Here is a 144,179-nt window from a genome sequence, read left to right as displayed (position 1 = left end):
TTATACAGGGTGGTCCATTGATGGTGACCGGGCTAAATATCACACGCAATAAGAATCAAACGAAAAAACTACAAAGAACGAAACTCGTCTTGCTTGAAGGAGGAAACCAGATGCCGCTATGGTTGGCCAGCTAGATGGCGCTGCCATAGTTCAAACAGATATCAATTGCTTTTTTGTTTAAATAGGAACTCCCATTTTTTATTACATATTCGTGTAGTACGTAAAGAAATAAGAATGTTTTAGCTAGACAACTTTTTTCGCTTTGTGATAGATGGCGCTGTAATAGTCACAAGCGTATAAGTACGTGGTATAACGTAACATTCCGCCAGGTCGGACGGTATTTGCTTCGTGATACATTACCCGTGTTAAAATGGACCGTTTACCAATTGCGGGAAAGATCGATATCGTGCTGATGTATGGCTATTGTGATCAAAAATTCCAACGGGCGTGTGCTACGTATGCTGTTCGGTATCCTGGACGACATCATCCAAGTGTCCGGACCGTTCGCCAGTTATTTACGTTATTTAACGAAACAGGAAATGTTCAGCCGCATGTGAAACGTCAACCACGACCTGTAACAAATGATGATGCCCAAGTAGGTGTTTTAGCTGCTGCTCTGTTCACAAAGGTACATGTGTCACATTGGAACAATCGAAATAAAATGTAAGGGAATCACGCCCGTTACGCCATTGCTTGTACATCGTGGCTAGAAGGAGCGCCGTCGCTCGGCAGTGAACATTCGTAAGTCCGAGTCCCCCCTGGTCCGAAACGAGCGTTAGCGTGGCGTATCGCACCTTGAGGGGCGATCCAATCATCACAAAATAGCCTAGTGCTGATTGAAGTCGCCGTCCGAGCGTGAGTGTTAGGGGCAGGATCTGCGAAATATGCACCATTCGAGAAACCACATAGGTGTTCAGATACTCGACTCGCTGCAAAGGATCAAGGCGCCGTAGGAGATGTTGTCGGACCATGGTACGTGTTGTCTGTAAAATACGTCGGTAGTTAACTGCCGCAGTATGTTTTACAGATGAGGTAAAGTCTATGCGAAGATAGCGGAATCGTTGCACATAAGGAAACGGACTGATTTCTCTTGGCGTAAGGCTGCTTTCAGCCGGCATTGCCGCCGATTTTTTCATGTTCACTGCACTACCCGCCGTCACACTGTGGTCCAACAACAGTTCAAGGACCGTCTTCACCTCTTCCTCAGAACGAACGAGTAGCAGGAGGTCGTCCGCATAGGAACAACATTTGAAGGTGTAGCCCCGTAGTTCCATCCCTAAAGAGAATTTGTTAGCCTCCCAATTAATGGTTCCAACGCTATCGCGAACAGCAGCATCGAAAGAGGGCAGCCCTGGCAAATGGATCGTCGAATTTGAATGGGCCCTGCTATACTCCCATCAACCTGCATCAAGGATTGTTCACCCCCATAAATCCTTGTAATGAGACCAGTAAAACGGTCTGGAAATCCCATTTGTTCCAGTACAGCGTAAAGATAGTTGTGGCGCACCTTATCAAAAGCACTTTCAAAATCAACCGCCACCATCGCCGGCACTCCTCCGCAAGCGCTATCACATCACGGCATTCGCCAGTAGCTGTTTGCACATTCATCGATCCACCCGGTGTCGTCTATTCTAGAGAGAGAACGCTACGAATTGACGTACGACATCGGGACGCTAGCAACCGTGCAAAGATCGTATAGTCGGCATTAAACAGGGTGATGGGGCGATAATGTGTGACCCCAATTCCTGGCTTCGGTTTATGTACTGGCACCAAGAGGCCTTCCATAAAATCCGGTGGAATAGTCGCAAGGAATTTAACATCTCGTTGTACATTTCCGTCCATCGGGGTGCCATTTCGTTGCGAAATTCTCGATAAAATTCAGCAGGAAGCCCATTAATACCCGGGAACCGATTCAACGCACCTTGTGCGATCGATTCATGTACTTCCTCACAGCTAATGGCTTCCAGTAAGGTTCCTGCGGCTTCCACCGTCAGTGTACGGGAGACGTACGGGGCTATACGGTCGAGGTCATCGACAGGGGCTGCTTCTTCCCGATAGATGTGTTGGTAATGGTCGACGAATGCATAGACAATGTCCGCTTGACGCTTCACTCTTCGGTCTTCGCGGGTAAGTAATTCCCGTACCAAAACGCGTCGTCGGTGCTTTCGTTCATTCACGACGTTCTGCTTGGAAGGAATCTCGTGCCTTATCGTATCGTGACATCTGGCGCGCACCATGGTTCCGTGAAGATGTTTCCGAGCTAAAGCCACTAGTTTAACTTTTATCCTTTTGCGTTCGATCCAAATGTCTTGTCCCGGCGGACCATCGTCCAGGTCGCGCAGTGCTGCAAAATAAAAGTCGGTCGTACGGCTGCGCCATTCTGCCATCTCCATGCTATATGAGATGAACGTACGGCGAAGCGCCGGTTTAGCGCAAGTCAGCCACCAATCAAGCATCGTCGCATACCTTCCAACCCTTCGCTCGCACATCGTCCATGTCTCAAGGATCCGTTGACGGCATTCAGGATCATGTAGATGTTGAATGTTTAATTTCCACGGGGCCTTACTGTTCCACACCTCTCTACGGGGAAGAAGCACCGTACAGATGTAAGCGCTGTGATCGGAAAATGCCAATGGCCAGCGTTCCGCGTCCTGGACATCATTTGCATGAGCCCGTGAGATATAAATGCGATCTAATCTGCTCGCCGATTGACTTGTCACATAGGTGTATCCTGGTGCATCTCCATGTCGTATTTCCCGACGGTGCATAAAGACTGATGATGCGTGTCCCAAACGTCGTGAAAACCATTCTCCTGGCCGACGGAAGATAAGACACGTTTTCCACTGGGAAGCCATCTCGCACGTAAACTGCCATCCCACTCCCATTGTGATCTCCATGTGACGAATAGGACTGGTAGCCTGCGATGTATGTGGAATTCCTGCAGCAAAGCAATATCCACATCAGATGCCCAAATCGTTTCCTTTAGTAGGTGTATTTTGGCCTGTGAACGCACGTCATTTATAATTAGTGTCACAATACGGTTCGCATAGCGTCGAATCCCACTCTGTCGAGGCGCAACAACATCTCCCTGCATCGGCACTTGGGGCTGAGTTAGAAGACGTTCTCTCGCCCATCTCCCTTCACCTTCAGCAATTATTAGGCCGTCTTCGTGAGTGCCGGCTGCCTCTGTATGATGTCCGGCGCCTCCTCAATATCGTCATACCACATCTTTTCAGGCAGTGATATATTCGTGTCCATAGCCACAGCATCTGCGTCTGGAGAGCCAACTGGTTGTGATTCAAATGGTTCAAATGTCTCTGAGCACTATGGGACTTGACAGCTGTGGTCATCAGTCCCCTAGAACTTAGAACTACTTAAACCTAACTAACCTAAGGACATCACACACATCCATTCCCGAGGCAGGATTCGAACCTGCGACCGTAGCAGTCGCGCGGTTCCGGAATGCGCGCCTAGAACCGCGAGACCACCGCGGCCGGCCCGGTTGTGATTCCTCTTCAGCATCACCACGTCCCGGTACCGTCAATGTGACAGACCGCTACGGGTCTGATCGAACAGTTTCCATTGCCTCATCCTGTTTCGTAGAGGCTGTTGTGTCGTCTTGGTCCACAGGCACATCGTCGTCGGGCAAGAGGAGTCATCCCGAGGAGATGTGCGACGCCGCCGTTTCCTCCTTCTCGGGGAACGTTGTTTGCATGATCTCCCTTCCGTGACTTCAGATTGTAGGGAATCACTGCTGCCCGACGGAAAAGCATCCGTAGGAACTGGAAGTGTTTCGAGTCCCATCGTTGTACTTGGCGGGAGTTCGGTCGAAACTGATGTCGTCACAGAGTGCGTTCCAGACGGAACAGCATCCGTAGTGGCTGGAACTTCTTCGTGCACTATCGGTGTGCTTGGTGGGAGTTCGGTCTCATCTGAGCCGGCCGATGTGACCGTGCGGTTGTAGGCGCTTCAGTTTGGAACCGCGTGACCGCTACGTCCGCAGATTCGAATCCTGCCTCGGGCATTGATGTGTGTGATGCCCTTAGGTTAATTAGGTTTAAGTAGTTCTAAGTTATAGGGGACTGATGACCACAGATGTTAAGTCCCATAGTGGTCAGAGCCATTTGAACCATTTGGTCTCATCTGATGTTTTCGCCGTAGATTGTATGCTCGATGGAGCAGCATCCTCTGTTATCCCTACGTTTGCTACAAGGTTTCGGAGAGTGCCATCTTGATCTTCCACCGGTGCTGTGTCCTTTCGGTCATCAGCGGACGCAGTGAGGGCTTTGGCATAGGTGATCGGTAGTACTGTCATCGCCGGTGACGGCTCCCGCACATCTGAAGACTTGCGTAATCCACCGTTGCATACAGTTCGACCTGAGGTGTCACTCCTGGCCACAGCCATAACATGTACGTGGTTGACCACCGCCCGACAACCACCAGTTGTCAGATAGGGCGGTACATGCTTCTGAAGATCAAGAGTGATCTGTCGCACTCCGTTAAGAACGGGGTACGTGGCGAATTGTGTCCAGCGTTCTGCTGTGTGACCATGTATCGTGCCGTATGGCTTAAAAGCCTCGATAACTTCGTCAGCCGGGAGCTCAAGTGGCAGCTCAAAAACACGTATTGTCCGTACACCCAGACGATCATGTTCTACAGTTACCGTGCCGACATTCTCGTCATTATGGCAAAATCGGAGACCTGCTTTTGTCGCCTGTAGAATTCTCTCACACGCTGCGTCATTTACCATCTTAACATACACCGTGGGACTAATGATGGACAGGTGAATTCCGACAATATCGTTTGGCGGTATCTTGACTTCCTCCCGAATCAATCGTTCCACTGCTAAAGCCTTTGGTCGTTCGTAGTCTTTGCAGAAATTGAATCGTAATGTAGTTTTCCTGTACTTGTTCGCCATGATCGTTGTTACTAGCCCGCGCGCAGACTGAGTCCACAAGTAAACAAACACTCGCACACGCCGCACAGGCGGAAGTATCGGACCTCCGCTTCGCACGACCGCTAGCGCCGAACTGAGTGATGGCAGCTCATATGTTGTGCCTGGGTCGTAACTCAGTCGATGGAGCACTTTCCCGCGAAAAGTAAAGATGCAGATTTTGAGTCTCGATCCATTCTCTGCAGAGCGAAAATTTCAGGCTGTGGCTAAGCCACGTTTCCGTATTATCCCTTCTTCAAGGAGTCCTAGTCCTGCAAGTTTCGCAGGAGAGTTTATGTGAAGTTTGGTGGGTAGGACGTGAAGTACTCGCAGATTTGAAGCTGTGAGAAGGGCTTGTGAGTCGTGCTTGGGTGGCTCAGGCGGTAGAGCACATGCATACGATATGCAAAGGTCCCGAATCCGAATTTATGTCTCGCACACAGTTTTAATCTGGTCACTGTCAAGCGTATTTCAACTGTGGAATACGTTTTCAGCCGCTCCTCAATTTCCCTCTCTGTGACGTTCTTGTTCGCCATATAATACAGACGTTTTTCCCTGAACAAGACATCTTGACTATGAGCGATGTGTTCACCTATGCATTTTCAACACTGTTGCTCAAGATGACGCTTCTTTAGGACACGAAAGAGGTTGTGTATCAATGAAACAACAATTTTACCAGGTGTCGGTTGAATTCTTCTCAACAACATTCCTTCCAACAGCTGCAAAGATAGGGTCAAATGGCTCTAAGCACTTTGGGACATCTGAGTTCATCAGTCCCGTACACGTACAACTACTTAAACCCAATTAACCTAAGGACATAACACACACCCATGCCCGAGGCAGGATTCGAACCTGCGACCGTTGCAGCAGCGCGGTTCCGGTCTGAAGCTCAACAGCTCAACAGAATATAAAATACTTAATTCTCACGATGTGTCATACTTGTTGTACAACAGTCTTATCGAGGACGATATATTTATCTACTTTCTGTCGTTCCACCTCGATACATGCAATCACAACTGAAAATCGTGAGTTCACTAGTTCTCAAATCAGTGTATCACAAATCTGTTCCCGTGAAAATGTTATCACACTGGAAAATGCTATCGCTGTCAGGGAAGGCAGATGATCCGTAGTCATGTTCACGTATTCAACAGCTGTTATATTGCCTTCGATTACTACCAAAGGTCCCATGGAAACCCAAATGAATGTCCCCCATAGCACAGAACTGCCACACCGGACTGCGAGTACCGTGTAAGTTTCAAGCAGCGGTTCACCTGATTGACGAAGTATCCGGACACAAATCAAATGTGGCTAGGAACGGAATGCTCCGAAACACTTGTACCTCGATCAGCATTGTACAGAGCGGGCAGGATTCCGACCTACACATTCCGTGATGAGGAGTGGACGTCCAACACCCTGCCGCCTGATTCTAGCTTAACGGGACATTGTATGTCCTATGCCGCCAATATTCAATTATCGAACTTTGTGAATCACTATCTTGGAAACTTATTAAGACACCAACTTACAATTTTCTATAATTATTGAATGCAACTTTCTAGATACACTGAACTAGAACTATTACTAAAATAGTATTGTGCGGCATGTTATCTTTTTTTTCACTCAAATTTTTGACATAATTTAGTAAATAAATGAACATAAAAACAAAACAACTTAGGATATTTTAATCATTCTAGTTCCATATATGTTGACTCTCACACTTGGCATGATGTGAAAATTTCATGTCTCTACCATCAGTACTTTTTTAGAAAAGGGGTCATTTATTGCAAAAAATGTAGTGCAGAGATATTGAGGTTTAAAAAGTTTCTTATTACAAATTCTTATACAGGCTACAATATCTGCGTCTTTTATGCACTAGAATAGCCCTGGCACAAAGTCTGTGTCTACTTTAGTGTCACAGCAGCCCAGTAGTTGCCTCCTCCTTTTATTTCTTACTTCTTTTGTCATTTGCTGAGCAGTTAACTCTGCTTCACGTAGACGAAGCTCATTCAGTTCCCGCAGTCCTTTAGCTGCATTCTGTCCAGATCTTACCCTTAACTTCTCCAGAACCTTAAGTATTTCGTATTTCCCACCAATAAAAGTTATTACAGTATCAGACACTACTAACTTTAGAGTCATAAGGCCAAAAAATACATTTTTAGGCACACGACACCACACAACATTACTGAAGGACTCATTCGCATTCTGGGTCTTCCCATGTAAACACTTCTTTAGTAGCTCAGGATTTGCTAAATCTCTGTAAATAGGTTTGATTGCCATAGTATAATTACTTTTACCACTGTCACCCATTTCTAAAGTTACTTTCCTTTCCAGTGCACTATGGGGCGTCGTCACTTCAGAAATATTATCCTGGTTTCCTTCACTGCTGCCACACGTGTTTTCAAGCACTCCAGAAGAAAATGCAGGTCTCACATATCTGTTAGCAACAATTTGCGTTTCTTGAAGCTATTTTTACGCATAGTCAATTTATTTACGTATTATAAAAAGCAATAGAAGTTACATTACTACAAAAATAGGCAATAATCACAATACTTTTAACGAAAACTAGTATCAGAAATAATGGACTGATTTGTTTATTCGTAATGCAAACATCTGAGACGTATCAGTAGGCACGAAACAAAGCAATTGACAGCCTTCGAGACTGTGTAGTTTTGCAAGATATGACTGCTCAACTGTGTAGTATATGCGTAGCCACGAAATTTGACACTGACACGCCAACATTCAAAATATTATTTAAAGGACTCACAATTGTCTGGTTTTAATGTATTATATTCCAAAATGCTCAGGTAAGTCCAAAGTAATGGAGTAGAAAATAGAAAATGTCAAATTTCAACAAATTTCACGCACAATGTCGCCTTCACCATACTTGCCGCGTGGGATTAGCAGAGCGGTCTAAGGTGCTGCAGTCATGGACTGTGCGGCTGGTCCCGGCGGAGGTTCCAGTCCTCCCTCGGGCATGGGTGTATGTGTTTGTCCTTAGGATAATACAGGTTGAGTAGTGTGTGAGCTCAGGGACTGACGACCTTAGCAGTTAAGTCCCATAAGATTTCACACACATTTGAACATTTTTTTCTCACCATAGTTAAACAACGTCCTGTAGATGCTCAAGACCTTAGCATAAGAACATCTGACCGGCTTCACCGTTTCAGAGATGTTCATTCCCAATAGCGATTCTTTTTACAAAATGTCTCAGTGAATGTTGTGCAGGGTGTGTGTGTGTGTGGGGGGGGGGGGGGGGGGGGCTGCGAGCTTGTAGTGTTACCATAGCTGTGTGTGAACGTGCACTGCTCTGCTGCAAAGGTACATCAACTTCCTATAGAGGAAAAGCCAATAGCACCAATATAACAACCTGTGGAATGTACCGGACACTGATTACATTATCCTGCGGAAACACCAAATGTGGCAGCGAATTGTGATAGATCGATGGGATGGACCTATGTGTCTTGGCTCCACACTCCAGAATAGGCCACTAAACCAGGTCAACGGCTTACACGTGTGCATCCATTACACGCCTAGAGGCAGAACCTTCCCCCATCACTGAAGGCAACAGGGCTTCATTCCACTCTCCAGTCGACTCTTTCGCGACGCCAATTAGCCGTTGCGGTGGTGTCATGCTGGCAGTATGGCCAGAGGCAAGCTATGTTAATCCTGCTGCAGCAGACAGTTCCCTCTGACACTTGTTGTCTATCATAGCGATTGCCACAATGTTCGATCGGCCACCATAGATTGTACATCGCGTATATCATGACTGGCGTCTCTATTACACGGACGTCCAGAACCTGGTACTATGTGGAAATGTGTTGAATACAACAACACACCATCTATACACAGCGGCCAACAACTGTAGCAATCCGGCAACACGTCCACCCAACTTCCTGAAAGCCCACAGTACGTCCCCATTCAATAGGCTGAGGTTGTTCAGCAGGAGAACTTACTCATCGGTTGGGCATGGTTGTGCAATACAGAGAACGTTACTAACACTGTTCAATTCTAAGCTCGGCACAGACCTACCGAGCAACAATTGAGGGCCGATGGTAGTGATAAATGGTTCACTACCAGTACAACCCTCAGTATCCATATACTATGGACTAATATCACCATGACTGGGTGTTGTGTGATGTCCTTAGGTTAGTTAGGTTTAAGTAGTTCTAAGTTCTAGGGGACTGATGACCATAGATGTTAAGTCCCATAGTGCTCAGAGCCACTAATATCACCGAACACAGTCCTTGTGGGTACTGCATTTTTCTGCGGCGGTGTGCTACTGGTGCAAGTTACTATTTACCTCCTCATTTATTTAAGGCATGTATTTCAGTCTTTCTCTTCCTCTACAGTTCTATCCTATACAGCTCCCTCTCCGATGTCTTAAAAGGTATATTCTTGAGAGTGTTTTCAAAATGTACCTTTCTTCCGGCTCTGCTCAGAACCTACCAGTACTTCTTCCTTACCTTAACAGTATACTTAAATTTCAATATTATTCTGTAACACTACATCTCAATTACTTCCACTGTCTTCTATTCCAGTTTTCCAACAGTCCACGTTTCACTTTCATGCACTGTTGTGGTCAGACGTACGTTCTCATAAGTTTCTTCCTGAAATAGTAATCTATGTTTGATACTAGAAGACTTCTCTTAGTCAGTAACGCCCTGTTTGCCAGTGCTAGTCTGTTTTTTATGTCTTCTCTGCTCCGTCCGTCATAGGTTATTTTACTGTGAAGGTAGCACAATTCCTCAATTTCATCTACATCGTGAGCCACAGGTTTGATGTTAAGTTCCTCTTTCTTATCTTTTCTGCTACTTCCCGTTATTTTTGTTCTTCTTCGATTTACTCTCAGTCCATATTCTCTAATCATTAGACTGTTCACTGCCTTCGACAGATCACACAGTTTATCTTCACTTGAACTGAGGATAACAACGTCATTAGCGAATATTTTCACCTTGAATTTTAATTCCACTCTTGAATCATTCTTTTATTTCCGTTATTGCTTCTTCAGTGCTTAAATTTAACAGTAGGGGGAAAGAACTGCATCACTGTTTTACACCATTTTTAATTACAGCACTTCGTTTTTGGTCTTCCACTCTTAATGTTACCGCTTGGTTCTTGTACACATTGGATATTACACTTCTTTTCCTATACCGTAGACCTATTTTCTCAGAATTTCGAACACTTTGCAACATTTGACATTGTGGTTCAAAATGGTTCAAATGGCTCTGAGCACTATGGGACTTAACATCTGTGGTCATCAGTCCCCTAGAACTTAGAACTACTTAAATCTAACTAATCTAAGGACATCACACACATCCAAGCCCGAGGCAGGATTCGAACCTGCGACCGTAGGTGTCGCGCGGTTCCGGATTGAAGCGCCTAGAACCGCTCGGCCACCGCTGCTGGCTGACATTGTGGAACGCTTTTGCCAGGTCGACATGTCCTATGAAAGTATCTTGCTTTTTCTTCAAGCTTGCGTCCATCATCAACAGCGACGTCAGAACAGCATCTCTGGTGCCTTTACCTCTTCTACAACCAAACTAATAGTCATCTAATAGTTTCTTAAGTTTCTTTTGCATTCTTCTGTGTATTGTTATTATCAGTAACCTGGATGCATTAGCAGTTAAGCTGATTGTGCAATAGTAGAGTATCTGACTGTTTTCTGTAAACTGTCTTAAATGATTAATTATGTAATTTTATGCTCCTAACACGCTTTTTTCGTCTTTATTTTCAGTATACTGGCATAAAAACGCAATTGAAATTCAAATAATTAGAAAGCTCCCTAAAATACTCCATTCGAGTCACATGACGTCACTGGTTAGCTCACTGCCCATACTGTCATAAGGCTAATCCACAGTGATGTCTTGTTTTGAAATTTACGTTTCGGAAAATGGGTTACAAATGCGGCGTAGTACCATACCGTAGAAATACATCTGTAAAACCTTCTGAAAAGATGTTTTTGAGTGTTGTATAAAATGTGGTTGCACTGTACTGGCAAACTGCCACCACGTCGACGCACAAGTTAACTAACTTCGCCAAAAATTGTGCTCTACTGTGAAGTTGACATTATCTTATCCCTTCTGTTACAAAGAAGGATAGCGTCATGCAACGAAATTAACCTTATTGTGAAAATTTTCGTTTCACCCAACTGCACGTCAACTGTTCGGTAGCTCTATTGTTTGAGCGGTGGACCGTCCAAATGGCTCTGAGCAGTGTGGGACTTAACATCTTAGGTCATCAGTCCCCTAGAACTTAGAACTACTTAAAACTAACTAACCTTAGGACATCACACACATCCATGCCCGAGGCAGTATTCGAACCTGCGACCGTAGCAGTCCCGCGGTTCCGGACTGCAGCGCCTAGAACCGCAAGACCACCGCGGCCGGCTGGTGGACCGTCCAGTTTTACAAATCGACTCGACAGTTCTCTCATATCAAAACCAAATTACAATTACAAGACTTCGTCACACCGATCGAAACCAGAATAGTATTCTGTTTTCCTTGCTGTTCATACGCGCTTACATTTGCAACCGCTATTCACACACTTTACGTTGAGAAAGATGTTTTCTAGCTCATGTGACCAAACACTTGTTGCTTTCTTAGAAACAATGTTTTTATCTTCGTACTGTCTAGCTGGGATCCTCATTGTTTAAACTTTTGCAGTTTCTCCATCTTACATAAAGATGAGGTAAGTCTGCTTCACACTCTAACGTTAGCTTATACTAACAAACATCACAGCCCTCACTTTTGTGTCACCTGTGTGCTGTACACGCTTTATATCTCCCCGTATAACCTCATCGTTCTACACCTCGTTGCACTGTGTACTGAGGGTGAAATCTTCACTATTAGCAATGCTTTTGAAAAACGTGAATTGTTAGTTCGCAAAGCAAATGCGTTTATGCTCCGTCCTCCATTTCTCAGACTAAGGCTAATGAGAAGCTATATCTAAAGCATCCCACAATCGTTAGCATTTCGTGTCAAACTTCCAGAATATGTGATCTTTGCGGGATTCGCACATGTGAGATCTATTCCTCCAGTCCGACGTGTCATCCGTTGCGCCACCGAACCCCTGTTAGTAATATTTCCCCTGCTGAGTATCTAATTTCCTTGTTCTTGCTTTGGGTCACGGCTCTATGACTTATCGTCGAGAGTATAGTTATAATATAAGTAACCATATTAAAAAGTTCTATCAGACCTTAGTTCTGAGCGAGGTTAATGAGGTCGCAGGGAACAGGTTGAAAGAAACTTCATCGTTGTAGATATCGCCGCTCCAAGTTGGTGGAGCATAAACGCAAAAACTTTTGCAAGACTTCAATTATCAGCATTAACAAAATTCCTTTCTGTTGCTACTTAAAAGTTGTGATTGAATTGATTATTCCGTCATTAAATAGATAAACTATTTACAGAAACGTAAAAACTTCGTAATTTCGACTAACGCTCTTAGAACGTATAGCTTCGTCTTACTCCTAGCGTCTGACGTCAAAAGAGTATCAGCGTTTTCGATAACTTGAACGAATCGACATTATTTAATTAGACAAAAATATGAGATATTTTGGGACAACATTGACCATAAATGCCACTTAAACGTTATAATCAATCAGAATAACAACAATCCGAGGCATATTTTTAAAATAGGAAAATAGCTCTCGCACTAGTGGGCTCTTGGAATCTTCGGAACTGTATGGATGATGTTTTTCCGAAAGTATGATGGTATGTTGCCATTTTTATACGTTCTACACACCATGTGAGTAATCGTTTTGTTGCCACTTCCGTCAATGATTTTACAAATTACGATGGAATCTTACCTATCACTTGTGCTCTGTTTAATCTTCATTTGCCCAAAGCTATTTAAAATTCGTCTTTTGATAATAGCTCCCCTATCTCTTCCCTGTTTACTCCTGTTTCGTCTCCTTCACAGACAAGCCCACCACATCATAGCGCTCTGTTTACCATTTTGCAATTTTTAACTTATCTTCCTGTGTGTTTTTCATTTCTAAGCTTATGAATATACACGAAGGTGACCAAAGTCATGGGATAGCGATGTGCACCTAGACAGATGGCGGTAGCGTCACTAACACAATGTACACACATTAAAAAAAAAAATTTATGTCACCTCGGTTCCGAGAGTTCCGGAACCTGTACAGAAAATCGGAATTGAGATCAACATAAACATCATTTCCGCCCTTTTCATTGCTCGTGAAAACCACACACAGATGGTGTACCACCATACAGCGAGACCTTCAGAGGTGGTGGTCCGCCGGCCGCGGTGGTCTCGCGGTTCTAGGCGCGCAATCCGGAGCCGTGGGACTGCTACGGTCGCAGGTTCGAATCCTGCCTCGGGCATGGATGTGTGTGATGTCCTTAGGTTAGTTAGGTTTAAGTAGTTCTAAGTTCTAGGGGACTGATATTCACAGCAGTTGAGTCCCATAGTGCTCAGAGCCATTTTTTTGGTGGTGGTCCAGATTGCTGCACACACCGATACCTTTAATACCCAGTAGCACGTTCTCTTGAATTAACGCTTGTCTGTACATATCGAGGCATACTATCCACAAGTTCATAAAGGCACTGTTGGTCCAGATGGCCCCACTCCTCAACGGCGATTCGGCGTAGATCCCTCAGAGTGGTTGGTGGCTCACGTCGTCCATAAACAGCCCTTTTCAATCTATCCCGGCATGCTCGATACGGTTCATGTCTGGAGAACATGCTGACCACTCTAGTCGAGCAATGCCGTTATCCTGAAGGAAATCACTCACAAGATGTGCACGATGAGGGTGCCAATTGTCGTCCATGAAGACTAATGCCTCGCCAATGTGCTGCCAATATTGTTGCACAATCGGTCGGAGGATGGCATACACGTATCGAACAGCCGTTACGGTGCCTTCCATGACCACTAGCGGCTTATGCCGGCCCCACATAATACCAACCCAAAACAGCAGGGAAACTTCAACTTGCTGAACTCGCTGGATCGTGTGTCTAAAGCTATCAGCCTGACCGGCTTGCCTCAAAACACGATTGTGTGGTTGAAGGCATATGCATCACTCGTCGCTTAAGAGCACTTGACGCTAATCCTGAGGCGACCATTCAGCACGTTGTTGGGCCCATCTGTAACACGCTGCATGGTGTCGTTGTTGCAAAGATGAACCTCAGCATGGACGTCGGTAATGAAGTTGCGCATTATGCAGCCTATTGCGCACAGTTTGAGTCGTAATAGACGTCCTGTGGCAGCACGAAAGGAATAATTGAACATGGTGGCGTTGCTGTCAGGGTTCTTCCGAGCCATAATCCGTAGGTAGCAGTCATCCACTGCAGTAGCAGCCCTCGCGTGGAAAGAGCGAGACATGTCATAGAGAGTTCCTGTCTCTCTGTATCTCCTCCATGTCCGAACAAATCGCTTTGGCTCACTCCAAGACACCTGGACTCTTCGCTTGTTGAGAGCCCTTCCTGGCACAAAGTAGAAATGCGGACGCCATCGAACCGAGGTACAGACCGTCTGGGCGTGGTTGAACTACAGACAACACGAGCGGTGTACGTCCTCCGTGGTGGAATTCCTGGAACAGATCGGCTTTCGAACTCCGTCAGTCTGATAGGCGCTGCTCATGCATGGTTGTTTACATCTTTGGGCGGGTTTCAAAAAATGGTTCAAATGGCTCTGAGCACTATGGGACTTAACATCTGAGGTCACCAGTCCCCTAGACCTAGAACACACATACGTGCCAGAGGCAGGATTCCAACCTGCGACCGTGGCAGCAGCGCAGTTCCGGACTGAAGCAGCTAGGTAGGACCGGTCGGTCACATCAGCCGGCTGGGCGGGTTTAGTGACATCTCTGAACAGTCGGAGAGTCTGTGTCTGTGGTACAATATTCGCAGTCAACGTCTATCTTTATGAGTTCTGGTACCCGGAATGATGCAAAACGTGTATAAAAGAGCCATACGTTGCCGGAATGTCATTCGTACTCACGTGATTCATGATGGAAGGTTCGCGCCGTTATTATGGCCGCAGGTCGGAAAGTTAAAGACTTTAGGGTATGGAACATTCCATTTAGAAAATCGCTGGGAAATTTAATATTGCGAGAATCTCTGTGTTAAGAATGTGCCGAGAATACAAAATTTCAGGAATTACCTCTCATCATGGGCAACACAGTGCGCGACGTCCTTCACTCAACAACAGAGAGCAGTGGCTTTGCATAAAGTTGTTGCTGATAAGAGTCAAGCAGCACTGTGTGAAATAACCACATAAAACTATCTGGGACGTAAGACGATCGTAGCCGTAGGATTGTGTGTCGAAATTTGATGTTCACGCTATATTTCAGAAGATTCCTGACGTGACCCTAGACGGCTGGAACATCATGGCTTGATCGGATGAGTCTAGTTTACAGTTTGTAAGAGCTGATGGTAGCGTTCGAGTGTGTCGGAGAACCCACAAAGGCATGGACTTAGTTGTCAACAAGGCACTGAGCAAGCTGGTGGTGGCTCCATAATTGTTATTTACATAGAGTGTTGTTCAAAATGTTCAAATGTGTGTGAAACTTTATGGGACTTAACTGCTAAGGTCATCAGTCCGCTAAGCTTACATGGCAGACGCTCTATCCTTCTGAACCACTGAGGACATAGAGGATGATGCGTCTGCAGGGACTTAGCTCTGGCACGCTCCCCGTGAGACCCACATTTTCAACTTACTGTCCATGCATTACATTTGTAGTTCCCCTGCCCAGTGTACTCATTAGTCGCGGCAGTCAGTCTACCGATTCCCGTAAGAGCGTGAGCAATGTGAGTGCATCCGCACTGAAGAACATCATTGACCGTTAAGCCTTATCTATATGGAGATGGTATTTGTTTTTTCGCAAATGTCCGAAAGAACAGATAGCATCTTCATATATACTTACAGGTAAGACCACTGGCCAGAAGATTAATCCATTAAGAGATAGTTGAAGAACAAATAAGTCGCCAGTCCGGGATGCTATCCCAATTCGGTTTTACGAAGAGTACTGTACGTCACTGGCCCTTACTGAGTTTGAACTTATTGCGAATCTCTCGACTAGCGCAGTGTACCAAACGACTGGAGGAAAGCGCATAAGAAAGGTAAAAGAAAGGACCCCCAAATTTACAGACTAGTATCCTTAACATCAGTTTCAGGCAGAATTCTAGACCATATTCTGAGTTCGAATGTAATAAATTTTCTAGAGATAGAAAATCTCATATCCGTGAACCAGTGCGGCTTAAGAAAGCATCGCTCGTGGGAAACCCAGTTTGCTCTTTTCTCGTATGATATACTACGAACTGTGGATGAAGAGAAACAGGCTGATTCTATATTTATAGATTTAGGAGAAGCATTCGGCACGGTACCCCATAACAGACTGTTAATGAAAGTATGTGCACACGAAATAGGATACCAGGTAAGAGACTGGCTCGAACACTTCTTATCTAATATAACCCTGCTTGGTGTCCTCGACGGCGAGTGTTTACCCGAGACAGGGTTAACATCGAGACTGCCCCAGGGAAGTGTGATAGGACCGTTGCTATTTTCTGTATACATAAATAATTTGGTAGACAGGGTTGGCAGCAATCTGCGGTTGTTCGCTGATGATGCTGCGGTGTTCAGAAAGCTGTCGAGGATAAGTGAGTGTAGGGTGATACAAGATGACCTACAAAGTTTCTAGTTTGTGTGATGAATGGCGTCAGGCTCTTAATGAAAGTTGATACGGATGAGTGATGATGATGAAGTCCCTTACTCCTTGAGAGGGCATAGGGGATCGATGCGTGAGACCCGCACCGCCGTACTAGGCTAGGTCCTAGTGGAGGTGGTTTGCCATTGCCTTCCTCCGACCATAATGGGGATGAATGATTATGATGAAGACGACACAGCAACACCCAGTCATCTCGAGGCAGGTGGAAATACCCGACCCCGCCTGGAATCGAACCCGGGAAGGGAGAATGCTACCGCGAGACCACGAGCTGCGGACTACGGATGAGTAGGAGAAACAAAACCGTTATGTTCGGATACAAGACAAGACCAGTAGCATCTTACTTGACACAGTCACGTCGTTTAAATATCTGGGTCTAACATTGCGATGCGATATGAAATGGAAAGAACGTGTATGGATTGTGGTGGGGAAGACGAGTGGTCTTCGATTGATTGGGAAAAAGAAGACGTCGAAGCAATTCAGGGGCGAGCTGTTAAATTTGTTACAGGTAGCTTCGATCAGTCTGCAAGTGTTATGGATAGGCTTCGGAAGCTCAAATGGGAATCGATGCCTTTCGTCGCGGGATCGTTTAGCCCGCGAGGTAGCGTTACGGAGATGCTGAACAAACTCCACTGGCAGAGGTGACAGCAGAGGCCTTGTGCTTCACGGAGAGATTTACTACTGATATGTCGAGAGAACACTTTCCGGGAAGAGTCGGACAGTGTATTACTTCCCCCCACATATGTCTCACGTAATGGCCACGAGTAGAAAACTCGGTAAATTAGAGCAAATACAGATGCTTACAGACAATCACTCTTCCCACTCCGTGTTCACGAGTGAAACAGAGCTGGAGAGCGTAGTTAGTGGTGTAAAATGTACCCTCCGCCACACACCGTTAGGTTGCTTGCAGAGTATGGTGTAGATGTAGATGTAGACATAAATGTAGTTGAATGAGCGCAATAAGATCGGTCGATAAGGATACGTGAGAGATTGGCAGATAGGAGCTACCGGCTTTTCCACCTACGCTGGACAACATCGTGAATGAATTCGTCCTATGTGTTGGTGCAATGCGGTCCGTCCAGCGTGCCTACTAGATGTGTCACTCACACCCGTTTAGCACTGCGTAAGAGCAGTGGTCGTAAAAAGATACTGACTGGGACCGAAGACAACTGTCAGAACTCGCCTTTGACAATCGGTTTCAAAGCCGATCACAATCCCCGCTGCCGCTTTAATAAGTGTCTGAGCAAATTTTGCGAAGGGAGCAGCACTCAGTCGTCGGATACCTCAATTTTTCACTGTGGCATCCACCGGCCTCGCAGTCATGCACTCAACCAGTAATATGCGGAGTGAGCAGTTCAGAACGGAAGTGTTTCTGATATGTTTTGGGTGTGCTTATCGCACCATGCCTTGCGCACAGTCATGCACGTTTCCGTGAAAATGAACCAGGAGGTTTGTGTAAAAATTCCTAGTGAACAAATACACCCTTTTCTTCATCTTCATCTTGATGAGTACATGGTGGACACTTCCATTTTTCTAGATGACAACAGACCTGTTCACAGAATTTCACTCATACGTTTTTGATTTGATGAACATTAGGGATCCTTAGAGCAAGTTTACAGGTGCCACACGACCTTAACCACATAAGCAATGTCTGGGATTATTTCAAATATTTGGTGAAAAGTACCAATCAAAATCCCCAAGATTTGTGGTCCTACGGAATCTAAATATCAGAAGATGGATCAGACTGGATATGGCATAGCAGTAGAAACTTGTGGACTTTCTCAATGAATAGAACCCATGAGGCATTAGGGTTATGCCTCCAGTGGGTAAGGAGGTGGACTAATTTTATGCCTGGTATACGTAATTTTATATTCAAGACGTACCTTAATGTTACCATTATTGTGTTTTTCACTACAATTCATTTCTACCACGAATTGGGCTCGCCCAGCAATTTCAGTAAGAAATTAAGTTCCTCAGGGTTACGTAGCTGTGAATAACATTTTCTACTAGTTGAAAAAATATCATGGACACAAAGCAACATTAATAACGGCAAATGGTATTCGTCACACTTATTCTAACAGTTAGGAGTAATACGTAATAGTAGTAATGATATGGACAATAATAACAAATTGGTCGACATAGATCAAATTTTGCCTCTGAAGGTTCTTTGACATAGTAGAGAAACTATCATGACTCAGTGAAGAAAAACGTTTCATACTTTTTGCTCGGAAAATTCGTTGTGACTCTGCACTAGTCTATAACTCGCAGAAGAAATTTTCTCCGTTTGTGCAATTAGAGAAGAATGGAAAAGTAGACTAATTAGAATATCATTTACTCCTGCTACGAGCGATAATTTACTTGGAATACCAAAATGTTTTACTGCTTACGGAAACAACTTACAGTTGCCACACTCTAGTCCTGTAAATCACTGCAAATCTATTACAGAGAACAGCGTTTGTACAATGTAGTCTACGTCACTTTGGGTTGGTACCGAATGCAAGAAGTGGATGTACTGTAAACGCAGGACCACTACAATGCCCAGGTTTCTTCAAAAACGTGAAAATAAAAAATAAATAAGAAAACAAAACAATAATTGGAAACACTCGTAATTCTCCGAAATACATTTCGATTGAATAGTGACACAGTTACATCAACATCTACATCTATACTCTGCAAACTACTGTGAAGTGCACTGCAGGGTGCATGTCCCAGTGTACATCTCGTTAGGGCTTCTTCCCGTTTCTTTCACGTACGGAGCGCGTCATCATTTAAAGTAAATTCTTGAAACTTTCGAAGTAGGATACCTAGCCGTAGATAAAACAATTTTGCCACCAAGCCCGGCTCTAACAAAAAAGAAGAAGAAAAAGAGAAAAATGTCTTTGTATGGCCTACGTCTATCTTCTAAAGTCTGACAGTTCAGTTTGTTCAGCATCTTTAAGCCACTCTCCTGGGGGTCAAAGAAGCCTGTGGCCATTCGTACTGCTCTTCTCTGCATACGTTCAACATCCCTTGTCAGTTGTATTTCGTAGGGGCTCCAACATTGTTGGATGGGTCACAAGAGTGATTCGCTAGCAAAAAATTTTGTAGGCTGATTGCATTTCCCCGAAAATCTCACTCTGTCCATCTCAGGTTTTAACTAGCTGTCTGTGCCTACTATTATGTCATTTTCACTACTTTCCAAGGGACTTCAAGCTCTGGTTCCTTGTTGCGAATACTTCGGTAGTTTACTAGAATATCAATACTCTCGCATGTGCGGACCACTCTTACACTAACACATCTGAGTTTCCTACATCTGAACTGAGTCTCGCCTAATCTACAAAATCACTGTGTGTACCCCAAAAGCGGAAAATTACGTGTGTAGCGGCCTTTGATATGTAGTTAGGAGGACTTTACACTCATTGACCCTGTGGTGGAATTCTAGGAAGACATAGCCTAGTTTGTCACGGAAGTGTAGGAATATTTCTACCAATATCTCTGGGTCGAGAAGCCCTTATCGGCCTAAAGAAAATTATTTTATGACTTCCATCTTAATCTGCGGGAATAATTTTCAGAGCAAAATCACTCGGAACGGCTTTATCCTCGAAGGCGTCTCCTAAAGACGAGGACGAAACTTCGGTAAACCGGTCATGAAAGCCTTCGCTGCGGTAATAAATCTAGGTACTGTTTCCCTGATACTCTTGTAAAATAAAACTAAAACTCTCATGTAATCGTAGGTGGCTACAACACGGTGCAATGTTGCATTTTTAGCATTGCCATATTATCGCCAGAGCCGATAAGGGAAATGACAAACTCCTTAAGCACCTTACAGACGTTAGGATTTGTAAGCTGAGATCTCCACCGAATCAACGAGCAAAACTATATGGTTCCTACTTGGAAGAAAATCCTTCATATACGGAGGATGCTTCAAATAGTTCGTAAAGATTCCAGAAATTCAACAATTTTTACGACATGTAGAGCTACTTCTCACCTGTTTGGTTAACAAGTGCAACATTTTACTTACCGTAATATTTATGCAAACGTCGTTTCTCAGTGACAGGCAGTTTTTTTTTTTTTTTTTTTTTTTTTTTTTTTGCGTTCAGTGTCCCTCTAAAACGAGATTACAGCAATGTATGGAAATGTGTGCAATGAAACGTTTCACGAAGTTGGCGCCACTGCACATGAAACGTGCCGCACTACAGTTAAAACTCCTCCACAGTAACAGTCCCGTGACAGCACTAGGCCGCATATTAAGCAAATTACGAGTATAAAGTAGACACCGCTCCGCTACTACTATGTGTTACGCTTACCACTATGTGAATTGCAATTTCTTGAATCACTTATGCAGCATAAGAGAGTGCGCATCATTATAGAACTCCCTGACTGATTACAGTCTCTGGGTTCAACTGAATCCTTTACCATCCCTTTCCCGAATAATGTTCCTATTGAATGCGCCACCTAGGCACGACTCAATGCTACGTTCTTAGCTACAGTTTTACGAACTCCACCCCTCACATAGTTTTTCTAAGGCAAAGTTTAGTTGCAAAGGTACATCTTTCACCCCTAACATGCTTACGCAGCATGGTTCACTGAAGAGCTTGCGATAAAATTCTGTTAAACTCTTCGCCGTTTTCATAATCAGAGATCGACGGCGACCAGTCGATCTATTCCTATCCTATTGCTTCAGAAGGATAGCCCGTTGCTCATAGTCGTGTGAAATTTGTTTCTGATGTAACGTAACAGACATCTATGGCTAATACATAAAAAAAATTGGTAGAAATTATCTACCTCTTTATATAGGATGTCTTTATTTGTAATTACTTCACCTTATTTCTTTAAGTGACTGAAGTTTTCGCATTTAGTTTTCCTTTCAGAAATTATCCCCAGCGTTGCAAACGTTTGTGGAAGCTTAGAACCACGAATTATTTGCACTGACGTAATAGTTTATGCGTAGCACAGCCTCCATAAACTAATGCTATAAAGTCTGACATGAAGCACTGCTTGAAATACTTTTCGATAATTTCTTTGAAAAGCAGTCTGAAATTACTGAAGTACCACAGACAATGTACACTAAGCAATAAAGTTCCGCATTCTGACCCTACACGGACCAATCGGGCTCGATCGCCTGCCGCATCAGCCTCTGTCTATAGCGCCCTTGGATGCGGTATGGAGAGGCATACGGTCAGCACACCAATCTCACGGTCGTTGTCATGTTACTTGTCTGTGAAACCTCTATTAATCGGTGGAGCAGCTCTTCAGTTGGCTTAACGGCTGAATTCACATCCCTGATAGTACGGGGAACCGAACACGGGTCGCCCGCGTGGTAGGCAAACGTGCTGACCTCTGCTACAGTGACGGACTCACAGTCGATGTACAAAATCAAAATAACTCGTTACAGGTAATGTATTTAGTGCAAACGACAATGTTATTGTTAATATTAATTAATTGAAATATTAATGCATACACATCGATTACTTACGAAATACTTTGTCCAAAAAAATCCAGCTCCAGATGTGTAATCTGAAATTAAACTCAATAATTTACTAAATGCGTGAACAGTCTTCTGTGTAATTTTCACTGTGCCAGCATTGTTGTCATTGTCGTTCTCGTGTGATTTTAACGTTTCTATCCATTTTATCAGCTCATGCATTGAAGTTGCTACAAGAGTTATGTACACAATAATAGAGAAGAAGACTGAAAATCTAATAAGATTGATTTGGATTTAGGAAAGATAAAGGCAACAGAAAGTCAAATATGATGCTGCTCTTCGTTATGAAAGCAACACTTAAAACACATGAAGATTTCATTGAACTAGTCGACCTACAAAAACCGCTCGACAGAGTAAAATGGTACAGTACGGCCGAAATTCTCAGGGAAATAGATGTAAGATGTAGGGGAAGACAGGTAATACCATATATGTACAAGAACCAAGAGGTAAATAATAGAGCTGAAGACAAATAACGAGCTATTTGGTTTCAAATACGTCTGAAACAGAGGTGCAGACTTCCACCTCTACTGTTAAACCTATACAGAGAAGATGCAGTCACCGGAGTAAGAGATAGGTTCAGGGAAAGATAAGAATCGGTAAAGGAGTAGCAATCCTCATCAATATCGAGGAAGAATTGCAAGAAATATAATATGGAATAACACGTTAATGGGCAAAGAATACGGATTTACTATAATGGGAAGGAAAATGTAAGAAACGGGAGTAGTAGAAACGAAATAATTGAGGGATTTAAAATCACAAATGCGGACCCAAAAGTAGACATAGTGACGCGGTTCAGCTTCGGAAGCAAAATAACGTACGACGGAAAAAAACGAGGATAATAAAAGGCTGACTGCCGCAGCCAAAGACGGCATTCGTGCCCAACATTAGGATGAATTTGAGGAAAGAATTTTTGATAATGCATTTCTGGATTACAGCACCATATAGAAGTGAATCACGGACTATGAGGAGACCAAAAAAGAATGGAATCGAAGCATTTGAGACGTGGTGTTATAGAAGGTTGTTGAAAATTAGCTGGGCTGACAAGATAGGAAATGAGAATGTTCTGTGCAGAACCTGCAAGGAAAGAAGTGTGTGGAAGACACTGACAATATTAAGGGACATGGTGTCAGGTCATTTGTTAAACATCAGATGAAGACAGAAAACGGAATAAATACGACAAATAATTCAGGAAATTGGGAGTAGGTGAAACTCTGGGATGCAGAGCTTGCTGCAGGAGAGGAAGTCGCGGCGGACCACATCAAACCAGTTGGACGACTGACGAACAAGGAAATAAAGTCAACTAGGTTCAACCCAGGTCCCTGAAAACTATTCGATCCACTGCATCAAACGAAATCTTTGCCTTCAGCGTCATTAGAAACTGCAGAAATACTCATTTGATTCTTAAGACAGTAATTCTGACACAGGTCTCCTTTGACGTGATAAGAAAGACAGCCCAAGCCTTCAAAATAAAAGGTGAAATGTATGACCGAGCGGTTTGGGGCGTATAGTCACAGTTCGCGCGGCTCCCCCCCTCGGAGAATCGAGTCCTCCCTCGGGCATGGGTGTGTGTGTTGTCCTTAGCGTACGTTAATTTAAGTTAGATTAAGTAGTGTGTAAGCCTGGGGGCCGATGACTTCAGCAGTTTAGTCCCATTGGAGGTTACCACAAATTTCCTAAAATTTGATAACTGTGCTGCAGGTTCAGTAAGTTGCCTCACTGACTGATAATTCAAATGGCTCTGAGCACTACGGGGCTTAACTTCTGAAGTCATCAGTCCCCTAGAACTTAGAACTACTTAAGCCGAACTAACGTAAGGACATCACACACATCCATGCCCGAGGCAGGATTCGAACCTTCGAACGTAGCGGTCACGCCTGTAGCGCCTAGAACCGCTTGGCCACTCCGGCCGGTGACTGATAATTCTATTTTATTAAGTAGTATAGTGGCAACCCTTACTGAACCAGATGGAGTATGATGTCCACGTTTTGTACTGAACAATATTTTAAACTATAACACCAATTCTTTCTTTGTGTTTCTGTAAATTTTAAATCACTTCAGAGATAAAATAAGGAGGTCGATATGCAATCTTGGACAAACCAACGATGATAAGCAGTGGATTTGAGAATCTACTGAAGGAGGCTTGCAGATCATGGATTAAACAACGAAGCATGCTTATCTCTCAAGTTTCTGCAGAGTTTTGTACTGAATAAGAACTGAATAGGATTGATGTTTCGTTGGTCGGGTCGGGAGTCGTGTCCGGACATCTCAGGGCAGGCAATGCCTGCGAAAGGCATAGATCGAACCGGCACACAGATTTGATCTTTACTAAGTTTCACTTATTAGAGATGTCCGTAATATGTGTTCACCTTCATAGTGACTTGCTTAGATCCTGTGTTTCTTGGTGCTGGCGAGGGCCTGGGAATTTACATAAAAACGCTAGAAATATTTAATATCTGAATGGCATGTATAAGAAGTCCATTGATGAAGCTTGATTGAGGCAAAATGTTCTACACAAAAGTAAGTGAAAACATAATGAAAAAATCAGTCTTTACGGTAAAACTTAATACAACGACGAAAAAAAATCGTAACACCAAGAAGGAGTTGTGCGGCATAAGCCAAGTCGGCGGATGATGTTTGAAGAGATCGCTGTGTCAAGCAGAAGTCTGTAGGTACTAGTCTGCTGGCCCCTCTTTCGTCCGGAACCGTAGTCGGAATCTTCCCACAAGTCGGTCAGAAGGCCTTAATATGGTGTAATAAATCGCTGAAACTAATAGCAAAATGAAATAACAGTTTATAGATTTGACAACTGTGAGGTGTTTAATTTGACATTCGCTCTGAACACTATGGGACTTAACATCTGAGGTCATCAGTCCCCTAGAACTTCGAACTAACCTAAGGACATCACACACATCCATGCCCGAGGCAGGATTCGAATCTGTGACCGTAGCGGTCGCGCGGTTCCAGACTGAAGTGCCCAGAACCGCTTGGCCACACCAGCCGGCGATTTGACATTCTAACCGAAAAATGGTTGCAGTGTTTCTACATCCCAAAGATGATATCATTACAAATTTCGATCCAATCGCTTAAGACTATGAGAGTAAAAATCAGGTTTGCTTTAAATATGCGCTGTAAATGTGGTGAGCGTTAGCTACATCTGAGGATGGACTAGGTGAGTTGATGCTAGTCAAGAAGGCCTTTAAGGCAAGCAAGACGCCATTATCAACAAGTCACTCAGTTTGAACGAGGTTGTGCAGTAGGGCTACGAGAAGCTGGATGTGCTTTCTGCGATACTGCAGAAAGACTTAGCAGGAATGTAGCCACTGTGAGTGACTGCTGGCAGCTGTGGTCACGAGAATACACGTTTGCAGGAAGACTGGGTTCAGAACTGCCACGTCACACTACCAAAATGGAAGACCATCGCGTCCGACGGTTGGCTCTGGAGCATCGTACTGCATTTGCAGCGGCAATTTGAGCAGCAGTTGGCATCACAGTGACACAATAAACTGTTACAAATCGGTTACTTGAAGAAAAGCTTCGATCCAGACATGGTGTAGCGTGCATCCAATAACCTAGAACCACCGCTATTTTCAGTTTGAATGACGCCAAGTAAAATCTCATTGGGCGGCAGAGTAGAGGTCTATTTTGTTTGCTGATGAAAGTTGTTACTGCTGCGGTGCCAGTTCAAAATGTTCAAATGTGTGTGACATCTTATGGGACTTAACTGCTTAGGTCATCAGACCTTAAGCTTACACACTACTTAACCTAAATTATCCCAAGGACAAATACACACACCCATGCCCGAGGGAGAACTCGAACCTCCGCCGGGACCAGCCGCACAGCGGTGCCAGTGACGGCCCTCTGTTGGTTAGAAGGAGGCCAGATGTGAGCCTAAGAGCAACGTGAGTGCGTTCTGGACACACTGGATCTGTATCTGGAGCTATGGTCTGGTGTGCGGCTCCCTATAACAGCAGGAGCACTCTCGTGGTTATCCCACGCACCCTGACAAAAAAACTGTATGTCAGTCTGGTCATTCGACTTCTTTCTCTGCCATTCATAAACAGTGTTTCCCAGCAGGAGAACACTCGCCCACATACCGCTGTTTTAATCCAATGTGTTCTACAGAGCGTTGATACTTGCTTTGAGCTTCTCGATCACCGGATCTGTCTACAATCGAACACATATGGGACTTCATCCGATGACAACTCCAGCGTCATCCACAAACAGCATTATCCGTCCCCGTATTGACCGACAGGTGCAACAGGCATGGAACTCCATCCCATGTACTAACATCCTGCACGTGTAAAACACAATGCGTGCACGTTTGCATGCTTGTGTTCAAAAAAATGTTCAAATGTGTGTGAATTCCTAAGGCACCAAACTGCTAAGATCATCGGTCCCTAGACTTACACACTACTTAAACTAGCGTATTCTAAGAACAGCACACACACCCATGCCCGAGCGAGGACTCGAACCTCCGTGCAGTCGTTGACATGGCGCCTCCAACCACGCGGCCACTCGACGCGGCAACATTTTAGTACTTATGAAGCTGAAGTCATTGAGACGCAGTTGTGGTTGTACTTTAATACATGCCTGTTTTATTGTTAGTGGTGCAAGGTTTGACGTGATGAAATTCGAAGTATTTTCAGAACATTATCGAGTGGTTTCCGTATTTGAGATGTCACGCTCCTGGATTTGCACATGAAGGTGCAGAATCGGATTTTCATTGCCCCATCCGAATATTGGGACACATAACTACGTCGCATACCCATTTAATGAGCTTCTTGAAATATTTCTTGACGTATATAGATTTTATTTCGTGCAGACAATTCGCGTGTTTGGGTTTTCGTGTGTGCTGTACGCATGTATGTCTTACTCAAACATTGCTCGAAGTCTTTCTTTACACCTTACCATTGTTTTCACATACAGGTATGCCAATCGCCGAGCGGTATTTAGCGATCTATATCAAGTTGTTCCACGTGACGGGCATTTTGTCAACGTAAAGACAGAAATTTTCTTAACAACCACTGAGATCGGTATTAAACAGGTCAATAAGCTACGATGAGCAACTCGCTCGTTCTTTTCTGTGCAGACTTTTACAGGACCGAAGGTACCAGTAAGTCGTCTGCTGTGGTCACTGAGGGCGTGTAAGTGTGGTAACTTTATCGTGTTTTTTCAGGTTTAAGGATCTAATGATCTGCTAAGAGACTGGGCTAAAAATGTACATTCCACGCTTCAAATCAACAAGTATAGCTGCTTACACACAATCTCATCATAGTTTAACACAGTTAACGCAAATCAGTTATCTCTCACGGCCTTAATCAAGATTTGTGCAAAGAAAGTTACACCTGTTCTTTGTCATATTTCCTTAATGGTCTAGACAGATCGCGCTGTTATATAAATTCGTCTGTCTAAACTTTACATATGAGAGGCGTCAAGTTTTAGGGCATATTTAAGGTTACACATTTGCATGTAAGCCTAGTATGACAAAAAGAACAAGTGGTGTATACATTTACTGAAAAGACTCACACCAACCGATACTAAATATTATTATTTCATAGACTTGCGTGCATATAACCAGTGTTTTGGGTCCTTTTTTCATATTTAACGTCAAAGTTGTACTGCACTAATGCCACTACCGGCCACAGTTGGCATTATTCGAGACTGGCGCTATTGTGTGGTACATTTACTGTTTGGATCTGATCAGCTATAACATTCTCTTTCATATTGTTGTAACTGTGGAAAAGTACTCCTCATTTGTATTCTTTCAGACATAGACAGACAGACACAGATTTCCGGTGATAAAACGCCTGAAGTGGTATAATTTATGAAAATAATTTGCAGCAAGACGGAAAATTATAGTAATTATGTCAAAGAAAGCCCATGTTGCACATAAAATAAAATCATCTGAATGAAAATGCAGACGCAGCAAGTATTTCGGAGAGTACTTAGTATCTACTGCTTACGCCAAACTGCGCGACATCTTCGCTATTCCTTACCACCTGGTGCACAAACGAAATTGAAACTACTGGAAACATAATTTGGAGGAATCGCTGCGAATCGATATCCGCCTCACTTACAGCTATATATATCGAACTTGCAAATTGGCAAAGATGATGACAAAAGATAAACGCGACTCTCACCGCGGCAAGTTTGGATGTCGTTTGTTTTGTCAATAGCGATGAGAGAATCTGTTATAATTTCAAGTTCCTGTAGTTAGAATTTATTTCAACATATGTTTAGCGTAAATAAATGCGTGGACTTCTGTTGGGAACTCGGGTTGTTGCCGAACCAAGAGACGGGAAACTACATAGAAGTAGTGAAAGCTGTGTCAAACTAAAAAAAAAAAAAACAATTCCCGTTTCAGTTATATCGTACCAAATGCAAGAAAAGGACTACAATAAAAAAAGAACACTGGGTTTTATAGCTGCAACTTGAGCATTGACTAGAGCATCACCTTCGGTCCTTCCGGACAACAGATTATACGCAACAATTCGCAGCGTCGGAAAAGTGAGGTCTCATTCAATACAGTGTGTTATTATTGTGGTTTTTATCGGGAGATATGCTACATATTAGTGGCACACGAAAGTGTCCCAATCGGAGGTGAGGAGAAGGTAGTGGTAACTGATGAGACGCATATCACCACTCGTAAGTACGGAAGGGAGCGCAAGCTGAAAATCGAAGTGAAACCTATTTGTATTTTCGGAGGAAAAGAGAATTGAGGAAGTAGTTTATAGTCCGGGTGCTCTATATGGACGAAAGAACCTTCGTGTCCCCTGTAAAGCATTTTGTCCTACCTGGCACAAACGTCATAACTGATGGGTGGAAGTACTACCAAAATTTGAAGAAAGAGGGCGTTGACCATGAGTTCGTGAGCCACACGGTAGAATTTGTATCTTCTGAAGATCCATCACTGGATACTCCAAACATAGAGCGGTTGTGGAAGCCATTGAAATCATCTATTAAAAGAACGATCAGACATGCCGATAGGGACATTTTTCGGTTCCTCTATTTCCATAATTTACACTTGTCAGAAAAATCTCTTCCTTGTGAAACTCGGTGCATATTTCTTAGAGGTATTTCAAAAGTGTATCTAGAATTCGGAATAAGAGGTATGCCTCCCGCTACCTATACAACTCGAGACATTGCTCACGATTTCACTGAGGGGTCAAACCAGTATAATTAGTTCTTCTATTACATTCCTGTTAGTGATAAAAATAGTATTATAATGTTATGTTTTGCAGTTGTGTGGTGTCAATACATTTGTCTTTAGTTGTCTCTTTATCAAGTCTTGCGTTCGCTCGTAGTGATGCCCTGACATCGACTCACAACGATTCTTTCAAATTACCACTGGAGAATCTGAAAAAGTACAGTCGAGTTCTATGTAATTCATTTGTTCGCTGTGCATCACGTTTTGTAGATGCTGCTGTCAGACACGTTTAACTTTTCATTTTCAAAATATGTGAATATCTTTTAGGTCTCCGAATACGATTTCGATTTATAATTTTGCACTCACTATTTATTTTGTTTGGACAAATAGCTGTTGCTAATTTTCTTACGTCGTGACACGTAAATAAGCTGCTCACGCTATTGGAAGAATTTTTTTCTTTAATTTGTTTACACACATGATTATTCTCTGGCTTTAATCGTTTACACTGTTTCCCCAAAAAAACATTCAGAATGTCTGTCCCATGGCAGACTGATTTTTATTGTTGCCTTGACATGGACGAGTATGAGGATGAGACTTGTTCGTCTTCCAGAGATATAGCACAATCATGTTGAGGATCTATCTTTAGGTACAGTCGCCTGTAGAGTGGTCTCAAATATTACAGTTTGTTTTCAGATTTCACAATTGTGTCTTCAGTATCTTTTCGTAGAGACTGTGCACTAATAAACAGCTGCTTGTGGCAATATGTAAGTAATACAACAGCTTCTTCAAATGGCTCAAATGGCTCTGAGCACCATGGGACTTAACATCTCAGGTCATCAGTCCCCTGGACTTAGAACTACTTAAACCTAACTAACTTAAGGACATTACACACATCCATGCCCGAGGCAGGATTCGAACCTGCGACCGTAGCGGTCGCGCGGTTCCAGACTGAAGCGACTAGAATCGCTCGGCCACACCGGCTGGAGCAGCTTCTTCGTCGACTGGAGGTTTAACCACATTATGCTCAGCACATTTCTAACCCGTCCAACTTGCACCACGTTGTATTAGGATTCTCTATCTCGTAAAATGGACTTTCTGATCAGAAGAACAAACAGTTACCTAAATAGCTAGAGCAATAGTAAATAAGATCTGGGTACAACGTGGAACAAGCAGTAGGTAAAATAAAGGATGGGATCAGTGAACAGAACGGAACAGTAACAGCATACGCTTGTAAAATTATTATTTTTATTCCTATTTAGTCATATAAAACCCTGTCATAGTAAATCAGCGAAACCGTGCGCCCTCTTTCCACGCTTGACGAAGAGAATTCTTATGTTACAGTTCTGCAAGCCTCCACCCACACAGAGCTATTATTTAAAACTGACGCTGGGAGCCGCCTTTGTTTTGTGACGCATAACGTGGGATCCCTGCCAAAAGATGCACTGGCGCATGTGGACAAGTGTCGGAAGCGGATTTGCTATGGCCTAGTGAAACACGTAAGTAAGTAAGTAAGTAAGTGAGCGTATATTATCAAATACAGGTAGGAGTAAGACAAAAAAAACACGCTTGTGACAGTACTCTGAACTCCATGGGAATTTATCAGAATTCCGCACATCTGGTCTTCCGGGCAAGAAGCCGGCATTCAGAAAAATGACGCAAATTTATTTGAGTTATTGAGCAACGGTATCTTTCCACTGACTTACAGCATAATTCTCTGTCTGACTAATGGAAGAAAAATTATGAATAGTAGTCAAATTATAATAATTTCCATTTCATTTAATGAAAATAAAATAATTTAGTCTTCAAATTATAACGAGTACTTTGTCCTGTAACGCTTACAGTGTTAACAACTGACTACAGCTTTGCTGTATACTTGCGCCTGTTGGATATTCCCGGTATTCATAATAGTCGGTTAAAATTATCACCAGCACGCCGACTATATTGGCAGAGATTATGTGCCACAAAATGTTTCACTTCGACAAATTTGACATTCATGGATAAGACGAAATTTTGAGACGGATTTAACGATCACCATATGATAAAGAGTGTACAAATATCGACTTCATGGACTATGACAGAATATTCCTAAAATCTATTGCAATATCACACTTCTAGAAACTTTCACCTTATCGAAACCTTCCTTCAAATGCCGATGTATGTGAATTCCATTACGAAGTATGTGAGTGTTAGTCTGCGTGTGTGCGCGTGTGTAATTCTGTTTGTTTATGATTGTGTGCTCGCACTTCATTGAGTGAGCGCGTGCAACTAAATCACACTGTCTGTGTGGTTGTACCGGTATACCTGTGTGTACCCCTGTGAAACAGCGACTCAGCCAAATGTAAATATCTTTGTAATCCCGGTACCCAAGCTTTCTTCGTAACGGAATCGTTTGATCAGTCATCCCTGGGAATTATTTCGTTTACCTTTATACAATAATTAAATATATAATACCGTCTACTATGTACCCGTAAATACTACGCCCTTCTTTAATATCTCTACCTTTTGTGCGCGTGTTTAATCTCATTATCCTTCCGAATACTAAATATTAGAATACAATGGGATTTAGATTTGTAAATTAACTTTTGCCATCGCTATCTAGGTGCCTGTAATTGTTTACTGGCTCTGCTCTGTGTCTTAGAACTACATTTTGCGGCGAAAGTACTTGTAAAAACTACGCATTTCTTTGCTGTGTCTATCTGTTCTGCATCTACTTAATATCATTATACTCCCGATAAAAAAATTCAAAAGGACAATGGTATTCATATTTGTAAATTAAGTTTTGTTAGCGCAATCGAGGCTCCTATATCTGTTTACTGGCTCGTGTTTGTGTATTAAAACTACATTCTCCGGAGAAAAGTGAGGATAACCTTAGGACGCTACAATTAATTATTTCGACATTGGTTGCTTCAATTGATCACATATTTAATAAAAACTAGGAGCATCGATCTTCACAACACAGTACGAATGATTATGTGAAACTTGCTTGTAACTCCCATGCTTTTATTTTTCCTTTACAGTTTCCTGTGTCGCCAACTGGAACGTTCGAACCATTGACCAGCTGGAGCGGTAGTCAGTGCACAATGCGCGCATATCTTAACTATCCCCGTTGTTATGCAAACAACGTATGTAAACAACTTGTTGTGATGGATGTAGACGGCAGAATATTAGGAAACCGTTTGATATTCTGTATTGCAGTGACTAATTTTAGCAAGACTCACATCATTGTTTAAAAACGAGATTTACAGATATCTTTAAAAAGAAAGCTTTAATATTAATAAAACCACAGGCAACACTTGGACATAAATTGAGAAGTGTTTATTTTATATGAAACAATATCTGACAGTAATTACAAGCTAATACAGGCTTGTGACATTACTATGCAATGCTCCGAATTATATTCTGTTCTACAATAAGAGGAGAGAAAACTAGGAGTATAGATTTTAAACTGGAAAAGAAAACAGCTGGTTCAAGCAATTTAACTGAGGATAGTAGTTAAAGTTATTGCAGTGATTTATCGTCAAATTTATCTGCTGGATGCAGCAGTAACGAGCATTGAAATGCGCAAATGGTGCACTTAATTTATACTTTGTGACGGAATTTCAATATATTCTGTGGGCTGCATGCTCTAAACAATGTCTACTTCTATACCTAAAATGTATTAGACGAAACTAGACGACAAAGTGTCAACATGCAAACGAGAGCCTTGGAGGTAATGTCATGTTCAAATGAAAACAAAATACAAGGAAACAGGTGTGAATAGAGTGGAATGTATACGCAAGTGATGAATAGAAACAAATTTTTGTTCGTAATGTCAAAGACTCACCAAGTCTTTCAGCGGTACCGATATTCTGCATTGTAAGTGTCGGAACCTCATCTGTTGACAGTTATACGGCGGTCGACGATCTTCTCACTGCGTGTCCCAGAGAGTGGGCGGACAGTTTGAGGAGAAGGGGGACGGTAACTGTCGCTTTCGTGTGGTTCCCCGAGCCAGCAGAACGCGGCCGTGTCATTAACGAGGAGAGCGGCAGCCGCGAGGTGGAGGCGCACGGCCGTCGCCAGTCGGCACCGCCGACGCACGCACAGTGTTTGGTGACGTCAGAGGCGCGCCTGGTGGGCAGACAGCCGGCATCGCGGCCGGCGCGGCGGTCGATGTGCGAGTGTAGGCCGGCCGCTCTCGGAGCTGCCGCTGCCGCTGCTGCTGCTGCTGCGCGCCCGGGCCCGCCGCCACCGCCGCCGCCGCCGCCGCCGCCCAGATCGATGCTCGGCGGGCGGCAGTGCGCGCGGCGCCGCGCTGCACGGCGGGTATCTGCCCGCGGCGGCCGCCTACCGCCCGGAAGGTACATCGCGCGGCGGCTCCAGCTGACTCCAGCCGAGGATGGTTCTCTGGTTCCAAAATCCTCTTCTCATGTTACGGAGGACAGGTGTCACAGTCCTCGACCCAGCTTTTAATCTAGGGCACACTTGAAACCACGACTGTTGACATTTTTAAAAATAGAGGAAATCAGGTATATCGATATTTAAAAGGTTCAAATGGCTCTGAACACTATGGGACTTAACATCTGTGGTCATCAGTCACCTAGAACTTAGAACTACTTAAACCTAACGAACGTAAGGACAACACACAACACCCAGTCATCACGAGGCAGAGAAAATTCCTGACCCCGCCGGGAATCGAACCCGGGAACCCGGGCGTGGGAAACGACAACGCTACCGCATGACCACGAGATGCGGACATTTAAAAAGATCACTATCGGTCATCAATATAAAACCATAAACACTATCGATACGTGAACGGAAGAAATATCGACGTACCAGCTGAAAACATGTCGACTGTACATTGTAAATATATTCAAGTTTTAGAGCTGTACATTGAAATGACGATTTATTATTACGAGGGTAATCCCAAAAGTAAGGTCTCCAATTTTTTTATAAGTACATAGACCTGTTTATTTCTACAATGGTTTACATCAATTTATAGCTCAAATATTTAGCTATTTTTCGACAGAATAACCATTTCTGTAGATGCATTTTTGTGGACGCTGTGGCAGTTTTTGTATGCCCATGTCATACCAGCTCGCCGCCATGCTGTTCATAAAGTTATGAACCTCTTCTTTCACCTCGTCGTCGGAGCCGAATCGCTGGGACCACAATTAACGCTGACAGGTACTGTAAGACTCTGAAATAACTCCAACGGGCAATTCAGAACCGGAGAAGAGGGATGTTGAGCAAGGGAATACACATTCTCCATAAGAACGCTCGCCCACACATCGCTCGGTAATCCGTTCTCTCCTGCAACAGTTTTAGTGGAACATACTCACCCACACATCCTGTAGTCCTGACTTAGCGCTCAGTGACTATTAATTGTTCCCTAGGTTAAAAGGACATTTGGCCAGAAAGCTCCGACATCGAGGTGAAAGAAGAGGTTCATAACTTTCTGAGCAGCGTGGCGGCGAGCTGGTATGACATGGGCATACAAAAAGTACCACAGCGTCTACAAAAATGCATCGACAGAAATGGTGATTAGCTCGAAAAATAGCTAAACGTTCAAGCTGGCCGGCCGGGGTGGCCGTGCGGTTCTAGGCTCTACAGTCTGGAAACGCGTGACCGCTACGATCGCAGCTTCGAATCCTGCCTCGGGCATGGGTGTGTGTGCTGTCCTTAGGTTAGTTAGATTTAAGTAGTTCTAAGTTCTAGGGGACTGATGACCTTAGAAGTTAACTCCCATAGTGCTCAGAGCCATTTGAACCATTTGTTCAAGCTGTAAACTGATGTAAACCATTGCAGAAATAAACAATTCTACATCTACATCTACATTCATACTCCTCAAGCCACCTGACGGTGTGTGGCGGAGGGTACTTTGAGTACCTCTATCGGTTCTCCCTTCTGCTCCAGTCTCGTACTGTTCGTGGAACGAAAGATTGTTGGTATGCCTCTGTGTGGGCTCTAATCTCTCTGATTTTATCCTCATGATCTCTTCGCGAGACATACGTAGGAGGGAGCAATATACTGATTGACTCCTCGGTGAAGGTATGTTCTCGAAACTTCAGCAAAAGCCCGTACCGAGCTACCGAGCGTCTCCCTTGCCGAGTCTTCCACTGGAGTTTATCTATCATCTCCGTAACCGTTTCGCGATTACTAAACGATCCTGTAACGAAGAGCGCTGATCTCCGTTGGATCTTCTCTATCTCTTCTATCAACCCTATCTGGTACGTATCCCACACCGGTGAGCAGTATTTAAGCAGTGAGCGAACACGTCTAGTGTAACCTACTTCCTTTGTTTTCGGATTGCATTTTCTTAGGATTCCTCCAATGAATCTGATTCTGGCATTTGCTTTACCGACGATTAATTTTATATGATCATTCCATTTTAAATCACTCCTAATGCCTACTGCCAGATAATTTATGGAATTAACTGCTTCCAGTTGCTGACCTGCTGTATTGTCTGTGTACTGATAAAAAATAGGAGGCCTTACTTTTGGGATTACCCTCGTAGAGGCAGTGTTCTGTATATCAACAAGCTAGCAATCCGATTATCTCCCTCAGAGCAAGAATTTAAAGGAAAATGATGAACTTCACGCTTGGCGATAAACACTTTGCTAACAACGGTAAATTCAGGTAAGTGGCGCAATAGAAATTGTCCGATGGGTCCATCGTTCGTTTTCGGTACATACCGGATTCGTCTGGAACACTTAATGTTGACTTCCCTGTTTCTTCATTTCTGCCAATGCCAGCGTCCTGACAGCTGTAATGTCAAAATCGCGTGGTGAAGTTAAAAGTTGCAGTTTCTGTCGGTAGCGCTGAGAGCCAATTATTTTAGCAATACATCTCACACGTCTCCACACACCGCAAAGATCAGCCTTGCCATTTTGGGTTTTGTTCATCATTTTCAGCAGCTGTTTTTGAAGAATGCCAATGTGAAGAAATAGCACACTAGCTGCGTTAAAATTTTTCTTAACGCAGCATGTGTGCTATTTCTCCACATTGGATATTGAATATCGATATGTCGGTGAAGAAATATCTCCCGCATATATCGACGCTACTTGTACAAAAAGTTGAAATACTGACATATCGATATTTTATCGTCTTAGCCCTGCTTGAAGCCTGCTGCTGTGTCGTACCGGGACTCGTATCACGGACCTTTGCCTATGACGGACAAGTGCTCTACCTACGCTGGCCAGAGTGGCCGAACAGTTCTAGGCGCCACAGTCTGGAACCGCACGACCGCAACGGTCGCAGATTCGAATCCTGCCTCGGGCATGGATGTGTGTGATGTCCTTCGGTTAGTTAGGTTTAAGTAGTTCTAAGTTCTAGGGGACCGATGACCTTAGAAGTTAAGTCCCATAGTGCTCAGAGCCATTTCAACCATTTTGCTCTACCTATAGAACTGTCCTACAACTACTCCCTGATCCTTCCACACGCTGCTACTTGTAACAGTACCTCGTCTCCTACCTTATCCTTATTTAGATGGTTGCCAGAACTCGACTGTACAGTACCGGAGGTTGAATGAAAAACTTAGCCATAAAAAAATTTCTAACTGTGTTTTATTTGAGTAACCAGTATCAGAACTACATTATGCCATCTTCAAGCCCCCTGACCGACGAGTAGTAAGAGTACCACTTGTTACCAGTCAAAATACTGGATAGGGGACAGCATTCAGTGATACACAACGACCCCTTCGATCGTCACTTGCCAACCAATTGCTTCTCTGGTCCCTTCATTTTTCCTTTATCCAAACTGATCGTCATCTAACTGATCCCCCGTTTTTTTTCTATTCTTGTGCATATTGTTCTTCTCATCAGCTTGGATACAAAAGCTGTTAAGCTTGCAGTACTATAATTCTTATCAAATCTATTTTTGAGTAACAAAAAGCATACACGAGCTGCAAACTAGCTTATAGTGGAACGGCTAACTTTTTTCATTAACATGTACGTATCAATCTCTATTACAATCATTTCTTCATTTTCGAAATGTATTGCGTAAATATCGCTTATGAATATTTTTTTGACAAACTGTAGCTTTATATTCTGATTCTCACATGTGTAATTAATTATAGGTTGTAATTGTAACATTATCTGAAAATATTTTTATGTGTGCAAGATATTACAAGGCTTAGTTAATGGTATATGGTATATCTATTTGAAATGTTGTCAGAATGTAGGATGTTTTGTTGTTGAAAGAAGAAGAAATAGGGTAGTGAATCGGGAAGAGTACACGCGAAGAATGTTACAAGCATTCTGAAACTTTTTTTGTAACAGTTTTGAGCTTGACCCGCTAGCAGTTTTGTATATGGTTCTGCAGGGACCCTTTCGGTTGTATTTGACAAAATAGAAACAACGTTAAATAGTAATTTTGTACGCCGCAATGAAACAGAACTTTGTGGGACGTTGAAATTTAATAAGATAGAACTTTTGATAAGAACTACGAACGGCGTTAATTAGGTGCTGAGGTATATCGGACTGTGATTTGTTCTTCAGACACGACACACAATCCGCAGCGACTGGATGTGAAATGGACTGGGACTGCGGACAGATGGCGCTCGGTGGGAATGTGGATCGGCCGTGAGGCGTGGCGAGGGAGTCCGAAAGAACAGACACCACGCATTCATATAAGAGAGAGACCACATCAGTATTGCAAACATTAAAAATAATTATCGCTATACTAACGTTGAAAATTACGTAATACAAACAATAAGCATTTGAATGGCGAGTTGGCAACAGCAGTCGAGAAACCATTCAAACTGAACGGCATCGTAATATCATTTATTGTTTCGTACAAATGAGTAAAACGGAGCAGGAAGAAGTTAATGTTAATCAAGTAGTTTTGAAGCTCGTGGTGTTGAAAGTCATTTAGAGCTACTTCTCACAATGGTCTGCTATCAGAAGTCATAATACAAGCTACCGTGAAAATTGCATTCCTGTTTCTAAATAGATTGCACCAATAGTCTTTAGTTATCTGTTACTTTAAATCCGTGGCATTTTATTTCAGCGGTTTCTGTGTAATATCACTGAGAATGTATGTGTTGTATGTGTACCAATTACGCTTACCTCAGGCGTATTGAAACTGGTGTTATCCCTTTGATAGGGAAATTAGTCATTGGGGAACCATAGCGTTTCCGTCTGTGCGTTATTTTTGAGCGATCTGTTTATTGTAGGCTTTAATTCAAATATATAAGAAAAAGTTAAACAAATTAGATTTACAGCAAGAAATTCGGAGATGGGAACAAAACAGTCGCCTTATAACGTCAGAGTGTTCATGTGTCACCTTCAAGTCTCCTCCCACCCCCCACCCCCCACCCTCCCATCCTCTTCCTCCTTCAACACCCGAACATACTTCTACACTTGCACAAGTGTCTTCGCGTAATACGTATGTATCTCATCTAGTACATCGAGCATGTGGTACGCATGGAAATGAGCTCAGACTAATGGCAGGGAGTTGCGCAGTCACGAAGACTTCCCGCTGTTCCCATAGCGAAAGATCTTGTACACCTATCCGGTACCTTTCTGTCATTCATTTGCTTGTGATTGTACAGCACAATGTAACATGCGCGACTTTCAAATCAAAAGAGCGTACAGTTCAAGCAGCATGCTAATGACTCTGAAGGAACGCAGCAAAATTTAATGCATTAGAAAGCAACTGAAAGCTACGAACAAACTACGAGGGATGCCTTCTAAGGTTTCTATAAATATAATGAAAGGATTTTCTGTTAAAAATCGCTTTATTCTATCTATTTTGCCTCAGTCTAACCATTTCGGCTAATTTTGTATTAGTATCTCAAAAACAATGATTCAGACGCTTATTTGTTTGACCTGGAGGAACCGCAAGGTGTCGTTAGGTTACACATTTAGTATGTAACTACATAACGCGGGCAATGTGGTACCCCATTGAGATAACAAAAGTCGTGGGATAGCGATATGCACATAACAGATGGTGATAATAGCCCATGCTCAAGGTATGAAAGGGCAATGCTTTGGCGTCGCTGTCATTTGTACTCAAGTGATTCACGTGGAAAGGTGTCCGGAGTGATCATGACCGCACGACGGGAATTGAACGGGCTTTGAATGCGGAATGATAGTTGGAACTAGATGCGTAGGACATTCCATTTATGAAGTCGCTGGGGTATTCAATATTCACAGATTCATACTGTCAAGAGAGTCTCAAGAATACTAAATTCTAGGCATTACCTCCCATCACGGACAACTCAGTGGTCGACGGCCTGTCGCTTAAGACCGAGAGTAGCGGCATTTGCGTAGAATTATCAATGCTAACAGACTGCCTGAAATATCCACAAAATTCACTGGCGGCCGTACGACGAATGTATCCATTAAGAGAGTGCGGCAAAATGTAGTGTTAATGGGCTATGTCAGCTGACGACCGGCGCGAGTGCATTTACTTACAGGATGACATCGCCGAAGCACCCCTCCTGGGCTCGTGACCATATCGCTTGAACCCTACACGACTGAAAACCGATTAGAATTGGTACAAGGGGTTCGAGTGTGGCGCAGATCCGACGGAGCCATTGATCTAGGTTGTCAATAAGGCACTGTGGAAGCTGATGGTGGCTGCATAATGGTGTGCATGGAAATGGCTATGTTGACCTTGTTGGAGACAATTTTCAGCCATTCATGGATCGCATGTTAGGAAACAACGATGGAATTTTTACGGATCACAGTGCACCATGTTACCGGGCCTCAATTGTTCGCGATTGGTTTGTAGAACATTTTGGATAGTTCAAGCGAATGGTTTGGCCACCAAAATCGCCCGACGTGAATCCCATCGAACGTTATGGGATGTAAGGGAGTCAGCTCCTGCACCGGCAACACATTTTCAATTATGTACTACAATACAGGCAGCACTGCTCAAAATTTGTACAGGGGACTTTCAACAAGTCTTTGAGACCACGACACGTCGAGCTGTTGCACTACGTCGGGCAAAAGGAGGTCCGACACGATATTAGGAGGTATCCGATGACTTTTGTCACCTCAGAGTAATGCGGTGTTTTTCATTGCCAATTATTTAAAGTGCTGTCCGCTATCTGACAACGTCGTAATGAAGAATTATAAGAAGTTTTCTGTCATCCTTAAGGCATACAAGTTGATACGCAGCCTTTAGCTTTAACTGTTTAACTATTTTTCATTCAATAGTCGCCAGATATCCAATTTAGCCAAAGAAACAACCAATGATTTATTTGGAAGCACTTAGAGATCAAACCATTTTTACCGGTTTTTGTTCGTTTTGCCGAGCCAAAATCGTTGATTGTTGCTGGGTTTCCTGATCAGACGGATATACTGAAGCTTCATTTCCTGTTATGCTAATTGCCGCGCCGGTTCTCAGCAGTCAGATCTTCAGCGAAAATGACGACTGGAACGAAGCCCCGTTTTGAAATAGTGTGCCCGTTGGACTTTGACATACTGCCACTGGGCTCGTGACCATATCGGTTGAACCCTACTCGACTGAAAAGAACTATATTGTCTGTTGTAAACAATATTTTCTTAAGCGGTTTTACTACCAAAAGTTGAACGAAGCGATTCAAGACGTCGTCTTTGAGTTTGACTTTTATGAAAGTCTACAAAAATCATGGAACTAAAACATTAACACAAAGTCTCCTTTCTTAACATCTCTTTAGCTTAAGTGCATACTAAAAAAATCAATCCGCTAATTTCTGCAGTTACCCTGTTTTAACACTAATAAAGTTGAAATCGTAAGATAGTGTTCTATGGGTCGGAGCCTGGAAGTCTGAACATGGTATGAAAGCTAGAAAACCTGAAAGCGAAATCTAAAAGCTGAAGTTACATAGAGCTGGGGTGAGACAACTGAAACGTAAAGAAGGTAAGGGTTTCTGGTCACCCGAATACAGTATGGTTTCAACAGCAACGGAAAATTTTACAACGTGGGTAGAATTCATTATCAAAAGAAATGTGGGACAAATTGGCCCTCATTGATACACTTTCTCTCACCACAATCGACATCAAACCAACCTCGTTGACAATGGCTCAGGTATACATGCCGACATCAGAAGCAGAACATGAACAGATGTATAATGTATGTGAGAATCGTAAACACGTAACTCAGTGGGTTTAGGAAGACAATTATCTAATAATCAAGGGGATTGTAAGGCGGTACTACAGACCTGACAGTAATAAAAGGTTACAAGGAAATATGGACTTGGTAGTAGAAATGAAATACGAGAATGGTTAATTTACTACTACAATAAATCACAGCTAATAATACCAAATAGACTGTTCAAAAATCACAAGAGGACGGGATGTACTTGGAAACGGCCTGGAGACACAGTAGGCCTAAGATTCCAGCTGGATTACATCAACTGTAATGCACACACAGGAGTAAAAATAGACTCGGACCAATATTTATTGATGTTGAAATGTACACTGAAGTTTAATAGTCCAAGAAAAAATCAGAGTGAAAAGGAAAGGGACACTGAAGTATTGAGGAATGATTACATACGTTCGAAGTTCTCTAGGGCTGTAAATATTGCGATAATGAATGCAGTAGCAGGCATAGTTGAATATGTGTGGAAATTACCAAAAGGGGCACGCATAGGTGTTGAGCAGAAGATATATATATATATAGGTACAAGTAAGTTAACTGTGCCTAAACTTTGTATGAAAGAAGACATCTCTGAATTAATCGACGAGAGAAGGACACACAAAAATACAAAAGTTTTCTTGACATGCATTTTCAGCTTCTCGCTGTCAATTAAATTCCGGGCACGCTGCTGCGAAAGAAAAATTTCTTCCACTGATATTTCGGCCACGTATCGTCAATCCATCCTCAGAGTGAGTCGCAAGACTGTCGACAAGGTTTCTTTTCCCATAATTGTATTTACAATTCCCCATACGGGGTGGGCTGGCAGCAGCGTAGGAGCTGCTCTTCAGCCTAGAGACGTTTCAAGTGTACAGGAGGACATTTAAAACAATAAAAAGGAGAAAAGATGTTGGAACATAGATATAAACAAGGGAGATCATAATGAAAGAAAGAATACAAAAAGAGTGACTGTAAAATGTAGATAAAAAGAAAAAAATATTGTACACAAAAAACCACACACTGTAAGAATTAAAAGACACAAATCCAAATATGGCCAGAGCATACAAAATAGCAAACCGATTAAAACAGCTACGCAGTGGGCGTCATAGCAAGGAAAAACCATGGGCAGCAAAACATTATACAAGTCGAGCACACAATTAAAAACCACAGCACTTAGTTACACTGTAGAACTGCACAGAACACAACACTGATGCAGCACACTCGATGATGAATCAAAAAACGGGAGAATCTGACAGGGATGGGGTACGAGGGAGAAAGGAGAGGGGGGGAGGGGGCAGTGCTAGAAAGGGGAAGAAAAGGGTTGATGGGAGATGGGATGATGCACTGAAGGGGCCTGGGGAGGGTAAAGATGGCAGAGGGAAACAGCTGAGGACGGAGACTCAGAGGGGGGGTTGGCGGCAGGAGGAAAAACTGCTGTGGGAATGGGAATGGGGATGGGAAAGGGGGGCCTGGAGAGGAGTGGGGGGGGGGGGGAAACAAGGCCAGGCTACAGTTGGTAAGATCGGTAGGTGTCAAGGCGAGGTTCATCATCTGGGAGATGCAGGCGCTGGAAATTGTCCTGATGAAGGATGTGGACGGTGTGCAGGTAGTGAGAGGGTGAAATACACTGATACAGATGTGCAGTGGGTGGTGGGTTAGAGAGGTAGAAGGACACCAGGGGGTGGGCAGGATCTAGCCTGCAGACAATGTAAAGGATGTGGATATGTTGGAGGAAAAGGAGGAGGTGGGGGAATGGGTTGAGTTCATACAGGAACTGTGTCAGGGATGGGGGTGGGCAGGTACAGAAGGGAAGGTGGAGCTCGTGGCGTTCAAGGATTTTGATGGCTTGGGGGGAGGGGGGGCGGCGAATATACAGGCAACGCTAGCATATCAGAGGATGGGATGGATTAGGGATATGTAGGTGTGTAGGATGGTGGAAGGATGCAATTCCCATGTCCAGCTGGGCAGGAGTTTCACGAGGTGGAGATGGGTAAGGGCTTTCTGCTGGATGGTCAGGAGATGAGGTGGCCAGATGAGGGTGAGGCCAAGGACGACAAGGCGCCGAGCTTAGCCTTATATGCTCCACCTAGCTGTACTGCACATGTGGGTCACAGATGCTGGTTCACAGCAAAGAGATACGCTTACACACACAGGCTGCCTGTGGCGAAGGCATACAGACGTTTGATTCGCTTATCGATGTACGTTCAGCGGCAGCTGTTTAATTACCCCAAGAGCCAGATTCCATTCTTTGTCGAAATTAAACTATTATCTCTATTTGTCAAATTATTAGCTAATCTAATCTCTATAGCTTCATTGAAGACAGATTCCCAAAAGGAAGAGGTTGATGTGAAAATGTTCACATCACTGTAGTTCATGGAATGCGCTGTGTCCATACAATATTCGGCCAGAGCTGACTTTAATGGCTGTGATAAGCGTTTATATCTTCAATATTCCACACATCTCTCATGAACAGTGCATGGGGTTTGACCTATGCATAAATTCTCAAAATTTCCGCAAAGAATCCAGATCTTTATCAGTCAAATTTATGACATGACGGCGAATAACAGAATCCACATGAGAAGGCTGGCCTGTTCGGCCGTACTTGGAAATATGTTTTTTTGTAGCCACTTCGCGATTCCAGTCAGACCTAGCCCATGTTGTGCCATCAATCTAGTCGCACGAGACAGGAGGCAAAACAGCTGCTGTCTTCAAACGCAAATGATACAGGTGTTCAGAAACAATGTCCAACTTCCAAACAGTAAAATGAATTCTGTCTCTGACAATAGCAGGGCCAGCCCTACGTAAAATTCTATTTAATGCAGCATTCTTGACAAAGTGAACCAAACTTGCAAATTTTGGAACAACTTCGTGGTCCTGGCACTTCAGTAAGAAACTCGAGAATTTCAGTTCTATCCATGCTAGTATCAATAGAGAAGTCAACATGGATGTTTTCGTTCGCCGTAAAATTGATGGCACATCAAGACATGCCGTATTTCGTAACACATACAACTACATACCAGTAATTGCCATCATCCTTCGCAGAACATAGGTGTCCTTAAGACCTTAGTGTGTAGGAGGCACTGTATATCCGATGAAGATAATTACCAAGAAGAGCTCACATACACTATGTGATCAAAAGGATCCGTACACCCCCCAAAACGCGTTCCTCATATTAGGTGCATTGTGATGCCACCTACTGCTGCGTACTCCATATCAGCGATCTCAGCAGTCATCAGACATTTTGAGGGAGCAGAATGAGGATCTCCCCAGAAGTCACGGACTTCGAACGTGGTTAGGTGACTGGGTGTCACTTGCGTCATACGCCTGTATGCCAGATTTCCACACTCCTAAACATCCGTAGGTCCATTGTTTCCGATGTGATGGTGAAGTGGAAACGTGAAGTGACACATAAAGCACAAAGGCGTACAGGCTGACCTCGTCTGATGACTGACAGAGACCACCGACAGTTCAAATATGGCTGCAAACAATACCTGAGGTCATCAGTCCCTTAGACTTAGAACTACTTAAACCTAACTAACCTAAGGACATCACACACATCCATACCCGAGGCAGGATTAGAACCTGCGACTGCAGCATGCGCGCGGTTTCGGACTGAAGCGCCTAGAAACGCTCGGCCACAGCGGCCGGCCAGCCGACATTTGAGGAAGGTCATAGTGTGTAATACGGAGACATATATCCAGACCATCGCGCAGGAACTCGAAACTGCATCACGATCCACTGCAGGTACTATGACAATTGGGCGGGAGGTGAGAAAACTTGGATTTCATAGTCGAGAGGCTGCTCATGAGCCATGCATCACGCCGGTAAATGCCAAACAACGCCTCGCTTGGTGTAAGCAGTGTACAAATTGGACGACTGAACAATGGAAAAATGTTGCGGTACACAATGCGGCGATCCGATGGCAGGGTGTGGGTATGGCGAATGCCCGGTGAACGTCATCTGCCAGCGTGTGTAGTGCCAACAGCAAAATTCGGAGGCAGTGGTGTTATGGTGTGGTCGTGTTTTTCATGGAGGGGGCTTGCACCCATTGTTGTTTTGCGTGGAACTATCACAGCACAGGCTTACACTGATGTTTTAAGCACCGTCTTGCTTCCCAGTGTTGAAGAGCAATTCGAGGATGACGATTGCATCTTTCAACTCGATCTAGCACCTGTTCACAATGCACGGCTTGTGGCGGAGTGGTTCCACAATAATAACATCCCTGTATTGGACTGCCCTGCTCAGAGTCTTGACCTGAATCCTATAGAACACCTTTTCTACGTTTTGGAACGCCGACTTCGTGCCAGGCCTCACCGACCGACATCGATAGCTCTCCTCAGTGTAGAACTCCTTGAAGAATGGCCTGCCCTTCCCTAAGAAACATTCCCGCACCTCATTGAACGTATGATGGCGAGAGTGGAAGCTGTCATCAAGGCTAAGGGTGTGCTAACACTATACTGAATTCCAGCAGTACCGGTGGAGGACGCTACGATCTTGTAAACATTTTCAACTTGGTGTACGGATAGTTTTGATCACATAGTTTACCTCAAGAAAATTTTGATTAAGCGAATAGATTTTCTACCCAACAATTCGTACAGCATTCAAGATAGAACCTAGAACGCAGGTATGTGATGGGGAAGAAGATAGCAATTCATTCGCATAAAGTAGGATTTTTCCATATGTGGGTGCACTTTGCTCGAAGATAGGCAGTATTCTTGAAAAACACTGCGTTAAGTTGATCTTCTGGCCTCCCACGAAGACTGCGGCTTTACTCGGCTCTGTAAAGGACGATTTATTGTTCCGTAAGGCGGGTGTGTATCAGATTCCTTGCGGAAGTTGTGAGACGTCATACATAGGTCAAACGACAACAGGAACCGTTCATGAGAGATGTGTGGAACATCGAAGCTACATACACTTATCAGAGCCAGACAGGTCGGCTGTGGCCGAACATTATTTTGATGCAGGGCATTCCCTGAACTACAGTGACGTGAAAATTTAAACATCCACCTCTCCCAATCGGGATTCTATCTTCAAGGAAGATATAGAGATTACATTAGCCAATAACTTACTAAATGGAGATAGTGGTTTTGATCTGGACAAAGCATTGAATCCGGCTCATGGAGTAATTAAACTGCATAGAAGTCGTTATGGTTTTACCGCCGCCGAACATAATTGGATAAGCGAATCGGACGTCTGTAGTCCTTCGCCATAGGCGGCGAGTGTGTAAGTGTATGTATTTGTCGCTGACCAGCGTCTGTGACCCGCTTGCACAGTACCGCCGTGCTGGACCATGTAAGGCCGCGCTTGGCACCTTGTCGTCAGTCTTGGGAGACATACCGAAGAGGGCCGGATGAAGCGCAGCCGAAGTATCAGTGGAGGAAATTTTATTTGCGAGATTGCATGTCCGAAATTTAGTGAATGCTTTAGATAGATTCTGCCTCTATACTTTCGTCTTTCAATGTGACATATTTTTCCGAGCGCTGGACGACTTGGTGCCAATTTTTTGTGAACCTTATTTTGAGTGTTCGTAAAGTCACTTCATTTTCACTATGGAAATGCAAGCTATCAAATACTTTCCTCATCAGAGGAAGACGTCGTTGGGTGCCATTTCGAGAGAACACCGGGTGTGGGTATTGGAGTTGCTATGGGCCGGCCGGGGGGGGGGAGGGAGATGCGTGCGGCGTGAGGGAGAATTTGATGGCCCAAAGAAGCAGCTGTAAAGACATTATTGTGAAGCCTCCTGTAACATAGTCAGATTTCAGTAGAATAACTCTGACAGTCTGCCACATATGACCATAATCTGTTAACACCAGAGCTTGACAGTCCCCAAAGAGCACCACCTCGCCTGATTGTGGTTGGGTCTTCGCCTTTCGTACGGTGGTGAATCGATATGTTTCAGTAATTGCTTTCTTCTTTTGGTAGAGTTCACAGGGATACAATCAGCACTCGTTCGTGGTTATAAGGTGGCAAACAGCTGCAGTTCTTCCGCTGTTGAGTCAGTTCCATGGGCTGCATTAGTAGATGCTAGCAGTCACGCAACCCAGCGGCCAGTGACATTCATCGTGTTTGAAGTATTGAAACCTAATCAGTGATGTTGTAAGACTAGACATTGTCAAGAATGTGGAAAAGGGATATTAATTTTCAGTATAACCGCACTTCCTCTATCGCGAGTTTATAAAATGATATGACAGGTTTCAACAGTAATAGTCGTCGTCTTCAGATAATAAAATATCGATACTGGGTGTAACATGTTATGTTGTACAATCAAGTGTTGAGTTATTACATAAATGTACAGCGTGACTAGCGACTATGTAGCGGTATCTCATAATCGCTAGCACAATCGTAACCAGTCATTTAATTTTTAAACTCGTGACCTAAGCAAATAAAGTTTATATTCATCGATGACTGGACTTCTCCTTTTCCACTGTGTCCTCCATTGTGATACGGCCTGTGTTACAGCACATTGGCTCCCACATTTCATGACGTTGTCGGTTGGATCGACTTAATTTTTTGTCATTCAGATTTGTTTTACCTCACTGGGAAAGTCTGCGCAAGCTAACCATTGTGTAATATGATGGTGCATGTTATAAATTTCTATCAAATCAACATGGATGTTTCCAGTATTATGTCCCTTCAAATCCAGGAAACTATATCAAGGGACGAGGGCGCCATATTTTTTGCTCCTATTGAATACGAAACTGTGTTTTTAAGGTGATAATTAAAATTTAAATACTATTACTAGCACTACACTTCCACGCTCCCCCTGTACCCAGACACTAGTGTGGTAATTTCGGTCATCTACGATTGTGTGCTGGAAAGTAATGACACCGAATTTTTTATATGAAAACTATTAAAGCGATTTAAATGTACAAACCTTAGTACCATTCTACACCTTTATTCTTCGTGCTGATAGATTTCTCAACTTGATAACCGTGGCAATGAAGACATTTCTCCCAACAGGAGACCAGTTTGTAGATACGTCCCCTGTTGTTGACGATGCCATACCTTACCTCTGCTTGCACCGCCTCATCATTATCAAAGTGAAGTCCTCTAAGGTGTTCTTCAAGCTATGGAAACAGATGAAAATCGGATGAGGCCAAACCGGTATTGTATGGAGGATGGCGTACGACAGTGAATGTATTGTTGCAGATGTCGCAGGGCTCTAGTGTGGTATGGCAATGTCATGCAGGAGCAGAGAATACTCTGTTTGTGGACGGAGTTTTCCACGGTTCCAGCACACCACTTCTCACGCGCCGACATGGTCGCGTTTCACCCTGCAATGTTACGTCTACAATTAAGAGCCCTCTAGCGACAGAGGCCTGCAGATTGTGTCAACAAAGCGGGAAAATGGGAAGGCTGATATGCTTGGTACTGAGAACAGAATAAAAGAATGCATTACTTTTCAGCACATCCTCATAAATTTGTAGCCGATTTTTATTCACTTTATATTCCGCGTTTGTAATATCACTGTCTAAAATAAACACAGAAGAAAATTTACGCAACAGCTTGATTCCAATACTTCCTCTTATTTTCCAAAATTTTGTTGCAAGGTGAGTCAAGCTGTTTTCATCCCAATATTTGCACGTTATGAGAAATTTTCTGATCCACTATATAAGCAAACACAGCATGGAATGCGAAAAAATTGTTCACTGAATTCAGCTCTGTTGAGAAACATCTTCGTTTGTGTACATATAAGCGAGATACTTTTATTGGTATGAACGTCGTGGGTAACACAGCTTCTTCACGTTTCCAAATTTTAGTCGCAGCCGCTCTATATTACAGCTGAGGAGCATTAGACATATAGAAACTTTAATTTATTACACTGAAATGCTGTAAATAGATGTAGATGCAAAATGTAGTTTACAATAGGAGTCGGTTTCTCACATAAAAGAGTAACTTGGCGCGTTCGTGATGTTTAATTTTTGTTGCGCAATAGCTCTTATTAACACACACTAGTTACGTGATGTTGAATATACGGTGTTCACAGATTCAATTCTGATGATGGACAACAGGTGCCATCACCAGTGTTTGACCATCAGTTGTCACTGGGATTCCTGCTTGAAGTTCCTGATGCTCATATTTGAATATAAAACCTCTCCACACTGCCTTATTAGGTCAGAGCTTCGGACACTATTGACGATGACCCTTCCGTGAGAATAGTTCCTTTTTCCTCGAACTGTACTTAACCCTTTCTACGCCAGCGACGTTACGTAAGAAAAATACGTTTGCTACACACCTTATCGTTCCTTCGCTTACCTCTCAGTCCTTCAGTCCCCCGCTATCATGGCGAAATAGGGCACTGGATGTATGCAGGAGGAACAAATCCGGATCCTCGTCCGACCATCGAAATTTATTTTCCACATTGTTTTCCCAGACCGAATTATAGGAATGTAGGTTTGATACTATTAAAGAAGTCGCTATAAGTTTACTTGCCAGTCCGTGTGCATTGTCCAGTTTAAGCTTTTGTTCCAATTGCAATTACATCGCCACCGGCGATACATTGATCACTGTTCTATATTTTTGCGACTATTTTGTTCACATCGAACTGGTTCAAGTCTCTCCGTTGTACCCCTCTCACTAAAACCACATCTCTGATGTGCACGTGGTGCAACCGTCGCTTTTACGTCCATCGCTGCTATACTTATCGTCACACAAAGTGTATTATAATTTCTTAGGCGTACTTCCGTCCAAGAAGATTCTATGGAGTATGTTGCGTTGAACTTTCACTTGAGACAGCTATCTTTCAGTCCTGTGCAACATTCTACAATGAGCCACTATGATGTGGTGTTTACACTCGCTCACACACAGAGTGTCATCTGACGTACGCCTCTCCAGTCAGCTTCTCTTCAAACTGCTGTCGTCACAATGCTATTGCTATCTGTACAGTAATGTCTGACTCCCGTAGTATATCCAGAGTTCAGCTGACGGTCTCATAAATACTGCTAATCTGGCCAGAATTCAGGTTAGTACTGTTTTGTGACGAGTAATCTAGTAAACTAAAACGTAAATTTGTAGGTAAAGAAAAGAAATCTGACAGCTAAGAGTTAAGAAGGAAGGAAAATCACTGTAGCCGTCATACTGACTATGAAATCAGACAAATAGACTAAGTGCGAATTGTAATGATCATGTTTTTCCTCTTCTTCTTGTTCATTAGTTTTATTATTCACTCCACATTCTTGGCAAATCCGTATTCCTGCTTCATTCAGACATTTGTTACCATCATGGGAGAGGTCTTTCAACGTCTCTTCGGTCTTTTCGTCTGATATATTAGTTTGGGAACTCTTTCGACCGTTCTCTTTATATGATCATCCCATTTTCTCATTTCTATTCTACTTTTATTTCTGTTTCACCAAGATCTGAAGCTGTTCTTGTGGGTACTTATTCTATCCAAGATACAGCATCCAAATTTCAGTCCTTCTCTGGAGATTTGTTGGCAACTGACTTCTTGTTAAACTCGGATTTCCCTTAGTAAGTATTAACTGAGAGTTAAATGATAGAAGGGTATATCAGCTTTAGCGACAACCCATTCTTATGTCACAACAAGTTCAGCCTTTTGCGCACTTATTCTTGGCATCTTCAGCTCAGATAAAACGCATTCTTATTGAAGCAGAACAGTGTGAGCATGTGTTGGCTTGTGGACGGGCCTAACGTAACTGGAACTTTCCACGTGGAGATCGCAACACAGCGTGCCAGGAAGACGTGTACGTGCATCTTTCGGTCTTTGAGAATGGGAGAATCAGCATCATTATACGCACGTCACTGTCAGTTGTGCAGCGGTGCAAGGACTGCAACACGGGTGGTAACGATGTGTGCTCAAATAACTGTGTAGTCGTGAGAGCAGACGTAGGTCCTTCCAGGTTGACAACACCAAGGAAAGATTATACGTTTGTCCAACTGATTCTGATTAGTAGATGAGTAAAAACAGCGTAAACCCTGGCAATGGCTACCGACATGTCGCCAAAAGATTACTGCAAGCTGGGTTGAGATCTCCAGTCACCGCTGACACCATTCCATAGCCAACAGAGACTTTAATGGTGTAATACCAATCAACTAGGACACTGCATGGCATTCTGTGGTGTCCAACGATGATTCTCGCTTCTGTCTATGGCAGTCATGCAGTCTTCAGCGGGTTCGTAGACGATGTGGTGAAATATCGTGGGAATCATGCTTTCGGGAGCTGTTGGATATGACATTTAGTAATTGTTGAAGGGAGTCTGAGTGCTTGCATGTCTGTGAGAAGAATGATAAATCCCTTTGTTGCACCCCTTTGCACTGGGGTGCCAGCTGGTAAGCAGGATAATTCAGTTCCGTACACTGTGATTCACTCCACAAACATTTTGAAGAATCTACTGATCCTTGACTGACTTGTCCATTCCCTTGACGTGCAATAAGGTGAGAGCACGTGCAGTTTGACACCAGCGTCTAGACAGCAACCGTCTTGAATTGCCGTGGTAAGTATTTCAAGCATACATAAAACTCCTTATGGCGAAATTTGGAAGCTGTTTACCACAGAAAATAGAACTGTATATTCATGCCTGCAGGAGTCATCTTCTCGATGGAGATTAGCGCGGAATGGAGTGAAAATGGTGCTTCAAAGTATAACAAATTTGGTTTCTGTTAGTGTATCTTTGGCTTCGGATCAGCCATGATGTTGTCATTGTACAACCTCAAATGTATCTACCCTTTATGTGCTATAATGTTCCTTCTGGGAATTGAAAACTACAGGCCATTGCATGCTCGTAGCTCATGTGCCTGTCTGAGAGGGTGTATGTTAAAGACGAATATAGACACGAGCTAGGCTACTAACACAGCACCTGTGCATTACAGTTTTGGTTATGAGTTGCTATTATGTCAGACATTATTGACTTGACGAATTTTGGTTCAAAAAATGGTTCAAATGGCTCTGAGCACTATGGGACTTAACATCTGAGGTCATCAGTCCCCTAGAACTTAGAATTACTTAAACCTAACTAACCTAAGGACATTACACACATCCATACCTGAGGCAGGATTCGAACCTGCGACCGTAGCGGTCCAGCGGCTCCAGACTGAAGCGACTAGAACCGCTCGGTCACACAGGCCGGCGACGATTTTGGGAAATGCATGTATAGACCATAGAAGAAAGCTTAGCTCACATAATGTAGAATTATAACAGAATATAAGGTACTGCTGTTTGGGTTCACTATGCAAACGTGGTCTAGGGGTAGAGTCTTTGATTCATGATCAATACGTATTCGGTCCCGGGTTCAATCCCCGCCACTGCCTAAATTTTGATAAATAATCAGCATTGGTGGCCGAAGACTTCCGGCATAAGAAGTCAGCCTCATTCTGCCAACGGCCTTGTCAAAGAGGGCGGAGGAGCGGATAGAGGTTTAGGGCACTCTCTTGTCCTAGGGGTGGGAAATTGCCCCTAAAGGCGGAAGAATAAGCGATGATCAACGACATGAGGATGCAGAAGGCAATGGAAACCACTGCATTAAAGACACGTAACGTGTATCCACAGGACATGTGGCCTGTAATTGAAGATGTGTCATGATGATCTCTCCATTGGCAAAAGATTCCGGAATAGTCCCCCATTCGGATCTCCAGGAGGGGTCTGCCAAGGGGGAGGTTACCATGAGAAAAAGATTGAATAATCAACGAAAGGATAACGTTCTACGAGTCGGGGCGTGAAATGTCAGAAGCTTGAACGTGGTAGGGAAACTAGAAAATCTGAAAAGGGAAATGCAAAGGCTCAATCTAGATATAGTAGGGGTCAGTGAAGTGAAGTGGAAGGAAGACAAGGATTTCTGGTCAGATGAGTATCGGGTAATATCAATAGCAGCAGAAAATGGTGCAACAGGTGTAGGATTCGTAATGAATAGGAAGGTAGGGCAGAGGGTGTGTTACTGTGAACAGTTCAGTGACCGGGTTGTTCTAATCAGAATCGACAGCAGACCAACACCGACAACGACAGTTCAGGTATATATGCCGACGTCGCAAGCTGAAGATGAACAGATAGAGAGAGTGTATGAGGATATTGAAAGGGTAATGCAGTATGTAAAGGGGGACAAAATTCTAATAGTCATGGGCGACTGGAATGCAGTTGTAGGGGAATGAGTAAAAGAAAAGGTTACAGGAGAATATGGGCTTACGACGAGGAATGAAAGAGGAGAAAGACTAATTGTTCTGTAACAAGTTTCAGCTAGTAATAGCGAATATCCTGTTCAAATATCACAAGAGGAGAAGGTATACTTGGAAAAGGCCGGGAGATACGGGAAGATTTCAATTAGATTCCATCATGGTCAGACAGAGATTCCGAAATCAGATACTGGATTGTAAGGCGTACCCAGGAGTAGATATAGACTCAGATCACAATATAGTAGTGATGAAGAGTAGGCTGAAGTTCAAGACATTAGTCAGGAAGAATCAATACGCAAAGAAGTGGGATACGGAAGCACTAAGGAATGACGAGATACGTTTGAAGTTCTCTAACGCTATAGATACAGCAATAAGGAATAGCGCAGTAGGCAGTACAGTTGAAGAGGAATGGACATCTCTAAAAATGGCATTACAGAATTTGGGAAGGAAAACATAGGTACAAAGAAGGTAGCTGCGAAAAAACCATGGGTAACAGAAGAAATACTTCAGTTGATTGATGATAGGAGGAAGTACAAACATGTTCCGGGAGGGAAGCTAAGACGAAATGGCTGCAGGAAAAATGTGAAGACATCGAAAAAGGTATGATTGTCGGAAGGACAGACTCAGCATACAGGAAAGTCAAAACAACCTTTGGTGACATTAAAAGCAACGGTGGTAACATTAAGAGCGCAACGGGAATTCCACTGTTAAATGCAGAGGAGAGAGCAGATAGGTGGAAAGAATACATTGAAAGCCTCTATGAGGGTGAAGATTTGTCTGATGTGGTAGAAGAAGAAACATGAGTCAATTTAGAAGAGATAAGGGACCCAGTATTAGAATCGGAATTTAAAAGAGCTTTGGAGGACATACGGTCAGATAAGGCAGAAGGGATAGATAACATTCCATCAGAATTTCTAAAATCACTGGGGGAAGTGGCAACAAAACGACTATTCACGTTGGTGTGTAGAATATATGAGTCTGGCGACATACCATCTGACTTTCGGAAAAGCATCATCCACACAATTCCGAAGACGGCAAGAGCTGGCAAATGCGAGAATTATCGCACAATCAGCTTAACAGCTCATGCATCGAAGCTGCTTACAAGAATAATATACAGAAGAATGGAAAAGAAAATTGAGAATGCGCTAAGTGACGATCAGTTTGGCTTTAGGAAAAGTAAAGGGACGAGAGAGGCAATTCTGACGTTACGGCTAATAATGGAAGCAAGGCTAAAGAAAAACCAAGACACTGTCATAGGATTTGTCTACCTTGAAAAAGCGTTCGACAATATAAAATGGTGCAAGCTATTCGAGATTCTGAAAAAAGTAGGGGTAAGCTATAGGGAGAGACGGGTCATATACAATATGTACAACAACCAAGAGGGAATAATAAGAGTGGACGATCAAGAACGAAGTGCTCGTATTAAGAAGGGTGTTAGACAAGGCTGTAGCCTTTCGCCCCCACTCTTCAATCTGTACATCGAGGAAACAATGATGGAAATAAAAGAAAGGTTCAGGAGTGGAATAAAAATACAAGGTGAAAGGATATCAATGATACGATTCACTGATGACATTGCTGTCCTGAGTGAAAGTGAAGAAGAATTAAATGATCTGCTAAACGGAATGATCAGTCTAATGAGTACACAGTATGGTTTGAGAGTAAATCGGAGAAAATTAACATCGGGATTGGTGGTCACGAAGTCAATGAAGTTAAGGAATTCTGCTACCTAGGCAGTAAAATAACCAATGACGGACGGAGCAAGGAGGACATCAAAAGCAGACTCGCTATGGCAAAAAAGGCATTTCTGGCCAAGAGAAGTCTACTAATATCAAATACCGGCCATAATTTCAGGAATAAATTTCTGAGGATGTACGTCTGGAGTACAGCATTGTATGATAGTGAAACATGAACTGTGGGAAAACCGGAACAGAAGAGAATCGAAGCATTTTAGATGTGGTGCTATAGACGAATGTTGAAAATTAGGTGGACTGATAAGGTAAGGAATGAGGAGGTTCTACGCAGAATCGGAGAGGAAAGGAATATGTGGAAAACACTGATAAGGAGAAGGGACAGGATGTTAGGACATCTGCTAAGACATGAGGGAATGACTTCCATGGTACTAGAGGGAGCTGTAGAGGGCAAAAACTGTAGAGGAAGACAGAGATTGGAATACGTCAAGTAAATAATTGAGGACGCAGGTTGCAAGTGCTACTCTGAGATGAAGAGGTTAGCGCAGGAAAGGAATTCGTGGCGGGCCGCATCAAACCAGTCAGTAGACTGATGACAAAAAAAAAAAAAAAAAAAAAAAAAAAAAAAAAAAAAAAAAAAAAAAAAAACGCAACATCTCCACTCGTCATTACAGCCGAACGGGTGATGTCGGCTGGTTGCGACTGCTTGACATTTCAATACGGGTGTTACGTGTGGAAATCTACATTTCAAGCATACGTCACGATTGTTGTTTCCACTCTCCACATCTTGTATCGCTGCGTCCCTTACGCAGAAGATACCACACGGTCGTGGATCCGTTAATAGCACTCACCTTGACTGTAATGGCAAACGCTACAAGTTTCGTAGACTTCTTGGCTATTGACAGTGTGTTAAATAAAGTATGCTATGATAATTTCCTTTATTACGAGAACTATTCTGAGCGACGGTGTGCCACAAGCACCTTGAAGATACTGACATACAACTGAAATAGAATAAAACAAAGTTTCGGACTAAGTAATGCGCGTTGTCCGTCAGACATTCGGCGCCCCTCCGTGTCAGGCAGTTCTGGATCCTCGTTTCTCAGGTGCTAGCCAGTCAGAGGCTAGAAAATGGAACGCAGCCTTATAGTTGAACTGGAGAGGTATTTCTCAGTCTTTTCATGTGACCGATCACGCAACCCAGCTAGTGATCAGGATGCAATATGTGTTTTCAAACTGAATTTCTTCTTTTCTGCACAGTATTACAGTTTACACATACCACTTTATTAAACTGGAATAATGTAGAATGGATCAACTGCCTGCAAATAAACTAGCAAAAAATTTTCAGTTGCAATTGATTACAAAAGTCTCGACCGAAAAAACATTTAATTTCGATGGTAACCGGTTTTGGCCAGCGTTTGACCGTCCTCTGTCCGTCATATCAGGATGACGGGCGGTGGCGGTGAACGGTTCGGGTGATTTGACTCGTGTCAATTGCGTTGTGGACTCACATCACCTGATCCATTCACCGCCGCCGCCTACTGACCGAAACAGGAATTTTTTTTTTCCATTCTAGCGTATCATTATATTGGCTCGAATACGATATCTAGCAAAAAATCTTTCCCGTATAGCGGCAAGTTCGAAGTTCAAGTTCTTTCTCTGTTTATTTCCTGCGTCTTCATAATACGAACAGTTCGATAATACGTTTGAATACTGTGTATCTACAATCTGCGAAAACTATCTGCCTTTGAAGAATGAAAACAGTTTCGATAGCCGATTTCTGCGGTGTTGTCAAATACGTTTCTTTCTATGTTAGATCAACATTGAACCACCTTTGATGGAACCAAGTTGAGTGTTTTACAGTAGTGGGGAATCCTGAACAGAGTTAAATTTCTGAACTAAATTCAAAATTGATCTCCAGCCAGCGATTTTTATGCAATCGGCCGTTAAGAGGTCTATGCCTCACAGGATACAGTAACCGCTTTGCAACGATGCATTCATACTTCATCATCTCATTTGTTGGCAAGTGGAAAATAAGTATTGGAATATATATATATATATATATATGTATATATATATATATATATATATATATATATATATATATATATATATATTTGTGTGTGTGTGTGTGTGTGTGTGTGTGTGTGTGTGTGTGTGTCTGTGCATGTGTGTTAGTTCTTACCGTAGAGTAATTTAAAATCTGGCACTACTGAGAATGAAAAAAAGTAAATAAAGAAACAAATCGAACAACACTGAACAAGACATCGATAATTGTCTAATCCAAGCATTTTGCTGTATTTGACGCACTTGGAACGATCTTACCTCATGGTAATACATGTAGTTTCTCTCTACGCCATACGTTTCGCTCTAAAGCTATTAGAGAGTATTTTATTCAGTAACGTTAGCTTTCGTGCAGAATGACCCCGAAGGCTGTAACGGTTACCGCTGATAAACTGTTCGCTATAGTTATATTTCCTGCCGATGTGTCTCCTAGAGTAACGGAAAAAGCGCAAATGGAATATTTAGAGGCGTACACCCTTAATGGTTCTTTCGGCTTTCCGATTCCCTCTGGAGACGACTTGGGGTGGTGCTAGCCCGGGTGAGGATATAGCCACCCTTAACTTGCTGACCGACGACACTAATGTTGATAAATAGCGCGGGGGAGCAAAACTTCGCCTGCAGTCCTGGCGGAATCTGAACAGAGTGCGGTGTGGTGCTTTGTCCCCCCTTGTGGCTTAACAGACCATAATCTGCCTGCATCCATCCCCTACTGCCAAGGCCGCGAAAACAAGTCGATCCCTTCTCTCTCAGCTCAATGTGGCCGTGTGGGAGGTGGAGGGTTTGGGCAGACCGAGTGAACGATTGTGTGTGTCGAGGTTCAGAGACAGAATGCTTAGAGTGAAAATATATCAACGGTTTCCTGTAGTTGATCGCCGGAGTCGAAGTAGGTTGAGACGGATTTATACCCGTATATGCCTCACTCAATGTTAAATCTGGTACTACGATTTCACAGGTGTTACGGGATAACTGAGAAGGTACACACACTTTATCATATATGTTAAATTGCTTTGGTTTCCCTGTCGATTACCGGATCTAACAATGACTTAACTGCGCGTGTATCCGGGTAGTAGCTCCTAGCTATTGGTGACTAGCCTTTATTGTTCGCAGACCGACGAGAAAAATGAAAACGGGTACATTTGGTTTACGATCTGTTGTTTTGCACACGCTGTAAAACATTTTTATAAATGCTGCCATATTCTCAACTAAATTTGCTGCCTTCGCGTTTTCTTATTTCTAGACTTGATGTGACCACTGTCGTGTGTACCAGTCAAGCCTACTCTGGAAGCTTGCGGTAAAGTACCTGACATGGGCAATCTTTGTTCTAGTGCTATCTAGCCACATCAGTGGGCGTGTCCTTAAACCTGGTTGATCAATTCAAGTTCATGTTTCCACCGTTCACTATTCCACTTTTAAGTAACCACACAGATGCGCCAAGGAACACTATTTTTTCTGCTAAGGATATCTGAAAATTATGTGTATTCCAGTGATTAATATTCGTAACCATTCTTTCTCTGTTACTGGTACGCTAATACTTATTATAAAGATCTAAACAAATACTATCCGTCGTTTAAAACTTAATTTCTACTTTGTTTTCAATCAAATATATTGCACCAGTTCGCATTAAGCGTCATCAGTTGCACATAAAACAAAGTTTAATTGTGTAATTAGATGTATTTTGTTGCGTCGTGTAGTGTTGGTGGTAAAAAATTAAAGCTGTCTTACTATATACGAGCATACGACTATGGTTTATCACTTACTTTTGTATTTCCTATTTTTTTCTTGCTTCCATTTCATCTTTTGTGGACACTGGGCGCACATAAAATAAATTACATGAAACCAATTGACAGTGCATGCTTGTTCATCTAGAGTTTGCACTCATGAAAAGAATGGGAAACATAAAAGTAATTGTTAAGTCATAATTCTGTGATAGTAAATAGCAAGAAAACCTCGATGTGCCGCTAGGAAAAACTATGCGTGTTAACTAAATATGCATTACTAAATTACGATCTTAAGGCCACTGATGATAAATAATGAGAGCAGGTAAAACATGTTTGTTGCAACAGAAAACATTCAGTTGAAAAATATGGATGATATTTAGTCTACTACAATTATCGTAATTATAATAGTAATAGAGACAGAACGTCTGCAGCGACGCATTTACTTCGCAGATAGCTCAGAAAATACACTCCTGGAAATGGAAAAAAGAACACATTGACACCGGTGTGTCAGACCCACCATACTTGCTCCGGACACTGCGAGAGGGCTGTACAAGCAATGATCACACGCACGGCACAGCGGACACACCAGGAACCGCGGTGTTGGCCGTCGAATGGCGCTAGCTGCGCAGCATTTGTGCACCGCGGCCGTCAGTGTCAGCCTGTTTGCCGTGGCATACGGAGCTCCATCGCAGTCTTTAACACTGGTAGCATGCCGCGACAGCGTGGACGTGAACCGTATGTGCAGTTGACGGACTTTGAGCGAGGGCGTATAGTGGGCATGCGGGAGGCCGGGTGGACGTTCCGCCGAATTGCTCAACACGTGGGGCGTGAGGTCTCCACAGAACATCGATGTTGTCGCCAGTGGTCGGCGGAAGGTGCACGTGCCCGTCGACCTGGGACCGGACCGCAGCGACGCACGGATGCACGCCAAGACCGTAGGATCCTACGCAGTGCCGTAGGGGACCGCACTGCCACTTCCCAGCAAATTAGGGACACTGTTGCTCCAGGGGTATCGGCGAGGACCATTCGCAACCGTCTCAATGAAGCTGGGCTACGGTCCCGCACTCCGTTAGGCCGTCTTCCGCTCACGCCCCAACATCGTGCAGCCCGCCTCCAGTGGTGTCGCGACAGGCGTGAATGGAGGGACGAATGGAGACGTGTCGTCTTCAGCGATGAGAATCGCTTCTGCCTTGGTGCCAATGATGGTCATATGCGTGTTTGGCGCCGTGCAGGAGAGCGCCATAATCAGGACTGCATACGACCGAGGCACACAGGGCCAACAACCGGCATCATGGTGTGGGGAGCGATCTCCTACACTGGCCGTACACCACTGGTGATCGTCGAGGGGACACTGAATAGTGCACGGTACATCCAAACCGTCATCGAACCCATCGTTCTACCATTCCTAGACCGGCAGGGGAACTTGCTGTTCCAACAGGACAATGCACGTCCGCATGTGTCCCGTGCCACCCAACGTGCTCTAGAAGGTGTAAGTCAACTACCCTGGCCAGCAAGATCTCCGGATCTGTCCCCCGTTGAGCATGTTTGGGACTGGATGAAGCGTCGTCTCACGCGGTCTCCACGTCCAGCACGAACGCTGGTCCAACTGAGGCGCCAGATGGAAATGGCATGGCAAGCCGTTCCACAGGACTACATCCAGCATTTCTACGATCGTCTCCATGGGAGAATAGCAGCCTGAATTGCTGCGAAAGGTGGATATACACTGTACTAGTGCCGACATTGTGCATGCTCTGTCGCCTGTGGCTATGTGCCTGTGGTTCTGTCAGTGTGATCATGTGATGTATCTGACCCCAGGAATGTGTCAATAAAGTTTCCCCTTCCTGGGACAATGAATTCACGGTGTTCTTATTTCAATTTCCAGGAGTGTATCTTGACATAACGAAGTATTACTTTTGGAGAAAAAAAACAGTTTGGAGTGTGTGTGCGGTCTTTTCGTCTTGGGAAAAGTGAACAGTTCGCAGCGGTTATGTAAGTCAGTGTAAAATAATTCATTTTGTGGATAGAAGTTTTGTGGCGGCGTTCGTAGCGACAAGCAATTCGCTGTAGAAACGGCTTACGAAGTCACCGCCAGACTTTTAATAGCGGGCCGACCGGTCCGTTGGAACAGTGAACAGAAAGATGAAAACCCAAACACTCTGACTAAATAAAAGTCGGTACTTATCTTTATTAACGAAGATACAGAAACACAGTAGTGAACTCCCTGTCCACAGAGATCTGTCTAGTTCGAGACGGAGCGGCTAGGTCAGCGTCGGCTGACGACAAACAACAACTCTTCTGCGATGAACACACAACTGACTAGCAAGTACACAATTCGGTGGCGAGTATACAACTGAGCGGCGAATACAGAACTGTCCTAGCGCTCGCGACTCCAGCGCTTAAGAAACCAGAAGCCAGCGGTGGCGCGCGCAGACTTGCGGCGATTTCCTGTCTCGCTGGCGCTGCTTATGCGGACGGCGTCCGGACTTTTGATGCTGCCAACCTTTTGGCAGCGGGCTCGGGTGGCATTACTGGCTAGGATATAACACTCCTCCCCCCCAAATCGCCGCACTGTCGTTGAATAATGACGTGGCGAGCGTCGACGGCGGGGGAGGGGTCTGGCCGCAGGCGTAGAGAAGAGACCGGGGCGGAGACTGTTGTCGGCGCAGGCTCCGGTCCGCACCCCAGCATTGGCTGCGTGGGGCCTCGGGAAACACCGACTGAAAACCGAGGTCAGGGTGCACGCCTGTGACCACGGGCGCAGCTTCTGGTACTGGACGCGACGGGGCGTCGGGACCCATGAAGAGAGGCAGCGTCTCTTGACGCTGCGTCGACGGCTGCTGAGTGGGCGCCGGACAAGGCGCTGCGGTGTCAGACTCCTTGGGGGTGCCCAAGGAAAGCGGCTGCAGGACAGGCTGCACAGCCACCGCTTGGGAAGGCGGCCCGGCTGAGGGGTCGACGTCCATCAGGTCCGAAGGCGGTGGCGACTGAAGAGGGACCGCAGGCGCCGGAGCGACCACCTGGGGCGCTCCCGGTTGAAGCTGCGCGGGAGGCATCAACGGGACGGGCTGTCGGCGTGGTAGCGGCGACGGCTGCTGCTGCTGCCCTGGGGGCGGCAGCGAAGTCGGAAGGCGCGGCTGGAACCCGCCGCGGACCAAATCTGTGGACAAAGAACGAGCGGCAGAATCCGGGCGGCCAGCGCGGCGCAACTGGTTCTGATGCCTCCTGTGCACCCCAGTAGCACCTTGAACAGTATAAAAACCGCGACCCTGGACACTTATCACGGTACTACGTTCCCAACGACGGCGACCGTGATAAACTCTGAAAAAAACGGCGCTGAAAACGCGTGCGATGCTCAGAAGCGGCGGGTCGATCCGGGGGGTGCAACAACCGTAGTAGGGTGCGATGACGACGGCCGTGGAGAAGCTCCGCAGGCGAAGGGCCGTCGCGTGGCGTGGTCCGGTACGACGACAGGAACGTGATGAGGGCCTGCTGACGAGAGTGCGTAGCACGAAGGCGGTCCATATGATCCTTGAATGTGCGTACAAAACGTTCCGCTGCACCATTCGATTAAGGGTGGAACGGCGGAGTAAGAACATGGCGAATGCCATTGGCAGAACAAAAACTTTCAAATTTAGCAGAGGTAAATTGTGGACCATTGTCAGACACTAAAACTTCGGGAAGACCCTCAATACAAAAAATTGAAGTCAACGCCTGTATAGTTTGTGCAGATGTTGTAGACTGCATGGGCACAACAAACGGAAAATTACTAAATGCATCTATCACGATGAGCCAACGAGAATTCCAATATGGACCAGCGAAATCAATATGTACTCGCTGCCAGGGACCGGCAGGGCGTGCCCACTCAAAATAGCGTTGAGGCGGAGCAGCTTGGTGTTCGGCACACGTCGATCATTTTGTAGACATCTGCGTAATCTGCTTATCAATGCCGATCCATGTACAATGACGGCGGGCAAGCTGCTTGGTGCGGACCACTCCTCAATGACCTTGATGCAACAAGTCGAGGACCTTGGATTGGAGCACTTGGGGAACCACTACACGAAGCTGGTGATTCTCGGTGCGTAACAGCAAAACTCCGTGCGAAACAGACAACAGATGACGTTGCGGATAATAGCGACGAACCACAGGATCCGATATGTCCTTTGCCTTGGACGGCCAACCACGTTGAACAAAACGTAATAGTAAACTCAGATGAGGATCCGTAGCTGTCTCACGTGCCACCTGACGATAATCAATCGGAAAATCCCGGAGGGATTGATGCTCATCGGCGTCAATCTGATGGCAAGAGTCTTCAGAGGAATCGAAGACATCATCCGCAGCAATCGGCAATCTAGAAAGCGCGTCAGCGTTTGCATGCTGAGCTGTAGGGCGATACAGTATCTCATACTGGTATTGTGATAACAAAAGAGCCCAACGTTGTAGTCTCTGAGATGTCCGCTGAGGAACTGGTTGAGAAGGATGAAACAGTGACGTCAGGGGCTTGTGATCTGTTACTAAATAGAATGGTCTACCATAGAGGTAGTGATGGAATTTTGTGACACCGAACACAATAGCCAACGCTTCCTTGTCCATTTGGCTATAATTACACTGAGCTTTGTTTAGCAATTTAGATGCGAACGCAATAGGACGTTCGGTGTTACCGACTCGGTGAGACAACACAGCACCGAGGCCGAAAGAAGAGGCATCACAAGCTAACACCAGAGGCTTGTTAGGGTCGTAATGGACCAGACAACGATCATTCAATAAAGCCTCTTTAAGCTGCTGAAAGGCTGATTGGCAATCAGCTGACCACGCAAACGGAACATTCTTACGGCGGAGACGATGCAACGGTGCAGCAATCTGTGATGCATTAGGTATAAACCTAATATAATATGTCAATTTGCCAAGAACTGCTTGCAATTCCTGCAGATTGCGAGGGGCGGGCAAATCACGAATAGCTGCTAAATGTGACTGGGAGGGATGAATGCCTTGAGCATTAATAACATGTCCCAGATACTCCATCTCCGTAAGGAAAAATGAACATTTATCGATGTTGCAACGTAGGCCTGCCTGAGACAACACTGTAAACAAACACTCCAAATTACGGAAATGTTCAGCAGGCGTCCGACCGGACACAACAATATCGTCTAAATAGTTGCAACACGATGGCACATTAGCCAGAAGTTGTGACAAAAAACGCTGAAAAACAGCTGGAGCTGACGCACAACCAAAAGGCAAACGCAGAAAACGGAACAACCCCAACGACGTGTTTATGACAAAATACTGTTGTGATTGCTCGTCGAGGGGCAATTGCAAATATGCTTCACGGAGATCAATTTTGGAAAAGAAACGAGCTTCCCCTAACTTATCCATCAGCTCGTCCGGTCTAGGCAAAGGAAAAGAATCAATGACAGTCTGAGGATTAACTGTCGACTTAAAATCAGCACACAAACGTAACTTGCCAGACGGTTTCTTTATAATAACTAAGGGAGAAGCCCACTGGCTCGCTGAAACGGGTTGGATAACATCGTTGTTTTGCCAACGACGAAGTTCATCTGCTACAGGTGCCCGGAGGGCGTGAGGCACTAGACGAGCACGAAAAAATCGAGGCTGAGCATTATCTTTTAACGTAATATGAGCGGCAAAGTTCGCAGCACAACCTAGTTCGTCTTTAAATATGTCACTGTATTGTTTACACAAATCGGTTATGCTGTCTTGAGAAACAACAACAGAATTAATTTGCAACACATTGTCTTGGATAGACAGGCCAAACAAGTCGAAACAGTCTAATCCGAAAATGTTTACACTGTCTGTAGCGCGGAGCACTGTGAATGAAACTGTTTTTGTATTGCCACGGAATGTGGCTGGCACGCTACATACACCTAACACAGGAATTTGTTCTCCACTATAAGTAGCCAAAGAATGTTTTGCCGCTGAAAGTTTATGGCGGCCGGTAGCCGCATACGTAGCACTATTTATGAGAGTCACAGACGCACCAGTGTCTAATTGAAAATTGAAGGTCTTATCCTGGATGTGTAGCTTCACAAATAGTTTATTACACTGCCTCTGGATCGGTGCAGTGGAGGCGGAAGACACAAAATCAGCGCGTTTAGCGCGTGTTCGCTGCTTACGACAACTCGTGGGTTGGGCGGATGGAACAACAACTCCCGTTTCACATTACTTTACATTACTTTTTACAGCGTTTGAATTACGCCTGGGTCGCATAGCAGAGGGCTGGGTGGGTGGCTTATTGCGAACAAGTTTATTGCCCACACGAACCGTGGAAGAGTCTTTAAACGCGACCTCCTGGGCGGGCTGGCTTTGAAGAACATGAATATCCATGGGCTGGGCAGCACTAGAATTGTTCTTGCGTTTACGCAAACAAACAGTCTGGATGTGTCCTTTCCTTTGACAAAAGTGACAAACCGCGTTTCTCAACGGGCAACGCTCACGAGGATGAGCAAGAACACACTTAGGGCAAGACTTAACTCTATCATTTTGCACACGCGGCTGACGAATGTGTTTAACATGACGCGGCCGGCTAGTGTTTACAGTCTGACTCTGCCGGTGGGGCCGCGGGCGTGACATAACTTGCTTAGCACAGGCAATTTGAGAAATACATGGCTGATCTAACTCACACTCAGCATAGTCAAAAGTATCTTGGGCTTCAATGATGTTCATCACAGTCTCTAATGACGGGTCAGGCAACTTTAAGATAGCAGCACGAATACGAGAATGTGCAATGTTTTGAGTAATAGCGTCTCGTAACATGACATCACTGTAGGAAGCTCCACACACACAATTAAATTGGCACTGACGGGTGAGGCCCCGTGAATCTGTTAACCACTGTTTATTAGATTGATGTGGCAGTTTCTTTAATCTGAAGAACTTGAATCTGGCGGCTGCCACATGGACTCGCGACTCGAAATACTCAGCAAGCTTGTTAACAACAACGTCATAGTCTAAAGCTTCAGGCTTGGATTCCGGGAACAACTTACAAAGTAGTCGATAGACTTCCACGCCTGCAGTGGAAATTAAATAAAGCTGCCGCTCAGTACCCGTGATTTTGTAGACAGTCATGTGCGCCTGCAACTGCGCGAAATATTCTCGCCATTCTTCTCATGATGCATCAAAAGCACGGAACGGTGGTGCTGCCTGTGTTTGTTCCTTTTGTGTTGGAGGATTAGCCGCTTGTTTGGCTATTGCTTCCACCAAACATTGTATTTGCTGACTCTGTAACAAGATCAACTGTTGTAATTCGGCAGACATAGTGAACACAAATTAAACCAGCCCCCAAAATTTTATCGCTATAATTAGTATAACCAGAAACAAGTTGAACCAGCCCTGCACACGAGTTCGGAAGCCCTCGTCGCCAGTTTTGTGGCGGCGTTCGTAGCGACAAGCAATTCGCTGTAGAAACGGCTTACGAAGTCACCGCCACACTTTTAATAGCGGGCCGACCGGTCCGCTGGAACAGTGAACAGAAAGATGAAAACCCAAACACTCTGATTAAATAAAAGTCGGTACTTATCTTCATTAACGAAGATACAGAAACACAATAGTGAACTCCGTGTCCACAGAGATCTGTCTAGTTCGAGTCGGAGCGGCTAGGTCAGCGTCGACTGACGACAAACAACAACTCTGCTGCGATGAACACACAACTGACTAGCAAGTACACAATTCGGTGGCGAGTATACAACTGAGCGGCGAATACAGAACTGTCCTAGCGCTCGCGACTCCAGCGCTTAAGAAACCAGAAGCCAGCGGTGGCGCAGACTTGCGGCGATTTCCTGTCTCGCTGGCGCTGCTTATGCGGACGGCGTCCGGACTTTTGATGCTGCCAACCTGTTGGCAGCGGGCTCGGGTGGCATTACTGGCTAGGATATAACAAGAAGAACATAAGTTTGCCAGTCATATGCGTAAGTGTTTCTGTCCCATCTGGTTCGATAATGGTAGGCCTACTTTGAAGTTGTGGCATTATGTATGTCGGTGGTCGAGTAAAATATAACTGAGGCCCCATTCGATATAGACTACCACAGGACGTTGCAGATTTCATCAATGTACTGCGACGAATTTGATGACTTTAGTTTTCTCCAGGTCTCTGGTGCTGAAATTCACTTGTGCTGTCAAGTTCTGTAACTATGTGCGATGTAAATATCAGTAAATAAAAACATGAAGTTGCTCTCGGCGTCCAGCCAATCCTATTTAAATACGTATCTGTCCTCACTAGATAAACGAATGTTTTGTCACAAAATGAAATATAAATATGTATATAATACTAGAATTAATCTGCTCGAAGGCTAGAACTACTATAATTTATATTCGTATTAACTAAATAGCACTTTTGAGAAGCATATTAAATTTATTTGATTTTGTATTAATGTGATTGCAAATATATTTGAGCCTATAGTTATTCGCAGAAATGTGTCTGCTATGTGAGAAGTATAAAATACTAACTAATTTGAAACGAAGGAGCAATTATGTATAAACTACTAAAGGAAGTTTGGTCCTAATTCCAAAACTGTTCTCAGATTTCATGAGCCTACCATATTTCCCAGGTCTTAATCATTTAATATTCTGATTCATGATTTGCTAATATTAATTAAGTCGGTGCGCTTGAATTGCACTCGTATGTGTAAAATATGATCTTTTGTCTTTCAGCATCTGTTGAATAAATGATACTTCTCAAAACCATCTTTTAATTGTCTCTGAATATTACGCAACTTCTTGCAATTTGCAGATATGATACAATTTTGAATTTCGTGTTTAAACTGCTCTGTCACGAAACTTACAAACCTTTTCTTAAAAACTGAATTCATTAGTTTCCCATAGATAACCAGGTCATACTCATATGAATTAAACAGGCACTGACAGAAAATTTCTTGTTAGAATTAGTCTGAAGACAAGTAGTAAGAATCTTGGAGTGCGCGGGTGAGCATTATCATGCTGAAATGTAAGCACACGACGGCTTGCCACGAACACCAACGGAATAGCAAGTAGAATGTCGTCAACATACCGCCATGCTGTAAGGTTACCGCAGGTGACAACCAGAGGGATCCTGCTGTGATAAGAAACGTCATCCCAGACCATCACATGTAAGCGACAGTCAATTTTGTATCCCACCGCTGGCGCTATCTAGGGCGTCCCCAGACATATCTTCGGCCTGTAATCTCATTGACTAGCTAATTGTCCTCAGTGATGACTCCCGCTTCGAACTGAGTTTCGATGACCAGTGAAGGCATGTGGGGAGACGCCTCAGACTGCAGTGGGATACCAACCTGACTATCGCCCGCTACATGGCCCGACAGCTAGGATTGTGGTCTAGGGTGCCATATCTTTCCGTAGCAGGGCCTCTTTGCTTATCATATGCGGTACACTTACAGCGGTACGTAGGCGGCATTCCACTTTTTGTTGCCCTTCATGGCAAGTCATCCTAGACTTAAACGGAGAGAGTATCTACTAATTGTCTTCGTGCTTGCGAAAACCAACTTTGGCGTGCAAGGTCGCCAGATCTCTCTCCAATTGAGAGGATTACGGCCATGGCCTTCCAACCACCTCGGGATTCTGGCGATCTAGACCAGCAGGTCGGCGGAATTCGGTAAGATATCTCTTAGGAGGATGAAACTTCCTGGCAGATTAAAACTGTGTGCCCGACCGAGACTCGAACTCGGGACCTTTGCCTTTCACGGGCAAGTGCTCTACCATCTGAGCTACCGAAGCACGACTCACGCCCGGTACTCACAGATTTACTTCTGCCAGTATCTCGTCTCCTACCTTCCAAACTTTACAGAAGCTCTCCTGCGAACCTTAGGAGGATATCCACCAACTCTATAAATCAGTCCCAAACCGAATAACTGCTTCCACAAGGGCCAGAGATGAATCGACAGGCTATTGACTTGCTCACTTTGTGAAGGTCTTTGTCACCATTAGAGAATCCAATTTTTTCTGAAATTATTGTGATTTGCTTGTCTGTAGATGTACCGGGAGATCAAGAAGTCAGTATATATTTGAAAACATAATAAACCACGGAATAATGTAGATAGAGAGGCAAAAATTGACACACATGCTAGGAATGACATGGGGTTTTATTATAACTAAAAAAATCTACCGTTATGGGCCTTTTTCCTCGAGGAAATGCGTGATTCTGGTTTTGTAACTGCTACCGTGACGGGTGAGAGGTACGCCGATATGTTACAGAATCGCATCATCCCCAGCCTGGCTGATAAACACCTGCTGGAACGTACGATGTTTATGCAGGATGGCGCTCCACCCCATATTGCTAGACGCGTGAAAGACCTCTTGCGCGCATGTTTTGGTGATGATCGTGTGTTCAGCCGCCACTTTCGTCATGCTTGGCCTCCCAGGTCCCTAGACCTCAGTCCGTGCGATTATTGGCTTTGGGAATACCTGAAGTCGCAGGTGTATCGTGATCGACCGACATCTCTAGGGATGCTGAAAGACAACATCCACGCCAACGCCTCACCATAACCCCTGACATGCTTTACAGTGCTGTTCACAACATTATTCCTCGACTACAGCTATTGTTGAGGAATGATGGTGGACATATTCCTGTAAAGAACATAAGAACATCAATTTTGCTTTGTCTTACTTTGTTATGCTAATTATTGCTATTCTGATCAGATGAAGCGCCATCTGTCGGACATTTTTTGAACTTTTGTATTTTTTCGGTTCTAATAAAACCCTATGTCATTCCAAGCATGTGTGTCAATTTGTATCTCTCTATCTACATTATTCCGTGATTTATTGACTTTTCAAATTTATATTGAATTTTTGATCACATCACATCTACCAGTTTCGGTCCCGTTCGGATAATTTCTTCATTGTGCGTTCTATTTCTTATTTTTTGTCTTAGAGTGAATAAAGTTCAGACGAAAACCTGATGTTCACTCTAAAATCAAATATAATAGAACACCTTTGTAGTCCATTGTCAGTAATATGTTGGTCTTAGATGCGGATACCTTCGGCAAACTAAATCCATGCATGCCGTATAAAATTCTGTTATCCCGTATCGCTAACAAACCACTCATGAAGATTGGGAAGGGATGATCAAAGTTCTTTCAAAAAGATTGCAATACTTGTGTACAGTTTGGTGCGTCCAAAGAAGAGATGGTCTGCGTCCTCTTCCTCTCTGCCCGAGCAGAAAGGTGTCACTACGATGAGCGCACAGTAAAGATGTTTATCGAAAAGTCCGTGTTAAATGTGAGTTTGGCTACTAGAGAGGCCAGGTGTCTAGGTATTGAGTTTACATGAGACTTCGTGGACGACGGGTGATTAATGCCTTTGAGTCTTGTTGTTTACTGCCTTTACCATTGCCAGTCTTCTACTATGCGTCTGTGTAGGACATCGGTAATCAGTACTTGGGATAAATGTCCTATGACAGCAGCTTCTTTGGCTATGCGCTCGATAGCTTCATTGCCAAGGATCCCATAGTCTGATTTCATCCAAGCAAAATTAACGGAGTAGCGTTCTTCACGCATCCATGCCAGCACTTCGATAATCAATTTAAGCCAAACAGCACTGTATACGAGAAAGTTAATGAATGTACCATAAAATTCAGTTTTACTTAACGGGTTTTCGGTCCAAAAGGAGCTAAAATTTTTACGTACTCTTAGAGCACTTGGAGAGCCACTGAGAAATAAATCTAGAGATACTGTCATCCGGAAGCAAAAATTAAGGCTTCTACCATCGCAAGAGTTTCCACGGTCATGTTATCCTGTTGTTAAGTTCAATAGCTTGTACACAGTGCGCGTGTCCGTAACACTCACTAGTTCTGGAGCCGTCAGTATAGATAAACGGGGTGTGTGGGGAAAACGAAGATCGTGTGAAAAATTATGAAACTGAATTTTTATCTACTTAGATTTTTATTTTTCCAAAAAGCAATATGGTCCCCTTCAAAGTAGTACATTTCGGCAGCTATAAACAGGTGGAAATATTATTTCCTCTTGGTAGCAGTGCTGAAGGGGTTATATTGATAGGGCCTTTAAGATGTCATTCGTATTCTTTTGAATTTCCTCCAGAGTCATTTTTCAATTTGAGAAAGAGAGGAATGTAGCAAGAACTCAGATCATTTGAATAGGAGCCTGCGGAAAAGCGAGAATGGCTTCTGAGGTCAAAAAATCCGTGATCAAACTGGACGTGTGACAAGGGGGTGGTCATGATGCAGCATCCACTTGCCTGCAATGCCCGGTCTCATTCGTTCGCCTTTGTCCTAAGCCTTTCTAGGAAGTCTAAACTAAACGGTCGATAGTTTGTCCTTGGAAAAAAAAGCTTTATACACGATAGCCCCAATTTCAAAAAAGTATATCAGCATTGTTTTAATCTTTAGGTTGCTTATTCGAGCTTTCTTCTGTAGAGATGATGTCTCAGTGTGCACTCCTCACTTGGCCACTTTGTCTCAGACGGCACCCAAAAATCCAGGATTCATCACACGACCGAACCTGTGGTCATCGGCAGTCCTCTCAAGAAGTTCAACCTACACGTTTCTTCGACTGTCCTTGTGATCGATCCGTTGTGGCGTCTCTCGGCTTAATTTTGGCACAAACCTTTCATATGTGCTAGTTTTCAGCAAACTTTGATGTACGGTGAAGTGTTTAACAGGTCATCCATCATCCTTATTAATAAATGTCGGTCTGACATCCCAAGAGCACGCACACAGTAGATTTTTTCGTCGGTTTTTAAACCTGAAGGTTCATCTTCAACGTGTCCTCGGCTCTCGATAAAAGGGATTTTTGCGAGCCAAAAACTTGTGTTTTTGATAAGGAATTTTCCATATAATCCTTAACTTGTCAAAGCTCACATTCGCGGATACCCCAAGATTAACACAAAACTTGATGGCATAACATTGCTCTAAATTCCACTTTTCCTCATTAGTAACATACAACACAACTTCCATGATGACGCTCTCAGAAATCACATAATTGCTGTACGGGACTGAAACTCGGTCTAAGGATCTGGAAAGAATGAACACACCGGCCTACGTAAGTAGAAGAGCACAGTGTTGCCAGATCGCCAGCAGTGTTACCAATCTCATTACTTTTTCTCAATACTTTTCTCACGTACTCAGTACTTCCGGATACTGTCATAAGAGTTGCGCCCAAGTTTGACTGTTAATGTGAGCCTCATGGTCAAACGTAATGTCAGTGGGACTGGAACGTGAAAGCTATTAAGTCTGAGTGCTCTAATGATCTTTCTTGAACACTTCATGGTATCTAGATTCGCTTGTGCTGGAGAAGAAAGAGTTCTAGTGGTCCAGAGCCGTCCAGTAAAGCTCTTCAGGGCTAGGTTTGAGACGATCGATTTCAGATTGTTGGATTCATATCGATTCCTTTTAAGAAGAAATTAATCACATAAATATCGTTTGCTTCATGTGCTTCAACACAAGTGCGTTTGTAGCAGTAATTTTTGGAGTGTTTTTTGACCAACCAACGGGGAACACACTTTGAAGATGACGAGAGTATGAGTTATGTAGTGAAAACATGACTTCGCCTACATGACAACAGCTTTTACCAGCAGGGAATACATGGTCTTCTACAACGTTGGTGTACGGCCATAGAATGTGATGGAGACTATGTAGAAAAATAGGACATGGACAAGACATGCTGATGTACATGGTTACCAAATTCTCACTCTTAACAATAAATACGTTCTGAGAAAAAAAGGTGTGGGGCATTACTTATTCAAATACCCTCGTATTTTTCTTGTTAGGCATGTAATAATTGATCAATTTATTTTCTTCATTCCATCACAATGTTGACATCTTGTTTTCACACTGATTAAAATTTGGTAACGTTGTATCTTTTATTGCAACATGTGAAAAGGAGTTGAACTGCTCATTTGCAACCAAACTGGCAAATCTTTACCGCCTCTCATAAACAAATTAAATTTTGTACTGAGCCGAGTAATATTGTTTGGAGGGCAACATTTTCGCCTTTGTCTTTTACTTTTGCAGAAAAATCATCATCAATGTTTATTGTATGTCCGTGCATACCGGTTGCCTACTGTATGGGAACACTTGTTGCAGATTTGTTCAAATAAAAAAGGAGTTGGCGTAGTGGGAGGATATAATGCTGTGTCCACAAACGTTACACTAACTATCAAATTGTAACCCGAGCCATAGCTTGTTGTTGTTATTGTAGTTACACCGTAATTTATCGTAGCCGCTTGCACATGCACCACGTGCGTCAAACATCACTTGATTCTTCGATCAATGTCGATACAGTATGGAGCTTTGCGGCGTATCGGGGTACTTCGACCCCGATCGAAAACGGGTATCGTTTGCCCAGTCCTAGAGGAAAGAACCGCTATTTAGAACGGACGTAAGTCTGATCAGTGTTTATTACTAAGCATGACTCCCACCTAAAGGTAACTCTACTGCCGCGGTAAAAGGAGGTCATGTTAATATTAAAAACGCCGGCCGTTGTAGCCGAGCGGTTCTAGGCGCTTCAGTCCGGAAATGCGCTGCTGCTACGGTCGCAGGTTCGAATCCTGCCTCGGGCATGGATGTGTGTGATGTCCTTAGGCTAGTCAGATTTAAGTAGTTCTAAGTCTAGGGAACTGATGACCTCAGATGGTAAGTCCCATAGTGCTTAGAGCCATCTGAACCATTTTAATATTAACGTATTAAGTAGGTGACATTACCACAGCTTAATCTATAAAACCTATGTTTTAACTGTTCTAAGTAGAGCATTCAAAGAACAAAATAAAAGTAATCGCGCAGGTGACGATAAGAAATCAATACACTTTTTTCTCCTTCCACACATTTCCACAGATGAACTGCAATGATTAAGAAGTGGTGTTGAAACACCTGTGCATCTGTTCACAAGTAAGTTTTCCGTTATTTCTCTAACTCAATTAAGGCGAATGTGGAGCGGTCATGCCACTGCAGTACGACATTCAATAGCGGTTGATCCACAGCTGTGCGTCGTGTCGTGTAATTTCGTTTCATTAGCCCTGCACGGCTTAGCACGGGTCGGCAGTGCTCCGGCGACGTCTAATGCTGTTTGACGCTTGAGAGGCAGCCGGTGAGCCGCTCAGCAACATCTAATCAAATCCCGGCCTGCCAATACGGCGCAACACGCGTGTGTCCGCAGCTCCTGCAGAGCGCTATGGCTCTCTGGCTGCCCGTGCTCATTAATACCTAATGTTTCACAGCAGTTCCGCTGACATTGCTATTGATGGAATGTTTGTCTGATATGTCACATCAACCTCACTAACCGGTGTTCACAAACTAGGCGTGACACCTTCTCTATCGCTCAAAACGAATGATTGACTGACATTGGTATACATTTAATTTAACATTGTCAGTTTGAAGAGGATATACGGCAATGTTAAATTAAATGTAGATGCCACCATTACAGACTGTGTAACGAATGCAAAATTTTTAGTAATTAATATTGATTCTGAGTCGAAGTGGTTTGATCACACAAAGATACTTGCAAACAGAAGTTATCAGCATGTTATGCCCTTAGAATCCTATCATCAGTGTGCAATATGCAGTGTGTTTTAGTTACTTATTATTCGTATGTACACTCAATTCTTAGCAATCGCATTCTTTTTTGGGGAACAAACGCACATAATATGAACACGATTTTCAAACTCCAGAAAAGAGTCACAAGAATAACAACCAAAAATACAAGGCGAGCTCATTGTGAAGATCTGTCAAACCACTGGGAATTTTAACTGCTCCATGTAAATACATTTACCAGTCAGTTGTAAACATTAAAAATGACATTGGTAATTACTGCACACACAGCTCTGTCCATGATCATGCAACAAGAGATAGACTCAACTTACATTTACCAAGAAAAAATAAACATAAGGCTGAAAACAGCATTTCCTACCAAGGAAAAAAACTGTACAACAAATTATCAAAAGAGATTAAAGAAATTAAAAAAATATACTTATTTAAAAACGCAGATAAAAAGTACCTGATATGCAATACATTATACACAGTGGTCCATTGATGGTAACCGGGCCAAATATCTCATGAAATAAGTAAACGGATATCAACTGCGTTTTTTTCTTCAATAGGAACACCCATTTTGTATTACATATTCGTGTAGTACGTAAAGAAATATGAATGCTTTAGTTGAATCACTTTTTTCGCTTTGTGATAGGTGGGGCTGTAATAGTCACAAACATATGACTCACAATTTTAGACGAACAGTTGGTAACAGGTAGGTTTTTAAATTAAAATACAGAAGGTAGGTACGTTTGAACACTTTATTTCGGTTGTTCCAATGTGATACATGTACCTTTGTGAACATAAGGCGTTGTCGGTGGATCACTATAGAAAATGTCTTTCAACTGTCCCCACAGAGAGAAATCCGGGGACGTCAGATCCGGTGAACGTGCGGGCCATGATATGGTGCTTCGATGACCAATCCACGTGTCATGAAATATGCTATTCAATACCGCTTCAACCGCGCGCAAGCTATGTGCCGGACATCCATCATGTTGGAAGTACATCGCCATTCTGTCATGCAGTGAAACATCTTGTAGTAACATCGGTAGAACATTACGTGGGAAATCAGCATACATTGCACCATTTAGATTGCCATCGATAAAGTGGGGGCCAATTATCCTCCCTCCCATAATGCCGCACCGTAAATTAACCCGCCAACGTCGCTGATGTTCCACTTGTCGCAGCCATCGTGGTTTCTCCGTTGCCCAATAGTGCATATTTTGCCGGTTTACGTTACCGCTGTTGGTGAATGACGCTTCGTCGTTAAATTGAACAAGTACAAAAAATCTGTAATCGTCCCATAATTTCTCTTGTGTCCAGCGGCAGAACTGTACACGGCGATGAAATTCGTCGCCAGGCAATTCATGGTGCATAGAAATATGGTACGGGTGCAGTCTATGTCGATGTAGCATTCTCAACACCGACGTTTTTGAGATTTCCGATTCTCGTGCAATTTGTCTACTACTGATGTACGGATTACCCGCGTCAGCAGCTAAAACACCTACCTGGGAATCCTCATTTGAAGCAGGTCGTGGTTGACGTTTCTCATGTGGCTGAACATTTCCTGTTTCTTTAAATAACTTAACTACCCGGCGAACGGTCCGGACACTTGGATGATGGCGCCCAGGATACCGAGCAGCATACATAACACACGCCCTTTGGCATTTTGATTACACGGAGTTCATATCCGTTTCACCTATGGCAGCGTCATCTAGCGGGCCAAACATATCGCCATCTGGTTTCCCCCTTCAAGCTAGACGGGTTTCATTCTTTGTAGTTTTTCCGTTTGATGCTTATTTCGTGAGATGTGTGGCCCGGTCACTATCAATGGACCACCCTGTATATGGTGATTCAGTTGCCCCTAATGATGTGTTTTATGCAATCCGCGACGCCTTCAAATAAGTTCCATGCGCAAGATTTTCATATTCTCTCATTCACCTCTAGGATATAAAACTTGTAACGAGCTAATAACAATATTTGTTTGCGTAAACGCTATCCATATTAATAAAATTCTCTTGCTCCTCATCGGAAAATGCATAGACCCCAGATGATTCAAAAGCTTTATAGTTTACTTAACTCATAAAACTAAAAATGTGCATGGATGAAGACCGAAATATCCATTTACTGACATGAAAACACTTTTATCTCCGAAGCAAAAAAACATTTCAAAATGAAATTGGTAAAGTCGTACTTCCGCTGGATAATGCGCCAAGCCATCTTTCGACTGAATTATTAAAGAGAGAGGAAATGGAATGTTTATTGTGAAATTTTTGCCTCCTAATGTGACATCCTTGATACAACAAATTCCTCGAAGTGTTATTCAAACATTAAAACTATTTTATAGAAAAAACTTTTACCTGTTTTGTTATCTGTTGATGAAGGAAGGTTGAAGTCGTTTTGTAATTTTCAAGCGAATGAATTTGAAGCAGTTTGCTACTGTGTTATGGGTTTCTGGGATTTGACTGAAAGGTAGACTTTGAATAAAGTTTTGAACAGAAAACTAAAATGTGAGCACGAAAATTCAATAACAAATACGGATGATTCTGTTTTCGAGAATATAGATTAGCCAATGACAAACAAATATGTCAGGAATATGATACTGATGATATGAAAGAATGGCTCAGTTGTAACAGTAATAATTAACGTTTTCAGATAATGTCGGATGACGAAATTGTTGAAAACGTATTGCAGGAAACGAACATCAGGATACGCTAGAAAACGTAACAGAAGGAAATGTAGATGCAGAAAATGATGCAGTATCACCTCATACGGAAACATTTCAATCGTAGAAAATGCTTTCAAATTGTTCGAAAAACAAGCAGAGCGTGATACATTGAGTTTACTACAGTTAAAACGAATTCGTGATGCTGCAACAACGAAGACAAAAAATTGTTTATGTCGAATCACAATTACCAAATATTTTAAACGAAACTGAACTGGTGTGACTGCTCTGTGTCACTTTTGTTAGGTATTTCATGATTTAGACTACAGTATTTCAGTAATTTGGAGAGAACATGTATGTACTAATCTGTCTCTAACTCTTAATAAGTAAACACTTATTCTTGTTAATTTTATAAGACTAATTTATTTTTGGGGTTTAAAACAAGCATCAAACATTATATATTAACCCTAGAAAGATAAACGTATTACAAGATACCTGAACGATAATAATGTGCAAGAGACGTAAGTTGTCTTTCTAGAGATAATAGCAGAAAAATCGCTTTCCTCCATACATTCAATTATCCAATTGAGTTACTACAACAAATAGTGCAGTCAATCGAATCTTCACTGTGCAGTAAACCTCTTACAAAAAAGTTCTGTTTATTTCTTCTGTAGGGCCAACAGTTTGCGCGTAGTCAATGAGAGGATATGAAAATCTTGCGCATGGTACTTATTTGAAGGCGTCGCGGATTGCATAAAACAAATCTCTATGGGCAACTGAATCACCATATACAGGGTGGTCCATTGATAGTGAGCGGCCCAAACATCTCACGAAATAAGCATCAAACTAAAAAACTACAAAGAACGAGACTCGTCTAGCTTGAAGGGGGAAACCAGCTGGTGCTATGGTTGGCCAGCTAGATGACGCTGCCATAGATGAAACGGATATGAACTCCGTTTTCTTCAATAGGAACCCCCATTTTTAATTACACATTCGTGTAGTACGTAAAGAAATATGAATGTTTTAGTTGGACCACTTTTTTCGCTTTGTGATGGATGGCGCTGTAATAGTCACAAACGTATAAGTACGTGGTATAACGTAACATTCCGCCAGTGCGGACTGAATTTGCTTCGTGAAACATTACCCGCGTTAAAATGGACCGTTTACCAATTGCGTAAAAGGTCAATATAGTGTTGATGTATGGCTATTGTGATCAAAATGCCCAAGGGCGTGTGCTATGTATGCTCCTCGGTATCCTGGACGCCATCATCCAAGTGTCCGGACCGTTCGCCGGGTAGTTAAGTTATTTAAGGAAACAGGAAGTGTTCAGACACATGTGAAACGTCAACAACGACCAGCAACAGATGATGATGCCCAGGTAGGTGTTTTAGCTGCTGTCGCGGCTAATCCGCACATCGGTAGCAGACAAAATGCGCGAGAATCGGGAATCTCAAAAACATCGGTGTTGAGAATGCTACATCAACTTCGATTGCACCCTACCATATTTCTGTGCACCAGGAATTGCATGGCGACGACTTTGAACGTCGTGTACAGTTTTGCCACTGGGCACAAGAGAAATTACGGGACGATGACAAATATTTTGCACGCGTTCTATCTAGCGACGAAGCGTCATTCACCAACAGCGATAACGTAAACCGGCTTAATATGCACTACTGGGCAACAAAAAATCCGCGATGGCTGCGACAAGTGGAACATAAGTGACCTGGGAGGTTTAACGTATGGTGCGGCATTATGGGTGGAAGGAAAATTGTCTCCCATTTTATCGACGGCAATCTAAATGGTGCAGTGTATGCTGATTTCCTACGTAATGTTCTACCGATGTTACTACAAGATATTTTACTGCATGGCAGAAGGGCGATGTACTTCCAACATGATGGATGTCCGACACATAGCTCGCGTACGGTGGACGCCGCATTGAATAGCTTATTTCATGACAGGTGGATTGGTCGTCGAAGCCCGCACATTCACCGGATCTGACGTCCCCGTATTTATTTCTCTGGGGAAAGTTGAAGGATATTTTCTATCGTGATCCACCGACAACGCCTGACAACATGTGTCAGCGCATTGTCAATGCACGTGCTAACATTACGGAAGGCGAACTACTCGCTGTTGAGAGGGATGTCGTTACACGTATTGCCAAACACATTGAGGTTGACGGATATCATTTTGAGCGTTTCTTGCATTAATGTGGCGTTTACAGGAAACTACGCTGTAACAGCATTCGTTCTCTGAAATGATAAGTTCACAAAGCTACTTGTATCACATTGGAACAACCGAATTAAAATGTTCAAATGTACCTACATTCTGTATTTTAATTTCAAAAACCTACCTGTTACCAACTGTTCGTCTAAAATTGTGAAACATTTGTTTGTGACTATTACAGCGCCATCTATCACAAAGTGGAAAAGAGGTCCAAGTAAAACATTCATATTTCTTTACGTACTACACGAATATGTAATAAGAAATGGGGGTTCCTATTTAAAAAAATGCAGTTGATATCCGTTTGACCTATGGCGGCCCCATTTAGCGGGCCAACCATAGCGCCATCTGCTTTCCCCCTTCAAGCTAGGCTAGTTTCGTTCTTTGTAGCTTAGATTAAACAGAGGAGGAGTTAGATATAGAAATGTAATACAAATAAATAACAATAATAATGATTATAAAACATCCAACAGTCCACATAACACCTTCACTTTTTCTTTGTTTTCCTTCTTTATCTTTTCTAGATATACTTATCTGCAAGCTATGCAAAGCACAATATTAACACCTCTTCCTCTTTCTGAGCTCAACATCTCACTCATTAGGAGGGATGCCTACTCAGTTGCAACAAATAGGAAGTTGCGGTACAGAAAATGGCCTAGAGACCACCAGTGTGTGTGGGTGTGTGTGTGTGTGTGTGTGTGTGTGTGTGTGTGTGCTTGTTTGTGGGTGTAGTGAGTGAAGTGATATGAAACAATGTGTGTATAATGTGTGCAGTGTCTGATAGTGAGATACGAGTGAACAGTGTGGTATTACATTATTTTATAAGTTTTTTGTAAAAAAGTATTTTATACCAGGAGTAAATCTAATGATTTTCCCTAACTAGATGTCTGTAAATGTATGTGTATACGAATCAGCTTATTTTAAACTGATGTAAACTGGTAAGTACTTTGACATGTCTTATATCCTTGTAAAAAGAGATCTGCCGATGAATAAAGCTACTACTGCTACTACTAGTACTACTACTACTACTAAAAGTGATGGGAAGGGCGGAAGGGGGTTTCGGTGAATATACGACACTATACTGCGATATTTTGGGAATTAATGTTCAGGGAGAAGAAGTAAATAAATCCCTGAGGTTTACCGATGACGTTATAAATCTATCAGAAACTGCATAGAGACTTGGAAGAGCAGTTTAACGGATGATGATGATGATGTTTGGTTTGTGGAACGCTCAACTGCGCGGTCATCAGCACCCGTAAAAAGTCCCAATCTTCACACAGTTCGATCTGTTCACTTTCACGAATGATTATAAAATGACGAGGACAACATAAACACCCACTACCCGAGCAGAGAAAATCTCCAACCCGACAGGGAATCGAACCTGGGTAGCCCGTGTTCCACAGGCAGCAACGCTGGCCACTAGACCACGAGCTGCGGACAATTTAACGAAACGGACAGTGTCGCGAAAGGAGGATATAAGAAAGCAAAACTAGGTTATCGAATTAAATAACTTGATGCTGGGGGAATTACGAAACGAGATACTTAAAGTAGTAGATGAGTTTTGGTATCTGGGCAGAGAAACAACTGACGAAGGTCGAAGCAGAGGAGATACTCTTATATCCACATCTACATCTACACAGATACTCCGCAACCCACCGTACGTTGCTGGGTGGAGGGTACTCTGTACCACTACCTGTCATTTCCATTCCTGTTCCACTCACAAATAGAGAGAGGGAAAAACGACTCTCTGTATACATCCGTATGAGCCCAAATTTCTCGCATCTTGTCTTACGTGCTGTGTTTGTTGGTGTCAGTAGAATCGTTTGGTAGTCAGCTTCAAATACCGGTCCTCTAAATGTTCGCAACAGTGTTTCTCGAGAAGAACGTCGCCTCCCTTCCAGAGATTCCCATTTGAGTTTCCAAAGAAGCTCCGTAACGTTTATGTGTTGTTTGAACCAACCGGTAACAAATCAAGCAGCCCGCCTCTGAAATGCTTCGATGTCTTTCTTCAATCCGACCTGGTACGGATCCCAAACAATCATGCAGTACTCAAGAATAAGTCGCCCCAGCGTCCTATATGCGGTCTCCTTTACAAGTGAAGCACTCTTTCCTAAAATTCTCCCAACAAACCGAAGTAGACCATTCGCCGACCACAGTTCTCACAAGATAGTTCCACCTCGTATCGCTTTGTAACGTTATGCCCAGATATTTAAACGACTTGACTGTGGCAAGCAGGACACTAGTAACAATGTATCCGAATATAATAGGTTTGATCTTAGTACTCATCCATGTTAACTTTCATTTTTTTCACATTTAGGGCCAGCTGCCATTTGTCACATCAACTTGAAATTTTCTCTAAGTCGTCTTATATATTCCTAAAGTGACTTAACTTCGACACCTTGTTGTACACCACAGCATCATCAACAAACACCCGCAGATTACTGCCCAGTCTGTCAGCCAGATCATTTGTGTATATAGATAACAACTGCGGTGCTATCACGCTTCCGTGGGCCATTCCTTACGACACTCTCGTCTCTGATGAACCCTTTCCGTCAAGAAGAACCAACTGTGAACTGTTATTTAAGAAGTCTTCGAGCCATTCGTATGCCTGTGAGCTTATTCCATACGCTTTATTTTATTTATTTACACGCCATGTTCCCTAGGACCAAGCTGAAGAGCAATTCTCCAAGGTCATGGAACGTGTCAGTACATGAAATTAAAAAAAAAGCAATAACAGATAAAAATAAAATGTTTAAGAACCCGAAAAATGTCAGTCCATAAGTTTACGTAAAAGCAGTCAACAATACAAGAAGAATCAGCTTGCTCTTTCAAGGAACTCCTGGACAGAATAGAAATATTAACCCATGAGGAAAGCGCGTGGATTACAGCTAAGCTTCTTGAATTCGAGTGGTTGCTTATTGAAAATGGATACAGCAGTATACTGCACACCTTTCTACACTAGAATTACGGAAGTCAGATCGACATGCTGGTATGACTGCTGCCGAGTATTCACTGAGTTAATGCTGCTTATTCTTGGGAATACGCTAATATTGTTAACAAGAAATGGCAGTAAGGAATATACATATACTGAGAGGCCAATGTCAAAATACCCAAACTCGTGAACAGAGGTCGACAAGAGGTTCGTGGACGTAAACCACTTATTGCCCGAACAACTCGTTTCTGAGCCAAAAGTATCCATTCAGAAAGGGAAGAGTTACCCCAGAATATAATTCCATACGACATAAGCGAATGAAAACAAGCAAAGTAGACTAATTTTCGTGTCGAAGCATCACTCACTTAAGATAGCGTTTGAATAGTAAAAATGACAGTATTAAGTCTTTGAACAAGATCCTGAACGTGGACTTACCACATCAGTTTACTATCTATCTTAACACCTAGAAGCTTGAACTATTCAGTTTCATTAATCATATGCCCATTCTGTGAAATTAAAACGACAGGTTTTGTTGAATTGTGTGTCAGAAACTGGAAAAACTGAGTCTTACTGTGATTTACGTCAGTTTATTTTCTACAAGCCATGAACTTAGGTCATGAATTGCACTATTTGAAACCTAGCCAATGTTGAACACAACATCCTTTGAAATCAAGCTGGTGTCATCAGCAAACAGAATTATTTTAGAGTTAACTGTAATACTAGAGGGCATATCATTTATATCCCTGGGTACCCCCCACTTGAACGTACCCCACTCCGACCTCACATCACAGCCATTCTCAACATTTTGAATAATGATCTTTTGCTGTTTGTTGCTAAAGTAAGAGGTCAATCAATTGTGAGCTACTCCCCCTATTCGGTAATGGTCCAACTTCAGGAGCAATATTTTGTGATCAACACAATCAAACGCCTTAGCTAAATCAAAAAATATGCCTAGCGTTTGAAACCTTTTGTTTAATCTATTCAACACGTCACAGAGGAAAGAGAATATATCACTTTCAGTTGTTAACGACTTCTAAAGCTGAACTGTACATTTGATAGCAAATCGTGTGATACAAAATAATCACTTATCCTTACATTCTTTATTATAAATTTACCAAACTTGATGGCATAGATATAGGTCTAGAATTGTCTACTTTATCCCTTTCTCCCTTTTTATAAAGCGGCTTTCCTACTGAGTACTTTAATCTAATCGTTCAGGAAACTGACCATTCCTATAAGAAAAATTACAAAGATGTCTGAATACAGGGCTAAAATGTGCAGTACAGTACTTTAATATTCTGCTAGGCACTTCTTCATAACCATGAGTGTCCTTATCTTCAGTAATTTAATTATTGACTCAATCTCTCTCTTGTTTGTATCACAGAGGAATGTTTCAAGACATCAATTTCGGAAAAACATTTGCCAGGAGAATCCTATGGTTCCCTGTAGAAGTTAAGCTTTTATATAATTCTCCAGCAATTCCCAGAAAATGTTTGTTCAATATCGTACATACATCTGATTTACCAGTAACAGAAATATTTTTACTGTGAACTGACTTCATATCGTCGAACTTGTGCTGCTGACCAGGGACTTCCTTCACAACTGACCATTTTTAATTTTATCCTGTGAATTAGCTGTTCTATTTCCATACCACACACGCTTTGCCTTCCTAACAACATTTTAAGCACCTTAAAATACTGTTCGTAATGGGGTACGGCAGCTTGATTGTAACTACTTCTAACATTTAGATATAATTCCTGCATTCTTCTACATGTTATCCTTATCCCACTAGTCAGCGACCTGGGCTGCCTATTACTGCTAGTACCCCATTTAAGGCGTTCTAATGGAAAGCAACTCTCAAAGAGCATGTGAAATGTGTTACAGAAAGCATTACATTTATCATCTATGGTATCAGCACTGTAAACATCTGCCACTTTTGTTCCTTGACAAGGTTTAAATAACTGTCTATTGCTGTTGAATTAACTTCATGATAGTTTGTAATTACATGTGACATTTGTTTGAGTAGATAAGACTTTTAACGATAAAGTTTGTGCACCATGATCTGAAAGGACATTCACGCCTTTACCAACTGAATGCCCATCTAGTAATGAAGAATGAACAAAAATATTGTCTATTACTGTGCTACTGTTCCCCTGCGCCCTAGTTCTGAAAAACAGTTTGCGTCAGATCATATGAATTAAGGAGATCTATCAACATCCATTTTCTTGCACCATCATACACAAAATTTATATTGAAGTTATAACAAATAACTAATTTCTGGTACCTCCTACAAAGTGAATGAAGAGCCCTCTCTAGCTTGAGCAGAAATGCTCTGATGTCAAGAGTTAGGGGACCTATAAACAACAACAATTACAAGTTTAGTTTCACTAAATTCAACTGTCCCTGCATGGCATTCAAATACCTGTTCAGTGCAGTGCTGTGATATGTCAGTGGACTCAAATGCAATACTGCCTTTTATTTACATAGCCACTCCTCCACCGCACAAGGAACTCCTTGAAAAACAGCCAGCTAATCTGTATCCTGGTAAAGAAAGCCTCTGAATTGTAAAAATTATGTAAGTGGTGCTCCGGCATGCCAATAATTTTAGCGTCAACATGTGTAAGCAGTTCAATATCTTTATCTCTAATACATCTTAGGCTCTGATGAAATACGTTAATTCCTTCTCTACTTGGAAACATGACATCCTCCGAAGCTGAGCCCTTAGTTAGAAGGACTTCCCTTAAGCAGGTTTACCTATCAGCTGACCTCAGTCTAAAAAAGTTGCACCTCTAATACCAACTACTGAAGGAATATTTCCATGAGTTATCCCACCACCACCCACTACACTGTCACCAATAAGCTTTGTCAGCCTCCCCTTCCCATGCCTAGTGAAACCTTACCTGCTGATAGACCTAAGCGGCACCACTGCAATGTGAGCCATACCCTCTGCCATCAGTGCCATCTCCAACCCCATATCAACGCTCCTAACGGCGGCATTAAGATGCGGCCGGTCATGACGCTGAAACAATCGTACATTCGGTAACAGCCTGGAATGGGGCACCGTGTCAAACGCTTTCCGGAAACATAGAAATATGGAGTTCACCTATTAGCTTTCATCCATAGTTCTCAGCATATCAAGTGAGAAAAGGGCAAGGCGAATTTCGCACGAGTGGTGTTTTCTAATACCATGTTGGTTTGGACACGTAAGCTTCTCAGTCTCAAGAAAAGCGTTTTGTGAAGAAGACAAATTTGTATGTCAAATTTGAGTGTAGCCATGTACGGAAGTCAAACACTGGTGGTAAACAGTCTAGACAAGAATGGAAGAGAAGCTTTTCAAATATGGTACTACAGAAGATTGCTGAATATTAGATGACTGGGGGCCGTAACTAATAAGAAGCTACTGAATAGAACCGTGGAGACAAGAAATTTGGGCACGACTAAGGGAAGGGATATTAAGGGAAAACTAATTTATTACTGTGAAGAAGTGTGTGTGGGGGGGGGGGGGGGGGGGAATCGTCGAGAGAGATAAAGAGGCTTGCACGGACATTTTTTTTCTGTTCGTCTTTATACAGAGTGAGAGGGAAGAGATAGTAGGGTATGTGAAACAGGGATGACTGTGATAAGCTTCGAGGCTACCTGTTGTCTATAACAATCATTAAGTTGCGACTGGGCACCACGGAATTTATAGATCCGTTAAAAAAATCTCTTCACATATAATATTCTCAAATTCTTTTTATCGAACGAGCCGCAAACATCTCTCCAGGATCCATCTTATTATAAAAAAAATTTAGTGGTGCAGGAGCTATTGCATTCACTTCACCTCTCGAATAAGCACTTACTTGTGTTATGAACTTTGAATATTAGAATGAGTAAACCTAACTCATAAACTTTTAACACCATTAATTCCAATTCCCATCTGATCACTGTTGTTGTTGTTGTCGTTGTTACTATGGTCTTCAGTCCAGAGATTGGTTTCATGCAGCTGTCCATGCAACTCTAACCTGCGCAAGCCACGGCATCTCCAAATAACTTCTGTGACTTACATCCTTCTGAATCTGCTTAGCGTATTCATGTCTTGGTCTCCCTCTATGATTTTTACCCTCCACGCTTCCCTCTAGTACTAAATTGGGATGCCTTGATGCCTCAGAACGTGTCCTACCAACCGATCCCTTCTTCTTGTTAAGTTCCGTCACATGTTCCTCTTCTGTTCAGTTGTATTCACTATCTCCTCATTAGTTACTTGATCTACCTATCTAATGTTGATTAGTCTTCTGTAGCACCACATTTCGGAAGTTTCTATTCTCTTCTTGTCTAAACTGTTAATCATCCCTGTTTCACTTCCATACATGGCGACACTCCATACAAATACTTTCAGAAAAGTCTTCCTGACACTTAAATCTATACTTGTTGTTAAAACATTTCTCTCCGTCAGAAAGCTTTCCTTGCCATAGCCAGTCTACATTTTACATCCTCTCTGCTCCGACCATCATCAGTTACTTTGCTTCCTAAACAACAAAACACGTTTACTACTTTAAGTGTCCTTGTTCCTAATCTAATACCCTCAGCATCACCTCATTTAATTCGACTACATTCCATTATCCTTATTTTGCTTTTGTTGATGTTAATCTTATATCCTCCTGTCAAGAAACTGTCCATTCAGTTCAGCTGCTCTTCCAGGTCCCTTGCTGTCTCTGACAGGATTGCAATGTCGGCGGCAAACCGCAAAGTTTTTATTTCTTCTCAATGGATTATAATTCCTACTCCACATTTTTCTTTTGTTTCCTCTACTGCTTGTTCAGTGTACGGATTGAATGACATCGGCGATAGGCTACAACCCTGTCTCACTCCCTTCACAACCACTGCTTCTCTTTCGTGCCCCTCGACTCTCATGAGTGCCATTTGGTTTGTGCACAAATTGTAAATAGCCTTTCGCTCGCTGTATTTTACCCCTGCCAAGTTCAAAATCTGAAAGAGAGTATTCCAGTCATCATTGTCAAAAGCTTTCTCTAAGTCTACAGTGCTAGAAACGTAGGTTTGCCTACCTTAACCTATCTTCCAAAACACTGTATCACTACAAAAATTAAAAATAAATGCCTCGCGGGAAAGCAGGAACTACTCTTGAACATTTCTTTGAGGGACGATGGCCTTCGGCGCGTTATAGCTTGTGATTAGACATTCTACAGCACTGCTCGGCTTCAAGGATGTCACACATTCTCCCCTCAACGGTTGTTAAATGAAGGAGAAAAAGACGATTTGTGTAGTCACATAGCAAACACATACTTTAAGAGGTAGTTCAACTGGTGGTTATTTGTTTATTCCAAAGCGAAGTATGTTGTCCTATCGCTCTTGGGTAGCGTTTCCTATCAGCTTGCTAAGCTATTCGGGAGATACAATGTTAAATAATTCATTGTACACTGTATAACAGTACAAATTGACTTAAGAGATGAGAAACGTGCAAACATTGAGTGTATCAGCTGTGTTGACTGCGCTACATGACACGTACTGTAGTTCAACGAACTTCGCGCTGTGTTCATTTGGAAACTCAATGTTTTCGCGACAGAGCAAGAAAGTGACTTCGAATATACACTCTGCGTAGACGATGCTGTTCTTTGCAGATAGAGCATTCTTGACAATGGATTAATAATACTTTTTACTAGGGCTTGAGACACTGGAATAGGAACGCATGTGTAAGAGTGGATCTAACTCTCTATTGTGGCATGGTAGCCATTACGGAATGAGAAAACTGAGTATTTTAAAAACGCTCAGGTGTAATATCTTGTGAACAAAAATACAAAAGTGATGTTTCATTTAAGAGAACTATCATATGGATAAATATTTATTCAAAGGTGAGCGATGTCAACTTTTTAACAACTTTAGAAATTTCTGTTTAAAATTTACTTATATGCACGGGTAGACTTTACTGACTTCGGATTTATGAATGTTAATTGGACCCTTCACGCGGTCCGGTTCCTTCGCAAGGGGCCATCTTTGCATTCGAACTGCAATTTACTAATATTTTCTACCCCAAAACTGAGACTATATTCATACATCCAAGTGTGTGCTACGAGAGTAGGTGACTACGCAAGTTTAACGTGGAAAATAATATTAAATGAGCTTCCCTGGAGAGTGGTGTCCAACAGCAGTGGTGCGGGGTGAGGAGGCTACAGCTTCGCATAGCTACGGTTTGATCGTTACATCTTTACATCATACTAGTAAACTCATTAGATACGGGGATAGTTGGACCGTCCAGTAATCTTAGATCCCTTTAATGGCACCCTTCATTCAGCTTTGCTTTGTAAAGCACATTAACATATAAGTTAACAGTCAAGTAACGTTCAAATGAACTTTAACAATACAAGTTCAGTATTCATTGAGGTATATAGCAACTTAAATTTCTCTCTCTTTATCTTTCTGTCTCCGTATAAGAAATGTGCATCTAAAAGCTAGTGGACATGCAGAACCTGTGCTAGAATTGCTCCAAATTTTGTATCGTGCACCCAAGAGCAAGGAACTGACTTTGCTCGAGGATATGGAGATTGTGAAACACTCTCACGTATATAAAGACGTTAGTCTTAATAACCAACTGACCACCAAGAATCAGACATTATATGATTCAATAAAGACAATTTTTCAAAGAATATAAACGAGCACTGGCATAATTCTCCTTATAAGGACGTCAGTTTACTTCTGTGTTCTGCATTTTACATCTGAATTATGGAATTTTTATGTAACTTGTTTATTTTGTAAACAATCTTTTATGCCCGTTCATTTCTTACAGACTTTTAGTCCTCACTATTGGCGCTTGCTTTGGTACTTAATCCCGTCTTTATTTGTTTGTACACTGTATGTTTCATTTTATTCTTATTCACTGTACTTTGAAACATGTTAATGCCACCCGGAGTAGCTTCGTCCCTTGCAACAGCAGCGTCCAACGTACCACAAGCACGTTGTGTGCACACGTGCAGTCATGCACTGACGGCTACAACAATATGTATACCAATATTCGTACCAAGCTTGGAAATGTGGTCCTATCTAAGCACAGCTTCATGCCTTCTCTACTGTTAAGGATCGGCGCATCGGTTCTACTACGAATTTGCGATTTGGCTCATCCTTGCGAGTTAAAGGAAACGATTTTTTAAAAATTCTTTTACTTTTGCATTTTAGGTATACACCAAAATTTCGGCTACTTATGACTAATGCGTCACCCGCTGTTCCTATACGTAATCTCTCCTGATTCTGACGCTTGTATAGCATTTTAGAAACGTTTCTGCCACCTTCTTATGCTGGACAGGGCCGTACACCTTATCTGCCTTTACGTACTTTCCCATCTTCTGCAGATCCAGATGCACGACGTACACTGAGGTGAGAATACGTCTCTGGAGAGCTATATTGTGCTATATCACGCAGAGAAAATGTTTTACGGAAGTAGTTTTCTCGTTTTACGGTTCGATAACATAGTTTATTGTAGAGAAACCGGGAATGTGTGTGTTTATGTTCTCTCTTACCAATACCCTCCAGGTACCGATCCTAGACTCTAGAGCAATACTTTATAGTTGATAGCCTGGTTCATTTACGTAGAAATGCGTCGAACGTCATCCATCTGGAGCTCAATGGCATATAAAAAGCATTCGTTTCTTGTTCTTCTTAATTGTTTGCTGTTACATCACGACACTTTGAAATCTAAATAATGGCTCTGAGCACTGTGGGACTTAACTGCTGTGGTCATCAGTCCCTTAGAACTTAGAACTACTTAAACCTAACTAACCTAAGGACATCACACACATCCATGCCCGAGGCAGGATTCGAACCTGCGACCGTAGCAGTCGCGCGGTTCCGGACTCCTTGAAATCTGTTACTATGCATCGATAAGAAGTGCTAAGCTCCTCGACATGGGCGCATCTCGAGAAATCTTTTGCACTTGAATGGGTGAGGACTCGGAAAGCTCTATTGAATCACAAGACGTGGAATGTAGCTGTTTACTTCTGATCGGTTGCAGATTAATTCGGTAACGGTGCTGCAGGGCAGGTTGGTCAATGACAGTGTGACGAGGATCTTTCGATCCCTAATTTTACCGTAAGACAGCGATAATGCTATGCGACTCTCATAGATAGTTCGTAAATTAAGCACTGTGCTCGAAGTATTAGAAATACGTTGAGCGCTGTCTGGTATACTTTCATGATTTATGTGTTCGAGAATTAACACTGAATGGACGTACTGTGCAGTCATCTATCTGCATTTGCAATGACGCAAGCAAAGTAGAGAGGGGACGGCTTAGCTATGACACACAAATTGGAGAAACATGCTATCACATCATTACTGTAAAATCGTTCGCACTATTGGCTGTGAAGCTTATTATTAGAGTACGTCGAGGGTGTCTTTTCCGTCTCATCCGTGCACTGGCACGCTGTTGGTTACCACATATTGATTGAATGACAGTGCTTGTTTGAGTTGGGGAAAGAGTTTCGGTGGATGGACAGCACCTTCTGGGGTAGATAGCGCCGAAACAGTGATCGCGTACATGAGTGCAATATGAGGAATCAGTCGAAATGGAACTTAGAGCCATCATCTATTCCGTCGTTGTGACAGATCAGTTTAAATATAGAGGTCGTCAATCACCTTCGGATTGGAAACTCTCCACAATGCAGCCAAACTCTTCTAATTTCGATATATTGTAACTGTCTTTTATTTAAAACCGCCCAGGGTGTGGAGTGTTATGGTAGCCGCCGTAACAAAATGATTTACAGCGTGCGATCTCTAGTTTTCTGCGAGAGGCCGTGGAACAGAGTGTCTTAATGTCTGTTTAGGATCTGACACAGACCTCGAAGTCGTGGCAGAAAAGCAAAATGTATGTCAGTGTACAAAGCGTGTTAGAAAACAATGTTTTAAACAACGACACAGGGTCACAGGGAGCGTCTCTTGCGACTTACAGTATAGCCTGTGGGATACGGTCATCATCCTACAGTACGGGTGATGAAACCTTAAACTGCCCTCTGCGCTGGATCAAAAGCTGTGTATTTAATACGATCGTTCTGCATAGGCAGCAGCAGCAGTTTGTCAGGTAAATTCTATGACGGACATGGTGTCCCGTTAGGAATGCGATTCTAGAGAGCATCGCGAAATCGCGCCCTCCGCACTGGACTGCACTGCAGCTATGCGTCATCGCGTGAGCGACGGTGGCTAGGTGTGTTCTATATCAGATGAAGTTAGTATAACTTCTATAGTTCTTAATTTTTCTCTGTTGGGGTAGAGAATAACGATGGTGGCACGTTGATCTGATAGATTTGAATGGACGCCGATCTGCTTTGGATTGTAGAATCTGTATCTAGTTTTGGGACGTACCACATTGCACGCATTTGCACTGAATGGACAAACCACGATCCTGCTGCACTAACTCAAGTCGTTCCGTTTCTACAAGGGTTGCAGAAGGTGGTGGATATGTCTTTCTCCGAGTTAAATTGGAACGATCCCATGCAGAAAGCTGTAGAAATGGGAGCAGCTGCAAGATGTGTAGGGGTGATTGAAACCACGTTAGAATTTTACTGTAGCAGCCCGGTTCGACAAAGGTGACTCGTTTCGTGATATGAGAGTGCCAGAAATATGTTTGAGTAGTGGTTGTAATCATTAAAGGAATTGTCAATAGGATCCAATGCAAGTATGTGCTTGAATGGAAAGACCTGATTCCAAATCATGGACATCATTTCTAGCGGATAGCGTAACACTAGAGATCCGAGAAGCTAGTGTACATTTTCTTATGACTTCAATCAGCACATCATCTACTACCACAGCTTGTGACCCTTCTCAATCAGTCATCGCCTATAACTCAGTGGATATATCACTGAACCTCTGACATGGTATCGAGACAGAAAATATTACAAGTACTATAGAAATAACTAACTGGAGAGGCGTGAGAGAGTCGCAAATACCTCTTACATACCATGTTCCTTAGCCGAATGACTTTCAGGATTCAGCGATTTTATTACGAGGTTGCACCGTAGGCGACGTGTAATTTGAGTGCTGCTCTGATACTATATACTCCTGCGATAGCCGCCGTCACGGTATTTGTCTGGTCAAAAGCCACCCCATTCAGTGGTTATGTGGTAACTCGATTTATAAAGTCAGTATAGCTTTTACATGGGTACTTGTGTGCACCTGTAGAACCATGACCGCTTGTGACAGTAACATACTGTAGTTGTTGGGATCGAATTTTTTTTAAAGATATGGCTCTTAAATCTCTCTTTCTAGGACATGGTGGTGGAACCCACAAGAAAATCTTATCAGACATGTACACCCATGGTTGATTTAATCTCAGTATTATTTTGTATCGCAGGTTATCAGTTATTGACGAAGTATTATACTTGGTAGTAGGGGGTGTGTGATATCTACGCATTTGAGCAAGTGGCTTATAAACTACGTGTTTATGCTCTGTCTTGTGTAAAGGAAATGACTTTGTCCAGTCGTAAGGAAGGTATGGATCTGACGTCGAGTACTCTGATGGCATGGGTAGAGTATCTCAAGTCATAAAAATGTTACTGATATTTGCAGAGCCACATCTGTCAACAGAGTGTATTTCCAATACTTCGCTCATTGTCGAAAGTCGTTCAGCTGATACCGTGATTATAACATTTAGTTGTTAAGTACAGGGATAAAATATGTATGTGACCGATTTCTTAGGATCAACATTCTACCCTCCGCCACACACCGTCAGGTGGCTTGCGGAGTATGGATGTAGATGTAGATGTAGATGTACTTGTACATACTACACCTGCAGCGCCGGTGACCTGTGCTGGGGTGATCCACGTCACCCGTTAACAGTAGGAGCTGTCAGTCTGGAGATGCCTGTTGGAGTGTAGGAATGTACATGAATTAACCGTGTTGTCCTCTAGTCGACCAAATAGCGAACTAATAGTATGTGTTGGATAGCTTTCGTGATCGTGTGGAAATTGGAGAATGAATATGCAAGTGTGTTTGCGCTGGATCGTTATTCCCGCACATGTAATTTGTTCAGTTGAATGCTTCTGCACATTTCGTGCCTTTATTTAGTTCAGAGAAGATCGATTGTGGTGTGTGTATCTAGCGTGTGGAAGTCATGTTTGCCGGTCCTCTAGGTCTTCGCAGACGGGATACATTTCTAATTACTCAATGGTCTAGAGAATGCTCCACATAGCTCAAGTTTTGGGTTTGTAGAGATATAAATCCCAATCCACATCTTCGGAATTATGTTGCGTGAGCAATCGGTTGGATACTGCTGTGTGCAAACCATTCGAAAATATACACTACTGGCCATTAAAATTGCTGCACCAACAAGAAATGCAAATGATAAACGGGTATTGATTGGACAAATATATTATACTACAACTGACATGTGATTACATTTTCACCCAACTTGGGTGCATAGATGCTGAGAAATCACTACCAAGAACAACCAACTCTGGCCGTAATAATGGCCTTGATACGCCTGAAAATTGAATGAAACAGATCTTGGATAGCTTGTACAGGTACAGCTGCCATGCAGCTTCAACACGATACCACAGTTCATCAAGAGTAGTGACAGGCGTATTGTGACCAGCCATTTGCTCGGCCACCATTCAGCAGACGTTTCCAGTTGGTGAGAGATCTGGAGAATGTACTGGCCAGGGCAGCAGTCGAATATTTTATGTATCCAGAAAGGCCCCTACAGGACCTGCAACGTGCGGTCGAGCATTATCTTGTTGAAATGTAGGGTTTTGCATGGATGGAGTGAAGGGTAGAGCCACGGGTTGTAACATACTTTAAATGTAACGTCCACTGTTCAAAGTTCTGTCAATGCGAACAAGAGGTGACCAAGACGTGTAATCAATGGCACCCCATACCTTCACGCCATGTGATACGCCAGTATGGCGATGACGAATACATGCTTCCAATGTGAGTTCACTGCGATGTCACTAAACATGGATGCGACCATCATGATGCTGTATACAGAACCTGGATTCATTAAAAAAAGACGTTTTGCCATTCGTGCACCCAGTTTCGTCGTTAAGTACACCATCACAGGCACTCCTGTCTGTGATGCACCATCAAGGGTAACCACAGCCATGGTCTCCGAGCTGATAGTCCATGCTGCTGCAAACATCATCGAAATGTTCGTGCAGATGGTTGTTGTCTTGCAAACGTCCCCATCTGTTGACTCAGGTATCGAGACATAGCTGCACGATACACTACAGCCATGCAGATAAGATGCCTGTCATCTCGACTGCTAGTGATACAAGGTCATTGGGATCCATCAGGGCGTTCCATATTACCCTCCTGAACCACCAATTGCATGTTCTGCTAACAGTCATTAGATCTCGACCAACGCGAGCAGTAATGTCGTGATACGTCAAACTGCAATCGCGATTGGCTACAATCCGACCTTTATCAAAGTCGGAAACGTAATGGTACACATTTCTCCTCCTTACACGAGGCTTCACAACATCGTTGCACCAGGCAACGTTGGTCAAATGCTGTTTGTGTATGAGAAATCGGTTGGAAACTTTCCTCATGTCAGCATGTTGGAGGTGTCGCCACCGGCGCCAACCTTGTGTGAATGCCCCGAAAAGCTAATCATTTGCATATCACAGCATCTTCTTCCTGTCAGTTAAATTTCGCATCTGTAGCACATCATCTTTGTGATGTAGCAATTTTAATGGCCAGTAGTGTATTTGTTCTTGTAATTCCAGAGTCTGGTAATGGGTAAAAAAGCAATCAGGGAAGCAGGTCCAGACTAGAATCAGTAACGCGTTTGTGTCTGGGGGGAAACACGCCAGTCTTTGAACGACAGTTCTGAGATAGACTTCGATCCACTGACGGATTTCTGCTGTGAAAAGGATGATTTTCTATGGTAGAACATATGAATTGCATGTTAACTACATTGACATGATATGCAGCGATATACTGCTTAGTTGGAGATCGGTTTCACTCTCTAATATTCAAGCTCCTGTTCTCAGTGGGAGAGCAGTGACTCTGTCCGTGTTTGACAATATGTATGGAACTTGGGAAGGTTTAGTTGTCGGTGCAATATGGCAATCAGCGTAAAATAGCTATTTTGCTGATGAAAGTCACATCTGTAGAAAGAAAGAAAAGGAGGATTGTTCTTCCCTAGCACTGAGGAGAACCGTGACACATAGCCAGTGCGAGTGTAGGCATCCCATAATTTTTTCGGTTGCTGTACAGGTAACTGCACTGATTGTGTAAAATGTGTATGTATTGTATTGTAAAGTTACTGTGGCTTATGTTGTGGCATGACAAGAGATGATGACTGTGTGTGCTATCACGAGCGACATATAGATTCAGCATATCGATAACTGGGAGGGTATGAGAGAGATTATTTATTTGGGAAATTATGTGCTCTATAGATACTGAGATTTGTTCAACAAGCACAGCTGTCACGAGGAGACATTACCTGTACATCGATCGGTGTCAGACTGTAGCAGCAATTGTAATATTTAATTGTAGTTACTGTGGTAAATATGTTCCTGGCTTCCACTATTCTTGTGGATCTAGTATGTATTTGATAATCTGTAGATAACTTCATGGGTTTAACTGTCATAGCAATTGAGCAATCTCTGCAAAATAATTTTACCGCTGAAAGTCTCGTCTGCAGAAAGAAAGAAAATGTGGATGGTGTTTCGATACTGGTGGCATCAGTAATTCGGCGGGTAAATTCGATAAGAGCCAATCATAACGCTCAATTCATTCACAAGACATCTCTACATAGCAGTGAGAACGTTTGCGTATGATGAGAACAGGAAGGGTATCACGTTAGGACCTCTGGGAAGAGTGCATTCGATGTTCTTCTGCCCTATTTTCGTAAACAGGTTCTGTTAGGGAAAGAATTTCCATGTATGCAAGTTGAGACATCATGAAAATTCTTATAAAAGTGCACATTAAGTATTTCTGGGACACTATCCAATTTACTAGAGTTTGACTTGATTATTACTTTAGATAGCCATGTGGCTTCAGTATAACATTGAGAATGTTGATAGGCGCTCTTGCGATGGTATGTAGCTACACACGGTGATGCATCAGCCATATGTCATGCATGGTCCATTACAATCGCTAGGAAGAAAGCAGCTTATGCTGTTCTGGAACAGATTTCTGCAGTGTCGCTTGGCAATAAGCTCTTCACCAGATTGCAGGTAGAGGGAAGTTTCATGCCAGCAGTGGTTATTATTTTAGATAGCCATGTGGCTTCAGTATAACATTGAAAATGTTGATAGACGCACATACGATGGTATGTACTACACATGGCGATGCATCAGCCATACGTCATGCATCGTCTATTACAATCACTAGGGAGAAAGCAGCTTATGCTGTTCCGAAACAGATTTCTGCAGTGTCGCTTGGCAATAAGCGCTTCACCAGACTGCAGGTAGTGGGAAGTTTCATGCCAGCAGTGGTGAACATGTGTGTGCACCCCACCTTGAAGTGTCTGCACTCTGTATATAGGTCTTTGCACCAGTCCGGTCGCATTATCACCTAGGTGAAAATATATTTCGAGAGGAATTTCTCAGGTGTTGAGTATGAAAGGGATGCCGCCACCTCATGCGGGCGGGTTCCATATGGACACCTGTGTGTAATTTGACAGCTGACAGCCACGTCACTTCGCAGGGCTGTTGGTGCATCATTAGTTCTGGAGCATGTACAGTGCAATGGACAGGGGGCATCTACATCTACATCTACATCTACATTGATACTCCGCAAGCCACCCAACGGTGTGTGGCGGAGGGCACTTTACGTGCCACTGTCATTACCTCCCTTTCCTGTTCCAGTCGCGTATGGTTCGCGGGAAGAACGACTGTCTGAAAGCCTCCGTGCGCGCTCTAATCTCTCTGATTTTACATTCGTGATCTCCTCGGGAGGTATAAGTAGGGGGAAGCAATATATTCGATACCTCATCCAGAAACGCACCCTCTCGAAACCTGGCGAGCAAGTTACACCGCGATGCAGAGCGCCTCTCTTGCAGAGTCTGCCACTTGAGTTTATTAAACATCTCCGTAACGCTATCACGGTTACCAAATAACCCGGTAAAGAAACGCGCCACTCTTCTTTGGATCTTCTCTATCTCTTCCGTCAACCCGACCTGGTATGGATCCCACACTGATGAGCAATACTCAAGTATAGATCGAACGAGTGTTTTGTAAGCCACCTCCTTTGTTGATGGACTACATTTTCTAAGCACTCTCCCAATAAATTTCAACCTGGTACCCGCCTTACCAACAATTAATTTTATATGATCATTCCACTTCAAATCGTTCCGCACGCATACTCCCAGATATTTTACAGACGTAACTGCTACCAGTGTTTGTTCCGCTATCATATAATCATACAATAAAGGATCCTTCTTTCTATGTATTCGCAATACATTACATTTGTGTCTGCGTGTGTCTTTAGCATTATTTTGCAAGCAGGTCAGTAGGCTGTGCTATGTGCTATTTGGACAGTTTACGAGTCCTGAATGTGTCTACACATCACTGTGCTGCCTTATTTAGCAGCAGTTTGCAGGTCTGTACTGAAATTATTTGGCTAAGTTAGGAGTTGTTTGCATGTCTGCAGAGCGTTATTTAGAAGTAGTTTACAGGTCTGCAGACTGTGTATTGTGACCCCAAGTATATGCTTTGTATCAGTGTGATAAATATACTCCATCCCCAATTAAATTGTTCCAAAATAAATAAAGTACACTCCTTCCTTACTCTCTCCAGCAGCACAGGGTAGGCTGAGTCATTTTTGCACCATTTTCCCCCTACAGACCACCATCTTGAATTATGTCACAGGAGGGATGACAGCACCGTCTGGTAGCAGCACTGTGTACTATGTCAGTTGGACTCTAGATCTCTTGGTGGAGACACTGTCTGTTGCCATTTTCCACCGGCATCTTGGATTATGTCACAGATCACAGCGCCATCTGGTAGCAGTACTGTGTACTAGGCCAAATGGACTAGAGTTCTTGGTGGAGACACTGTCTGTAGCCTTCAATTAAATTCTTCAGGGTATCAGACCGCATCGTCATAATTTAAAATGCGCCAACGTTTCGGCCAGCGTTGCAGCTAGCCTTCATCAGGGCCTTACGTTAACTGCTAAATGAACACACTTGGTTCCTTAAATAGCTGCACGAGAAAACCGTGTCGTTACTTGATTGGCTGTAAAAGGAGGAGGAGGAGGGGGTGAAAGGTATGCTTTATTGGTGTTTCCTTTATTATCTGTCATTGGCTGAAATAGGTGTTTTCTATTGGTCTTTATATTAATCCATCCCATTGGAGGAGACGGACGAATAGCGAACAGGTGATGGCTGTGACGTCACACTGTTTCCATGCTGTCCAGAAGCCGGCTGCAGCGTGCCATTGCTTTGTGTGCTCGCGACCACTACTGCGGCTCTCCGCGTGTCTGCATGGGCCGCCACGGCTCTGCCGCCGCTCCGTAGCCCTGCTATTGCAGGCAGCCAACACCTCTATTCATGTTGGCGGGTCTTTTGGCTATTTCTATCGCCTCTCTAATCTTTCTTTTGAAAGTGAGAGGCTGTTTCGCCAGGACGCGGGCTTCTTGAAAAAATATTGGTTTCCCTCACTCGTCTCGGTGTTCCGCCACTGCTGACTTAGTGTCTGTAGCCATTTTCCCCCGCCATCTTGGATTACGTCATGGACACAGCGCCCTCTGGCGTCAGTACTATGTTCTAGGTCAGTTGGTGTCCAGACCCCTAGGCAACCACTCTGGATGGTGGTAGTGCCTCTAATTGTTTAAATAAAATACTGCTTGCAAAATAAAGACTTATGTCTTACTTATCGACACATACCCATATGTTTGCCCTTTCAGAAACTCATTTTGGAGTTGCATTTGCTTCCATTCACTCAAGAACTTGTTCAGGAAACTGCCTTCAAATATTTCGTAGCTAGAGAAAGTATCACTGTGTATAATAGCCCACGATAGCGGCTCACCTTCCAAATGCCGTTTCACGAATTTTTGTCTTCGTTTTGTCGGATATTCCCCTTATAAAACCATCCCTGCATGCAGCTGGAAAATTTACTAGGTGATATTTCCCGTCGTCTGCAAAACATTTGACCGTCCCGAGTTCATCCACGGAATACTCATCACTGTAGAGGTTTGATGTGCAGCTAAAGAATTTTGTTCGCTTCTTATTTCATTGATTTGCTTTTTAACTTCACTATTTTCAGCTTTCATGCCAGATTTTACTTATTCCTTTATTTTGTGTGTGTGAAATTTTATGGGACTTAACTACTAAGGTCATCAGTCCCTAAGCGTGCACACTACTTAACCTAAACTATCCTAAGGAGGAACACACACACCCATGCCCGAGGGAGGACTCGAACCTCTGCCGGGACCAGCCGCACAGTCCGTGACTGCAGCGCCCTAAGACCGCTCGGCTAATCCCGCGCGTTCCTTTATTTTATCTACCTCTTTCTCCCCTTTACTTATCGGAACGGGTAAGTTGCTAATAGCCTCTGTTGTCTCAGCCATTAGAGCGTCTTGTCTACTCATACAATTTCTTACGTTGCCTTCCAGATCTGCCTTCAGCTTCTCCACCTTATGAGTGTAATTTTTCTCTGATTGAACTCCCTAAGAGTCAAGTATCACAACTTCATCTGAAATTTTGCCCATTTCATCCCGAATGGATTTAAATTTTCCGTCTCTCAATTCCTCAATTCCACTAGCCATTTTACCTACGCCGCCTTTCACAACCGAAGCTATTTCGGATTAACCCGAATCCATTTTTAAATTTACGTCACCCATATCGGTTTGAACAGAATCATTTTTGGATCCCAATCCTCTTACCATCTGCATAAATTACGCTGATCACGCTCTCCCGCTCCGACTTCGGGCTAACCAGCTCGCTAGTATTTTCGGACCCATAGAAGATGACCCACTGCTCAATTTTAAGCGACGTCTACCACTGGCGATTGAACTGCATAATCATACATAATCTCGCTATCAGCGCAGGCACTTAGCTTCGTCGTGCTGAATCCTTCTGCCCTGGTGTCGCTGCCGATGTTGAAGTTGAAGCCGACGCTGAAGACCTCATAGCTGCGCGATTAATAGCCGTTCAAGATTCCGCTGCTGGCTGGAACCACGTGTTTTCGATGTCGCCTCTTCTTCCGCGTTACTTTTTTAACACTCCAAACCACTGCTAAGACTCGGTGTACACATCTGTTACAAAATTCGTAGCTTAGATCCCCCACACAACCTGCCCAAACTGCCACAGACTTGGGACCTAGGTCACAGAATGTCGTTAACTGTGAGAATTACAACTGTAATATCACAACTATTAAAGAAACCTAATATTCAGTCCTGAACCGATCTCACATTTAACTTTTGCGAGAGGTTCTGCCTATCGAAGTTCAGATAATACTTTTGAAAGCACTTTCCCAAATACAATCCTGTACCAACACTTTTCAAGATTCTTATCCCTCAACTAAAGGTTTCCAAAATACATTCCTGTGCCAACGCTTTTCAAGATTCTTATCCCTCAACTAACACTTTCCAAGTTCCTATCCCGGATGAGCTCCCAGTTGCGAGCTAACATCCAAAGATGTTCAAGCTCACATGCGGTTCCTCTCAGTCGAAATGTCTTTGCTCAAACCCGTCCAGCGGTTGAACCGCACGTGTTGCATTACACGCCCTAATTTAGACACGTGTGACCCTTTGATTAAATTATCTGACTGTTGACAAGTTTGCGAAATACAAAGTTAACATAACATATAATAACAGGGATAATAATATCAGGACCTAAGTTAACGACCCATAAATGATGTAAGCCACACAGTTGCGATTTGGTCAGAGTAATGTTTATTCAGAAAGCCAACTAATAGCGAAAGTGGTCGTATTTAGAATTACTATTACGCTCGAGCGCATGTCCATTTGTCACAGTGAGATCATTCACAATCTCATTGTGAATTGGAATTCAACACTTCACCTCGTTAACTATGCGAAAAGTTAGACTTCACACAAGGCGAACTGCTGTTCACCACTCCAGCGATACCACTTAACGAGAAATTTTCTAAGTCCTTTCACTTCCTAGCTGCGAAAAGGCCGACCGTCCGCTTTCGCATGTGGATCCGAACTGTTCACTTTGGTGTCTCCAGCCGAACTGTCCCTCTGCCCGTCTGCGGCCGCGTTTTCCCGCTCGCCGAACATCGTCCATCAACTGACCAGGGCTGTTTCATTTCCTGAAATCGTCCATCTGATTGGCTACAGCTTATTGTACATTATTTTACACTTTAACATATTTAAATAAACAAAGCTTCACCACTTTCACGTTCTAAATAGAGTAACAATAATATCAATTACATAATACACTTTAAATTCTTTTAGTAAAACCAATACAATTTCCTTCTTAACTTTCAAGGACACGGCCAGTAGCCTTGCACCAATGTGCTTTTTGATAAATTTATGAGGAACAGAAGTAATATTATGTACTAAACTTTACAACAAATATTCTATTACCTAATGATTCAATAAGGAGTCATACTGTTTTGTGTGATGGAAATGATGATCTAATGCTTAACTGAAAATACTGATAATTTAAATTTACTATATCTCTTAAACAAATGAAGATACAGAGTTGACAGTTGCAACATTTGTCGTTTTAATGATGCGCTTCTGTATGAAATGTCCATCGTTATGGTCGACCTAGGCATTCAGATTTTAGCATGCAGGTCTTCGTTGCAAAACTTCAGAATTTCACTTTACCAGTAAATCCTAAACTCTTATAGATATGATCAATATTCGAGTTTTATTGGGATCACCCTGAAAATTTATGGAGGTTGGCAGGGTAAAATTACTGTGGCTTGATTCCCTGCATTACTACAGAATTAAATAGTTTTTGTAATGGCAGAACTGTACGGCCGTGGCGGACAGCGCCGGAGTCGCCGCGCTGTGCGCTTATCACGCAGAATGCTGACGGGAAATGCAATCTGAGTCGCGCGCCGTGGCATGTACACAGCCACCGGCTACGAAGACAGTCTGAGACCGGCCAGTCGCGAACATGTATCGCTCTCGACAGAGTGATGACGGGTTACCAGACGTGCGTAATGCATTGTCGCGCCGTCTTCATTGATAAATGGCAAAACTAAGTTTTCCGTGTTCCACATTTTGCACTACCCGGAACTACCGCCCACGCATCCCTTCCTAACAGAAAATGCACGCAATAACATTTTACTCGGCCGTCCAAAAGACCCCGTTAGGTTTTCTTAAATGTTTCCCTCCATTGCCGATCTTAGGTCCGCCATACTTAAAACTGCTACTTGTCCTCGGACACAAACGGCTTTTACTGGGTTTCCCTATGATGTGGGTTCTCGTCTGTCTCACTCGCACACTACAGCACTTTGGCCTCAATAGACAATAGACGCCTGTGAGTTTCCCAATCTCGTGGTGAATCTGCGCCCATTGTGGAACGCGGTCCTGGACGATAGGGTTCGTTTCGCAGTTCCAGTAGGCTGACACTTTTGGCCATATAGTTAAATGAGAGCGAAATGCTCGTCAACTCTGAAGTGAAAGTAATGTATAAATGGACCCGAAATTCTGCAAAGTATGCAAAAGGGATTTACGATATACTTTTTGCAGTATTACTACTTTTTGCATATAATTTGTAGTACATTGTAAGTTTTAATAACGATAGCGTGATACTAGCATATGCTAAATGTCGTAGATAAGTGTCAAGAACATCGTAAAAGGCTTTAGAATGGTTTGTTTGCATATACCACCTTGCTCGTGTCGTAGTCATCAGTATTGAGGAGAACTGCAGGTTTTGCCTAGAGAAAAGATATAGAAAGTAGAAATGTTAACAACGAAACATTAGTACTAGATGCATCAAATCTGCACCCACATTGCCAAGAAATTCAAAAGTGAGTATGTTACGAAGAATACTTTTTGTCGAGAACTAATTCTCCACCCTGTAAGTGCACTGTGTTTAATCTTCGTTACAGATTAAAGTAGTGTGTCTTAGCTGGATTCGTAGCCGGAACTTCGCTGTTTGTGAGAAACTGTCTTACCGACTGAGACACTTTGGTACGACTAACGGTCGGACCTCCAGTTTCATTTTAGGTGTAGCTCTACCTCCTACATTCCATATTTCAATGAAACTCTGCTGAGCGTCTTGATGACTAACACTTCTGGGAGGAAGGATACAGCGTTGGAACGGTTTGTTTACAGCGTAGGTGCTATATAGAGTGAGCTGTTTGCAAACTTCTCACATATTTAAACTATGTGCTGCACTGGAGGTTCAGACAGAAATCTTACTTCTCCCTGGTAGTTACCGTAAAAGAGTCGGTATTAGGACCCAATTCACCACCCACACTGACAAATTAATTTGTCAAGATCGTTGGCCGGAACACGTTAGAGTCTCACTATGGTACACGGATTTAAATTGTTAGGAAGTTTAAAGACCTAAAAAAGCTCCCGACTTACCTGTCATCAAATATGGTATACGTAAATCTTGACTACACCGCACCTCTTCCGAATGAGTATACAAAACTAATAAACCAAGTCGTATCTGAATTAAACACATTACTGTTCAAAGTATCATAAATTTCTTAGTTTCGCTTCATTCTGGTGTGCGGCAAGAACGAAAGAAAATGCAGTTTCAAGCATATTTACTCGGCGATTCTGTGTCACTGAATTGTTCTCGCTGACGGCTGCAATTACGAATCTCCCCTTCCCCCACCACAACCACGAGAAAAGGACAGCTAAAATATGACTGATAACGCATTTATCTTGGCTGCTAGGAATGTTGGAAATCAGCACATTCTCTCCCATTGCTGGTATAGGTAAAAATAAATAGCAGCTAAGTTCTGGGCGAGTCCTGAGACGAAAAAATTAAGTGACTGTCCTCATATATAAACCGGATAGCGAACATGTTTACTAGCCTTCACGTTACCGTTTAGCCGGTGATTATGAATACATGCTACGAACTACGTTTACACTTTCTGAAACTTGCTTGTTAGTGGCACACACATAAACAACCCTCTGTAGCGCTTGTAATTCGTTACCACACCTACTTTCACAACGAAAAGCGTGACTCGCATTTATTAGTACTCTACAGGACAGGTACCCTGTTTACATCTGAAATTGGCCTCATTATCTAGCGATGATGAAAAGCCACTGCGCTATATCGTTAATCAAGTAATGCATTATGCAGCGTATCAGTTCACTGTTGGACAGCTTGTCCCTCTACATACATTTACATACGAATGCTTGTGGCCCAGCTGATATGTAACGCTAATAATAGTACCATTCAATGTGTACACGAAATTCTGGGTCATGTTGTCAACATGGCGTTGTGTTTGGGCAGCAGCTTGCCTCCGGCGTGCGATGCGATTTCGGTAATCATCGCCCTAGCCGTCACGCAAATGTGAAGATAAACGACATTCTACCGCATCATTTTGACACTCATTTACTATTCGTTATTGAGCGCCTTTTGAAACTGAGTAATTTTGTCTTTATATCTTGCTGGGAACAGTTTTGCTGACTTCACATCATTGCATTTATTCTATTTTACCAACCTTTTCGATTTCAGGCCACTGCTAATTTTATTTGTGTGATGCATTTCGTATTTCTTGTTATTCTATACGGAGACTATTTTTTTCTTTAACCAGATTTTTACGTTCTTCATAAACTTAACAACGTCTGATCTTTCACTCTGATTAGGGCAATGGAAGGATAATCTTTTCCGAACTTATTTCTGTCCAAAAGGCGATTGAGGTAGCTGTGGTCGAAGGTTCTTGTTAATCATGCTTTTTGCGTTCTTGTGGTTATATCTCCATAGAAGTTTTTATCCCTTAACACATGTATTTTTATATCTAACCGAGAAGTGAAATGCCAGTTTTCTTAGATCTTGGTGTAAGATTTTCTTATTATAACGAAATATTTTCTTAAAAATTTTCATCGCCTGTTTCATGCCCTTAGGTATTATTTATAGCAAAGAAGCCATATACAAAATTCCATAGATTTATCTCTGAAAATGTTTCCATAATGAAATAATTTCACAAAACTTTTCGTTCCTTATATCACTCCATTATGGGGTTTAATTTCCGAAAAATGAAATATATACGCTTTTAATTTCCAACTGAGAAGTGAAATACCTATTTCCATAGACGTGGCTTTAAAAATACATTACTAGTTCTTTAATAACAATTTATTTTTAAAAAAATTCACCCACTATTTTACCCCGTTATAGTCTGAATTTTGAAAAATGCTAGAACACGTATATTTTTTTTCTGACTGGGAAGGCAAGTACTTATTTTCGTAGTTCTGGCTTCACAATCGTCTTAATAGTGACATACTTCCAAAAAGCCTTTATTTTCATTTACTTACCATCTAAAAGTGGAATTTTGGACACTCTCTTCTTTAACGATAGCCACAGTATAAGATAAACACCTTCTCTAAACTACAAGATTCTACCCTAACAGTTTCAAACGGATGATGATGTGACAGTGAATCCATGCAGGGCTATTTTACATCCTTAGTGGTTTAATTTACAAATACAGTGAAACACACTTTTTTTCATTCCCAACGGAGAAGCCAAATACCGCTTTCCAAATATTTAGTTTTAAAATGCTTTCACAATCAAATATTATCATATAAAACATTTCATCCCCTATTTCACCCCCTCATGAAGCAGTGAAATTCGAATTTTTTTATTTCTAACAGAGAAGCAGAACACAAATTTTCGTAGATATAGCTCCAATAAGGAATGCATAGTGAAATATTTTCATAAAAACGTTTACCCTCAATTTCACCCCTATAGGGGTTGAAGTTACAAAGGGGGGGAACACATTTTTCGCTCTTTTTTCAAACTGAGTAGCCAAATTCAAATTGCGTAGATTTAACTTTAAAAATGATTTCGCATTGAAATTTTTTTTATTAAAACATTCCTATATCACCCCTTTAGGGGCCAAATTTGCAGAAATATTGAAACATGTATTTTTTTATTTGAGAAATACCAATTTTCATAGAAGTAGCTTTAAAAATACTTTAGTGTTTCTTTCATAATGATTTATTTACAAAAGTTTCACTCAATGTTTCACCGCATAGGGGTCCAACTTTCAAAATTACTGATACACGTATTTCTTCATTTCTGACCCAGAAACATAATACCAATGTCTGTAGCCTTATCTTCATCGTTTAAGATGCCTGGCTTATATTTCCTCAGACAAATTACTAGCGGCACATCTAGTAGATTGCGCTGCCAAGGACACGGTACGTGTCATTATGCCTACTGAGGAAAACTAATTCGTAACGTTTAAAACTACTCACCATCACCTACGCTCAGTGGTTTCGGCTGCTCCATAATCGGTTTGTGAGGACTCAGGAAGCCAGGATGTATTTTATATATGGAGATTTTTTTAGGATATTCCTGTTGATTTCAAAATTGTTTTCTAAAATTCAGAGGAATTCTATTGGTTTACAGTGATTAAATTCTGTAGCTTATCTTTTGGTACGGAAATAAAAATGGTGTGAGGCTACGAAAATTATATCTAGGCTGCTTATGAGTGCTCCGTTGGTGACAACGTTTCACCCCAAAGCCAAATTAACAGGAAAATAATGTCTCATAGTTATAAAGCTAATATATCTGCTACATGAAAGGTACATGAAATGTTATAGAAAACATTTTTCGATAACTGATCTCATCACAATTTTTTTAGTAATTCCATAGACTTTGATGCAACGTTTTAGTTTCGCTTATGTATGCTGATGACACTTACACGCTCTAAGATCAAATGCGGATTGTTTCTCATCATGCTAAAAAGGAATTAGTCAGAATGAAATGTTGTGAAAGTTTAACTTTTGTTCGTGAATGGAGAAAACCAACCTCTAGTGGTACTGTTACTCCCATGTTCACGGCGTTTATTACTTAGATGGTTTATGCACACACGATCTTTCCCCATGTAGTACCTAGCAGAGAGATAAACTAGAATCAGTCTTCAAGGACAGAACAAATTTGTCGACAAGATTTCAGTTTCATCGCTACAGCACTCGCTTTTCTATCGAATCAGTTATCACAGACGTCTGTTCGTCCTGAACAATGGTACACGTTCTGATTGTTTTCGTTGTCCAGTTCGGATATGAGATACGCTTTGCTGTATTTGCCATCCGGCAGGAGTGTACCTGTTCTCTGACTGTAAAGCGCATTACATCGCTAATCCTACAGCACGTGCGCACCCAACTAGGATTCACAAACATATCTGATTGTCTCGTTAATCCGGAGCTAAACGCTGGGGTGTATAAACAGAATACAGCGCCGTATTCCGAGTAAACATTTTCTCTGGGAAGTGTTATTACCACTGAAGAATCCATGTTCTATGTAAGATTCAGTGGTGAAAAAGTACAACTAAACAATATATTCTTTCGCAGCTTCAATATGTTTTAGGAGCGGCTTCATGGAGATACCGAAAGACATTCCAAACTTTCATCCACAGACCACCTGTGTCGTTCAAGTAGCCATCCCCAAGTCACGGATTATCACCACATCAAGTTAAATTAAGGCTCCTGGTAATAATTATGAATCCGATGTCAAGGTACGAGTCTTTAAATTGATAAAGATTTGATCTACGATATGAAGTTCGTACCTTGACCGGACTGTCTGTGAATAGGTATGCACTGTAACCTGCTAAGTAGACAGTCGAGTTACGACTCCAAATAACGTGAGTTTAACAGGTTTTCTGGCAGATCTTAAAATCAACATGACTCGCTATTTCAGCGATTCACGTGTCCGACATCTTCAGTATCGTCGTCCAACATAGGCTCCCCTTACTGTACACTGTGCATGCACCGCCCACTACAGATGCCACCCCAAAAAACTGCGTTTGTGGCGACGTCTCTAGTAGAAAACCGGGACCGACGCTATATCATCCTCAAAGAATATACTCAAACTCTCGGGCTGGATCCACCAAATAACGTTGTGTGTTGATGTGAAATAGTACAGGTTTCCATTGCTACAACGAGTAAGACCCTTGTGTCTGTTTATAAAACCGTCTGACAACCTAATTTCAACTGACTATTTATGAAAATTGTTTCAAAAACCGGACCTACTGGAAACTATCAGGGTCTTGTTTAATTTTATCCCGTGTCTCTCGTTTAAACGTTGTACAGCTACAGCCGACTTTTCAGGCTGTTGTAGCCTCGTGTGGTGCCGATGTTCCATGCATCTGTCAACTATTCGAATCGACCGGCCCATATAAGCGTTCCATCAGTGACACGAAATTTTGTACATGTCAGGTTTCCGAAGACCCAATGCTTCCTTGGCAGAATTCAGTAGTACCCCAATGGTCTCAGGTGGACAGAATACACTTCTGATGACAAGTCTTCTCAATATTCTTCCAGTTTTAAGGGATCTGCCAGCAGCATAAAGAATAAAGGCCACAAATCTATGCTTCTGTTGATGCACCTCCGAGGATTCTCCGAAGCCCGACGAATCAGCTTCAAGGAGTATTCATTTTACTTAAAAGCAGCCGCCATATGTGCAAGTTCCTGGGTTAAGCAGTCCGCGTCAGGAATGGCATGTGCTCTACGTACCAGAGTATCAAGGACGCAACTGCGTTCGCATGATGGATGGTAACTCTTAGCATGCACGTACCAGTCGGTGTATATCGGCTATGGGCGAACACTAATTAAGGTGTACCATCATCATTTTGTAAGCAAATACGTCCAAACTTGGAAGCTTCCCATCACTTTTAAGGGCCCCGGAACGTGGAAAACGTGAAAAAAAGGGATTTTTTTAAATTAAAACTTTAGACGAGTTTTCTGATTAATTTGCTTGAAGGATTACACATCTACCTTAATTCTAAGTATTTAAAAGTAAGTAAAAAAGAGCCTGCGCTGACGTTTGTGGATGTTTCTCTACCCTTTTGCCAAATTGTTTCCCTTGTCGAAGAAAGATGTTTAAATCTTATGAACGTCCCACTATTTTCTGTAGCGATACCGATAGGAATTTTGCGTCATGTGGATTCTGTGCAGACGTTGGCGGCACTGGGAGAAAACAAGGTAGTTGGACATCGAAGTATGCTGTTGTGTGGTTTTCGAGCGCGGGTTTACGTGTGTTGTTCAGAAGTGTGTAGAGTAGGTGGACAGAGTGAGTGCATTCTTATTTGAATATTATTTTTTAGCGAAAATATCGCGAGTGAGTAATAGAAAATTTAAGAATCGGAAAGACAAAGGGAAGAAGCATGTTTGGAAGAATGTTTTTGCAAATGTAGAGGTTAGAGGTGAAACTGATAGTGTGGTTTCTTCCTCCCAGTGCACTGCATCGAAGAAAAACCTGAATACTAGCAAAGACAGCTACAATAAAATGGCTCAGGAAACAAAACAAAACAAAGTAAATGAAATATTTGACGTAAGTGTAGTGTCAGATATTTTGAATAATTATATCAGGCGTATGAATTGTAATCAGGAAGGTCGTGAGCTTCAACTCGAGCGATATGTTGGCCTTGAAAATGAAATAACGCTATCATGTGATGTGTGTCTGTTTACAAAGTATAGTGTTTTAATTGTCACTCTGTGCAAAGTGAGTCAGGAAAATTATTTGAAATTAATTTGAGACTGGTTTATGCCCTCTACTCAATTGAAAAAGTTTCAACGGCAGAACAAATGATGTGTGGCCTAATGAAATTACCAAAGCCTCACACAAAATTTAGTGTTTATTGTAAAATGTTAGGCTGTAGTGGAAGATATTGCACAAAAACTGCGGAGAAGGCATTTGAAGAAACTGTTAGTGTCGATGACAATGTCAACAAAACGGGTCTTACTGTAGGATAAGACAGTTTCTGGTTCAGGAAAGGGTGGGGTAACAGCCACTAGTGGAGACACTACAAAGATGTCTGATGTTATAAGTTTATCAAAATACTGCAGATGCCCTGACAGAATTCGAAATCTAAAAGCTGTCAAGCTTGGTGGTATGGAAGTTATTTTTTTCATGCTATGTCGACAGAAGCAAAACGTGAGCACAGTTTATGTCCACGTGCTACATCGGCATGGTGTTAGTACAACAAGTTAAAAAATACAAGAGAACTCTATAATCACAAGCACGATTTACCTGCAGCAATTATGGAGGAAACTGAGCCAATATTTAGAGAATTATCAAATGGATGGTTATTGGAGAAATGTCTACATGAGAAAACACAAAATTGCAATGAAAGTGTGAATAATGTAATTTGGAGCCGCGTTTCCAAAATGGTATTTGTTAAATTAGTGTTCCACATTTTGGATTATATAATGCAGTAGCTATTTACAATAAAGGAAATATGATTAAGTGTGAAGTTCTGAAGAGGCTAGGACTAAAACCAGAATGCTCCACAATTAAATCCATGGCTGCGATACTCAAAGAATAAGAAATGCTGAAAAGATACAAAAAGCTTATCTGAACAAACTTCAGCAGAACAGAATTGTTAGATGCGATTGAAGGCCCTTAGAAACCGTTCCATACAGCTGGGATGTTCTAAACAAGATTTTAAAGATTCGTGTCTCAAATTTACATTTTTTTTATATTATCAGTATCATTTTCTTTAAAACGTTAATGCATACAGGGCTAAAACTTTCACAAGCTGTTATAATACATATGTTTACTATTTCAAAATGTTTCCGTTGAATTTCATGTTGTAGAAAGAAATGTTATGAGAAATTCTATGTGAAATTTTTTGTTAAAATATTAGTATTCAGATAAAAAATATTAATTTTTCATATCACAATCCACTGCTCTAAGAACATTTTTAATTACTGAATAAAGCCTGTTCAACAACCTGTACAAATTTCATCATAATACACTGAAGTGCCAAAAAAACTGGTAAAGTCATGCATATTCAAATACAGAATACGGTGCTACGGTCGACAACGCCAATGTAAGACAACAAGTGTCTGGCGCAGTTGTTAGATCAGTTACTGCTGCTACAATGGTAAGTTATCAACATTTAAGTGAGTTTGAACGTAGTGTTAGAGTCGGTGCACGAGCGATAGGACACAACATCTCCGAGGTAGCGATACAGTGAGGATTTCACGAGTCTACCGTGAATATCAGGAATCCGGTAAAACATCAAATCTCCGACATCACTGAGGCCGGAAAAAGATCCTGCAAAAACGGAGCCAACGACGACTGAAGAGACTCGTTCAACGTGACAGAAGTGCCACTCTTCCGCAAATTTATGCAGATTTTAACGCTGAGGCATCAATAAATGTCAGCGTACGAATCATTCAACGAAACATCATCGATATGGGCTTTCAGAGAGGAAGGCTCACTCGAGTACCCTTGACGACTGCACGCCACAAAGCTTTAGGCCTCTCCTGGACCCATCAACACCGACGTGGGACTGTTAATGACTGGAAACATGTTGCCTGGTCGGACGAGTCTCGTTTCAAGTTGTATAGAAATGACGGACGTGCACGAGTATGGAGACAACCTGATGGGCCCATGGACCCTACATGTAAGCAGGGGACTGCTCAATCCGGTGGAGGCTCTGTAATGGTGTGGGGCGTGTGCAGTTGGAGGGATATGGGACCCTTGAAACGTCTAGACACGATCCTGACATGTGATCCGTACGTAAGCATCGTGTCTGATCACCTGCATCCGTTCGCGTCCATTTTGAATTCCGACGGACTTGGGCAATTCCAACAAGGAAATTCGACACCCAACGTGTCCATAATTGATACCGAATGGCTCCAGGAACACTTTCTGAGCTTAAACACTTCTGCTGGCCACCATAACTCCCCAGTCGTGAATATCACAGCTAATGAAACTGTATATAATGTGAACTACAATCAAAATATTTAAAATCAGAGATGGTAATATAGTTCATATTAAACTGAGAAAGTGAAGAAACGACTTTGATATCATAGATTTACTTCAGATTTTTGCACATTTAGTAGGCTATTAAAAACAACACACAAATGTGCACGTGCTAAGGTGGACTACTGTGGAAATTTCGAGAAAATCGCAAGAGAAATTTTAGGCGTGTACTATGTGATGTATCTATCTGCGCGTAGTGTTGCGTAAATGAGTTCATAGTGGTCAAGTGGTTTAGTCGGCCGTTAGCTGTGGTGGGCGCACACGCCTTGTTTGCGTCTCTCCTGTTGTGCTGCTTGCGAGCGAGAGGCTTGCCTGAGTCCGACTTCATTGACTGTTATGGCGTTTTCTTACCGCCAAATCACGATCAAGTTAACTTTTCCATTAGATCACGAACAACTGAAGGCGTATGAAGTTGAACGTTTTATACCGGATAAAATACGTCTCCCACCAAAAGTCGTCCGAATACTTTTTCCGATCCTCAGAACTATTGATCGAGTACATACAGCTCTCGAATGACGAGCTGTGGGCCAACTTGTGTGGTGCCACGCTAACGATCTCAAGTTTCGATACTCTGATGGACGTATAGGGATTGTAGCGGTTGATCACGCTGGTTTTTGGCCTCCAAAGGTTGCGGTTTTTAGAACTCCAGTTTGAAGTACCGTCTGAAGCCGTGTTGGCCGCTTTTAAACTTTCAAAATCGTCGTCAGTCACGTGGGTGAAAGTGGAAAACTTGAAAAACGTACCGTGTTCTCAATGGTGTCCGTCAGATGCACATTCAACTACTGAAACATGTGCTTTCCTACTTGCTTATTGCCGGCTACAGGGCTGTCGTCATGCACGACGGCCAGCCGCGCACTTGTTCAGGATGTGGCTAGGAAGGCCTAGTCCGTTTATGTCTCCGAGGTAGACTGGTTCAGATGCCGATCGGAGACGTAGCTCCTCCAGCGGCGGCCACTGTGTTACCTCTGTCCTACGCGTCTGCGACGACGCTACCTACTACGCTCCCTCTGAATCAGTCGCTACCGGTGTCGGCTCCTCTCGACGACGCAGTGGACGTTTCGCCCGTCTGTCCTACACCTCTGCCTGAGGCAGTACAAACGAACCACAACAGTCAGCTGGTACAAGCTGTCTATCGCAACCCCTTGGTTTTTGGCCATGGAGCTGTACCTAACTTCTCTTTTATGCCATCTGGCCACCTGTCGTATGATAGCTTCCCGTCATCTGACACGGAACAACATGTTAGGAAGCAATGGTCGCCGAGGAAACAGAAGAGACAACGCCGTACCCCTTCTGATGACTGTGCCAATCGGGAGTTTGCACAAGATGACGACCGTGCTGCTAATGGTGCGCTGTCCTCTGACGCCCTGACACCCGTCGACGCGACGTCCTCCCTGCTTCCATCTCCAGTCAGCGTCCACCTCCGGACACCGACTTTCCCCTACCTGCGTCGGATGCGGTTGCCTCCCTTATCTGTAGGCCCACCTCTGATAATGTTCCACTGAACCGCCCTGGTGACACGACGTCGATCCTGAGGATGGACATTCTGGAGGTGTACAGAACGATGGACTAGCCCCCCCCCCCCCTTCCCACAGTGGGGTTGGCTCCCTTCGCAACACATCGATGTGCCCTTCCGTGTGGTTCTCACAGGAAGCTCCCTGTGCTTCCCCTGTGTATGAATCGCCTGTCCTACTAGCGATGCTAGCTTTCCCGATTTATCACACAGCCACCGTCAATGTCACCACTATTCATGTACGGCACAAACTGGCTTTACTCCATGACATGCTGTATGCCACGGACGTTGACGTAGCTCTCCATCAGGAGGTGCTCCCCATGGTTTTACAACACATGTCTCTCATGCTTTCCCTAACGGTAGTGAAGTGGCTATCCACTTACGTGACGGTATCCTCTCAGATGCAATTGCCTGTCTCCCTGATGCAGAGGTATGGCTCTCACGTTCAGGGGCGTCAGGATCGTCAATGTCTATGCGCCATCTGGTTCTGGTCGGCCACGTAAACGTTTCACCTTCGTCTCAGAAATAGTCACGCCTCTCTTCCTAAGCCGGCAGGATGTATTGGCCATGGCACGCGATTTCAACTGCTCCCAGGCAACCAAAGACCAACTACCACGCCACTCTCCATGTGCGGTGCTAGCGATAGTTCTCCAGAACCTCAGCATAGAGGATTCTTGGGAGTGTGATCATGGCGATCGTCCTGGGTTTACGCATTTCGCCGGCCGCGGCGGCTGAGCGGTTCTAGGCGCTACAATCTGGAACCGCGCGACCACTACGGTCGCAGGTTTGAATCCTGCCTCGTGCATGGACGTGTGTGATTTCTTAGGTTAGTTAGGTTTAAGTAGTTCTAAGTTCTAGGGGACCGATGACCTCAGAAGTTAAGTCCCATAGTGCTCAGAGCCGTTTTAAGCATTTCAGTAGCCCTTCTTCCAGCGAATCGATCGTGTTCACATCTCCCGCGATGCAGGTTGCTGAAGTCCGGCACACTGCGTTCTCTGACCATGACTCATATATCTGCACCATCAATCTCTGTCGGCAAAGGGTGTGGAGCGGTCGTGGACCATGTCAGCTGATCACCATCCACCTTAACCGACTGCCGGCTGCTCTTCGAGACCACGTGGGCAGCTTGTCGTCGACGCCGTGCTAACTATCAGTCTGCCCTGTCTTGGTGGGTGGTCTGTGCAAAGCCTACTCTGAGCAAGACCTTGATCGGTTACGGAAGGGAGGCAGCGGCGTGGCGGCGACGGACTCAGGAATTTTGTTTCACCATTCTTCGGGAATGTACTATGATGCCCTATTCGCAAGAGCGCCAGGCGATGGCGAACCGTACCAAGGCACAGCTCACGTCCGTCTCTCGCGGCCACCTTGAAGTATCTACGGTCAGGGCGCGCACACAAGATGAGTTAGTGCAAGAGCGTCCATCTATGTATCATGTCAAAGCGGAACGACACCACCGTCGGAGGAATTTGATTAATGTTCTTACGGCTGATGATGAGCAGCGCTTTGACACCCAACGGGACATCGGATCTGCCCTCCATGCACATTATGTTACGCTATTTTCTGAACAACGGCACCGCCCTGTCAACATTACTTCGATCTCCAGGCTCTCCTTTGGCTGATTGCTTAAGTCACGGAGGACGAAGTCCATGACGCTGTCCAGGCGAGTTCAGTGAAGATGTCGGCAGTGTGGACGGAAATTTGTCAGGACCTCATTTCAGCTTTCGTGCCGATTCTAGAAGGTATCCTCGATGGTTTCGTCATTCCCAACGATAAGCCTCGGGGTACCTCACGGATATGCGATTACCGCCCCTTGACGTTACTCAACAGCAACACAAAGATCTTTACCCTGGTGTTGGCCGCGCGACTTAAACGGACAGCTCGGTAGGTGGTTTCCCGCGATCAAACTTCTTTGGGAGTTACCAATAACATCCTCACTGCTCTCTGCCGCTGTCGGGACATAATCGCTCTTGCTCACACTCGCAGTATGCCTGGACTTTCCCAGCTCTTGACTTAAGCCAAGCGTTCGATCGAGTCCCTTCCTGGAAGGGGTGCTCTGCAATATGGGTTACCCTGATACTACCGTCGACATCGTAATGCGTCTCCTTCCTGGAGCTACGTCTCGTGTGCTCTACACTGGCCGTCTTACTTCTCCCATCTCGATCCGCCAGTGCATCAAGTCTGCCCGCTCTCTGCCCTGTTGTATGCATTCGCTATGGAACCATTGCTATGCGGCCTCCGTCAACGCCTCTCTGGCATGTCTCTCGGTTATCATATATTCAGTTGCACTGCATATGCAGACTATCTCGTCATCGTTCTACGTAGCGGTGCTGAGGTCAGGGAGTCACTGGCATGGGGTACCAGCTACGGCGAAGCTTCTGGTAGCTGCCTTACCTTCCGCAAATGGAGCACCATGGTTACAGGTGCGGGACTTCCTGCGGCCGGTGCTGCTCCTTTGCTTGTAGCTGATACTGACCGATGCTTGGGACTCGATTGCGCAAGTGATCTGCGGCGGACAACTGCCCTCAACTGCTGACGTCTACTTTTTCAACTACGAGCTGGGATCTTAGATCACCCTTTACGAGCACTCGAGCTTCTGCAACGCACTCAATAGCTAAATGTATGTCTCACGTCACGTATCCCCAACGTGGCACAGACACTTCCTATTCCGACATGAATGGCCCGCCGCATGCTAAAGGGTTTGGGTTCGTTTGTTTGTCACGCTGGCTGTTCAAGGTAAGGTACGAAGCCCGCATCCTCCCGCGGTGCAGGACAGAGCGGTAGCCCTTTCTATTCGCTCTCACAACACGTTGTGGTTCCGTAGTCCTACGTGCCTTACCAGGCTATTGCTGGAGGCCCTTTCACCACAATCTCTCTCCTTGCACCCATCCAACTTTCGGAAGTCCCGCCGTCCTTCTTTTATTTCCGCCAGTTTTTCCTTGAACTGAGCTACGTCCGTACTCTGATACTGCCGGCGCATTTGACATCCACGACGGCGGTCTATGGTTTCCTTCAGCCACACAGGTCACCGAATGTAGTTGAGAGGAGGCTTCCCCACGCCAACTGACGTGCCATATGGCGATCAGTGTGCGCTCTTTACCTTGGCACTGACGTCCAGTCTGCATGATACCTTATTGTCAATGGGAAGCAGGTACGCCGGTCACGTCTTCACAGGATTCACGTCGCAGACACTCCGTTATGTGTCGACTGTCATGTTATGGACACAGACAAGCCACGCCCCATGTGCAGGTGGTGGGGGGGGGGGGGGGAGATGTCTGGTTCTTGGCGCAACAGAAGTTGTCCCTCATCACTCGTAGGACTCCTCATCAGATACCTATTCAACTGCTAGTCTTTCCGGACGCGGGATACTTCCCGCAAGCGAAGACGAACTCTGTGAGGTGGATTTGTGGGCACGCAACACGCTACATGTTTGCTGATTGTGAGAAAAGTATTGTTGACTTTTGGCAGTTCCTTAATGAACGCCGTTGTGCAACTGTCCGCAATACAAAATACAGACAATTTTTCCCCAATTTCCTCTGCAGTGTCTTCCTCAACTCATCCCGAGCTGGAGTGTTCGTGTCATGAAGAGCTGATCCCTCACTCTTCCACACTTAGAGCTGACGTATTCATTTGTAATAGGAAAAACTCGGAAAAACTTTACGTTGATAGTCTCCACAATTAGCACCGATAAAATCACTTGCAATTGGAGTGTTCTTCCCGGAAAAACTTTACGTTGGTAGTCTCAATTAATCTGATGTCGTGTTGCGCACTCTTCCTCGCGTGGCGCCGGTTTCCTGATATTCTCGGTGGTATAAATGATACAATTAAACAAATGACAATAAAAAAGGACGAAAAGAAAAATAAAGAAATAAACGATGTTCATTGTACCTCTACACCATGTTCCCTACGCTTTCCTTAGTTCCTGGAGGGTTGGAACGGGACATGGTGGCCAGGCCTCCGATTGCGACCTCTGCCCACTTTGCCCCCGCCCCTTCCTTTGGGCGCCAGGAAAGTTCCTTAAAAAAACAAAAAATAAAACAAAATAAAAAAATAAATGTGATTAGTGTTCCAGCTTCGTAAGGTGAACACGTCTGAAGCGACGGGTCGACTCCCGCTCAAACTCAATTTTTAATCTATAGTTTTTTGATCTCTTATCATATATGGTTCGAATCTAAACTATGGGACGAAAGGGAAATTTTTCAAAATGACAACTAAGTATGTTTTCCCGTAGAAACTACGAAGATACTCTGTAAATGCGGGAAAGCTGCATTATTTCCATGTTGTAGATGCCGTTTCAATTTGTGCTTTCCTTATCTGTTTGAGAATTTCCTTTTTTGCAACGTGTGATGCCGAGAGCACATCCGACGAGTAATTGTACTTTACTCTTGTGGTCTGGCACGTTGTGGCTAACTGTATTACGGAATAGCGTCATTCCCATAATTATTTATCGAGGTCTGATTGTGCTTTCCAAGCCTGTCCCTCGTAATCGAAAATTTAATTAAAAATGGTAAATAGTCAAATGGCAGATAAAATTCACCACAACTTCATGAAAATGCATATAATTTAAATAATGCGACAAGAGACGAAAAAAATATAGAATAAAAAATAAGAAAAAGGCATAGATTAAAAAATTAGTACGTGCTGCATTTTCTTAAATCTCATTTTCTTCTGCTCGTTATTGATCGTTGCGTATGGTCGGGGCGAAAGTCTATGACACCTGTTGAAGTGCATCATTGATCCGTTGATTCATCTTTGTGTTACCGAGGGCAGCTAAACTTCTGAACGAACACGCTACGATGCCGCGCCGGCGGATTCGAACAGTCGTTTTGTCTTTGTCACTCGTTCCGTGCGCGTACGCTAACCACATGACCACAGAGACTTTAACGTGCGACAGCTTCTCACAGATACATCAGCTACATAATAGATGCGGAAATTCCTCTTACGATTTTCTCGGAATTGCCAGATTAGTGCACCTTACAACGTGCCCATTATATTGTTTTAATGGCCTACTAAAGGTGTACAAAATTTGAAGTTAATTCGTGATCCCAACTTCATGTCCTGCACTTGTGAATGAAAGTCCAAATCCTCAATAACTGCTTACTGTGTTTTTACCTGTATAACGACCAAATTCATAGCGTGGAGGTATATCTTCAGGTCATATCTACAAGTACGATGAAGCTACATAAGTGAAAACGCTGATAGTCAACATTACCCAACGAAGAAAGAAGACAATAAAGCGACTTACTCAAAAAACTAACAGTTCTCGTCCCCGACTTTTAAGGTGCTAGTGCGCATAAAAAGATTTCAGTTCTCGGTAAAACCTGGATGAAATGGCAGACGGGCATCAGATGCGAACCGTGTATGATCGGTAAAACATCTCCCAAATTTTGTCAAAACATGAGCACGGACAGCACTTGACAATCCGCATCGTATAGATTTCATCCTATTAGTACAAAACATTGGAGAATGAACTTAATGTAAACTAAATCATAACCCGAGGCATTGGTAGAGTATAAAAGAGGAGCAACCTACCATCGTCAAAATCCGCGGGGGAAGCAAAGAATTAAAAGGCACACAGTCCATGGCAGTTGTCAGCATACTAAAATATATTGGCAGGCGTCAAATAGAAATGCACATGGCAACGCTAGCCACACACCGAACAGAGTGGAGCCAGGTATGCGCCTACCCATCGCGGGCTGAAAAGTAAGTAATTGTAAGTGCACCTTAGTCCTCAGAAGTGTGATCGATAATGTTTTCTGTCTCTTGTACTTAAATGTCATTTAACATTCAGATCCATTTTGTTACAGCGATTTTCAGGGTCATCTTTTGACAGAGTTTGAAATATTTTTTACTGATAATGCACGGTTCGCATCAGGTGCGCATTCATACACGATTTTACCAAGGATTCACATATTTTTCTGCCCACTTGCATCTTCGGAATCGTGCACATGAAGTATTAGTTTTGTGAGTAAATCGCTTTACTGTCTACTTTGTTCGGTAGCTAATGTTGACTATTAGCGCTGCACTTATGTAGTTTCATTCCGTATGTAGATACTACCTGAAAATATACCTCTAAGATATGAAACTCATCGTCACATAGGTAAAAACAAAGTTAATAGCTATTGCGTATTTGGACTTTCACTCACTTTAAATATAAACTACACTCCTGGAAATGGAAAAAAGAACACATTGACATCGGTGTGTCAGACCCACCATACTTGCTCCGGACACTGCGAGAGGGCTGTACAAGCAATGATCACACGCACGGCACAGCGGACACACCAGGAACCGCGGTGTTGGCCGTCGAATGGCGCTAGCTGCGCAGCATTTGTGCACCGCCGCCGTCAGTGTCAGCCAGTTTGCCGTGGCATACAGAGCTCCATCGCAGTCTTTAACACTGGTAGCATGCCGCGACAGCGTGGACGTGAACCGTATGTGCAGTTGACGGACTTTGAGCGAGAGCGTATAGTGGGCATGCGGGAGGCCGGGTGGACGTACCGCCGAATTGCTCAACACGTGGGGCGTGAGGTCTCCACAGTACATCGATGTTGTCGCCAGTGCTCGGCGGAAGGTGCACGTGCCCGTCGACCTGGGACCGGACCGCAGCGACGCACGGATGCACGCCAAGACCGTAGGATCCTACGCAGTGCCGTAGGGGACCGAACCGCCACTTCTCAGCAAATTAGGGACACTGTTGCTCCTGGGGTTTCGGCGAGGACCATTCGCAACCGTCTCCATGAAGCTGGGCTACGGTCCCGCACACCGTTAGGCCGTCTTCCGCTCACGCCCCAACATCGTGCAGCCCACCTCCAGTGGTGTCGCGACAGGCGTGAATGGAGGGACGAATGGAGACGTGTCGTCTTCAGCGATGAGAGTCGCTTCTGCCTTGGTGCCAATGATGGTCGTATGCGTGTTTGGCGCCGTGCAGGTGAGCGCCACAATCAGGACTGCATACGACCGAGGCACACAGGGCCAACACCCGGCATCATGGTGTGGGGAGCGATCTCCTACACTGGCCGTACACCACTGGTGATCGTCAAGGGGCACTGAATAGTGCACGGTACATCCAAACCGTCATCGAACCCATCGTTCTACCATTCCTAGACCGGCAAGGGAACTTGCTGTTCCAACAGGACAATGCACGTCCGCATTATTCCCGTGCCACCCAACGTGCTCTAGAAGGTGTAAGTCAACTACCCTGGCCAGCAAGATCTCCGGATCTGTCCCCCATTGAGCATGTTTGGGACTGGATGAAGCGTCGTCTCACGCGGTCTGCACGTCCAGCACGAACGCTGGTCCAACAGGTGGAAATGGCATGGCAAGCCGTTCCACAGGACTACATCCAGCATCTCTACGATCGTCTCCATGGGAGAATAGCAGCCTGCATTGCTGCGAAAGGTGGATATACACTGTACTAGTGCCGACATTGTGCATGCTCTGTTGCCTGTGTCTATGTGCCTGTGGTTCTGTCAGTGTGATCATGTGATGTATCTGACCCCAGGAATGTGTCAATAAAGTTTCCCCTTCCTGGGACAATGAATTCACGGTGTTCTTATTTCAATTTCCAGGAGTGTATATTAACAACCCTGATTTCACATTATGTACAAACTTTAATAGTGGCATGAAGAAACTAAACGTTCTGGCGTAACCACAAGCGCCCGTACGAAGAGGGAAAACGCCAGACCAGAGAATGCGGTGAGGCGACGTCAGCCAACAGCCCGCTGACAAGTACTGCGCCATACCAGGAATGATCTCAAAATGGTTCAAATGGCTCTGAGCACTATGGGACTTAATATCTTAGGTCATCAGTCCCCTATAACTTAGAACTACTTAAACCTAACTATCCTAAGGACATCACACACATCCATGCCCGAGGCAGGATTCGAACCTGCGACCGCCGTAGCAGTCCCGCGGTTCCGGACTGAAGCGCCCAGAACCGCACGGCCACCGCGGCCGGCGGAATGATCTCCACAAGAAGTGAATATAAGCGCCGGTCCTGCCAACATCGGCCGGACATTAATGGACAGGATTCGCAGAGTATTAGCATGGCCTAGCAAAGAGTGCTACGATATCAGATTGTAGTGATTCATATCCACTGCTTGTTTGAACATTGTGAACAGCAAGGACTCGGATTCATGCTGCATGTCGACCATCACTTGCGACACCTTTGAACACTAAAGTATTGTCAATCTGCTTTATAGAAATAAAGCTACTAATGTTATTTGCTTAAATTTTGTACAGCATTAAGTGAACACAATATCCCTTAGGCACCCTGTACGAGAGGAAAGGGCTAGACCCAACAACTGGCGATGAGAATCCTCCTAACGCAGTGCCCCCCCCCCCTCCCTCACCACTACCTGTCCCGCCCCCTGCTTAGGCGCCACAACCCCAAGCATTAGGTTGCAACACAGCTAATGCAGATGATTCAGTTCCAGACACAACAAATATCTACCCTGGTCAACACTTTGCAGCAGCTACTCGCCAACGCCGCGTACCCGAAGGAACAAGCACCACCTACTACAGTTGCTATGCCACTTTCTCGACAGTTTAGTGAACAAGATGAAGAATGGCTAGAGTGGCTGCACAGTTCGATGCTCATACGGTAGCTCAGAACGTCCCAGGTGCTCTAAAACTTCAAAATCTATTATCCACGGTAGGAAGTGCAGTGTTCGGATTAATTCCCGAATCTCTTTCCTAACACCACTCCGAGTAAACTTGCGTATGACAGTGTTATCTCTTCACTAACTCACTATTATGTCCAATAAGTGAATATGGTACCAGCTAGGTATCAGTTCTTTAATTGCTAAAAATGGTCAGAACAAACTTATTGCGAGTGGGTAATAGATTTGCAAGGTATGACGAGGAAATGCAAATTCCAATGTGATTGCGGTGCTTTATATTCAGATGTTATGTTGCGTGATGCGATCGTGTACAATAAACCTGATGTCAAAATCAAAGAACAGATTTTGAAACAGGCCGATCCATCATTTCAGCAGGTATTGCAAATACGAGATCAGTACGATTCCAGTGCCCTGTCGGCTAATACGTTTGAGCAGCCAGCTATTTGTCAGGTTCCCTTGCTTGCGATCGCCCCATCCCGCCGTTTTAGGAGTTCGCTAAAAAGGTGGCTACTCAGGTGTGCAGAATTAAGTCCTAGGTGTTATTCACAGCACAAATGCCAAGACTGCCCCTCCCGACGAGCTCAGCATTACGCTTGTGGTAGCAAAAGACATGTTCAATCCGTATGTTCGCATCGGACCAAACATAAGTATTCGGCCCACTAGCAAAAATCTAGTCGCAAGGCCTAAGTCACTGATGCAATACATTCCTTGTCTGCAACGGGCAAGCGTGGAGTTTCTCCAGTGATACATCAGTCAAACAAACATGTCCAATTACTTCTTTGTGGTAAAAGTGTGAAATTTCAGTTTGACACGGGTGCCTGTGTCACATTGCCAAATCACCACACATATGAACTGTTAGGCTCCACAAGGCTATCTAAAACTACAAAGCAACTGACTGTTTATAATGGATAAGTCATTCCCGTTCTCGGAACATGTAATTTGCTTGCTATGTATCGCTCGCATACTCGAACAGTAACTTTTACAGCGCTTCAATCAGGCGAGTATGGGAACATATTTGGTCTTGATCCTTTTGACTTGTTTGCTTCAACATTCAGGACAATGGTGGTCAGTGTCTGCATTCAATGCAAAAGACAGTGTGGCTAGCTTGCTAAAGGAATTCCTGCATCTCTTTTCTGAAGGATTAGGCAAAGCTAACAACCTTGTTGCACATACTACGCTGAAAGACAATGCTCTGCTGAAAGTTTGCTGGGCCAGAACTGTTTCGATAACATTGTGGGACAAAGTGGCTGATGAACTTAAAGAAATACCCGATAACGGAGTTTTTGCACACCTATCATATAGTCAATGAGAAAGTCCATTGGTTTCTCTCCCCAAACCGTCAGGTCGCATGCGCCTCTCTGTTGACTTCAAATCTACAGCCAATCCACAAACTGCCATTGATACAAATCCGTTGCCACGCCCAGAGGATCTTATGGACAAATTAGGCGCTGGACGCCACTTCTCAAAAACTGATTTGTTCGGCGACTATCTTCAAATACCGGTCGATGAAGACTCTCATAATGTGTGTGTCGTAAATACTCATTTGGGCTTGTTTAATTATTAGCGTTTGCCTTTTGGCAGTGCTTCCGCACTCGCCATTTTTTATCGGTATTTGTAACAGCTGACTGCAAAAGGGCCAAACTGTTCAATCTATTTGGACGATCGCGTGGTCGCAGGTCGTACACCTGAAGAACATATTGCAAATTTATGTGCTTTCTTTCGTATATTCTCTGAGGCAGGACTGGAGTGTAGACTGGACAAATGTGGTTTTTCAAACCTGACTTGCTGTACCTTCGTCTTGTCATAAACAATCAGGGCATACAACCTCTTCACTCGCATTTGTTGGCCACACGCGACCTGCCAGTTCGTCGCAATATCACAGAATTCAGTCAGTCTTGGGGAAAATGAACTATTATATTCGATTCATACCGAATGCAGCATAACGCGCAGCTCCGCTGCGTCGCTTTCCTCACAAGAACGTCCCCTTTGTCTGGACAGATGAATGCCAAGTAGCTTTTTAAAAGCTTAAAAATGCATTCCTTAGTTTACCAGTTGTATTGCAAGTTGACGCTTCCTCTAACGGAATCGTTGCAGTGCTTTCGCACAGAATTGGTGATAATGACTGGTCTATTGCTTTCGCACCAAAAGTGTCCAAACCGCATTGCAACCATTCACAAATTGAAAAAGAGGCTTTGGCTATGGTGTCACCAAATTCCACCACTATTTGTACAGCAGAAAATTCTACTTAGTGACGGATCATAAGCCTCTGCAGTACTTGTTTCATCCGACAAAACCGGTTCTTCTACGAAATGCCCAAAAATTGCAAAGATGGGCTTCATTGTTGTCTCAATACCAGTGCGAGATTGTGTATCGTCCGACAGCTCAACATTATAATGCGGACGCACTTTCACGTCTTCCGATGGACCCTGACACAGACTTCGACGCTTCTGCTGCATCTTGTTGTTAGGTCGCTGCTCAGGATCCCGGATTGCTTCGGTCTTTTCCGCTGAACCATAAGAAAATTGCACAGGTCACGGAAGCTGATCCAAATTTGAACATTTTGTTAAAATACATTCGCACATCTTGGCCTCATTCCTTCCATATCATAAAGAACTCTGTAGTGCGACGATACTTTGTACATCGGCATAGCCTCACTGTACAAAAGGTGTGATTCTTGATCAAAATGACAGTGGACGGTCACATGTGTTGAGCCATAAAGCTTTGCATTTACTTCACCAAAAACACTGAGGGATTGTTTGTACGAAACAGTTAGCAAGTCGACATTATTGCAGCTTGTAGATGTCGAAATAGAACAGATGACATCACAGTGTCACGCATGTCCGGAAAGTCAGTCCGCTCCACCACAAAATTTCTCTGCTAGGCCTAAGTCGCAATCACCATGGCAACGTGTGCACGTAGACTTTGCATGACCTCTTTGGAACACTCGTTGGTTGATTGTTTTGACTCGTATAGCAATTTTCTTTTCATTTTTTTGCGGTGACATTGAACTCGACAACGTCACGTAGTGCAATTCAGATGTTGTCATCGATTTTGTGCCTTGAAGGTTTACCTGAAGTGATAATGCCAGACAACGGTCCACAGTACATGTCAAATGAATTTATAACATTCTGTGAACGCAATGGTATACAGCATGTAGCTAGTGCCCCGTTCCATCCACAGTCAAACGGAGAAGCGAAATTTTGTCAGAACATTCAAGCGGCAGATGGCCAAACCTCGCTCCTCACACAGCAGGGATCAAGCATTGCAGCTCTAGCTCGTATCATATGGTTCGCACCCACGAAATGGACCACCGCCGGCGGAATTGCTCCAACTGGTCCACCCTCCTAAGCATCCGGTGCCGAAGGAAGGCCGCAAGTATCGTTTCGCGCCGCACGATATTGTCCTTTACAGGGTTTTTAGCGGCAGAAAATGGCGAGAGCGAGGTGAACTCGTCCGTCGAATTGGCGCTTGCATGTACCCTCTTTCAGGTTCAGATGGTTTGCAGAGCAGCCACCAAAATCAGCTTCGCCTCTGCCATGTACACGATGATTTTTCAGTCTCTCTTCCCCAGAAACCCGGGTCCAAAGGACAGAGCGGCCACAATGAGCGACCTGCCGGTTTACCCACGAGGCCGCATATTTGTCACCTGCAGAAGGCAAGCAGTCGTCCTCTTCTTACGTGTCTGGCTCTATCCCTGCCATCGCAGCTACTGGCAGCACAATATATGCCACACTAACACTTTCGCCGCCACTCCCTGTGTCCGCGTAGCTGTAGTGCAAGACGTTAGATGACGATCCTGAAAATCACTGCAGCAAAAGCCACATACAATGTGGATTTCCAATGTCGTATTTGTTCGAAATCCTAGAGACGATGATGAAATAGGAACTTATCAGAGCTGAAATCACGTAACTAATTAGCCTTCAATATTCCTGTTGATAACGTGGGCGTGCTACCTCTGTGGAGAACTGGAGCTACTTGGTTGTAATTTCTTTCTGGATCCACTTTATCCAGTCTTCATAAGCAGTCCAAATGTAAAACACTCTCCTGATAACTGGTAATATCATTTGAAACTTGTATATCTGGTTTCATACACTGCGCTTCTGGCCAGACTGCTGTTTTCGCAGTTTTAAATAGATCAACTTCTACTAACCAAAGCTCTCCACACATTCACACACACATTTCGCACCCATTATCAGGAGAAAGAAAACTGGCATTCTACGGATCGGAGCGTGGAATGTCAGATCCCTTAATCGGGCAGGTAGGTTAGAAAATTTAAAAAGGGAAATGGATAGGTTAAAGTTATATATAGTGGGAATTAGTGAAGTTCGGTGGCAGGAGGAACAAGACTTTTGGTCAGGTGATTACAGGGTTATAAATACAAAATCAAATAGGGGTAATGCAGGAGTAGGTTTAATAATGAATAAAAAAATAGGAGTGCGGGTCAGCTACGACAAACAGCATAGTGAACGCATTATTGTGGCCAAAATAGACACAAAGCCCATGCCTACTACAGTAGTACAAGTTTATATGCCAACTAGCTCTGCAGATGATTAAGAAATTGATGACATGTATGACGAGATAAAAGAAATTATTCAGGTAGTGAAGGGAGACGAAAATTTAATAGTCATGGGTGACTGGAATTCGTCAGTAGGAAAAGGGAGAGAAGGAAATATAGTAGGTGAATATGGATTGGGGGGAAGAAATGAAAGAGGAAGCCGTCTGTTAGAATTTTACACAGAGCATAACTTAATCATAGCTAACACTTGGTTCAAGAATCATGAAAGAAGGTTGTATACATGGAAGAATCCTGGAGATACTAAAAGGTATCAGATAGATTATATAATTGTAAGACAGAGATTTAGGAACCAGGTTTTAAATTGTAAGACATTTCTAGGGGCAGATGTGGATTCTGACCACAATCTATTGGTTATGAGCTGCAGATTGAAACTGAAGAAACAGCAAAAAGGCGGGAATTTAAGGAGATGGGACCTGGATAAACTGAAAGAACCAGAGGTTGTACAGAGTTTCAGGGGGAGCATAAGGGAACAATTGACAGGAATGGGGGAAAGAAATACAGTAGAAGAAGAATGGGTAGCTCTGAGGGATGAAGTAGTCAAGGCAGCAGAGGATCAAGTAGGTAAAAAGACGAGGGCTAATAGAAATCCTTGGGTAACAGAAGAAATATTGAATTTAATTGATGAAAGGAGAAAATATAAAAATGCAGTAAATGAAGCAGGCAAAAAGGAATACAAACGTCTCAAAAATAAGATCGACAGAAAGTGCAAATTGGCTAAGCAGGGCTGGCTAGAGGACAAATGTAAGGATGTAGAGGCTTGTCTCACTAGGGGTAAGATAGATACTGCCTACAGGAAAATTAAAGAGACCTTTGGAGAGAAGAGAACCACTTGTATGAATATCAAGAGCTCAGATGGCAACCCAGTTCTAAGCAAAGAAGGGAAGGCAGAAAGGTGGAAGGAGTATATAGAGGGTTTATACAAGGGCGATGTACTTGAGGACAATATTATGGAAATGGAAGAGGATGTAGATGAAGATGAAATGGGAGATAAGATACTGCGTGAAGAGTTTGACAGACCACTGAAAGACCTGAGTCGAAAAAAGGCCCCGGGAGTAGACAACATTCCATTAGAACTACTGATGGCCCTGGGAGAGCCAGTCATGACAAAACTCTACCATCTGGTGAGCAAGATGTATAAGACACGCGAAATACCCACAGACTTCTAGAAGAATATAATAATTCCAATCCCAAAGAAAGCAGGTGTTGACAGATGTGAAAATTACCGAACTATCAGTTTAATAAGTCACAGCTGCAAAATACTAACGCGAATTCTTTACAGACGAATGGAAAAACTGGTAGAAGCGGACCTCGGGGAAGATCAGTTTGGATTCCGTAGAAATGTTGGAACACGTGAGGCAATACTAACCTTACGACTTATCTTAGAAGAAAGATTAAGAAAAGGCAAACCTACGTTTCTAGCATTTGTAGCCTTAGAGAAAGCTTTTGACAACGTTAACTGGAATACTCTCTTTCAAATTCTGAAGGTGACAGGGGTAAAATACAGGGAGCGAAAGGCTATTTACAATTTGTACAGAAACCAGACGGCAGTTGTAAGAGTCGAGGGGCATTAAAGGGAAGCAGTGGTTGGGAAAGGAGTGAGACAGGGTTGTAGCCTCTCCCCGATTTTATTCAATCTGTATATTGAGCAAGCAGTAAAGGAAACAAAAGAAAAATTCGGAGTAGGTATTAAAATTCATGGAGAAGAAGTAAAAACTTTGAGGTTCGCCGATGACATTGTAATTCTGTCAGAGACAGCAAAGGACTAGGAAGAGCAGTTGAACGGAATGGACAGTGTCTTGAAAGGAGGATATAAGATGGACATCAACAAAAGCAAAACGAGGATAATGGAATGTAGTCAAATTAAATCGGGTGATGCTGAGGGGATTAGATTAGGAAATGAGACACATAAAGTAGTAAAGGAGTTTTGCTATTTAGGGAGTAAAATAACTGATGATGGTCGAAGTAGAGAGGATATAAAATGTAGACTGAGACCGGCAATGGCAAGGAAATCGTTTCTGAAGAAGAGAAATTTGTTAACATCGAGTATAGATTTAAGTGTCAGGAAGTCGTTTCTGAAAGTATTTGTATGGAGTGTAGCCATGTATGGAAGTGAAACATGGACGATAACCATTTTGGACAAGAAGAGAATAGAAGCTTTCGAAATGTGTGCTACAGAAGAATGCTGAAGATAAGGTGGGTAGATCACGTAACTAATGAGGAGGTATTGAATAGGATTGGGGAGAAGAGAAGTTTGTGGCACAACTTGAGTAGATGAAGGGATCGGTTGGTAGGACATGTTTTGAGGCATCAAGGGATCACAAATTTAGCATTGGAGGGCAGCTTGGAGGGTAAAAATCGTAGAGGGAGACCAAGAGATTAATACACTAAGCAGATTCAGAAGGATGTAGGTTGCAGTAAGTACTGGGAGATGAAGAAGCTTGCACAGGATAGAGTAGCATGGAGAGCGGCATCAAACCAGTCTCAGGACTGAAGACCACCTCCACATTTTCTAGGGCTTCAAAAGATGGACTCAGCGAGTTGCGAATTTTGGTCTGAGAGGTTCGTACTGATAAACAGAACAGAAAATATCTGAGGCTTCCGTCTTTTTGCAGCAACAAGAGAACCAAAACTGCACGAAATACAAACTTATGATTCGAAAATCTTCTATATGAAAGCCATCAGGAGCAAAGGCCAAATATAAACCAACCGGGTGATCTGTGTGTGTGTGTGTGTGTGTGTGTGTGTGTGTGTGTGTGTGTGTGTATGTGTGTGTGTGTGTGTGAGTGTAACGAATGTGGATAAGAACGAAAACTGTCGTACACGCATGCACACGAAACCACCACACAAGGACTATCGCACAGGCTCTCTCATATGCTTTGAAACCAATGAGGAGGCAAGATAGCCAATGAGCAAAGTAAAAGAGGGAAAAGAAACCACGAAAGAGCTTAAAAAACAGCACAGGGAAATGAGCCTGGCTGACCACTTACGAAAAAATTTGGGTGAGCCAGCCACCCCGCTGACGCATTATAAATACCTCCCCAAAATCAGGGTGATCTTTATGTCTGAACGAACAGCGGTGTACTTTGCAACGACATGGTAGTAAAACCGAGTGCCGTCCTTCATTACTCTAAATGGAGGAACATGAACTATGAAAGACTATTATAGTTTCCTATTGCTGCTTCCCTGAGATAAAGAGTTTGTCACAACAGAACAACTCGTGGTGGACCGCATCAATCCAATCATAAGACAGTCTCAAAAACAGAAAAATACCCTTTCGCCCCAGTAGTGCCTTCAGTGGAACAAGAAGAAACACAGAATATTACAAAAGCAAAGAAAAATGAGAATATTTAACCGAAAAATTTCCATATATCTTTATATTTGCAATATAATCTCACGGAAATGCCACGGAACAATTTTTATTTTCTTGATAAGAATTTCCCAAATCTTCTGAAGTGGACTATTTTACTAAAAGATAGAAAATGCAGCGACGAATTGTTATTACACTCTTTCTTCAAACGTTAGACAGTATGGTCCAATACACCTTCACTTGTGAAAGTTTGTACAGTGTCATTGGGAGTGTGCCAAAGACTATTCTTTTTCCTGGGTGGCACTGGATAATTAATTTACGCCTGTTTCACGGAATACTGTCTATATGACGATACATAGATCTTTAAAGAACCAACTCTCTCTTTTGACTTAAAGACAACCAGTTGCTGCTGTGAGTCAACATTCCCTTTTCCATCGCTTCGCCTGAATTTTTGAACTGTGAGACGCCCGCTAAACCCGCTGGCAAGACAGTTAATTAAAATTGTGGAAAGGGCCAAATACGTTTGAGGTCAGTTTCACCTTCTAATTGTAATTTATTGTAATTTCGTAACACATTTACAACCAAAGCGGCACATAGCCGAACCTTTACCAAATGCTACTCTTTCACGGCTGAAGGCCTCCAAACAAGAAATCTTAAAAATCAACAAAATAAAATGCAGTTAATATAGCAAATAAAATAATTTTAAAAAGAAAAACATATATCACAGCTAGGGGGAAAGCCTCAAGGCAAAGTAGATACAACAAACATATGCAAGGTGCAATACAAATGGCTGAAGGCCACATTTAAATTTCAAAATTTTAAAACGTATTACCGTAATCCTTTAAAGACAGAAGGCTGCAATGTTTAGGCTTGAAAGATAATTTTAAGAATAAAGTTGCAAGAGAGAAAGCCCACATTTCATTTTCCAAAATATTTGAAAAAATTTAACTATCAGCTTTAAATTTTAAATAGCTGAAAACAGATAACTAAACCCTGGTGGGAAAGACAATAAACACAACAGCATTCAGAAGCCTACATGGAGGTCGATCTGCCCTCGTCCACTTTGGTTGGACAGGTGGTGAGCCCAACTACACCTCAGCCGTTGGAACCCAACCAGGGGACAGCCACGAACTGACCGACACAACGACTTCCTTGCCATCAATCAGTATATGAGAACCCACAGTGATATATGTATTATCTGTCAGAATTACACACCTTGTGGGACAGCGACAACAGGTGAGGAAAGTACGCTGCCTCAAATAACGTTAGTGGTCAGGACAGGTAACCGGAACTCTAACGGCCACAAGGCAGAAAATTACGCTGGTGCACTCGAATTGTAGTCAACTAATATACACTCCTGGAAATGAAAAAAAGAACACATTGACACCGGTGTGTCAGACCCACCATACTTGCTCCGGACACTGCGAGAGGGCTGTACAAGCAATGGTCACACGCACGGCACAGCGGACACACCAGGAACCGCGGTGTTGGCCGTCGAATGGCGCTAGCTGCGCAGCATTTGTGCACCGCCGCCGTCAGTGTCAGCCAGTTTGCCGTGGCATACGGAGCTCCATCGCAGTCTTTAACACTGGTAGTATGCCGCGACAGCGTGGACGTGAACCGTATGTGCAGTTGACGGACTTTGAGCGAGGGCATATAGTGGGCATGCGGGAGGCCGGGTGGACGTACCGCCGAATTGCTCAACACGTGGGGCGTGAGGTCTCCACAGTACATCGATGTTGTCGCCAGTGGTCGGCGGAAGGTGCACGTGCCCGTCGACCTGGGACCGGACCGCAGCGACGCACGGATGCACGCCAAGACCGTAGGATCCTACGCAGTGCCGTAGGGGACCGCACCGCCACTTCCCAGCAAATTAGGGACACTGTTGGTCCTGGGGTATCGGCGAGGACCATTCGCAACCGTCTCCATGAAGCTGGGCTTCGGTCCCGCACACCGTTAGGCCGTCTTCCGCTCACGCCCCAACATCGTGCAGCCCGCCTCCAGTGGTGTCGCGACAGGTGTGAATGGAGGGACGAATGGAGACGTGTCGTCCTCAGCGATGAGAGTCGCTTCTGCCTTGGTGCCAATGATGGTCGTATGCGTGTTTGGCGCCGTGCAGGTGAGCCCCACAATCAGGACTGCATACGACCGAGGCACACAGGGCCAACACCCGGCATCATGGTGTGGGGAGCGATCTCCTACACTGGCCGTACACCACTGGTGATCGTCGAGGGGACACTGAATAGTGCACGGTACATCCAAACCGTCATCGAACCCATCGTTCTACCATTCCTAGACCGGCAAGGAAACTTGCTGTTCCAACAGGACAATGCACGTCCGCATGTATCCCGTGCCACCCAACGTGCTATAGAAGGTGTAAGTCAACTACCCTGGCCAGCCAGGTGGAAATGGCATGGCAAGCCGTTCCACAGGACTACATCCAGCATCTCTACGATCGTCTCCATGGGAGAATAGCAGCCTGCATTGCTGCGAAAGGTGGATATACACTGTACTAGTGCCGACATTGTGCATGCTCTGTTGCCTGTGTCTATGTGCCTGTGGTTCTGTCAGTGTGATCATGTGATGTATCTGACCCCAGGAATGTGTCAATAAAGTTTCCCCTTCCTGGGACAATGAATTCACGGTGTTCTTATTTCAATTTCCAGGAGTGTATTTAATTGCACTGCATGGCGGATAAATTTTCAGCAACAGAAATACTCGGTGCTGCTCACAGGAATATCTCCCCAACAGCAAACCACCGAAACGAACAACCACAACATGAATCGACGTGGATTGGGTAGTTGAAACCACTACTCAACTTGACGTCCTGGGTCGGTGAACCACGAAACTTGTAGCGATCGGGCAGCTCCACGCACGCTCCGGCAGTGCGCAGGGACCGCCAGCGGACCCAGCCGCCTGCAAGGCGCTGAGATAACGTCCCTGGTACGCAGCAAACGGCCGACTCCTCCCAGAATGCCGACACCATCTAAAATAGTTGTCAGTGGAACTAACGCCAACTACACACATTACCTGACAAACACTTGAACGAAGACCTGAACAATATCCAACAGTAACTTAGCAAGCACAAAGACAAATCGGGAGTCGATGCACACACACACAGCCGACTCATAAACGACTGTCGAGCCGAAACGCGTCGTCCGGTAGGACAACTGACCGACGATCCACCAAGTCGTTGGCCTGGCTCAAGTGATGCGTGGCGACAGTGGTCGGGCGAGCCATGTCCACGCAGACCTCACTGCTCTAACCCGACTGCACTAGTGCCGCACTGCAGCTCCGTGACTGGCAGGTCCGGACTGCACTCCAGACACGATCCAACTTACTGGCAACCCGAACTCGTGATCCGAACTGCCTCAAGACAGACAACGAGCCGGAAGTAATGGCAGTCGAGCAAAGCTACTATCAGAGGCGATATGTCGACACGCGCTGCTAGCGCCGGTCATGGTCAGGCAAAACAGCAACTCAGTGACAGCAATAATTTAAATTTACGTAGTAAGGTGCAAATACGTTAAAAAACAGGGTGTAAAATACATGATGGCAGGAACACGGCTCAAACTGCTCTGAAAAATTTTCCAGGATGGGGTTGTGCTTTTATATATTGATATCTATCGCTCACCAGACCATGGGAAGGTTGTTATATTCATTGTTGTGTGAATTGTCCTACCTTACTTTCCTAATGCCTTTCCAAAGATTTCTATGAGTATATCGAATTTTGTGACTGTGGATCAACATTCATTTCTTATGTATGTGATATCCAGCATCGTGGAAACACGAATTAATTAACTCACTTATTGCAAGAGATAGCGAAGTTTAAGTTTGCGGCGATGAAGACATTATTAACCGCATTACATTTGTTTCCAGCTCTACAGATTTTATCACAATTTGGACAAAACAGATGCAAAGATAACGGTAGAGAAACGTCACGAAATTGCTGCTAAAACCGGATTACAAGGCCGTGTGAGAAGACAGAATACATTGAACATAACGCAACGGACGAAAATACATTGAAGACCTAAATAAACTGGTACACCTCCCTAAAATCGTGTAGGGCCGCCGCGAGCACGCAGAAGTGCCGCAGCACGACGTGGCATGGACTCGACTAGTGTCTGAAGTTGTGCTGGAGGGAACTGACATCATGAATCCTGCAGGGCTGGACAGCCCGTATCAGTACGAGGAGGTAGATATCTCTTCTAAATAACACTTTGAAAGGCATCCCAGATATGCTCAATAATGTTCATGTGTGTGGAGTGTGGTGGCCAGCGTAAATGTTTGACTTCAAAAGAGTGTTGATGGCGCCACTCTGTAGCATTGCTGGACGTGTGGATGTCGCATTGACCTCCTGGAATTACTGAAGTCCTTCGAAGAGCACAATGAACATGAATGGATGTAGGTGATAAGACAGGATGCTTACATAAATGTCACCTGTCAGTCCATCTAGAAATATCAGGGGTCCCACATAACTCCAACTGCAAACACCCCACATCATTACAGAGTCTCCACCAGCTTAAACGGTCCCCTGTTGACACGCAGGGTCCATGGATACATCACCGCACGGGTGGCCTCACGGTTTGAGGAGTCGTGTCATGGACTGAGGAGCCCTACCGCCGAATGTTCGAGCCCTCCCTCGGGCATGGATGTGTGTGTTGTTCTGAGCATAGTTAAGTCTAGGGACCGATGATCTCAGCAGTTTGGTACCTTAGGAATTCATACACACACTCGATGGATTTACGAATCTGTCTCCATGCACCCTTCCACAAAATTTCACTACACTAAGGTCCCTAGAGAATGATTCAGTTAATCTTTACTGTAGGACTAACAGTTTACACATAGCGAGCTAGAGAATATGAGAATCTTGCGCATGGTATCTGAAAGTGTTGCGGTTTGCATAAAGCCCAGAGGCATCGACAATTGAATCACCAACGGTAAACGCGTGAATTTGAGTTAAGGGATCCTTGTATAGAAATTAACGAGTGGAAAGTTGTAAGTGAAAATCGTTCTGATACTTGTGACGGTGCAACACACATACTGGTACTGGTGTTGCTAAGCTTATAGGGTATGCAGCTTTCCGAGGTACTACACTCCTGGAAATGAAAAAAAGAACACATTGACACCGGTGTGTCAGACCCACCATACTTGCTCCGGACACTGCGAGAGGGCTGTACAAGCAATGATCACACGCACGACACAGCGGACACACCAGGAACCGCGGTGTTGGCCGTCGAATGGCGCTAGCTGCGCAGCATTTGTGCACCGCCGCCGTCAGTGTCAGCCAGTTTGCCGTGGCATACGGAGCTCCATCGCAGTCTTTAACACTGGTAGTATGCCGCGACAGCGTGGACGTGAACCGTATGTGCAGTTGACGGACTTTGAGCGAGGGCGTATAGTGGGCATGCGGGAGGCCGGGTAGACGTACCGCCGAATTGCTCAACACGTGGGGCGTGAGGTCTCCACAGTACATCGATGTTGTCGCCAGTGGTCGGCAAAGGGTGCACGTGCCCGTCGACCTGGGACCGGACCGCAGCGACGCACGGATGCACGCCAAGACCGTAGGATCCTACGCAGTGCCGTAGGGGACCGCACCGCCACTTCCCAGCAAATTAGGGACACTGTTGGTCCTGGGGTATCGGCGAGGACCATTCGCAACCGTCTCCATGAAGCTGGGCTACGGTCCCGCACACCGTTAGGCCGTCTTCCGCTCACGCCCCAACATCGTGCAGCCCGCCTCCAGTGGTGTCGCGACAGGCGTGAATGGAGGGACGAATGGAGACGTGTCGTCTTCAGCGATGAGAGTCGCTTCTGCCTTGGTGCCAATCATGGTCGTATGCGTGTTTGGCGCCGTGCAGGTGAGCGCCACAATCAGGACTGCATACGACCGAGGCACACAGGGCCAACACCCGGCATCATGGTGTGGGAAGCGATCTCCTACACTGGCCGTACACCACTGGTGATCGTCGAGGGGACACTGAATAGTGCACGGTACATCCAAACCGTCATCGAACCCATCGTTCTACCATTCCGAAACCGGCAAGGGAACTTGCTGTTCCAACAGGACAATGCACGTCCGCATGTATCCCGTGCCACCCAACGTGCTCTAGAAGGTGTAAGTCAACTACCCTGGCCAGCAAGATCTCCGGATCTGTCCCCCATTGAGCATGTTTGGGACTGGATGAAGCGTCGTCTCACGCGGTCTGCACGTCCAGCACGAACGCTGGTCCAACTGAGGCGCCAGATGGAAATGGCATGGCAAGCCGTTCCACAGGACTACATCCAGCATCTCTACGATCGTCTCCATGGGAGAATAGCAGCCTGCATTGCTGCGAAAGGTGGATATACACTGTACTAGTGCCGACATTGTGCATGCTCTGTTGCCTGTGTCTATGTGCCTGTGGTTCTGTCAGTGTGATCATGTGATGTATCTGACCCCAGGAATGTGTCAATAAAGTTTCCCCTTCCTGGGACAATGAATTCACGGTGTTCTTATTTCAATTTCCAGGAGTGTAGTATGGACCAAAACAAGAAAAAAATGCCCAATGAAAATAGACCCTAAAATGCATAGGTTATGAGATATGAGCACCTGTTCAGTAAAGCAGATGCGTTTCAGAGTACTAAAGATAAAAAAGTGTTCTTAGCTGCTCAGGTACATTTCTTTCTTGTTTGAGTTTATAGTACCACCTCTAACCTTTTTCTGTCCTAAAGCTTAGTAACAACAGTAGCATTACATGTTTTTCAGTGACAGAGATACCAAAACTATTTTGGCTTATAGTTTTTGACTGCTTCGATTCCAGAATAGGGACCGTGAACTCAAATTCATATATTCATTCTTCTCAATGACCCCTGAAACCTTGTAACAAATCAAATGAGGTGACTTACCATTTGCTTTCATTGTATCGAATATTCTATGCTCATATTGTCTCTTTTAAATGCAACGCTAACAAAAAAATCTGACGTAAATGGTCCTGGAATTATCAGCTGCGAGAGACAAACATAAGACTCCTAAGAAACTTGTCATCGTGAGCTACAAGTCAGTCACAGGCCCGCCTGTAGCCCCATGGCTCAAGGGGCCACAGCGCGCCTCCGCAAGCACCTGGTTGCCACGCAACTTCCGAGCGCCGACACAAGTTCTCGCGGCGGGCGCCTGGTTAAGCCGCCAGTGAGAGCTGTAGTCCATTCTGCCGGCCCGCCCATAAATCCGGCCGCCTCCCTCCTCGCCCGCCATCCTTCTGCTGCCTGAGACGGCAGCCGCCTCGTTGGCGGCCCCCAGTTTATCTGGCTACTACAGCCTCCGCCTCCCCGCCCCCAGCCAGATGCAAGGCACCCTGGGAACTCGTGCTGATAAGCTGCGAAGGGTGGCAGCGCCACCAATTAAAGGGCAAGTCGCACGCTCAGCAAGTGACAAGCCGTAGTCGCCCAGCGGAACACTGCCCATTTAAGGGACTTCAGAGCGGCACTCCCACTATTATATCTCATCAAATGTGGAATCAGACCTATCCATGACAGAGAAAAACCGCAACACCAAAAAATTATTTAAATAGAGTAACGTATTTAAATGATTGAAAAGGCTCTGAGCACTATGGGACTTAACAGCTGAGGTCATCAGTCCCCTAGAACTTACAAGGGGAGGCCGCCAATTGTGAAATTGAGATTCGATTCATACTGCGCATAATAAAAGGTCATGGCCAGAGGTGTAATGTGGCAAAGCACCAAGATGCACTTCTCAGCCGTTGTCGAGAAAATCGAAGTTAAAAGAAACCGTTGCGATGAAATACTCTCTACGACTTATAATTTCCTACAGCGTCGTGGCGCAGAGGTAAGCGCTCGGGTTAGTAATCTGAAGGTCGGCGGATCGAATCTCGCGCCATGCAACTTTTTTTTTTTTTAGTATTTGTTTTTGTAATTCAAATATATATATATATATATATATATATATATATATATATATCGTGGGGTCTACTCTAATTCGACTTACACTATACGTATTCGTTTCGGAATATCGTTTCTACTTCTGTTAACTACACGTGTAAACATTATGAAGGCAATTAATAACATTTGTGAAATACAACTTTGTTTGCGGAAAACATAATCATGTTCGAAGTCGCCAGTTTTTCCACGACAAAGGACTTTCAACGACTTATTATATGGCGCGAGATTCGATCCGGTGACCTTCGGATTACGAACCCGAGCGCTTACCGCTGCGCCACGACGCAGTAGGAAATTGTAAATCGTAGAGAGTATTTCAGCGCAACGGTTTCTTTTAACTGTCGATTTTCTCGACGACGGCTGAGAAGTGCGTCTTGGTGCCTTGCCACATTACACCTCTGGCCATGAGCTTTTATTATGCGCAGTATGAATCGAATCTGAATTTCACAATTGGCGGCCTCCCCTTGTTAGAACTACTTAAACCTAACTAACCTAAGGACATCACACACATCGATGCCCGAGGCTGGATACGAACTTGCGACCGTAGCGGTTGGTCGGTTCCAGACTGAAGTTCCTAGAACCGTTCGGCCACCACGGCCGGCCGTATGTAAATGAGAAACCTTACAAGATCACAGGTTAATATAAGCATGAGATAAGTTACTGGAAATGTGAAATTCTGTACGAATGCATGCTTTCGCGGCGATATCCGTTAATAAAACATTCTCGGCTTGTTCCAGTAGTAGCCAACCTCTTTATGTAGCATTTCGATTTCGAAGACATCGCCTTAGATACGGCTCCTGCAAAGCCGAGCTGTTTTTATCGCTACGTCGACGATACCTTCGTCATTTTGCCGCATGGACTAGAAATGTTTGAAGAGTTCCTGGAGCACCTCAGCAACATCCACGACCACATCGACTACACAATGGACGTGCTTGTCCTCCGTAAACCCAATTGGTCTCTAGGTCATAGCGTTTACCGCAAGCCCAACTTCACGGATCGGTATCTGCACGCCACCAGCTTCCATCGCCCAGCACTGAAACAGTCAGTTCTGAGGACGTTAGTACATCTATGTGAAACCGTCTCAGACACTGAAAACTTGCCGAGAAAATGGAGCCACTTACTCAGAGTTTTTAAGTAAAGTGGTTACAACAACAAACAGATCTCACAAGCAGTGTTATCCAAGCCTCAAAGTAAGAAGACCTCTGAAGAAGGCACCAAGCAGGTTTCATTCTTACCATTTTGTGGTTCGACAACAGGGAACATTAGTCGGCATAAAATGGACACAATCTTCAGGCCTCCGGCAAAGATCCAGAAACTAATGAAATATTTGAAAGACGATGTAGGCCTCAGAACGCCAGGAATGTACAAGATACCGTGTGAATGTGGGCAGCTCTATGACGGCCAGACTATCCGCACTTTTGAACAGCGCCACATAGAACATGAAAGGTGTTACCGTCTGTGATATCCCAAAAAATCAGCTGTAGCAGAACATGCACTGGAAAACGGACACCGAATTGCATTCGATGAGACATCTATTATTAAAGGAACTAATGGCTTCTGGGATAGAGTCATAAACGAGGCCATAGAGATTAAAATTTCTGACAACACTTTCAATACAGACGGTGCATTGCAGCTGAGTACAGCGTGGGATCCGGTGGTGAGGACGTAGAAGCGGGCCCGGCGGTCTTGAGGCCAAAAAATTACCATATATGGTGCGGGACCGAGCACCAGTGACGTGACGAGCGACGGCGCGGCTATATAAGCACGGCAATGACAACCACACGAGAATCATCCACTTGACAATGGCAGAGGAGATCCCTGCCGAAAGATCGTGAGCAGTAAACCATTTGACGCGGCTTGAGACCCGAGATTGTTTTTGTAGTGTCACCGCCAGACACCACACTTGCTAGGTGGTAGTTTTAAATCGGCCGCGGTCCATTAGTACATGTCGGGCCCGCGTGTCGCCACTGTGTGATCGCAGACCGAGCGCCACCACAAGGCAGGTCTCGCGATACGGCATAGCACTCGCCCCAGTTGTACGGACGACGTAGCTAGCGACTATACTGACGAAGCCTCGCTCATTTGCAGAGCAGATAGTTAGAATAGCCTTCAGCTAAGTCAATGGCTACGACCTAGCAAGGCGCCATTAGTAACATAGCATGTATCTAAAGAGTCTCACTTGTATCGCCACAATCTCCAGATGTACCAAAAGGATGGATTAAAGTTAAGTATTCCAGAAGCTACGTACATTTCGTTATAGCATTCATTACGTATCCTGTTTCAGACCTCACGCCCATCTGCGTGAGCGTAGCGCGTGCCTTTCGGCTTCCTCGCATTGTGTCTAGGCTGTCTTGTCTAGACACAACAGTTTTATTAATGTGAAATTAAGGTACGTTAACAAACGGTGCAACCGCCAGAATGCTGAATGCAAGCATATAATGGAGTGGATTGTATTTTACAGGTGCCTGATGTCAGTTGGTAGGATGGAACTTATTGAAGGAAACATGTGGACATTCAGTAAAACATGTTGCTTTACAACAGCGGTATGTGCGCGATCAATATTCTGCTGGAAAACACGCCCTGGAATACTGTTCATGAATGGCAACACAGGAGGTTGAATCACTGAACGGACATACAGATTTGCAGCCAGGGTGCGTGGGATAGCCATGAGAGTGCTCCTGCTGTCATACGATATCGCTCTCTAGACTGTAACTCCAGGTGTAGGTTCAGTGCGTCTCACCCGCAACACGTTGGTTGCAGGTGATCGACCAGTCTTCTTTCAACCAACGCACGGCCATCGCTGACACCGAGACAGAACCAGATTATCACGAAACGCATCTCCACCCTGCCCTCCAATCAGTTCGACCTTGAGACCACTGAAACAGCTAATGGCGCTGGATTGGAGTTGGTGGAACGTTTGCCATAGGGCGTCTGGCTTGGAGCCTTTCTTGAAGTAACCGATCTGCAATAGTTCGTTGTGTCACTGTGGTGCCAACTGCTACTCAGATTGCTGCTGTAGATGCCGTACGATGCGCCACAGCCATACACCGAAAACGATGGTCAATCTCTGTAGTGCTACGTGGCCGTTTGGAGCCGAGTCTTCTTGGGACCGCATATTCTCATGGCCACCGGTGCCAGCAGTCATGCACGGTGGCTACATTTCTGCAAGTCTTTCTGCACTACCGCAAAAGGAACATCCAGCTACTCATTGCCCTGTTTCACGATCTCGTTCAACTTCAGTGAGTTGTTGATAGTGGCATCTTTGTGGCCTTAAAGGCATTCTCGACTAACATCAGCTCACCACGACTAAAGTCAAAGGTAACTAACTATCTCGACCGTTACAGCATGTATTTAAAGAAAGTTTGATGCGCATCTTTCTATTGGCGTTACTAGCGCCTACTGGCGTGGAATTTGAATACATATCACGTTTTAGATCTAGGAACAAGCCTATCAACTTTCGTTTATGTCTCACATCTACTTCTTGGTGTTACGATTTTGCCTGTCGGTTTTCGTTTGTGTCGCACAGTCCCTTCTTGGTTTTGCGCTAGTTTTCCGTCAGTGTGGTACACAGGTAACTGATAAAAAACAGTTACACCCTCATCATAGTGCAATGTATAACGATGAGCCAAAATATATTCACAACTATGTACACTTTCTTAATAAGATGTTGGTGCACTTAAGGAAACCGTTATAGCAGAGAATGGTGTCGTGGGAGAGGAAAAAAAGGCGTTTCCGGTCAGTCTGCACTCCCGAGCGGTACAAAGAGGAAGGCATTTGATTGTTTTCTTCTATCTGAGCCATCACTGGCACTAGCATTTACTAGAAATGCAGGTGGTGATACTCGGTAGGGAATTTGTTGTGGAGACTCTTCGACAAACAGGGTTTTGAAATAGTTGTTTATTCCAGACAGGACTAACTAATACACTGGAGGCTAGTTCTAGGGTTAGAAAATGCAGAATAACACTGTTACAGCAAAAGCCAGTGCAGAAGTCCCAGGAGTGCATGCTAACCACAGGAGCAAACACTGTCTACAACTTGTTTTCAAAATAAAACATACTGAATGTGACACTGTTCACTGAGGCACTCCAAGTGAGAGAGCAGACTTACGCGGAGCTGGACCGAGGCTGGAGTCGACGGATACAGATTCGGCGCCCAGATCGTCTGACTGAGAACTCTGCCAAAATGCGGAATCTAGGGGTTCCAAAAAGTCTCGTGGGGGCACTGTTTTTACCACTTAAAGCCAGACAGCCAATCCCGTAGGTCTCTTGCAGGTGCCTGCTTATAACGGTTTAGTTAGGTCCCCTCCTAAGGCGGGGATATTAATGCAGTAGCACTAAGTAAGTCCGTATTTGATACCAACATTGTTCAGCTGAAAGCTAAACGTTACTGCTCTGCCAAATAAGGCTTGCAACATTATTGTTATACGTCATTTACTCCCACCCCTCGAGCTCCCCGGAGTAGGGACCGCTTGGTCAACAGTTTTTGGCGTTTCCGCTCTCTTCCTAACCCTTGCGAGCCTACTAACGTTGCCGTTCTCATGGCTGGTATCAAACTGGCTTTATACGCTACTACGTGCCTGTTGGTTACAGTGGCAACCTACCACAGCGTCTAGACCACATATGAAGTTACATGTTAATTCCTTGAAGAGTAACTAACGCGCTGGGACTGCGTCAGGGGGCATCTGCATTTTCGCAGGGCTCTCCTCTTACGGTTTATTTCATGTAACAATATCTATCCTAGTTTCGCCTGCCCTCAGCATCGTCTCTGCTTCCGCGCCTTGGAACGCCTGTCATCCTTTCTCACAGCTTCAAGATAACACGACAGTAGCAAGGAATAATCAGTATATTACAATGTCCCTATTATTGACTTGGTAAGTCCATGGTACTTTTCCCGAGGTAGTGGTCTACATGTCTTTGCACAGTTTCCCCTAAACCATGCGCTGGCGGTTTGAGGGCGCGGAGCTAATGTCCTACAGCGTCCCGAGTGTACTCTGTCGGATTCAGGTAAGCAAATTTTCTCGGATAAGATATCAACGTGAGTTTGTTGTCATGCTCCGTTAAATATTGGAGCGTGATTCTGCCCTTGTTACGCGGACATTTGTCCTGCTGGAGGATGCGCCATTGTGGAAGGCATCAAGTTGCACGTTGTCCGCAATAATGTTCACGTAGGCCACAGTTGACATGGTACTTTCTTTTGCCACCACATGTCTCATGGAAACTCAAGTGATTGTTGGCCCCAGCAGCCTGCGTCCGTGGCGTGCTGTACGTTTCGAGTAAATACTTACGTAGATGGCGGCGTGTCCGGAACGACAGTCAGAATGGTGTGACAAGAAACGTGATTCATCCGATCAAACGACAAGTTTCCCTAGATCCAATGTCTAATTTCTGTGATCCCGTGCACACTAAATCGTATCTGACGGCGCTTATTCAGCATATCAACACATACCAACACTGAAGGTTCTCTGCAGTGAAGCCTCATGTTCAAGAATGTACACTGAACTGTGCTCTGAAGTGCTGATGCCTGCATCAGTATTCACTATGTCATCAGATCTGACACTGGTCACAGCTTGTCCTGCTATACATGGCAGAAAATCCTACGATCTGGTCATTCTGTGACTAGGCGTGGAGGTCCAACACGATTGCTTATGGTTCCATCATTCCTTTATCGATTTCCACACATGCTGATGATATTTACATTGTCATAGCCCAGAAACTTCGGCATTTCCGAGAAACCTAGTCCCAGGTGCCAGATCATAAGGATGTTCCCTTTGTCAGAGTCGCATGTGTCAGTGTCTATTTCCATTTTCAGCCCATATCGTACCTAGTGGTAGTGGCCGAGCGGTTAAAGGCGCTACAGTCTGGAACCGCACGACCGCCACGGTCGCAGGTTCGAATCCTGCCTCGGGCATGGATGTGTGTGATGACCTTAGGTCAGTTAGGTTTAAGTAGTTCTAAGTTCTAGGGGACTTATGACTACAGCAGTTGAGTCCCATAGTGCTCAGAGCCATTTTTTTGATAGTTCCGTTTCGTTTCTGTTCCGCATATGTAATTTCTGTTCAGCGCCACATACATGCAATGGAGCTAGGTGGCATCCAGTCTGGCGGTGGATAATGGTCATGATCTTTGTATCATAAGTGTAAGTTTGATTACATACAGTGTTTTGTAAAACGATACCGACAAAATTCAAAGGGGTGTAGAGCGCGTCTTGAGGAAAGAACTGAGAATAGGAACCCGTCTCCGGAAATGGCGCCCACGGAGGCAACAGAGCATCACACTTACAGGAGATAAGGCC

General features: G+C 43.8%; 1 protein-coding gene across 1 annotated transcript; it reads right to left on the bottom strand.

Moving 5' to 3' along the window:
• Window positions 1–33,230: 33,230 nt before the first annotated feature.
• LOC126483351 (uncharacterized) lies at window positions 33,231–137,187 on the bottom strand. Its single transcript, XM_050106616.1, has 3 exons — window positions 137,010–137,187; window positions 61,622–62,007; window positions 33,231–33,620 (listed from the first exon to the last, which is right to left on the bottom strand). The coding sequence occupies exons 1-3, from the start codon at window positions 137,185–137,187 to the stop codon at window positions 33,231–33,233; spliced, it is 954 nt and encodes a 317-aa protein (XP_049962573.1).
• Window positions 137,188–144,179: the final 6,992 nt, after the last annotated feature.

This window comes from Schistocerca serialis, chromosome 1, assembly GCF_023864345.2.
Source record: "Schistocerca serialis cubense isolate TAMUIC-IGC-003099 chromosome 1, iqSchSeri2.2, whole genome shotgun sequence".
Lineage (NCBI taxonomy): Eukaryota > Metazoa > Arthropoda > Insecta > Orthoptera > Acrididae > Schistocerca > Schistocerca serialis.
Note: the sequence above shows the minus strand (reverse complement) of the source record. Positions and strands in the feature narration are given on the sequence as shown.

Excerpts from the sequence above, each read along its gene's own strand:
- LOC126483351 (XM_050106616.1), bottom strand. The coding sequence starts at position 137,187 with ATGGCGGGCGAGGAGGGAGGCGGCCGGATTTATGGGCGGGCCGGCAGA. Across the intron at positions 62,008-137,009 it reads CTTGAGCCATGGGGCTACAG|ATTTGGTCCGCGGCGGGTTC; the intron begins GCGGGCCTGTGA and ends CTTTGTCCACAG. Across the intron at positions 33,621-61,621 it reads CCGACGCCCCGTCGCGTCCA|AGGATTTTGGAACCAGAGAA; the intron begins GTACCAGAAGCT and ends TAACATGAGAAG.